Raw genomic sequence first — 112,065 nt, forward strand, 5'->3', positions numbered from 1 at the left:
TACAGTCTAAATAGAGTGCATGTCCAGCAACTACTACCACACCAAATTTTGTAGACCCTGGTACATCCCAGTGCCACAAAACCCAGAGCTAGGAGATTCATTTTGCCAATGTTGGCACCTATGCCCCACACTCCCACAATCCACTATGTAAATAGAGCATACATCCAGCCGCATCTACTAGGTAAATAAATAAATAAATCAGGATTCAAGCATGTCTTGTTGCAACAGAGCTGCCAAAATTCAGATCCAAGATATGCAAGATTCTGCCTATTTTTGCTACCAAAGCTTCAAATTGCAGTGCCTCAACAGAATGCCTCACTTCTAGTGAGCGAACAAATTCTGGGACTGATACTACATAAATGGAGCAATAGGATCCACTTTCAGGAAGCAGAGACCAGAGGTAACAGGGGGACTAGAGCTGCCAGACACACACAGGAGCCACCAATGAGACTGGAGATACCAGTTATAGGGTAATGTCTGGAGGACAAGTAAATCCAAAAGTTGGGCCACATGTGCATGGAGCATGGAAAGAATGAACCAAGGGCAATATGTGCAGGGGAGAGCAGGACTTGGGGTCACGGAACCATGCATAATGGAAGACGGGGATACAGCAGCAAGAACGTGCGAGAAGGTGAGCAGGGGACTGTGCTGCAGAGAAGGGTGTGAGAGGAGATGCACTGCAAAAAGAGCACAGATTTTTCAAAGGGTGCGGGACAAGAAAGTTTCAATGAAGGCAGAAATGTAGAAGGAGCAAGAGGGGGCTGAGTGTGAATTATGGGGAGTTTATTACTGACATGTGGAGTAGGAATATTAAAGAGTGCAAAGTTGATAAAGGGATAGATGTAGATTTGTTTCAAAGAGGCAGGTGGAGTATGGAGTCAGATTGGAATGGAAGGGCCTATGGTAGGCATGTGGACAGTGCCTAGGTTGGGTCATATGGCACCAGAAGAAAGAAATAAGGGATTAAAGATTCAGATGGGAACCTGTGTTTACAAGGGAGAGCTCAGGGGAACCTGCACCTAGATGCCAGGAGAATAATCTGAATTCTACCTTTAGATGACAGACCGAATAGAGAAGGAAAAGGAACAGGTTGCTTGGTAAAGCTGTGGTAAGAAGAACGAGGAGCATTGGAGAAGACACAAGCATTCAGGGCCCAGAAGAAAAGTTCAAGTGGTATGGTGAGAGAAGTTATGGATCCAAGAAAGTAATGTCCACATGGACAGCAGTAAGCAACTACACAGAGATAGTCTTGATTTAATACTCCCATATTTTTGCTAACTTCACTTGGTGAGAGCAACTGGTGAGTGGTGGGGAGGGCATCACGCACGAGTGACTTAGCATCAGGCCTGCAGAAATCTGTGGAATCTGCAGATCTACAGTATGGCTTTTTTACTACAAGAAAGTTATTATTTTTACAGTGGGAGAGGTATATAACTGTTCTGAGGTCAGAAATTTGTTTCTCATCCACTGTACAGACCTTGTGAGGATGTGTCCCTATATTCTTTCAGAGGTTTATCCAGACGATAAATGACTGGTGGTTTGAGAAATATTCTTGGTTTAACTGATCCATATTTGGACAAAATTATATCCTAAACTGTGGAAGTTTTAGCACTTATTAAGTAAAGTACAAGAGTGTTTGTTGCACACAGTTTTCATAGATTCATAAATTTTAAGGCAAAAGGGACCATTGTGATCATCTAGTCTGATCTAATCCATAATACAGGCAATAGGAATTCAAGTCTAATAGCTGTGGCTGAACTAGAGCATGTCTTTAAGTAGAGCAGGGTGGGAAATTTTCCATTGGAAAATGCCATTCTGAGAAAAACAATATTTTTCATGAAATCTCATCAATTTTGATTAAATAAATATTTTAAACCAGAAGACTGGAATCACAAGAAATATTTATGAATGCTTCCACGCAGTTCTAACAGCAAACGGCAGTCTGAATGGATAGAAATATGAATGGAAGAAATGATACTACCAGTGTACAACCTACAAAAAAGTTACTGGAGATAACTGTTATGTGAACTTTGACATATAGGAGATCACCACTGATGGTCAAACACGCAACAATCCCAGGAATGATAAGTTTGATCATCAGATAATATAAGAGCATATTGCTTATGATCCAACACTAGTTTTGAGAGCTCAAGAAGAAGAGAATTTACATGACCAAAAAAGAGGGAATTTATAAGTCCCATTCTGTGTGTCCAAAAATGCTGGCCAATATAAAATAGAACATTTTTGTTCTGTGGTTACAATTAGATGCCTTTCTGCTAATGGGAAGTAAAGATAACAATTATTATGTTTGTCTCTTTCTCAATGAGAGTTTCTGACCATCTACTAGGACTTGTTATCACATAACAGCTGCAAGAAAATTCGTTTGGATGGCAGCTATGCCAGCTAAGCCTCAGTGACATCAACTCATACAGCTGAAAAGAAATAAAAGGCAAAAGAGAAGTTCTGAAAAAAATTCCCCAGATGAATAGTTGTAGCTTCACTTGAAGCAGCCAGGGCCCTTGACTGTGTGGAGTCAGAAGGGCTGATCCCAATGACAGATAATGAAACTCTACAGCCATTGATAACTTCAACAAGAATAGCTAAGAAGGAAAAAATGGCTGTGACATTCCTCAGGGTACAATCTGGACTGCTGAATGGCTGTGTTCCCTCACTTCTTCACTCTGGGGTGCCTTTTATACTGCTTCGCTGTGAGACTAACCACTCCTGGCCTGCTCATACACAGCCTCTAGCAAGTAAATTACTACCAGCTGAGTTATAAGAGTGTTCTGGCCAGCCACTCCTGAACTATATGGCACATTGACACCAACAAATTCTTAGTCCCAGACTTGTCCCCTGAAAAGTGCATCTTGTGCTGCCCAGCTCTTTCCTTCTCTTTCCTTTTCCATGCTCATGGAAAGTCCATCATTTCATTAATAGAAAAGGATGTGAACAGACCTGTGATGTCAAATGGAGGTTCCAAACACTTCAATTGCAATACACACTGGTTTAGATAAAATAATAAAAATAAGTTTATTAACTACAGAAAGACAGATTTTGATACCAACTGAACTGCTTCAGCCAGGACCCCTCTCCCAGTTCAGAGTTCCTTCAAGTGCCATTGATGTCATGAGCAGAAAGAAAGGGAGGAATAAGGTAATTTGTGTTGAATGTCCTCTATTCTTATATCTTTCTCTCCTCTTTAAGGATTAACTCCAGCTGGGGTACAAGTGACAGCCAATCTGTCACATGGGAACTACCAGCTGTTCCATTACCCAAAATGTAAATGTCTTGCTTACAACTTTCTTCCTGGCAAAGAATGGCCACTTAAGATGGTAACAGTTCATTTATAGAATCATAGAGTTGGAAGAGACCTCAGGAGGTCATCTAGTCCAACCCCCTGCTCAAAGCAGGAATAACCTCAGCTAAATAATCCCAGCGATGGTTTTGTCAAGCCACAGCTTAAAAACTTCTAAAAATGGAGATTCCACCATCTCCCTAGGTAACCCATTCCAGTGCTTCACCACCCTCCTAGTGAAAAATGTTTTCCTAATCTCCAACCTAGACCTCCCCCACTACAACTTGAGACCGTTGCTCCTTGTTCTGTCATCTATTGCCATTGAGAACAGCCTAGCTCCATCCTCCCTGGAACCCCCTTTCAGGTAGTTAAAGGCTGCTATCAAATCCCCCCTCATTCTTCTCTTCTGTAGACTGAACAAGCCTAGTTCCTTCAGCCTCTCCTCATAAGTCTTGTGCTCCAGCCCCCTAATCATTTTTGTTGCCCTCCGCTGGACTTTCTCCAACTTCTCCACATCCTTTTTGTAGTGGGGGGCCCAAAACTGGACACAATACTCCAAATGTGGCCTCGTCAATGCCGAATAGAGGGGAATAATCACTTCCCTTGATCTGCTGGCAATGCTCCTACTAATGAAGCCCAATATGCCATTAGCCTTCTTGGCAACCAGGGTACACTGCTGACTCATATCCAGCTTCTTATCCACTGTTAACCCCAGGTCCTTTTCTGCAGAACTGCTGCCTAGATCGTCGGTCCCCAGTCTGTAGCTGTGCATGGGATTCTTCCGTCCTAAGTGCAGGACTCTGCACTTGTCCTTGTTGAACCTCATCAGATTTCTTTTGGCCCAATCCTCCAGTTTGTTTAGGTCCTTCTGTATCCTATCCCTATCTTCCAGGGTATCTACCACTCCCCCTAGCTTAGTGTCATCTGCAAACTTGCTGAGGGTGCAATCTACCCCATCCTCCAGATCATTAATGAAGATGTTGAACAAAATGGGCCCCAAGACCAACCCCTGGGGCACTCCGCTTGTGACTGGCTTCCAACTAGACATGGAGCCATTGATCACTACTCGTTGAGCCCTATGCTCTAGCCAGTTCTCTCCCCATTTTATAGTCCATTCATCCAACCAATACTTCTTTAACTTGCTGATAAGAATACTGTCAGAGACCATATCAAAAGCTTTGCTAAAGTCAAGGTATATCACGTCCACCACTTTCCCCACATCCACAGAGCCAGTCACCTCTTCATAGAAAGCAATCAGGTTGGTCAGGCATGACTTTCCCTTGGTGAATCCATGTTGACTGTTCCTGATCACCTTCCTCTCTTCCAAGTGCCTTACAATGGATTTCTTGAGGACCTGCTCCATGACTTTTCCAGGGGTTGAGGTGAGGCTGACCCGTCTGTATTTCCCTGGATCCTTTTTCTTCCCTTTCTTGAAGATGGGCACTATATTTCCTTTTTTCCAGTCATCAGGGACATCCCCCAATTGCCACGAGCTTTCAAAGATAATAGCCAATGGCTCTGAAATCACATCAGCCAACTCCCTCAGCACCTTCAGTGCATTGCATCTGGACCCATGGACTTGGTCCAATCTTTCTAAATGGTCTTGGACCTGTTCCTTCAGCACTGCAGGATGTTCACCTCCTTCCCATTCTGTGCCGCCCAGTGCAGTAGTCTGGGAGCTGACCTTGTCTGTGAAGACAGAGGCAAAAATGCATTGAGTACCTCAGCTTTCTCCACATCCTCTGTCACTAGGTTGCCTCCCCCATTCTATAAGGGGCCCACACTTTCCCTAATCTTCCTCTTGTTGGTAACATACCTGTAGAAACCCTTCTTGTTCCCCTTCATGTCCCTTGCTAGCTGCAACTCTAATTGTGCTTTGACCTTCCTGATTTCATTCCTGCATGTTCGAGCAGTATTTTTATAATCCTCCCTAGTCATCTGACCAAGCTTCCACTTCTTATAAGCTTCTTTTTTGTGTTTAAATTCACCAAAGACTTCTTTGTTAAGTCAAGCTGGACACCTACCATATTTGTTATTCTTTCTGAACATCGGGATTTGATTATGTCGACACCTGGCTGAGGTGCTGACTAACCTTTTGTCCCTGAGGAATTGGTTTGGGCTGCTTTTCTAAACTTGGAGCATGTCTCGGCAATAGCATACAGCAAAGTCTTATAACTTTGCGTACAATGTTGCTGCATACATTTTGCCAGGAAAATAATGTTCAGTAGATTGACTTTTCAAATGACACCTCACAAGGCATACTTTGTATAAAATTTATCATAGTCTTGTAAACGTGGTGATCATAAGGAACAGTCTGTCACACCTCCCCCTTTACAAAGCTGGGGGAGGATTAGCCATTGGCTGACCCAGAGGCAGTAGGCCAGGGCCCTTGACTTTCGATAGCACAATTTCCAAGTGTTTCTAAACCCTGCAATGTCATCCACATATGCTCTTGCAATGGTCTGTGAACCATTTAGCACTTTGTTGACCAGCCTACTGATCTTATAAATTTGCAAGTGTATCATCCCTGACTTCTTAGATAATAACTCTTCTTATTTGTGCAGCATAGATAACACCTCTGCCCTTTCAACTGGTGTTAACTCACTTCAGATATCAATGCTTTTCCAAAGTGTAGTCATTTTGACATTCACTCATCAAGTCAAATAGGTGGTGTGCGTCAGTTTCCCCTCCTTCACAGCAGATCATGTTTACCATGGCTTCCCTGCTGTGATAGGCTCTAAGTCTGTTTACATGTATGAGCTGAGAAAAAGCTTTACCATGAAACTTTTTAACATTTTTCTAGGACAATAATGTCCAGCATATTATGTGTTTCCAAATGATACCTCACAAGGCATATTTTGTACAGAATTTATCGGAGTCTTATAAAAGTGGTGATCATAAGGGTGCAGTCTGTCACAATGGCAGAAGGCAAGATTTCCAAATTACCACGCCTCACATTTTCTCCAATGGCTGAAGGAATAATGAACAAAGATTTAGAAAACAACAGGAATTAACAGAACAAAATGCAGACTGTGAAAATATTTCATACACTTTATACATCAGCCTCAGAGGGCAGTACTGCATTCCCAAGAATTTTAGAATATGGGACTTGTTGCTAGAATTTATTATTACAGTATGGAACGCTGCAAGGTTTCCACTGGCTAATGATAATATTGTAGATGACTTTCTAGCTTCATCATGAGCAATCCTTTGTAAAGAACTTAGCTATGATGGTACAATTTTCCCGTTCAGTTATTACTTTATACAGATACTGGTACTGTAAAGATTGTCAAAGCAAAACACAAAATATCAAATAAAGCACAGAATCCTACAAAAAGACAATTTGCTGATTCCTCTTAATGAGAGAGAAGTTCACTGGATACTGATTATTATCATTATGAAGACAAAAATGCTTTAATCTAGACTCAAATCATGGACAGAATATTGACTAAATGTATGGAATTGCAATAGCTTTAGGGAATCTTCTTATGATGGAGACTAGAAGTCATTTTGTCGCAGCAGCCAACATAACCCAAGCAAAATATTGTAAAGACTGTGGTGGCATGTCTATGCACATCATTGCAACATCTAGAAAGTTGCATTATACCCAAAACAATATCACTGGCTACTTCTACATTTAGAGCTGAGGGTGTGATTCCCAGCTCCTGAAGGCATAAGCCAGTTAGCTCTCAGTTACTATGCTAAAAACAGTAGTGTAACTGCTAGCACTGGGAGCTGGGGCAAGGGCTAGCCATACAGAGTATAAACCAGTCAGGACCCCTTGGAATCTATTGGACACTTCAGCTACAGTACTATAAAGCTAGCTGGAGGAGAGCTTGCCAGCTGAGAATCATCCCCTTAGCTACTAGCATAGATGTAGCCATTACGGATTGGATTGCAATGGCATTAATAAAACATAATGGGAAAAATATATAATGTATGAAGTAACCTGTCTTCTAAAAATAAAAGCAAGGATGAACATCCCAGTTTCCAGAAATTGTCCTGGGCCTTTGAGGATCCAGAGTCATTTTTTCTGCCATTTTAATTTCTTTGATGGACATTAGACATATATTTTCTGGGGGAAAAAAATGCACTAGGCCAAGCTTGAACATGAAAATGGTGTTTTGCACAGGAAATTGTAAGGACTGATACCGTTGCTGTTGCATGGGAATTGAGACGACAACAACTTCCCTGGGTTAAATTAAGATCAGTCAAATAGTATCTGCTCCAATCACTAATACTTTGTGAACAGATTACTATATTTCATGGAGGGAGGTGTATTTAAGGAGAAGGAGTTGAAGGAGAATAAAGGATTTGGCAGAGAGGGAGCAGAAAGTGAAGCGACACAGGGATATCCAGAAGTTTTAAAAAACATGGGGCTTGGTTCTACCCTGCCCTGCACCATGTGTCATCATTTGCACCTATGCAGAGTGAGTGTAAAGCAAGTGTGACAACAGTTTTACATTAGTTATGCATGCAAGTGTTCATTTTTTGGGATGTCAAAACTAGAAGACGATAAACATCTCACACTCAATAAGTGACACAATGCCATACTTCTGTTTAAAAAATACTTAGTTCTGATTTCTGTGATCACCTTCTTCCAACTTCCATTATGCTAATTTTACCCTTCCTCTGGTTTCTGACCTCCTTCTCATCCTCTTTCCATCTCACCCTAAAACTCCCACTCCCTTGTTTCCTGCTCTGCTCTTTAAAACTCACTTGTTACAAATATGTAAAAATGTTAGATCACGCATTATACCTTATATTTAAAAATCTGAATTGTTCAGGGACTGCTGAGCTTGAAATCATCTGCAAACTTGACACAATCAAACTGGGTTTGAATAGGGACTTGGAATGGTTCTCTCATTACAAGAAGTAATTGCCACTGATCACACATTCTCACCTCCTAATTAATGGTTGTGAATAGGCCTCAACTACACTAAACTGAATGGACTTTGCTTTCATCCACCTTCCCCATTGTTGTTACTTCCATTGGATATGTATATATATATATGTCTCCTATGTGATTTCTATTCCTTACATCTGAGGAAGTGGGTTACAGCCCACAAAAGCTTATGCCTGCAGAAATTAAATGTGTTAGACTTTAAAGTGCTACAGAACTCTTGTTGTTTTTGGTTCTTTAAACTATGTATCACACTTTAGGTGCTATGCAAAAAATAAATAATGCTACTTAGTAATTATTCAAGGACATAGAGTTTTTGTGTAATTGAATTTATGGTCTTAGATCCAAAGCTTTTTGGGTGTATCATTTCAACTATGGTTTTATTTACAAGTTCCTGCTATATTTCACTCACCTATTTAAAAATAAGTTATTAAGATGTCGTTGCTTAAACCATATTAATAAGTCATCAGTTCTGCTCAATGTGAAGCTAAGTAATGTGGAAATATATTTAAAATACGGACAAGGTCAGAGCTGTGTAACTTTTCTTTTTATATTGAAACTCTTGTCTGCAGCCTCCCTTGATTGTCTCGAACTACCACCCAAACATAATTTCGGTTCAGCATGGGACTGGATGAATTATATTTTCTGCCTGATAAGAAAATGATGACCTGATCTTGAATCAGAAGAAGGAGATGCATATTTTACAAGTATTTGAACATGATCAACAGACCAGTGAAATAGCAACAATGTTACCTATGTCTGGTCTAAATAATGATAACAAAGAGCTACAAACCATTTTGGGGTTTGAGATGTCCCATAAAGGACCAGCCCTGCAATAGGGAGAGGTTGCAACTGGTTCTTCAAGGACTTGCCTCGTTCTAGAATATTTTGGTGCAGCGTGAGTGGCTGAACGTCTCTAAGCAGTAGAATTTGGGACCTAGCGGCAGAAATCGGCAGCATCCAGGTAGACCCAGCGTTTCCCTTTTCCCCTACTAGAGCAGTTTGTGCTTCAATGGGCAGTAGCCCCTGATGGCCGAGGGGGGAGCGAGGCAGGGGGCAGTGACGCATTGGGCTGCAGCCTGTGGGTGATTATCGGAGTAACAGCAGATCTCTCTCTCCTTCCCTGATGTGTCCGTGCGGGGCGAGTGAAGCGTTGCTTGCAGGATGGACCCAACCTCTCCCCCTGGACGGACCCAGCAGCAGGTCCTGACTTGAGCGCCAAGTGAATGGGGCGCCCCAACAACACGACGCCGGGGCTGCGGCTGGTGGGTACTACACCGTCTCCTTGCGGTTGCCTCCTCCGCTGTGGCTAGTTTCCACCGAGCCAGGTCTGCGGAAGAGGAGAGTGGAAAGTTGGTTTCTATTTGAGAAGGAGGGGGAAGCCCCGCTGAGGTCCTTCTTTGTCTCTTGCCGTGCACAGGACACCGACAGCGGCATGGCTCTGGGTCCTCGGGCTGCTGTGAAATCTCTGGATGGATCAGGCTAGAAGGGGGCGAAACAGAGGGGAAAGTGAAAAAGGTGAAATATCCTGGGCGTGGGTACTGTAAAGAGGAGGATCGTGTTAACAAATGGGGAGGATCTTATTAGTAACTAGCAGGAGGCTCCGTGTAACTCCTGTTTGTCAGCAAGCAGAAAGGCGTTGGGTGAATACAGCTGTAAAATTCAAAACAAAGAATTCCTCTCCCGCCCCAGATTTCGTTTGTACTTCAGAAGATAATCCTTTCCAGCGGCTGATTGCTAGGCAGATTCCTGTAGGGGAGACGCTTCCGTGTTTCCAGTCTTCATTGATTTCATTGGGGAGAATGACGCGAGCATCTCCTCATGGGAGCCCCCCGCGATTGAAACCCTTAAGGGACACTTTTTTGTATGTTACTTTAGTTCTCAAGTAACACAGGGATGTTAGGAGCTTATTGCCACTTGAACGTTCCCCTAGCTATTGTGTGGCTGGCTGCTGTGTTATGGTGTTGGCTGTTTCTGCTGACTGTGTTCATTGGGGATTATTAGGCAGACCACATGGACCCTGCTTTTGTTTGGGCTCTTTTTTTTTTTTTTTGTCCTGAAAGAGTAAGGTTGATTGGGGCCCCAGAGATAAAAAGCGAAATGTGCAGCGACAAGTGTTTTCTACAGCAAGGGTCGTGAGAGAGCAAAAGCATCAGACTGAGTCTGATGACAGCAAATTGGCAATGAGGGGTGTGAATTATTCCACAATTGCACTAGGATAACATCTTCCAAGATATGTCTTTAAATTACATCAAGAACTTCTATGAAGGATGTGTGAGTATTAAGTGACTAATGAAACCAGAGGTGCTGGGAAAATAAATAATGTGCTTTCTTCATCATGACAAACATACATGCCTGGAGATAAAAGTCTGATAATCAAATTCGGAGGAACAGAACAGCATTCACAGCAGAAGTAGACTTTTAGAACTACATAATCCATGATTTCCTAACAGAAAATAAAGATGTAGCACTACTACTCAAAGTAACAGTGCAAACAAGTAACATTTCCTAGCAGTGCCACTTTTGAGAAGTCTAAATGCTTAACTTCTGACACTAAATATTAAGTGATCATTGCTTTGCCATTGTGATAGCTTAGTTTAATCAATAGGATAATAAAAATTAATTTGACTCTTTATTAAAGGATTTCTTTTTAATCTGCCTGGCATGTCTGTAATTGTAGACTACTGAGTTTTATGCATGTAGCTGATATGTAAAGCCGCAAATGAAATCAGAAAAGAGTAGTTGTTAAGCAGAATAACTGACAGACACAATATAAATGAGTGTACTAGACACAGTAAGTACAATCATTCCCTAACAATTACAGGGACTTTGATTATATTTCAAGCCACTATTTGGTTAAAGGTACACAACACCCTTCATATGATAATTATTTTGAAAGGGAAAGAAAGGAGTGAAAAGGGTGTTTTCAAACCTGAAATAAATGTTTTAGGTAACTTGAAACTGGAAGAATAACTTTGTTCATCTTTGCCTTTGTTTTTCCTGCTAAATAATCCTGTGACTGTTACAGCTCAGGCCTCCAACAGTGATTGGTCAATTCCATACCCTTTTCTTTGGCTCAGTTCGAATGTTTTTCCTTGGAGTTTTGGGTTTTGCAGTTTATGGAAATGAGGCCTTGCACTTCAGCTGTGAGCCAGACAAGAGGGAGGTTAATCTCTTCTGTTACAACCAGTTCAGGCCCATAACTCCTCAGGTAATTTTTTTTTTTAATTGAAACAACCAATTATTTAGAAAATAGATAAAAGATACAGAAAATAAATTTATATTCCCATTTTATATAAAGAGTAGTAATTAAACAGAACGTAGTGGTAGTTTAGACATCCGTGCAACACAATCTTCTGTAATAAACTTCCATTTGTGACAAAATAAGGGGCTGATTTTTTAACCTTTATTCACATGAGCTATTGTTGCTCTTCTTGCAAGTAGTCAGACTGATTTCAACTCCTGAATAAAGGTTGCAGGATCAGCACATAAATGTACTATAATTAGCATTATCTAATCTGGAAATATTTGTAGACAATAAGGGCCATATTCTGTAACCCCTTATTCATGCAAGTCATCCTTATTCACCTAAGTCATTCCAGTGACTTTCTAACAGAAGAAAGCTGGCCTAGTAGACAGGGCACTGGCTTGAGACACAAGAGAGGTGTGGCCAATTCCTGGTTCAGCCACAGACTTCCTGTGTGGCTTTCAGCAAGTCTTCTAATATACTCTGTGTCTTAGCGCTCCATCTGTTTAAAAGAAAATAGAGAGAACATTTAACTTACACAGTATTATGAGGATAAAATCCATCAGTCATTGTGAGGCACTCAGGCTGCAAAGGCTCTGAACTTACATTTACTTCTTGAGTTCCACTGAACTCAGTGGAAATTAGGAGCCTAAACACCTTTGAGGATCTGGACCTCCTACTCCAGTGCACATAAAGTGTCTAAATAGCTATTATTACCCAGACAAATAAGGACTACTCATATGAATAAGGGTATACAGGCCCAGGACTTACTGATTATAAACTACTTTATTCATATCATTCTTCAGTTAAAAGAATGTTTACATGTAAATGAACTAAAAAATTAGAATAATATGTAGCAGAGATTGTTCTCATCTTAAATGATCTTTTTATTGTTTTTAATGTATATCATATATATTTAAAAAACTGACAAGAAATTCAGATATGTGCCTGTTTTCAGCTGGCACAATGCAGTCATACGTGATCTGACAGCAAAGTTTCTGCTACACTTTAGGTATTCTGGGCATTACAGCTAGTGACTGTTCTGGTACCTGGAGCAATATTTCATCTTTATGCTGCATGTAGAAACATCGATCAGGAAGATATCCTCCAAAAGCCTGCCTATACTGTTTTTTATATCCTCTCTGTTCTGTTAAGGATTGTCCTCGAAGTTGTGGCTTTTTGGCTTCAGAGTCATCTCTTTGGCTTCCAAGTGAACCAACTCTACAGATGTGATGCAGGAGCCCTCGACAAAAAGTTTAATATTACGAGATGCATGGTGCCAGAACACTTTGAAAAGACAATTTTCCTCATTGCTATGTACACTTTTACTGTGATTACAGTGTTGTTGTGTGTTGGTGAGATTTTTGAGATCTTATGTAGGAGGCTGGGTTTTTTACATAATCAGTGACCCAGTTGTCATATTGAACTACTCCTACTCATGTGTCATCTGTGCTAACTGTTGTGTGCAGCAGGTTTTTTATGTACAATGGAGAGCTCAGTCTGAAACAAAGACCACTTCTTATACACCTCTGCAATTTTGTACAGGAACTTCCCTTACATAAGCTTTTTGTATATTACTGTTGTAAAATACATAACTAAAGGCCAGATACAAAAGACATTAACTCATGTGAATAATCATTACTCCATATGTAACGATTGAAACCAATAAGACTACACGTCAGTGTTTGCAGAATCTGCCACTTCACTGCCACTTAAAGCAATTGGGTAGGGGGGAAATGAGGGTTTTTACTTGATGGAACTTGCTACTTAACTGCACACATGCATTTGGAACAAGTTTATTTTTAAATTGAATGATTATTAATCTGTAGGGGATAGTCATTCCAAATGTCATAAATGCTTTCATGATTAACCTTTGGTTCAGTGAATTTTAATGCTCATGAAGTGAGTCTGACATGTACAAGTGAGCCTTTAATGCCTGACATGGTACAAGAAAGTGCTCTAAAACGTTCCCAAACAGCTTTACTATTGCAGCTTCATTCCTGGACAACCATATCTCTGGCCTTCACTGAGACTCCTGGTTGTGCTGTGATTTTATATGAATCCCATCTAAGACCTAGCTTGCAACAGCAAAACCTATTTTATCTGTATCCAATGCTAGATGTATATACCCTTTTAAAAACAAAAGCTAGCTTGTGCTTCCTTGAATCTCCCCCCTACTCATTTTTATATTTAAGATAAATCTTAGGTCCTCTTCCTTTTCTTTGTAATGAATCAGAGCATATATATATGGCTCATGTTTACTTATGAAGTAAAAGTATATGGATCCCAAACTTGCCTCAGATATGTAACATTTAACAGTTCATGCATATTCATTATATATTGAAGAGAGGAACAAGCCCTGTGAGTTAATATTTAAATAGGAAATTTTAAAAGAGCTGTCAAGATGCTGCTGCTGCTTGTGGGCCCAGTCATGCATTGATTTCAATGAGAGTTTTGCCTGAGTATAGACCAGTGTTTCTCAAATAGTGTTTCCGTGAAAAAGCGGAACCGCACCGGCAAAATTAACAGAAATCGCGTGCCACCGAACAGCTGGCAGCGCGCCGCCGAACAGCTGATGGGGCTGCCAAACAGCTGTTAGCGCGCCACCGAACAGCTGATCGCGCCGCCGAAAACTGCTTAGAGAGCGCGCCGCCGAAACCAGCCTACACCGCGCCGCCGAAAAGGGGAAGATTTCCTGGACTTGTCGGGGGAGGGTATCGCATGGCCGCACAAGGGTTCCGCGGCGAAATATAGTTGAGAAACACTGGTATAGACTGAAGGATTGGGCCTTGTAGATATATATATATATTTTGCCATGCCACTTCTGCACTCCCATGGCACAATATACTACTGTTCAATAAAAATAATCATAACAAATTCTGTGCATGAAAAATATTCTCTGAATTAAGTGTACTTTTATAATTTACATCTTAGACTTTTATAGAAAGTATATCATAGGTTCTCTTGCACCTCCAGCTTCCATTTCATAATTAATGGAAAGCTTAACATGAAAATTAATCTTGTTCCTTGTGTTTAAATGATGTGATGGAAAGATGAGATATGGAGACTGGACAGAAAAAAAGGGGGTAGTTTCCCTTTTACAATGTTTACAGTTAGAGTGCTAATAGTTACCTGGCTTTTTCTTGTTTGTTGGGATTTTTTGTCACTCAGTTCTATTTTATAAAAGTCAAGCTGTTTTATCTGCTTCCTCATTGTCCACAGGAGCTAAATAATAATTTAAAAAACCCCTCAATTTCATATTCCAGTGTGCCTACTTTTGATGGAGTCTCAAGAAAACAAGACACTTTCAGACTGATCCAATGCCCACTGAAGTCAATGGGAGTCCTTCCATTGACTTCTGCGGGTATTAGATGAGGCTCATAACACTGAGACTAAACTGAGGGGGGAAAAGCTTAACTCATTTAAGAAGTTTAACTTCTTAAAAAAAAAACCAGTTAAACTAAAAGTTAATAAATTAGAACAGGCAAAATGTTTCTGTAAAACATGTAGGCTTAAGGGCCTTTTAAAGGTAATTTACCTTTGAAAACTGTGTGGGGAATCACAATACAACTTCTATAGTAAACTGAGACCAAAGCCTGTTCACTTTATTCATGTGAGTAGTTCCAACAGGCCCAGTTCTGCAAATCTTGTAATCGTGACCCACACAGGTAGTCCAAGTGACTTCAAGTGAGTAAGGCATACAGGATTTGGTCTCTTGGACTCTCATAGATCCAAACTGTGTACAGTTATCTACTTCTATATTTTTTATAATCTGGCTAATGATGAGATCATAAATTCCGACATGTTTTGTGTATTATAGTTTAATATTTTGACTTTTCCCATGAAAACAAGTGGTGTTTTTCTTGTCTTAATATTATAAATGAATGTGATATCTTTGACTAAACATTCATAAATAATTATTTATTTGATATTCTGAAAAATTACAAGAGCAGGGGGACTGCCTAGTTTTTTGCTTGCCTAATATAACATGTGCTTTGATCAGTATATACATTATTATTTCTGTTGTATATATATCAAATATCCATCCAGCAGTTTTTACATATATACAGGATCTGTTCTTTCCGAAGTTATTTTGTAATCTCAGGTACAATAAACCTTTTTATGTATAAAAATACAAAATGTGTGTGACTCTTGACAACCCAATCCATCTGTGTACACTAAATATAGATCAGTCATTACAATTTGTCAGTGTTTTTCTCTAGTGTTTCATATTTCTGTTTAATAAAATTTAAATGCTTTCCAAACAGACCAGCTGACCTCATGTTAATTACAAATAATCATTCCTAGATTTTATATAGCACTTTCCATCAGTAGATCTCAAAGTGCTTTACAAAGGAGAGCAGGTCAGTATGAGTATCCCCATTTTACTGATGAGGAACTGAGGCAAAGAAAGGTGCTCAAGTTCACCAAGCAGTCCATTGGCAAAGTGAGGAATAGAACCCAGATGCCCAGGCCACTATCCTGGCCACTAGGCCACAACAACTCCTGGCCTTATAAACTCAAAACTCAGAATTCTGTGAGAAATATTGATATCTTGCCATTTGTTTTCATTCCAAATCAAAACAAAAACATTTATGAAATTTCCAGCAAAACAGAAATTCTGAAAACAACATAAAAAATCCATTTTTGTAAAAAAAAAAATGAAATTTTGTTTCAAAACAAATTTGTTTTCATTTTTATATCTTGAAAGCTGCTATACTTCTACAAAAAAAAAAAAACTTCAAAAACAGACTTCAAAGAGAAACTGCAGAACTGGAACTCATATGCAAACTTGACACAATTAAACTGGGTCTAAATAGGGACTTGGAATGGTTATCTCATTACAAGAAGTAATTGTCACTGTTCACACATTCTCACCTCCTAATCAATGGTTGTGAATAGGCCTCAACTACTCTAAATGAATGGACTTTGCTCATGCCTACCTTCCCCATTGTTGTTCCTTACCCTTAGATGTATATATATATATACTTCCTCTCTGATTTCTATTCCTTACATCTGACAAAGTGGGTTACAGCCCACGAAAGCTTATGCCTGCAGAAATTAAATATGTTAGTCTTTAAAATGCTATAGGACTCTTTTTTTTTTTAGTAGAAGCAATGTATAATATGTCATAATATAAAAGTCAGAATATTCTATTTTATTTTTTTGAAATCATTAAGAGAAGAGGCTACTTTGTACGTATTGATTGACTTAATTTATTTTCTTGTTAAACTGTATCATTACAACAGAAACAGGAGACACTTTGAGCTAGAAAATAAAATAAGATTTTCCATTAGCTCTTGTTCATATACTATGTTCAACTGCATAAGATGTTGTATGTAATGTCCTCAGGGGTACATTGCTTAATAATCCTCCTCCTATAGGATGCGATCCCACACTTGTTAATCAAGAAAAATTCCCATTGAACTAAATAAGTTTTTCTCAGTAAGAGTGAAGAATTGGGCCCTTAATGCATCTCTCAAGCTATTTTCAAACTCTGTTTTATATAGGCTCGCTCCTTAGTGAAGGTGATTTATGTGGCCTGAGAGTTAGTAAAATTATGATTAATATTGTATCAAAGGCAACAAGTATTTTCTTAATGTAAACAGAAGCAGCAAATGCTGTAGCCAGGGAGATGTACTCTCAGGTGGATATCTGGAGTGTTTCTTTCTGATCCATCAAAATGTAAATATATCTCCATGTATGAAATGTATTACAGCACAAGATCGGAGATAAATACTAGAGAATTAAAAATATGAAGTTCTATCAATAATCCAGTCCCTATAAAGGTCATACTATAAGCCAGATTCGCTCACACTGGTATAAGGAGGTGTAAACTGAAAAGGCTGCAGCAGCCATGGGAGCATTCACTCTGCAGTTCTATTGCAAAGAGACCAGCTGCATAGGAAATCTGTATTTTGGACAGTCTTGGCCAACCTTGAGTTTTCTCCTGGGGTGGAGGTTGTGGGCAACTCCTGATGAGTGAACTGTACATTTCTCCGAGCTCTCAGTTATTAGGTATTTATAAGGCCTTCCCTGCTTGCTGCCTTCTGGAATTACAAAATGCTCTCAGGAGGGAACAAGGCTATGCTAAAGTACCGGGAACACAGGTGAGAATTTTTTGGCATTGCATTCACATAAATACCTGAAATCCAGAGCCAGGGAAAATTTTATAAATCACCCATACAGAAAAACCTTTAACTTCTGTTAAGGCATTTCCTATCAATACAGTTGCAAAACATTGACATCCACACCAACCTTAACTCATATGCCTTGCAACCCAATTATAATGTCCAACTGCACTCATGGAGGATCTTCACAACAAGCTCTCTTTCTATTTTGATGTAAAACCACCTACAACGTACACATCCAAGTACCCAAAGGCATATTTACTTATACAACCTTTGTTCTAACCTCAGAATATTTTAGGTAAGAATAGAACACTAGATAGAGACATTTGCTCAGGTTAGGGTTAAGGTTATGGGCTTGAGGGCAATTTCGAGAAATTGGCTATGTGCTCTTGAATAACCTGCTCTAGTTTCTCTTCACATTATATCAATTTTTACCCACCAAGTAAACTTAATTTTAAAACAACAAAGTTTGGGGGATGCTGCGAGAGTGGGAGTGGAGGAGGGAATTTCCTTGTTTTCTAAAATGAGAAAGAAAAGTTTAAATGGAATCTGCATGCAGGGTCTGCAGGAAGGCAGTCTGCTCTAACAGATGTTATGAGACACACCAACTGCACTTTCCTTTCTGCAGTTCTTTGCATATCTGCATGTTGTGTGTGTGTAATTATGGTTGTATGGGATATGAGGAATTATATAATGGAGAGAAAAAGACTTCTATCCATGTTGAAAGTGTTAAACAGTTTTAAGTGTAACACTGAACCTTTTCCCTGTTCTCCATGCCTTCCTGTACCATCTGCCTGTAACCTTTACACCCCCTCTGTACTACCAGAATTGAGCATCCCCCAACTTCCCACCCCCTGGTCTTCCAAACCACCACCCTTCCCGGATACTTTTTTATACTTCCTCTTTATTTATGCCCTTTCCTGCAGCTTCTTCACCCCCCTCCCTCTGCCACATCCTCTGCACCTTTATTCCATGCCTCTGTTTTCTGCACTACGTCTTTGTCCCTGTGTTAGCCTGAGCAATTAGCCAATATTTGGGATCTTGCACGTTGTTTCCATTAGGAGGAGAAATTGATGATGGAGTCAGGTATTTCTTTAATGCAATCTTGTTTATTTACAAAGAAGGTAAACAAAGTCCTGTTTTCTGGAACACAGTAGGACTCCTACAACAAGAGGCAATTTCCTTGTTCACAGTTCCAAGCCTCTTTCCAGACAACACTCTGCCCAAAAAGCTCTCTCTTGGCTTTCTCTCATGGTCACGCTACAAGTTCTTCTTTTGTTCTCTTTGTCTTCCTACTTCTGTGGCTGATTTTGACACACACAAACAGAACAATTAAATCATTTCCCAACCCCTGCATTTGCATTCCATCTACTCTTTGGGCAATAGTTCCAGACAGGTAGCTGTGTTAGTCTGTATACAGCAAAAACAACGAGAGTCCTGTAGCACCTTAAAGTAACAAATTTCTGTGGGCATAAGCTTTTGCGGGCTACAACCCATGCATCTGACGAAGTGGGTTGCAGCCCATGAAAGCTTATGCCCGCAGAAATTTGTTAGTTTTTAAGGTGCTACAGGACTCTTGTTGTCTTTGGGCAATGACTTCCATTGTTTCAACTATCACTAAACAAACGGGCATTTAACTGTTCCCTCATTTACCCTGAATATAAGGCAGCTAATATGCCCAGCAGCTAGAATGAGGTGTGACATCACATAATTGCCCATATATTATATACATGTTTGCTGGGGTCCATCCAACTGCCAGCATAACACCAAAATGCCCCTCACAACTTTCTACCCCATCCAGTCCTCTGCAATCCCTCATTTTCCCTGTCCACTCCATCCTATCCAGTCCCCTTCAATCCCCATGTTTTAAGTCACAACACATTTAAACATGTATTTTGTTACATTTTTTTTCATTTGTTTTCCAATGTTTAAAAATGTATGTTAATGTGCAATAGGGGAGATGAGTGAACCGGGGTAGTAGAGAGCCGAGGTTCTCCAGAAGAAGTGACCACTCTTTCTCCAAGCTCCATTTCAAGCAGGCTTGCCTCCAAGCTTCTCTTTGCACTTCTCTTTTCTCACCATAGCCAAATAAGAGTGGGCACAGAGAAGGCTTGCAGGAAAAGTTTCCTAAGAAGCATAGCTTGTAGGTCCACTAGGGATTGTCCCAGGCTGCTGAACCTGCAACGGTTTGCCAAGGAGCAGCCCCATCTAATGAACTATCCATGTTCAGTCAGATGGGGGCTCCTCTGATGAACTTTAGTATATATCAATAGGAGGTCAGAGGGCAATGGATGGAGGAGGTAGGGTCTATTTGGGGGCTAACGGTAGTGGAAAAAAGCAGGATGAGCAGAGTGCTGGGAAGCCAGCACAGTCAATGAAGCATGCTTCAGTGCTTTACTTCCAAGGCTGTAAGTTGATTGTATGAGAAGGCCGCCTACATCAGATTCCCTTGGGGTAAATGAAAGCTGTTATGAATAAAGGTAATGACTATTATCATGTGATTTGTTTTCACATAAAATTAACCCATACATCTTCCAGATATAGACTCTAGAGGGGAGATCTTAGTCCCAAATAGGACTGACTTTCATTGGGAATTTTGCATCCAATTTCCTTTTTGTGCCTTTGAAAACCACATAGTGCTACCTGAACCTAAACTTTCAACTAGGGTTGCCAACTTTCTAATCGCTGAAAACCAAATACCCCTGCCCCGCACCCTGCCTTGCCTCTTCCCCCAAGGCCCTGCCTCTGCTCACTCCTCTTCCCCCCCCCTCCATCAGTCACTTTCTGCCCTCCCCCAAGGCTTTACTTGCTGCCTGCAGAGCCAGGCTGGGAGTAGCTGACAAGGAGCTGCCTGCCTGCCCAATTGGGGCACAGCAGGGGGTCAGTCCCCACAGCGAGGGGCCGGGCGGGGCAATCGGGGCATGGCCACAGGAGGAGTAGGGGTGAAGTTGGAAGGGGTGCAGATGTGAGGGCAGAATTGATTGGGGGTTGTGAGGCAGAACTGATGGCTGGGTGTGGGGGGCTAGGCAGATGTGGGGGTAAAAGCTCTTGCAGTGGGGGCCAAAATCACCTCAGTAAATTTGGAAGTGTTGGCAATCTAAGTATCTTTTTCATACACACTGGTGGTGGGCAGATAGAATACAAAAATCAAAAGACAGGCCAAAAAAACACAATATAATTGTAAAAAAAACCCAAAACCACCATGATTTTGCACCAATCTCATGATTTTCGGGGGGTCTGACTCATGGTTTTTTAACCTTCAGGATTGACAATACTGCTTATTCCCCTTTCCACATGGGAAGAAGCTATACATGTATAATGGTATAACTGTACCCACACTGCAAGTATTGTACTGCTTTAACTATATTGGTATAGTGAAAGCGGTACAACTTCTGTGTGTTGACAATTCCTAACAGAGGGCTTGAACACAGATAACAACAAATAGTTAATGTGGTATAGCCACAGTCTCCTTTGGCAGCAGGGCCTGTGGTAACTCTGCCCCAACCTGGACAAGTCTTTTGTCCTTTCCCCTCGGCACCTCTTTAGCAGAGCGTTTGAGGTGTTGGCCTTAATTCGGGCCTGAGGGGTGCCCTTCAACCTCATGGGAGGGCAGGTAGTTCCAGGCAGTGTATATCCCAGGGCCCCAGGAGGTACCTTTCTATGGCTCCTGCACGGAGCTGTAGAAGTGGTGGTAAAGCCCTGGAGGGTCAGAGCCGCATCAGTCCTCCCTGCAGGCCAGGGCCGGGGTTTTTCCTTCTCTGCCTCTCTGGCTGCAGAGAGGCACTTTCTCCTAGTCTGGGGGAGTCTCTCGTCCTGCCGCCGCCGCCACCACCACCGCCGCCGCCGCCAGCTTTCCTTCCTTCCTTCCTTCTGTTCTTTTCTTTTCTTTTCTCCCCTCCCCCGCCTTCAGAGGCGGCAGGGTTTAAGTAGACCTGGAGAAGCCCTTCATTGGGTCCAGGTGTCTCTAATTGACCTCTCCTCTGTAACCTCTCCTCTGCCTGCAGGGAAAAGGGCCTTTAGCAGTCTAGGGCTCACATATCGGCCCCAGTCTTTACTCCAACTTGACCCCACAGCCCGCTGGGGACATCAGTTGGCAGCTCCATCACGGAGCCGTGAGCACGGGCGTGCTCTTGGCGCTGTTCACCCCTCGCCCTGACACCTGCCCCTTTTGTGGCATGAGGGAGACCCTGGCGCACATTTTTCTTGAGTGCGCCAGGCTGCAGCCCCTGTTCCGGTTCCTCCAGAACCTTCTGCTGAGGTTCTGGCTGCACTTCTCACCACACCTGTTCATCTACACACACCCCATCCATGGCCCCACGAAGTCACAGGACCTCCTTGTCAACCTCCTCCTCCTGGCCAAAGTGGCCATCTACAGGACCAGGGAGAGGAGGTTGGCTGGCGGGGAGGGGGCGCTCTGTGACTGTGGGGCTTACTTCCATTCCTCTGTTCACTCATGCATCTGGGCAGAGTTCCTCTGGGCAGCGTCCACCGGCTCCCTTGACACCTTCCGGGAGCAGTGGGTGCTGTCCAGGGTTCTCTGCTCGGTGTCCCATTCTGGTTCCCTTCGTTTAAACCTGTGACCCCCACACCCCTTCCTGGTTTTTTCATTAGTTGTCCCCCGCAATCAGTTGTATCCCGGACTCAATGACTCCTCCCCTTAGGCTGGGGGAGGAGCCTTTAGCAGTAGGCGGTCTTGCGCCCGCCCACTCCCTGGATTACAAATAGCTATACCCTTTTGTAGCCATCTGGCCTGAGTTTACCACATTAATTAAATTAAACGCAGTTCCAGGAACTTTCAGAGCTATAGCAATACTGAAACAATTAGTAGCATTTGTAAAAATAACTATGAAAATTAATGGAAATAAAGCACATATTATAGTTAATATAATATATGTTGTAAATAACATAATTAGAGATGTGTGTGTTCAAGTATCTCTTAGGCTCAAACTTTAATGCCTCAATCCAGCAAACCTGTATGTACCATGAGTAGCAAAGCTTTTCAGGATCCAACTCTAAAGTAGCATAACTAATTACTGGAATTTTCCTTTAACATTGCATAATTGAGTTTATAATCCATTAAAACAGAAGAAACTAGTAAATCCAAACAGCAACCAAAATTCCATCATAAATCATCCTCTACATCTGAAATGTTGGTGTTCTCACTCTGTTACAAATGGATAGAAAACATGTTTTTTTTAAACTTGCTTCTGAAACTGTAGAAGGTAAGGAGAAAATTAAGAGAATTATCAGTGATGTTTAACTAATTCTTCCATTTGGAGTTAACTGGGGACAGGCAATTTCAGTTGATTTGGATTGTTTTTTAATTTTTGTAACGCAGGCATACTTAATGCATTTCTGGAAAAGAAAAGTAATGTAAGCAAATGGATGGGTAGGCTTGGAAGAAATAGATTTTTATCAGAAAATGTTGATTTCACAGTGCATACATAACGATGAGAAATATTTCTATTGATAATTAAAAAATTACAGATAGCCAAAGAAAGAAAAATGTGGATTGAAAACTTATTAGAGTTTGAGTTAAGGATATTGTATATTTGTTTCATATTGTAACTTTGTATATTTTACATGCAATGTTGACAATTTGTATTTTAATAATTATAAAACTTTAACTTTTTGAATCTCTGCATATACTGTCATTAAATAATGATTGCCTACCTTCATTCTCGTCTGACTGCCCCCAATTTCCCACAACTGTGAAAATTTAAATGGATAAAAATAAATGTTTAAGAATAAACATTGATATTAGCCACTGAAATTACAAAAAAATAAAAAAGTGAATTCTGCCAAGCCTATGGATGGATTACAAAACTCTGCCCATTTGGAGATGGAGTGTGCGTGATTGGAGTATGTGTGACATGTGCATTTGTATGAGTTTAAGTGGAAGGCTTGTGTGTGCAGTGTATCTGTGGAGAGTATGTAATTTGTGTACAATGCTTGAGTGTGTGCATGTCTGTTGTATCTGTGGAGTCTGGGGAGCGGCTATATCTCTGTGGTGTGTGTGTATTGGCATAAGCTCTGTGGCATGTGTTTGTGTGAGCAAGGAATCCCTAGTGGGCAGTTAAGTGCTAAGGATTCCTATTTGCTTACTAGACAAGCTGGGCAAACATTTCATATTCACTCCCTTCTGCAGGAAGAAAGTTGTTGAGCCTTGGAACTGGGGGACAGAAGGAGGAATGAGACAGACCCAGGGAGGGAGGGGACAGAAGGAGTCAGACAGACCCAGACAGGGAGAAATGAAGGGATTAATCCAAGGGTTGAGAAATTTGGCTGCAAGCAGGGAGGTCCCACCACATCATTTCTGAACTCGTGGCGCAGCAATCCAGGCCAGTGCCCGCTGCTGAGGGTAGGGTAGGGGATCCCCTGAGGGGCGGCAGAACTTGCTGTATGATCCCCCCAGGGCGGCAGGCAGGCACTAGCAGCAGCTCCACTCGAGAAGTGGGCTGAGCAAGGCATGCTCTGCACCCAGCCTGTGTAGCGTCAGCTGCTGTGACCTGTTTGCTGGGCAGTAATGCCCATCCGGCACCACGGGATAGCTCCTGCTGCAGCAGCTGAGAGGCTCAGTGCCTCCCACGGGTCAGGCAGCTGCGGCTTCAGCTGTTGCCATTGCTAAAGCAACAGCTGGATGGGAGAAAGACAGAGATCTGTGGGCTCCTCTGTCCAACCTGCCGCACAGGCTGGGCGCTCAGTGACCACCTCCAGCTGCAGTCACTATGTCCTGGAGACAACAGGGGCTATCTTCCCCTAGCACCGCCTGCTTCATCATCCTCTCCTTCCTGCTCCACAATCTCAGGGGTAAATTGACTTTTAAAATCTCACCCTGGCAAGTTATTAGGAACTGTGAGGAGAGGAGTGTAACATTCCCCTCTGTAATCCAGACTGGTATATTGCTGTGTCACCCCAATCCCACTGTGACATTCACCTCTGCAATCTGGACTGGTATATCACTGTTACCTCAATCCCCCCCCACTCCTGGGGCTTTGTCTTGCACTTGCCCCGCTGCGTAAACCCCCCATTGCTGGGTCAGCCCATGCACAGCCACCCACAAGCAAGCCGTCTCTGATTGAGTGAATAAGTGATTCTGGCTAGCCATTAATGGGATTATGCAATGGCATGTCCCCCAGCCAATATCCCCAGTCTCAGATGCAACCCTAGGAACTGCCGCTTTACAGAGTTCAATTGCCCCCTGGAATCTGCAAGCTCATTGGCTAGTCAATTTATCAAAGAAATTGATATGTACCAGCTCTGTGACTTTAGATGAGATCTCTACACACACTCAAACCACATGCACTGCTTTAGATAAAACAAACAAATCAGTTTATTAAGTACAGAAAGATTTTATGTGATTATAAGCCAGAGAAATATAAATCAGATTTGATCAGGAAGAAATAAAAGCAAATCACATTCTAAACCAAGTTTAATACTTCCAGTAGCTTCCCAAAGTTAGATAATGCTCACCACCAGCTGGCTGATGACTCCTCCTCAGCCAGGCCCTCCCCGTCAGCAGTCTTTCAATTGTAGATGAAATGCAAGAGAGAGCTCAGTCTGGAGACCAAAATGCCTCTTCTTTTAACAGGTTCCCCCGTTACCCCCTGGGGGTCAGGTGATCGACAATGTCCTGCATGGTTTTTCCTCCATTTGAGTTAAATGAGCATCATCTTATCAGATAGTCAGGCCAGTCCCTTGTTCCTGGAAAGTTGAGTTGTTTTATGCATGCCTCAGCGAGGCGTGAATTACTTCTGCTTTTAGTGTTTGCCTGGATCTTTTCAAGCCACGTGAGACACACATTTGGGAATATTACATAGCAGAGCTTCATGCACATGACATTGCAGGAAACATGCTACCATAACAATAATGTTCAGCATGTCATGAACACTATAAAAATACCTTACATGACATACTTTGCATTAGACAATACACAGTTACACTATAAGGGTGAACATGAACGATACACAATTACACCATAAGGATGTACATGAGGTGCAGTGTGTTACAAAGAGAAGTTGGGGTTTTTGTGGCGGAGGCTGGTTACTTCATGCAACCTGACTGTTAGCATCCCGCTGACCGGATACTGCCAGGTTCCCTTTTCGACCAGACGTTCCAGTCAAAAACTGGACACCTGGCAACCCTACCAAGCTATTTGTTTGTTAGAGGAAGGCAAAAACATGAAACAGCAAAGGTACCTAGTAACAAGTCACCTTCAACTCCGCACCAGCAAGGGGAAACCATCTTTTACTCCCTTAGCACAATTTAGAGCACCATCAGCCACAAGGGAGGGGCAGGCTGCCCATAGGGCATCCTCTGGAAGTTTGCATTGATGGCCCCTGGTTTGAATTATTACAGCTGCATCCTGAGCAGCCCTGATCCAACATCTGACAGGGGATCAACACAGTGGAGGAGGCCACATTTTTTGCCTCTCCTTGGGATAGAAAGCCTGCTCAGCTAACGCACTAGTAACCAGCCCTACTGGCCACGAGCAGCCCTAGGCTATTAGCCGCGCCCCAGGCTACGGCTCCCAGATACAGTGAGGTCTGTGATCAGGCGCGGGGATTCGAACACGGCTCTCCCTCGCGCCTGAGCCCGCGCGCTCTTCGCTGGGCCACTCCACTGGCGCGCGCGTGCGCACCGTTCTCCTCCCTTGGCCCCTGTCGCTCACCAGCTGTCCCTACTGCAGGCGCGAGGAGGCGCCGCTCTCCTATTTCGCCCCCGCCCCCCCAGTTTCCCGCACGCGCCGCCGGCCGCGGAGTCTGTCACGGTTCCGGAAGCGGAAGCGGGCCGCGCGCGAGAGAGAGTCGTTGGGCAGCCGCCGGGCGGGGTGGTGGTTGTTGGTGTTGCTGCCGCTGCCGTGTCCGGTGTGGGGGCGTCATGGCGGACTCGGCCCTTCCCCCGCTGCCTGCGCAGTTCAAGAGCCTCCAGCACCATCTGCGAACCGGGCAGGAGCTGGACAAGCGGGAGCCGGTGGTGGCCTATTACTGTGAGTGAGGCGGCGGCGGCGGCAGCAGCAGCGCGAGGGCCCCGCCCCCATTGAGCGCGCCCCAACTCCCCCCCCCCGCCTGACACCGACCGGTCCCCGTCAGCCCCGCCCCCATCTCGGCGGATCTGCTCTGCTCTGCTGCAGGTCCGGCCACAGCGACAGTCCGGGCCGCCCGCCCCCCTCGCAGGGACAGACCGGTGTTTTGTTTGTTTTTTACGGAGAGGGGGATGGCGTTAAGACTAATAAAGCAATAGCTGTTGATTATCGCTGTCATAAGTAGTTTTGTACCCTCGCTCACTTTTAATCCGGTGAGATCAATTACTCTTTGTTCCAAACTCAGTGTTGCCTTTATTCATACAACACCTATTCTGGGGCGTCCCACCCCGCCCCCCACAAACTCTCAGGTAAGATTTATGCCCAAGCCTCAGCACCTAGCAAAATGCAGCACAGTCAATGTGATCCCACTGTCACCTAAGTATAATAAATGGGCCACTTTGCAAGCTGGGATCATTTTAATGAGGGATTAAAAAAAATCGGTGATTAGGGTTTTCAAATGCTTCTTTGAAATGTACACTGCAAAAATCAATTCATAAAATGGGGAAACAAACAAGGATTTGGGAGACCTTGGTTCTGTTCCCAGATCTGCTGCTGATTTGTGTGAGCTTCAGCAATTCACTTTCCCCATCTTTTGAGACAGAAGTTAGTTGTGTATATTTTAATGAATGAAGATTTTAAATACCTCTTTGTTGTTTGAAATCTCTTTCTAACTCATTTGTAGCTGGAAGGGGATTATATTTTCTTAGAGCTTGTATACACTTCAGATGCTACAGCAGCACAGCTACAGCACTGCAGATCTGCTGCTATAGTGTAGAAACTTGTTAAGCAGCAGAGGGGTTTTTCCATTTCTGTAGTTAATCCACCCCTTCAATAGGCAGCAGCTAGGTTGCCAGAGGAATTTTTTTATAGATTTAGGGTGTCTATATTGGGGTTTAAGTTGGTTTAACTACAACTCTCAGGGATGTGAATCCTTGAGTAACATAGGTAGGGCAACTAGACTAGCATTTATGCTGGCAAAACTGTGTGTGTCATAAATTTTGCTGCTTGTTTAGCTGGTTTTATTATGTGGGTGGGAGAGCTCTCTCCCGTTAACAAAATGCAGCTACACAAGCATTCTTACAGTGGCACAGCTCTACCAATACAGCTGTGCCACTGTAAGTTTTAAGTGTAAACTAGCCCTAGTTTTAGGTGTAGAGCATGCCTTGCCGTTTTTGTCTCTTACTTCTTAATAACTTAATTCTTTCCCTTTGAGATAATTTTATTAGGAGGTCACGTTATGGAGTTTAGTTTGCAATAGTATATGTTCAGAAAGGAGTAAATGGAAAAAGGGGCTTTTTAACCAGTGATTTACTAAAAAAACTTCTTTGTATACAGAGTTGAACTCAAAATGCAGGCTTGCGTTGTTTTGAAAAACATAGGCAACTCAGAGACACAGGATTGGTCCTAGTCTTAATATTGTACACATGAATAATATGCTAATGTTAGAAAATCATCAGGTTGAATAAGGCACCTGTAAAATAAGAAGAAAATTAGTAATTGCTGGATGGTTCTACTTAAACTCAACACAAAGGTATCTTATGTGTGACATGAAGCAGTAGCTAGCTCCTAAAGTATTTTCTCTGGTAGTAGAGAGAACACAATGTCTAACTCCATCATACAAATAGTAGTTTCATGTAAGCAAGCAAGTGCAGTTTTTGTTCTCATTAAACTAAATGCAGAAATGTTGGATGACTTAACCGCTACTAATTTCTCTTGTTTTCTTGATTTATATATTTGTTCTGAAATCTAATGTAAGTCCTCAGTAGCGTGTAGGAAAAAACAAGCTTTTTATCACACCTTAATATATTGTGATATTTGAGTGTATTCTTGTGATACTTGAACTTCAGTGAATAAATACTTAAGGGAGGTGACATAAACTGCCAGTTAGCTTTTTATCATTTATGGTATATCCCTGCTTGAGTTTTAAATTAGTGTAGGTGGCCTTGGCTTTCCCATCTGGCCACTTAAGTGGGTAATATTGAATATAGCTGAAAAAATATGTTCCAGTGACATAATGTTTATCATTACATTACAACTTAAAGTAAAAAGTGATGACACTTTGTTTTCAGAACCAAACACTGTTTAGATTCTGAATCCTTTTAAATGTCACAAAGCAAAAGAATCAGTCATCAATAAAATCATTTAAAAACTTTGAGTAGTGTTTCTTACAAATAGACATACTATCTATCCCTAGCAACAAACTGTTCCTACTATATTGTAAGGCCCCAGTCCTGCCACGTCTGGTGCATTGGTGTGCTGGAGAGTCCCTTTGAACTCCCTGTTGGTGGGATTCCATACAGGCACAAGGAGTTGAAGGATCGAGGGCATAGGCTTCAATCCTGCAAATGTGTGTGTTTAACTTTACTACAATGAGTAGTCCATTGACTTCTTGTGACTACTCGAGGTAATAAAGTTAAGTATGTTCATGAGTGTTGGTGGTACCAGGGCCTAAGAGCATTTCTGCACATTGTTTAGCAGTAAGATTGTCAGCAGTGACCACTCCATGATATTACTGCTATACAAGGGTGGAGCCAGAAGTGATTTTCTGGCAGAGCCTGTGATTGACTCGGGAGGGCCTTGGCCATTTCTTGCTTCCAGTCATGTGACTGGAACCAGGACATTTGGGAAGCTACCGGGCAGAGAAATTAAGCTGCCAGATGCTACAGTTACCTTGGCAACTGGAGCTTCGGGCAACTTAGTGATTCTCCATCGGTCGCTTCCCGAACTTCCTGCTTCCGATCATGTAGCCAGAAGCAGGAAGTTCGGGTAGTGACCGGCTGAAAGCTGCCTGACACTCCAGAGTAGTTTAAGCCAAGTGTCAGCAGCAGAAGCAACAGATTGGGTGGGCCTGCTTTCAAAGTGGGTGGGCCGTGGCCCACCAAGGCCCACCTGTAGCTACGCCCCTGCTGCTATATGCAACTTCCTTTTGTTTTTCCCTCCCATTTCAACAGATAGTGGGTGTTTAGAGCTGTGTTGTGAACAGAGCTTGGTAGTTGATTTGGTGGTAAGGTTTTCTACCTCTAAATGCTGAATGTATTCTCTTAGACCCCAATCCTTCACAGTCTTCAGATGTGCTTAACTTTACACACTGTGAGTAGTCCCACCGCCTACAACAGAACTAGTCACAATCTGTAAAGTCAAGTATGTGCATAAGTCTCTTCAGGAGCCGGGCCTTAACTTTCATTGTTTTATCCTTTGTTATTTCCCAGGCTTTTCTTTTACTTCTGTAGTTATTGTGCAACACACCACATCACAACCACATTTTTCATTGGTATTCTTGGATTATTTCCAAAATAAACAATCTGACAGTATTTCTGGCAATCCTGGGTTATACCTGGTAATGAATGGAGAGGAGACCCTTGAATATGACTGATATGTAGCTGCATCTTTAACTAATTATATTCAAACCAGTATATAATCAAGAGCCTTATACAGAACTTGAGAACATATGATTACTGTTTTACGGACTAAAAAATAATGTATCATGCAGGTATAATTGATAGAAAACAAGAGTGATGTATTTAGTTCATGGTGTCCCATAGGGTTATTTATGCAGTATTAGAGACTTGCTCTTAATGGGTTGCATCCTGTAGAGAAATCAAAGTGCCAGCTAAAAATCAAGAAGCAAAGTGTATTAGTGAAATAGCACAAGTTGCAACATATTGTTTGTCTCACAAAAATAACAAACAAATTTTTTAAGAGAAAGATATACATTTTGATGTGTTTTATTGTTAGATTACAATAGTTTTAAAGATTACACCTTAGTCTTAAACTACTTTTATTTTAAATTGTATATTGTAAAATACTTTTTTCAGGCATTTCCCTTTTTTGTCTGCATTAAATAGTTTGGTTAATCATATGGCAAGTTCTTTTGAATGGTGCATGTTCAATGCCTGGCTGTTTCCACACCTCAGTAATGATCAGTTGATTTAACATATTTAGTAGCTAGTAATGACTAGAAGAAAAGTTATACAGCTCCACTGGAGAAAAGGGCACAGGTGATTAATAGTGAACAAGGTGGAATTATTTCTACATTAAGTAATATGGTTAGGGAGGTTAGATTGTTTAATAGAGTTGCATGACTTTTTTAAGGGAGGTCATTTTCTAAACACAAGGAGGCAGACTCTGATAGTAAATCACTGGCCTGTTCAACATCTAAAGAAAAAGCTGTCCCCAAGTATATCAAAAGCAGTCTGACTCAAAACTAAACTTGCAAAATCACAGTGTTTGAGAAATAATTACTTGTTTCTGTAAGTGTTCACTTCTGTTATAAAGGTTAGATGGAGGAAACTTCTTCAATAGTGATTTTTTCAACCTTTCACTGTTGACTCTTTTCAAATGAGACTTTAAATTCTCAGAGTATATTTATTAGTAAATCATGTTCTTGTTACTTACTGTTTTTCTAATTTAAAGGTATGAGTATTGAGTAGTATGCAAGTGTACTGACAGCAGCACTATTGCCCCTGAATCCTTTCAACACTCTATGGAATGTACATATATGGTATTTCTATACCCAATAAATTAAGTATAAAATAGTATAAGTGATGTAGTCGATGTGTTCCAGCAACTTCTAAGAAGAAGAGATATAGGACCTGATTCTGATAACACAGTGATATAAATTTGAAGTATCTTTGTTGAAATCAGTGGGCTTAAACTGGTGTAAAACAGGCGTGAAAAGAATCAGATCTTCCTCTCCCCTCCCACCATTTTCAAATTCATCTTTTGGACTGAAAAAAAGCATCACAGATGATGACAGTTGAAAAAGTCCTTACTCAGCACATGCATTAGTGATTTTCCTGGAATGCAAGGGAAAAAAAGGAATACAAGATTTCAAGCTGCTTTCTTCTCCCAGTACTCTAGCTGGCCATTTTTTGATTGAAAAGCTGAGTGGAATAGAGCAAAAGACCCTGACCAACATTTTTCAGCAGCTAAATAGGGTTCTTCCACTTTGGGGAGTTTGGGGAGTAATAAAATGTTGGCGGACATGACCTTTTCAGTTACAAACTGAATTTAAAACTCTGTATTTTGTAGATGGCCAAATAGCAAATAAGTGTTTACAGCACGAATACTCTAAGTTTGCAGAAGTTAAAATTACTGTATAACAACGTGGTCAGATATCTAAAACAATTAACTGTTCTGAATAATACAACTTGGTTATATGCAGTTTAAAATTTCAGTAGATCAGTCTCATTTTTTTTCTTGTAATAAGAGGCAAAGAACAAGGAAGCACTAGCTTGCCTTCTTCTCTTTCTGAAGCTGGGATCTGTGCAGTGTATTGTTGTTCTGTGTAGTTCATTCTGCTTAGCATTACTGATCCATTTCTGTCTTTGTTTTATACAGCAGCTATAGTTTAGACCTTGTCCCCTTCCCCTGTATTTGACATAATATGTTGTTTAATGGAAAACCTATTTTGTGTTTTTCAAAACTAGCACCAATTAAATTATTCAGTAAAGTGTTAACATTAGTGGTAAACTGGAATATTATTAAGGCACAGGACTAATTATAGACAGTGAGAAATATTTTTCCCATTGCACTCGATTATAGTTGCATAAACAATGTTCTGCAGTAACTTAATACATTTTTACTTATTAGGAAAGTTTTGAGTACCTATGTAATCTTATTTGAAGCAGTATATAACTAAATGGTATTAGGTAAATACAAATAATACAGAGATACTGGCTCCTTTCTGTTGAAAAAATTCCTTAAGTCAATTATGTACTTCATAACTAGGACCTATTATAATTTAAAAGCATAAAATATTGTGCTCATATATCTATGAAAAGATCAGTTCTATGGGGTTTCTAGGTACTGATAGGAAACAGATACATGTCTGCAACAAAGTTTCTTTATAGAATATTTGCTACTAAGATTTCAGGGTTCAGACTGATTCACATGTTGTCCATGATTGAACAATTTATTTTCCGTATCACTAACAGTAATTTGAAAATAGGTTTTATGGGGTTTTTATAAGTGTTTTGATGATGCACATCTTATGATTTGTGGTTACACAGTAGGGGATAGATTTTAATCTTTTGACTTCCTGGAATATTTAGAAATAAGACATTTAGTTTGTGGTGTACTCTTGTTATACTTATAAAAGACTAGCAGGATCTTATTCAGGGGGACAAGGCAATATGCCACGTTTATTGTAGATGTAAGAATATTAAAAAGCAGTCACATTCGTACACACATTCATAAAGTTCTGCAAGCTGGTGTGATATAATTACCAGTCCTTTTATGCGTTACTCGAGCCAGTTTAGTGGCCAGCTAGGCTGGGCACGAGGAGGGAGCCAGGCCCCCGTCAGACTTGAATCCGATGCTCCAAGATGCAATTGCAGAACGAGACCCAAATTTTCCATGTTTTTACCCATCTTTTATACTTGCTGACTCTCATGTAAGTCTGTGGGCCTTGCTGTGTCATGCTGCCTCTGTGTTCAGCATAGTTGTTAATCACCAGCTAATTGCAAGCATGACTATTTTCTTATTTCTATACTTCCTTTGTTCCCAGGGTGGATCCTTCTGTACTTTAGGGTCGTTAATTTGCACTTTAGGGTCCTTGATAGGTATTCTTCAGTCCTCAGGGTTAGGATGGCAGTTGGTGTCTTCACTCCCCTTTCTGTTGTTAGAGCAGTTTTAGGTTGGTGTCTTTTTATGCCCTGCACATACATTCCTCACTCTTACAAAGAGAATTTATCAAGGTATTTTTAGGTTCAATAGTACAAGTTTCAGGAAAGAGCTCACTTCAAGAAACTAACAAGATGGAGTCCACTTATGCCACACTAAACATGCCATTATCATAAACATTTCTCTCTACCTCTATCTTACTTACACAGTAGAACAAGGAGTCTACATCTGATAGGTTTGCACAGCTCCTGGGGAGGGCTCACACTGTAACCCATTTTTTGAACATATTGGGTAAACTTTAAATGGTCCTTAACTTCAGTTTCTTAAAGATGGGTTTCCTTCATCCTATATCTCAAGTATTTTCCTTCCTCTGTCTTAGTTTGTGGGCACTTATTCCTTTAAGAGGATTGTAAGGGTGAAACTGTACTCTGATGCCTTTACCCTTATTGTTGCAGCGGAAGAACAGGTAGCTTTGTATTTAGAAGCAAACTCTTATGAAAAAGGTTAATAAAAGTTAATAATTGCCAAATGTATTTGTTGGAGTTAGAACAATGAAATCAAGCTGAAGGTATTCTTTAAAAATAATTTAAAATACTAGAGGATGGAGAGAAATGGAAACATAGAACAGATATGATTCAGAAATTAAAACTTGTTTACTGAGCTATGTATTCTTTGTCTTAAGTAAACTATTAAACCTATGATTTACCCATTGATCAGAGAACAAGCTTCTGCCTAGGAACTCCGTACAGTCCCGAGGATCATAGAGCCTTCATTTTAACCTCTCTCAGTACGTTCCTTACACCAACTCATTCTCCTTCTCTGGCTGTTTTGTGAAGCTAGCCCTTTAAAAATGGCCAGGACAAAATGTTTTTCAGTCAAATGAAATGTTTAATTTAACCTTAAATGGACTTCAATTTGCCAAATTTTTCTGGAATTTTACAAATTCTTTTTGGATGGTACTGATTTTGTTTGTTTTTGTTTTTGTTTTTTGTTAATTGCCAGCAAAATGAAAAATCGGTGATTTGCCTAGCTGTAGCTCCAACCCTTTCTGTCATCCAGATAACTATAATTCCCATTGGCATCTCCCTGGAACTTGTCATTTTGGGCAAAATTCCCTGCAAAGCAGCCCAGGTTAATATCAGCATCTCTGCCCTCTTGCCGCTAACAGCTTGTGTACATAGCAAACTTAGTGCAGAGTAATTTCTCATTAACTCTCTGTGTGGATGCTTTTACTGTGCACTAGAAGTGCCTTTACACTTTAAATTTACACCCTAGATTACTCTGCATTAAATTCCCTTTGTAGAAAAGCCCTTAGTGTCCTAATAAGATGATAAAAGAACAGCAGCGCTATAGGTAAAATGAGGGATAATCCCAGAAGAATTGATCCAAGTCTTTGGTTTTCCAATAAATTCCTTGGCCCTATCTCATATATCCCTATTTGATTTGGACAAAAAAGGCAGAAGTAAGATAAAAGCTTAAAATCACAAAAAAGCAGTTGTCATTTTCAGAAAAATGAATGTGTCCATTTAATCATAATATGTTAACGTATCTTCGCCAAACATATTTCCATTGCAAAACATGCAAATATCATCACTAAATACTCAAATCACAAAAAAAAAAGACCATTAAAAATGTAATGATTTCCCACTTTCCCTTTCTGTCCCTCCCCAGGACACTGACAACCCAATATAATTCTATATGATCAGTCTTTGATGCACATTTCACAGGCATATAGATTGCTGTTATGATTCTTCAATATACTCTTCTAAAATAGTGATGCTATAAAGCTGAAGAACTGTTGTGGAACTCATGTAATTTTTTTTTCTTTTCTAAGTTAACATTGATTATATAAAATTGCATATTAATGACCAAAATGAAAGTTTAATTTAGAAAGCATGTGTTACTTCCCCCCTCTGCCTGTTCCCCTCCCTTATCCCCTCCTCTACTTCAAATAAAGGAGTTCCTTTCCTCATCCACCCTCAGTCTCTGCATTGTGGTGTTTTTTCTTGGCTAAGGAGAGCTGGATAAGTTGGAGCTAACAATGCTACTTCTACAGTAGCTCAGATATTAGGATTATTATAGAATGACATAAAATACTCCTTCCCATTAGAGGCTATGTGCTCTGAAGTCATCCCAACCCGTACTGGCCTGGGACATGACAAAATCTAGATAATCAATGAACATGGCTCAGATATCATGTATAATGCTTCAGGGCCAGCACAACAGACTCTCTTCTGTAGCTTTCACAGATTGTAGTTACTCAAGAGTTATTTTTCTTTTGTGTGTGGATAGTTCCCATTTTTTTACTTCTTTCTTTGAACAAGCTGTGTCATCTTAGATGTGGTAACTCATGACTGCAGTTAATTGAACTTGTCTACTTCTAATTTTCAAGTAATTTCTCAAGTATTTGAAAAAGATCTCACTTGCCTCTTTACTAAACTCATACTAATTTCTAACATTAAGTTTAGTGAGTTTTCTTCACAGTAATATATTGGACCAGAGTAGTGATCTGAAGTTAAAAAAAGCAATATTATTATCTCTACAAGATTGGATTTAATAGGGAATATGGGTAGTTGCCTTAACAATACAAAAAATTAGAACTGTAACCACTCCATTGTGTACAGAAACCATTGTTTTTGTCTTTTATATGAATTAAGTGTGCATAATAGGTTTGAGATAGACAGTCTTGAAGACTGATGTTCTCATCAATTGAATGGGTACAGCATAGACAGTTGCACTACAAACTTCCCCAAATGGCTCTGAAAATGTAGCCCAGTCTTTACCTGCAAGAAACACTCATCCCTAGAGCTGGATTTCATTCTTCAACCTGCTAATCTTCTAAGTTTCTAACAAAGACAAAGGTGCCATTTGTGATGCATTTTCACACAGGCCATTAAAGAGAGGAAGGAAGTATCTGTGTTGGGGCAATAGCCAAAGACTTGGGTTCACGTCCCTGGTCTGCCACAGACTTTTTCTGTAACCTTGGACAAGTCACTTCGACTTTCTGTGCCTCAGTTCAGTATCATAAAATGGGGATAATAGTATTTCCCTACCTCAGAAGAGAGTTGTGAGGATAAATACGTTAATGTTTATGAAGCACTCAGATAGAACCGTAATGAAGGCCATAGATAAAACTCATGTTTTTAATTGTCTCACACACAACCAGGACAGTGGAATCCCCTTTCAGCTAATATTTTAAAACCAGACTGATTTTCATTTCCCTTAGTAATGTCAATAAGAGAAATCGAGTAAAAGTAATACCTATCTTCAACCCTTACGTTTTTATGGCTTTTTCTTTATAGTGTGTATGTATCTCATGTTATGTACTAAGCAAATAGATAGTGATGAGCGAAAGAAGACTTTTTTTTAAAAAAATGCTTTCTCCTGACCAATGTAATCCGTTCGTTTGTTCTTTCGTTCAAGTAACTTATGAGGCTTAAGTTCAGAATCTGTTATGTTGTGTAAAACTTTTAACTTGGAAAACCATTGATTTGCTATTGTTAGCTCTGTTTAAAGTATTCGGTATGTGCAGAATATCTAATTGTTAAAGTTGAAATAAGTTTTTAGGAAGTGCGTTGACTCTGACAGTGTACTTGGAGATAGTTAATTATTTTAATTGTTTTGTGGAAATGCAGTAATCTGATCATTAAAGACACGGGTATTAATACAGACCATTTAAAAGATTAAAGCCTGATACTTTTTAGGTAATGTTTGCAAATCTCCAGATCAAGTTATTGCCTGTTGTCTTCTTCCCCATAGTCTTTTAAACTTTTCCTGTGTTTGCTTTGACCATAGCCAGCATCTTCATAGTGCTTTTGTGGGCAGCCCAAAGATCCTTTTCCTTTGGCTGAGAGCTGAAGTCCTATTTTTGTTTCCCTTGAGAGTAAATGAACAGGTTATTCATCATCATGACCATGAGTATCCGCTAAGGAAAGTCAGCAATTTCAAATTCATTTATGTATTTAAAAACTCCTATTTTTTAGAGAATAATAAAATAAAATTTTAATCCGTCTACGTACATTGATAGCTATGGTGCTGCACAGTATTTAGACTAGCTAGATCAGACTTCTAGTTAGTTGTTTTATGTACTTTATGTAGGAGGACCAGAAGTTGATCTTTAAATAACAGCACTGAGAGACCAGAGCTTGGAGGAGAGAAACTGATCATTCATTTTTCTAGGATATTTTAATGGAGATTTGTACAGCCTATTTGTACTACCATCTGAACTTCAGAGTTGTAACATGTGTTTGTAATTGCAAATATAACTGGCTTTTCCAATTAATTCATTTTATTTAACAAGCTGTTATTCTGTAGAGAACAGTATGTTCTGAAGTAGTTTATAATTTTCAATAAGGTGCACATGTAAATTACTTTGCATACAGTTATTTTGAAACAGTATCAAGTTTGTAGTATTAATAGTACAATATGTATCTCCCACATAGTGTTTTGAAAAATGAGACCACCCAGCACATATACAACATTGTGGTAAGTTTTAAAACATAGTTTATAGCACTGTCCCTCTCAGTTCCATTATTAGGAATACTATTACATGCGAACTGAAAGTAGATTTTTTTTTTTTTTCTTGGATGGGATCCTTTTTACTTTTTAATTGTATATAAAGATAGTCAGGCTATTTTTTCCCCTGAAAGAAAAACAATTTTCTATCTGTATTTTTACCTAGAAATATCAGGAATTTCAAATTTTGTTACCTTTGGGAAGGACTTGTTCCACTCAAATTTTTTGAGTCATACACTTTTTCAGTCAAACTCTTTCTGTTTAACTTTTGCCCATCTATAGCTCTCACATCATGTAATGGAGGGGGGGAGCACATGGCCCTCTCTGGATTTTTATATAAATAAAATACTGCAAAATAGGTGATGTGTTCTGACAGTTAATTCAAGTGAGTTAGACTTAACCATCCTGAAAAAATATGATGTATACTAAAGCTATACTAATTCCATAGGGGAATAGTTCATTAACATTAGGTTTCTTTTTACAGGTGCCCATTCCTTTTATAATGATAAATTTGCAATAGCTGGAGCTAACATACATGTCCACATACACTCCAAATCCTTTCTGTTAGCCCTACAGTTAGATTTTTTGCATGTATTGGGAGTAAGCAGTTTACAAAGACTTTATCTTTTAGTGTTTAGCAATGGAAGGAAGGGGGAAGATGTGGAGATTGATTGATTGAGGGGAGTCATGTAGTGTGAAGCCTTTTTCCTTTCGGTCATAGAATACAATCTGATCCCAGCTCAAGGTAGCTATTTTCTGACTGCTCAGAGGCATATGTTATTTCAGTTCCTACAGAACAGTTAGTTGTCCACATTGGCAAAGGATTTAATGGGTCTGGAGAGCAGGATGGATTGATTTTTTTAAATCAAGGCAATTTAAATAATAATAATTTAAATTACCAAGTGGAAATCCCTTGATTTAAATAATCAATGTTAATCAACTTTTTCATTTGTACTTGAGTTATTTTCTAAACAAAGTTGCATTCTCATCAGTTGATATAACCGTTGAAACATGTTCACTTACAACTAAATAAAGCCTTTGCTTTAGATTTGGTACATCTTTTTGCTACCTAAGGGAGTATACTGTAACTATATACATTTATTTAAGCAAGTATATAACTTAATATTTTCAGATACATATTAATTGTACATTTTAATATGTTAGAAAATAGTGAATGATATATTGCTTATTTATAATAACAAATAATTAATTAGTGCTTGATCCATTTGCTTCTTTACTGCCTGCAGTTTAACTTTCTGGTGAGGTATTTCTTTCTTCAGTGTCTCTTGAAGTGCCTTCCACATTTCGACAGCATCAGCAATGCAGCAACAATTTCTCTGAAGTTTGTTTAAGGCTATGGATATAGGCTTCAGTATACTGAACATATCCTCTACATTCCTCTTTAATCCAATGTTAGATACTTTGGATGAGATACTTCCATCTATTTTATCATGGTTTTCTTCACAAAGTTTTATGAGAATAGGCCAGTTCTTAATAAATTGTTCAAAACAATCAACCACAGAATTTCATCTGACATCTTGAGGAAGAATTAGTTTGGATCCTCCTGCTCTCTTCAGTGAAGCTGAAGCAAAATGGTTGTTACGGAAGTATTTTGTGACTTCAACATTTTCTTCTCTTTCTAGAGAAGACATACTTAAGTCTTTGGCTAAAAGATGCATTAAATGGGCACTGCATCCATATGTTAAGGAGCATCCTTCCGTTTCTTCTTCTAAGTATCTTCTCATTTTTGCCACGTTTGCAGCATTCTGTGACAAAACTGCACATGTGACAGTTGAATTTTTGACGACGGTTTATTACAGCTTTCACTACACTTCTTTTAAATATTCTGTTGTGTGGGCATTTCCCAATGTATCTATTGTTTCTGATAGATATGCAACCCCATCTTCTGTTGTCACACAGGCACATATTACTGGATCACTGTGTACATTGCTCCATTCATCAAGGCTTAAACTGGCAAATTTCACCTCAATATTTCTTGGACACTATTCAAGTTCCTTCTCATACACTGTATCTAGCAACCTTCCACCAATGTCTGCTCTATCAGGTGGAGTGTAGCCTGGTTGTAAGGACTCAACCATGTCAATGAAGTGTTTATTGTTAACAATGCAAAAAGGAGAATTTGTGGCATAAATGAACTGAGCAATCTTTTCATCTATGGTGTCTTGTTGGTATTTGCTGGTCCTGCTACAAACCATCCATGGTGGTGGTTTTACTGGATGATTGAAATCTTTTGCTTGCTACTGATACTTTGTTTTCTGAAATACCTTTAGTTGCAGCACTGTTGCTAAAAGTACCAATGGATGACTCTGAAGTTGTTGCAGATAAACAGTCACAGTCAAAGTCCTTTATGCTTAAGTGGAATCCTGAAACAAAATTCAAAAATGATTTTGAAGAGTTGTTCTTCTCAGTTCTTCTCACTCTATTATTCAGTTAATCATTTACTTTTTTTTCAGCAAGGATGCAGATCCGATTCCAAATTACCAAAAAAGCTTAAGACTGACTGCACTTAGAGTGCACTTAAATTTTGGAGTAAGCCCCATAGAACTCACTGGCACTTCTTTTTTTTGGAGAAAGCAAGTATAGGCTGGGGTTTCCTTGGGAAAGCTGAGTTATGCTGAAGTAAAATAGGGAATAGACTTATGGCATCACCATTATGGTCTGTGGCCATGATGTTCCAAAGTAAGGGGCATGTGTTATGTAATATAACATAAGAAAATGACACCTAGTGACAAATTGGCAACTCTAGATTTCTTTTACTGCAGCTTTCTGTACCGTATACTTGGGTGATAGATTCTAAACCTAGTTAACTAATTAAACAAGCCATAAGGATTAGCTAAACTAAACTTTTTTTTCTAGCAAAATCCAAAATAGCGAACAGCTTGGGAATTTACTTGTTAAATCACACTTATACTAAAAGGCATAGAGTCTTGAAGAAAGATGCATTGCAAAGTGAATTATTTAAGCTACTAACCAGTTGATCCACATTGTTCTTCAGACATATCCACGTCTTCATCCACATCACTTTCTTCCAATAAGCAGTTTTCATTATGATGATTCATTCTTGCAAGTAGGCCTTGCATCTTCTTCTTGCACTACTTGCACTTCACACATTTTCCTTTTTTATCCAGGGAAGGAATTTCGTCAAAATATTCCCAGCTAGGGTGTCTCTTATGCCCAGAAGCCATGACAGTTTTTCTTGTGGCAAAAGTGTAGGGGAATATAGAAAGCTCTGTGTGTACTGAATAATGTCTTCCCTTTTTCTTTCTAGTCCGGTCCACTGTTCCTTTCTGTTCTGCCTCCATCCTTTGTCTCTCTGTCTTTAAGACAGTGTCTTAACTAACTCCTCTGCCGTGCTTGGCCCAGCTCCACCACTGCATAAGCACAGAACAACAACAGTCCTATCCAGCCGGTGTCTTTCTTTGCACATGTGACTCTAGTCTGATGAGAAACAGAAACTGAAACGGAAACTGAAAACCCAGAACTTTCAAGAAGCAAGAGCTGGTAGTTAGGCTGCACAGACTAGAGCCATTAATTCATTTTTATGAGACTGTAAGTGTAGGTTTAGTATGTTTGTGATGAGATTTAATTGTAACTGTTATTTTTTTTAAACGAGAGAGAAATTTAGTATTTTATTGATTTTTTTTTAAATAAAAAAAAATCTGATTTAAATAAAAAAAAATTCCGATTTTTTTTTTTTTTTAAAATCATTGATTTTTATCCACCCTGTGTAAAAGTGACTGGAGCTTAAGTTCCTACTTGCCAACGTCTCTTGAAAATGAGACAACAGTCTCCTGAGTTATTTAGGCTATCTTTCAAACTTTTAAAACCAGCAGATCTCAACCTCTTCCTCCTCATTTTTATGCATAGAATAGAAGAAAAAGCAGGAAAAACTTCTCTCTCAACTTCCAATCAAGTTCCCAACTTTGAATGAATTACTCTAAATGAAAAAAATAGACTATCTATGCTTGCAAAAGAAGCTACTGCCGTCAGAAGCCAATTTAGCACTTTAGCAAGATATGATTTCAGGTGCTTAACTAGTGACTTCCACCAGGTCAGTGGTGTGACTTTCTTTAAAACATCAGTAGCAAACATATATTGCTTGAATGGTTCACCTCCAGCCCTGAAATTCATTATGGTTGGTATGACTTGATGGGTGACTAGTAGATGCCCATATCATAGCAGCAGCATCTTCTTCAACAGTTGGACATCTACTCTGGTACTTTGGATTGAGAATATTGACAAGAAAATGATTCATCTGATGCTTTACTGCCTGCATTTTAACTTTGTTTTGAGTATTTCTTTCTTCAATTTCTCTTGAAATTCTTTCCAAATTTGAGCAACATCAGCAATACAGTAGTAATCTTTCTGCAGTTTGTTCAGGGCTATGGAAATAGATTTCAGTATATTCAGCATGTCTTCTACATTTCCCTTTAATGCATTGTTGTCTGCTTTGGCTATGATAGTTCCATATATTTTGTCACGATTTTCATCATAAATTGTCATCTGAGTAGGCCAGTTCTTAATAAATAGTTCAAAACATTCAACCACTAAATTCCATCTTACATCTTGGGGGAGAAATAGTTTGGATCCTACTGCTTTCTTCAGTGAAGCTGAAATAAAGTGGTTGTTACACAAGTATTTTTTAATTTCAACAACATTTTCCTTTATTCCTAGAGTTTTACTTAAGTGTTTAGCTAAAATATGTATCCCATGAGTTCTGTACCCATATGTTGCAAGTTTCATGTTCCCTTCATTATCTTCTAGATTTCTTCTCAGCATTGCTACATTTGCCTTATTGTCTGTGACAAAGCTACACATTTTGTTAACAGTTTTATAGTTTTTACTGCTACTTTTTAGTATTCTGGTGTATGGGCATTTCCTGATGTATCAGTTGCTTCATCTTCTGTTGTCAGACAAGCACAACAGGATCATTGTGTACATTGCTTTACCCATCAAGACTCAGATTAAGGAATTTCCCATCAATGTTTTTTGCACACTGTTCAATTTATTTCTCATACAGTGTATCCAGCAACCTTCCAGCAGTGTCTGCTCTTCTGGGTGGACTGTAACCTGGTTGTAATGATTGAACCATGTCAATGAAATGTTTGTTCTGAACAAGATGAAAGGGGGAATTTGTGGCATAAATGAACCATGTAATCTTTTCATCTCTGGAGTCCTGCTGGAATTTGCTGGTCCTGATTACAACTCATCCATAGTTTTACTGGACGATGAAGACGATCCTTTTTTTTTTTTTTGGATACAGGTAAATTACTGTCTGAAATGTGCTTAGTTGCAGCACTGCTGATGGTATCAGCAGATGACTCTGAAGTTGTAGACATTGCAGATGGTGGATGTTAATAACCCCTTATGTCTAAGATGGACCCTGAAACAAAATGGTAAAGGAAGTCCCTCACTCACTCAGTATTACTCAGTGCACTACTTAAAAAAATATGTGATTGTAAATGCAAGAGTCCTTCTACTGCAGCTGTTTATACCACAGTTTAAATGATATAATTTATTCTAAACCAAGTTTTATAGGGAAAATAATTAATAAATATAAGGATTACTAAATCTATTTAAACCCTTATTTCTAACATATCAAACTGGTTGAAAAAAAATGGTTTTAAAAGTTAAAATTCATAAATGCCTAATAAAATTTAAAACAAAAACAAAACAAAAAACCCAACAACAAGAGTCCTGTAGCACTTTAAAGACTAACAAATTTATTTTTAAACAGGAAATCTTGACCTAGGTTGTTTGATTATATTTAGCAATAAAAATAATTTCAGAAGTCCAACAGTAACAGTAATAATATAATTGATAAATGTTCCCATGACAAACTAACATGCCAATTATATTTTGCATACAAACATTTTGAAGGCCCTAAGTAATCAATCTACATAAAACACAAATTAATTACAATAATCTGTCAAGTTATCATTTACTAGCATAGTAGGATCTAGTAAGCAGTCCATAAGAATGGGGCAAAAATAAGTTTACTAACTGATTGATTCAGATTGTTCAGATATGTCCACATAATCGTATTCAAGGTCATTGCCTTCTAAGGAGCATTTTTCATGATGTTATTTCATTTTGTTACCCAGGACTTCGATCTCTTTGTTAAACCATTTACATTTGGCACATGTTCTTGTTTTATTCAATAATACAGGAATTTCTTGAAGATATTCCCCAATAGGGTCTTTTTTACGACCTGCAGCCAAAATATTTTTTTCCTCCGGGTCCCAGGTGTTGAAATCAACACTAGAGGCTGCACTCTGAAGAATATTGTCCCTTCTTCCCACAGTGTTCATGCTTGAACACAGGCATTGGGGCCTGGCCTCTGATTCCAGGCGACACCATCATGTATCGGATCAGGATCATCGATTTGAACCAACTTGAGTGGTCTCTTATGCCTATTTTATATCTTCTCCCTACTGACCTCTGACTGGCTCAGTTCTTAAATTATGAATATTTGTAAATCAACTCGCCATAGACGTTTATATAGATTAAAAATTCAGGCTTTAACATATTTTTATTAAATTAAGGTTTCATTTTAAACAGGTTTATTTTTAAAAAGAAAAGATCACTATAATTTAAATAACAAAATAAAAAATCAGATTTAAATTTAAAAAAATCTAACTTAAAAAAAACCCCAAACCCCCCCCCCTTTTTTTTTTTTTTAAATCCATGCTCCCGAAGAGAAAACTACCTACTCCATCCTTAAAGTTGGTCCCTCTTGGCCAGAGCAAAGGCAGGTGGTGAGACAGAATTAGAAGTTAGCCACTACCAATCATATTGGTTCTGTGGCTAGAACTTCATTTGCTGTAATTTTATTTTTATTTAGCTCTAAATTCATTTAAAAAGAAAAAAATATTCAGTTATCCTGGCTGAAATGTGGATTAATTTACAATGTTATAGAAAAGAGCTATGCACAAATCAAAGACAAACCACTCATAGTGAAATTGTGCTGTGCATTATCAAAGGAGGAATTATTTGCATGACACAAATAAAAGCAGAACAGCTTGTGTCAAAGTTCACTATAATTTCTTCCAGCACACCCACACTTAGTATTTACTGAACAAAGATTAAGAGCAACAAATTGAAACATAAATATTTCAGTTGCTTGGAAAAATATTTTTCTGCGAATTATTACTTGCCAAGTCTTTGACTTTGAAGATAAATGTCCTGCTTTTTAAAAAAAAAAAAAAAAAAAAAAAAAAGGGGGGGGGGGCGCCAAGAAAAGAAACAGAAACAAACTGTTTGTGTTAATGGTTGGTAAAACATATTTCTAGCTTTATGTATAAAAAAATTTAAAGCGATTTCAATAATATATTGGTAGCAAGTACTCCTACTTGCAATATTAAATAATGATGGTAAAAGCTTACTTAAACCTTTCTTTATCTCTCCACCATCGCAGTCTCTGCATGTTGATTTAGCTTTGTTTGAAATATGAGCAAAGGTAATATAATTAGGTAATTATATATTAAGCAAATTGCATAAACCAAAAAGATTAAATTAAACATTAGTAATAAGCATCTTTTATTCATCTTCAGTTGTCCCACATCTCTATCACATGTAGTGATGAAAATTTATAGGTCACTTGTTTCTGACAAAGAGTACCTTAGCTCTTCTAACAAGTTCAGGTTAGATTTTGGTAATTTTTGTGTTCTTGCAGCTGGAATGTATGACTTTAACAGTGGCTTTTATTACAGTTACAGAAGTTACAGTTGCTTAGCTTTTGAGTAAATTTTTGATCAAAAGGTTTACATCAAGTGTCTGCTTTCATTTTAAGCCTAGCTGTTCATTTTACAGAGATTAGTTGCCTTTAGGGATAAGCACTAAATGTTATTTCAAATTCAACTGATATGGAGAAGTAATATAAAATGAGTAATATAAAATAATATTAATGCAAAATGACATCTTGAGCCATTAAGCATTTGTGTAAAGTGTTCTCGGTTTTTTTTTTTTAAAGGAGACATCTTTGGCTGAAATACAATTTGAATACAAAGCATAAAAAGGATCTCATTCTGTGTTGTGTGTGCTATTAAGCAATTTAGCTCCCCTGTGAGGCTATTAGGAATCAAGCATTGTCAAACAAAATAGAATTTGTGTGACCTTAGCAAGTAGCATAGCTGTAGGTTCTATTGCTTTTGCAGTATCATGGAAACTAAGATTTCTAGATTTAAGGGAATATAAACAATTCAGTCTATTTTCTTTAACAAAGGAGAGAAGGAAATATCATTTATGATTTATGATGTTTGGGTTCCTGCAGCAAACTGGTGGGAGAAGGAAGGAATATGGTTCCTTGCTTGAGAGTTGTCCTTGCAGGACCAGCCATCTTTCATATCAGTGTTTAGGGCCTCGTAGGTTTTGTCCTCTGGCTATTAGGTGTCTGTTAAAAATTTCAGTAAAGGAACAATATGGAATTGGGAAGAAGATTTGGACATCACTGCCTACTGCTCAGTGAAGATATTTGTTCATTGTGCATTTGCAATCAAAATAACAAGTACATTAAGCCCTTATCCTTAAAATGCTTTCACACATGCTTAACCTCACTGTTGGAAGCAGTTGGACTACTCACCATAGTACAATTTAGTATGTCTTTTCAGGATCGGGACCTTAGTTTTCACAGGCAACGGGATGGAGAAAAATATAATGCTTATGGCTTTCCCTCAACTGGAACACTTTGGTCACACCATCTTTAAAAGGGTTTTTCTAGAAGGATTTTAGAGAAGGGTCACAAGAATGATTAGGGGCATTGAAAAACTTTCATATGAAGAGAGACTGAAAAGATTAGGATTGTTTACCTTAGAAAGGAAACATCCAAAAAGTATATAAAATAATGAATGGAATGGAGGAAGAAGATGGGGCATGTCTGTTTTCTTCTTGTCGTGGGAGAAAGGGGAGAGTCAGTTAAATTGAGAGGTGACACATTCAAAAGTGAAAACCACGATGTATTTTTGCCTAAATCTCAATTAGATCATTACAGTTGTTGAGTCCAAAAATGTAATAGAATTCAAAAAGGGATTACGTATTTATATGCATAACAAGAATATCTAGAGTTTTTTAAGTTAATTCTAGCAAATTTTGAAGGAGATCTTAAACCTCATGCTTCCACGTTTTATGCTTCCACGTTTCTAACTATTAGAAATTAGGATGAGATCAAATGTAGGAGACAGATTATTACGCTTCTGCCTAATGCAATGTTCCTTGCAAGCTCCTCTGAAGCCTCTGTTGCTGGCCATTGTCAGAGATAGGATATGGTTCACGGATCTGATCCAGTGTGGCAATTTCTGTGCTTCTGTAACTCAGCTATGAGGAGGCAAAAAAAAAAGGAAAAAATCTAGTGTGTTTTAAGATATACTTAAGCGTGCCTGGGACCCCAAAACTAAAATGCTTTTAATCAGATTCATATGGTTAGCTTTTACTCCAGGGCAGAGTTAAAGTTGTTTGGGTGCCTTACATGTGCATATCTTAATATGTTTGGATTTCTTTTAAGTGTATTCTTAATTCTGAATTTTGTGGATTTGTAATCATAGAATCGTAGGACTGGAAGAAACCTCAAAAGGTCATTTAGTCCAGTCCCATGAATTTATTGCAGGACTAAGTATTATCTAAACCATCCCTGACAGGTGTTTGTCTAACCTGCTCTTAAAAACATCCAATGATGGAGTTTCCACATGGTTGGTTTTAGGATAATTGCAGCACCTTAGAGGGTAAAAAAAATTACTAATACGTATTCTTAAACTTAACTCCATCTTAATGTAGGTTTTATGGGGTTAGGTGGATGATACATATGATAAACTCCATCTGCTTTTAAGCTTACTGAGTTTCTTTCAGTTGCCATTGTAAACTCTTATTTTCAGTTGCCCAGAGCTTTTACCCAAAAATCTTTTGGACTGAAGTTCCTGTTTTACTCTCAGAATTGGAACTTTGTTTTTGTTTTTTGCTATTGCATTGTTGATTATACATCTGTTAGGCTATTTTTTAAATTATCCAAATGTGTACAGGGAGGAGTCAAAAGGCAAAAGTATTTAATTTTTCATTTGCTAAGACATGTTTGTCTTTTTTTGTGGTTAAATAAATCAAATGTATTTTAACATTTTAAAACTTGGCCAGTACATGATCCTGAATAAGGAGTGCATACTTTGTCTGATTTGAAGAAATTTGATTTTGAAATAATGTGGTATTTGGCCCATGTGAGATACATTACCTAAACTCTAGAAAGACTTACCAAATTGTGAGACTCGCTGTTCAAACCCAATCACTGTTAGCTAAGGTGATTCTATTCAACTTTAGATAATTGGAGGAAGGTTGGAGCCCTTTGTAACTTACACAGCAACTTCAATATGCCCTCTGATTTGTCTGCATTCAAAATGGGGGTTGTGTGTTTCCTACTATGACCAGTCTCAAGTTCCTCTGCCAGTTGCGAAATCACCTTGTTACACCCCAGCAATCCTAGTGGATTTAATGTATTACAATGTGCCTTGCAGGTGGAACAGATTGATAACTTCAGCTTTAATTCAGTGGAATTGTGGAGGCAGTTTCCAATTTACTGTACAGTTAATATTAAAAAATTAAATATACATTATGGTGATACTCAATTTATTATAAAATCAGTATGGTTTATTCTTGCAATGAAATATCATTGTTTGGGGACTCTACATAACTTTAGTGACCATTACTTTTTAGTTTCAACCATTGTATGGGCATAACTTGTTTAAAAAAAAAAAAAAAAAAAGTCTCCACATTTCCTTTTTTTTTTTTTTTCAAATAGAAGATAGAATTATCAGTTTGCTTTCCATATTAAAAATATGGAGGAGAAAAGAATCTGTGTTTTTATTTTCAGTTACTCTGAAACAGATAAATAAGATAAACCAAGTGGAAAAAAGAAATAAAATGGGGAAAATCTGTATTCCGTATCCACTACTGTGGGTTTTGCCTTTTTAATTTTTATACAGTATAGAGCATACATCAAACTTATTTTGCCAAAGGTATAGTAATTGCAGTGGCAACTTCTTAGAATATCTTCATAAACCAGAGGATTGTGACTTCTCCAGAAAATATGAAGGCTAAGAGAATAGCATTATACTTTGATTTTTTACAGTAAGGCAAGGGATCCATTGTACCTAAAGTAAGGTGTGTTTGTATTGTAAGCATAAACAAGCCCTAATGTAGAACTGACACTGCTAATATCTCTATTCGTGAGACTGAGCACTTTTAAAATTAATTTGAAAAGCAAGCAATAAAATATTCTGTTTGCATTGATCATAGGGTTCTAGGTTCTTTTCTGATAGCCTTTAAATTCCTCTTTGAATATGTCTTTGTTGAGCCCAGTGTACATGTACATATTCAAGCTTGCATGCATGAGGCAATCTTTCAAACTACAGTATCCATCAGGGCAGCCCTGTGCCTCCTTGTGCTCCAGAGTGAGGGCATAAAGTGTGAAGCAGCTGTGACTCTCCCTCAGTTCCCTTTTACAGCTCGTGGCTTCAGGATGAAAGCTGGACAATGTCCACCCATTCTGTTTCTCAAGCTTCAAACTCAACTTTACTCTGAAGAAATTCCTGCTCACTCTCATTATTTAATTTTTTACTTTTTTTGGCAGTTCAGAAAAGGCAAGGGGAGATCCCTTGCACACAGTGGGATGAGGTGTGCAACAGCTACCAACATAATGGTCTGTAAACCCACAGGGATTGAACCCTGCTCATTGTGCCCAGCAGATATATTTTCTGCCTCAGAGAAGCACTTATCCCTGACAAGTGCTCAGTCTGGCACTCCTGTATCCAAAAATTGGGAGACACAAGGCTCAAATTACATCTCTTAGGGAAATCTATGAAAGTCTTACCTGATTCTGGAGAAGAGACATCTTCCAAGCTGGAGTTGAGGTGGTTATTTACAGCAAGTGCCCAAGTAACTAGGCACCCATACCTCAAATTCCAATGGGGAGAAGAATTCTAAAAGGACGCCAGTGTCAAAATCCCCAGTACCTTCTTTACCAAGAGCCTTGGCACTGAGTGCATCTGTGTCAATTCACAAGAAAAGAGACCCAGCACCCATTCTGACTACTCCAGACACCGAGCAGCATACTCACAGAGAGCTTGTCCCATAAAGAGGAGTCAAAACATTCCTCCAAAGACAGGTCTTCCCAAACCCTCGTTGATGTTGAGGGATAGAAGCAGACTCACCTTTGAGAAATTGCCCTTTGCCCCTCATCTCAGCACTAGAACTGGCACCAGCACAAGACCCACATCCACCAGCACCACCTTTCCCAGAGATGTACTCCTCACTGCCTCGCCACTGCTGTGTCACGACTTTGAGCAGAGAACCCTCTCCCATTAGACTGGAACATTACCGTGGGGGAGCTCCAGAAATACCCTTTACCAAGCACAGGTGCATGACTGGCAGTGGACAGGCTGATACCAATACAATTGATCACCATGGCTTAACTGGCCTTACTTACGCCCAGATACCCAGAGGTTCAGAATGGAGCCCCATCACGTTTCAGGAAGGAGAAAGAGGTCTTTGTCATCATCAGTTGTCAGGATCTACCACATCAGAACCAAAGGAACACCATTGTGAAGATGCAGAGACTGCTCAGGAAAATCACTTATTGCCTTCCCCACCTAAGGCATCCTTTTCTCTGGATGAAGTAGTAAACTTGGCCCTGACAGTGGCTGTCGACGACTTTACAATCTTCCAAAACCTGCTGTTGAGAATAGCTGCAACTTTGGACATTGAGACAGTGGTGAACCAAGAGAATATGCACAACCTATTTGATATCCTTACCGTCCTCAGGGCTGTCAAGAATTGCCTTATCAATCAGTGAGAGCATGTTGGACCTAGCAGAGGAACTGTAGTATACCCCAGCCTTGCTTCCCCCTACTGCAGAGTAGAAAAGCATTATCAATTTCCGCCTAAAGTCTTCAAACATTTTATGCACATTTGACACCAGTTCATTTGTGGTATTGCAGTCCAGGAAATGACTAATTTCATAAAGGGCAGTCCAAAAGATAAGGACTCCAAGAAACTGGGCCGCTTCAGCGCAAAAAAGTAATGGATATAAACTGGCCATCAGGAAGATTAGACTTGAAATTAGACGCAGGTTTCTAACGTTGGAGGACTGAAGTTCTGGAATAGCCTTCCAAGGGGAGCAGTGGGGGCAAAAAACCTAGCTGGCTTCAAAACTGAGCTTGATAAATTTATGGAGGGGATGATGGGACAGCCTAGTTTGGCAATTGACTGATCTTTGACTACTGGTGGTAGATATACCAATTGCCTGTGAAGGGATGTTAGATGGGATGGGTTCTAAATTACTACAGAGAATTCTTTCTTGAGTGTCTGACTGGTGAGTCCTGCCCCCATGCTCGGGGTTTAACTGATCGCCAAATTTGGGGTTAGGAAGGAATTTTTCCCCAGGGCAGATTGGCAAAGGCTTTGGGGTTTTTTTGCCTTTGTAGCATGGGGCACAGCGCACTTGCTAGTGAGGAATCTCTGTACCTTAAAGTTTTTAAACCATGATTTGAGGACTTTAGTAACTCAGTCATAGGTTAGAGGTTTATTACAGGAGTGGGTGAGTGAGGTTCTGTGGCCTACTTTGTGCAGGAGGTCAGACTAGATGATCATATTGGTCCCTTCTGACCTTAGAGTCTATGGGTATGTCTACACTGTGGAGTGAAGTTGATCTATTTTAAATTGACTTTCACACGCCAATTTTTAGAAGTCGGAGGAGCGTGATCACACCATGCTCATTGCGCCGAGCAATTGCATCCCCACTAGCCGTGCTTGGGTCGACAATCAAAACAGTGCACCATGGGTAGCCACAGAAGCTTCTGGGAAGGTTGTTGTCCTCCTATGATGCAATGTACTACCCCTCTCCCCTTCTTGACCCAGTCCAAACAAACAAACAAACGCCTTTTTGCACCATTTTTTTCAAACTCTTCACTCTCTGCTACGCGCATGCCATTGCCTGAGAAGAATGGAGCCTGCTCAGTTCTGCGCTATTATTGTGAGCGTCACATACACCTCACGACTTAGTCTGCAGTATTTTCAAGGGCAAGACAGGAGCCACACCACTGAAAATTGAAATGTTACAGAGGCCGCCTTGCTACAAGTCATAGAGCGAAACAATTCCCGTTTGCTGCAGGCTGTCACACACCATCTGCAGTCGGTGGAGCACTGCTTCTGATCCTGGGAAACAAGCAGTGACTGGTGGGGTCACATCGTTATGAAGGTGTGGGATGATGAGCAGTGGCTGCAGAACTTTAGAATGCGAAAGGCCACTTTCTTTGCAGAGAGCTCTCCCCAGCCCTGAAACGCATGATTACTCGCTTGGGACCTGCTCTGACAGTGGAGAAGAGAATGGCCCTCACTCTGTAGAAGCTAGCAACGCCAGACTGCTGCTAGTCAGTTGTAAATCAGTTCAGAGTTGGCAAATCCACCATGGGAGCAGCTGATATTCAAGTGTGCCAGGCAATTAATAGACTTCTGCTAAGGAGGGTAGTGACTTTGGGAAACGTGGAGGACGTAGTGGAAGTCTTTTCTGCAATGGGGTTCCCAAACTGTGTGTGTGTGGAGGGGAGGGGCGTCATAGATGGCACGCACATTCTTATTTTAGCCCCAAACACCTTGCCACAGAATACATAAATCGAAAGGGATACTTCTCAATGGTGTGGCAGGCCCTTGTGGATCACAGGGGATGCTTCACCAACATCAGCGTGGGATGGTCTGGAAAGGTGCATGACGTGCACATCTTTAGAAATTCAGGTCTGTTAAAAAAGTTGCAGTTGGGTACTTTCTTCCCTGACCAAAAAATAAATATTGGCAATGTTGAAATGCCAGTGGTGATCCTGCCTACCCTTTGTTCCCCTGGCTAATGAAGCCCTATACTGGGCACCTGGACAGCAAGAAGGAGCGTTTTAATACTAGGCTCAGCAAGTGCAGCATGGTGGTGGAATGTGCATTTGGATGTTTAAAGGCGTGCTGGCAAAGTGCGCTCACTAGGTTAGACCTCAGTAAAAAATACATCCCAATACTTATCTCTGCCTGCTGTGTGCTCCATAATGTCTGTGAGACAAGAAGGGAGAAGTTCCCATTGGGTTGGGCTGTGAAGGCAGATAGGCTGGCTGCAGATTTTGAGCAGCCAGATGCCACAGCAATGCTGAGAGCCAATTACGGAAGGATCAAGGAAGCATTGGAAAAACTGCTTGTGCAACGAGACACAACAGTAACGTGCATTACTTACCTGTGCTGCGCTTTCACTTCGCATCCCCTCCCCCACTCAGCCAGTTCCCCCCCTTCCCTGTCACCCATCGTTCCAGTCTTCCCCTCCTTTTATTCTCTTATCTATAAATAAACAGTAATGAATAGTGAAGCAGTATGTTCCCTCCAACCTTTCCCCTCTCCCTCCGATCCTTCTGCCCCCCACTTCCTCCTTTCTTTACTCCCTTTTTATCAATAAATAAACACTAATGAATTATAAAGCAGTACTTTCTTTATTGGTGATCCTTCACAAAGGGGGAAAATGGAAGAAAATGGAATGTTTCACATGCATTATTTGGGGCCAGGGATACAGAACTCATTTTTGCTGTGCACACACGAAAGAATTACACATCCCCACTCCTTAAAGGAGCCGTTGCCTCTTGCTGCTCACCTCAACTGAAGCAAGGGGCGCAGCATGTACTGCACCCTGCTCAACCTCCTCCTAGACCGCTCTGGGGTGGGAGCTAGGAAAGAATGCATTAGCTCAGAGTTTTGCAGGGGTTGCAGAGGGAGTCTGTCTTGCCACTGAGGTTCCTGAAGCTCAACCATATGCCTCAACATGTCTGACTAATCACGTATTATTCACAGTATCTCTTCTTGTGTTGAACGCTCATACTCCTGTGCTGCCTTCCTGTTTATGTCTATGTTCAGTTTGTCAGATAATGAAATCCTCCACGCTCTTAGCTCTGTGTCAGCAACTGCAGAGGCATTCATTAGCTCATTAAACATGTCATCCTGGGGTTTTTTTTTTCACCTTCTTATCTGTGACAGGCACTCTGCAGGAGTATGAGATGGTGGTGTGTTGAAGGCCATGTTGTCCATCGTGAGGGAAGCAAAGCACAAGATACTCATTGTTAACTCATCCCATGGACAAAAAGCAATGTCGCAATGTAAAAATAAGTCCCCTGAACATTCCCAAGGGAAGGCTACAACTGCATACCATTGTCTGACTATTGCAGCGGTCAGAGTTCTGTTCCAGCCATGGTAAGCAAGGGATGAGTGCATCTATGTTAGGGAAATCCCTGGGGTCCATGCTGCATAAGTCCATGCTCCCTCGAGCAGCATGGATGTCAGGCTCCCAATTGATCAGGCTTTTAACAGGCAGTAGAAAGGGGGAGGGATAGGTATGGGTGAACCATCTCTGAAGGAAAAAAATGGGAACCTGTTTGCGGATGCCCAAGGCCCATAGCAACAACGTCCTGCTTAGGGATTTGCAGTATGCTGAACCAAGAAACCATCCCCTGGCTGTAAAATAACACACACTTTAAAAAGCTTTCTTGGTTGGGTACTGTAATTGTGCGCCATCTTCCCTAGGTTACCAGGAGTGATATCAGCCTGCTGAGGGTCACACAGGGCAGAAAGGGAGGATTTGCTGCAAGCATCTGGGTACAGGCTAGCTTTTATGCTGCTATACTGTGTTCCACAATGATGCCTGCACAATTAATAACAGAGTGGTGGGGGAAAGTGTCCTATTGAGGTAGAAGAAATAAGGCTGCCCTCCCAAGAAACATTCTGCAAAGGATTGTAGAGTACCTGCATGAAAGCTTCCTAGACAGATGCATAGAGGATTCTCGGTGCATCCCTGTGCACATAAATAATCTTTTCCGGGGTGAACCCAATGCTTAATACCAAGTACGAGTAAACACAGCCCCACTGCCACATACACCACTTTTTCCCACTGGTACAAGATTTTGGACAGGGGATATAACCAATGACATGCAATTTGCAGTACATACTCACCAGATGTGCCTTCCCCAGCACGGTTTCCTGCGTCTGGGTGAGCTGCTCCTGTGTTGCAAACAGCTCCTGGGTTTCAGAGAGAAGGGATACCCCAATCACCTGCCCCGTTCTTCTCATCATCATCCTCGTCCTCGGGCTCATCCTCATTCATCCTGATCTCAGATTCCCCTGAGGTATCAACGCTGCATGGTGGCACAGTGGTGGGGTCTTCGCTGAGAATTGCATGCATCTCGTAAAAGCAGCATGTTTTGGGTGAGGAGCCAGAACAGCTGTTAGCTTCCCTAGTTTTCGGATAAGCCAGCCTCAGCTGTTTGATCTTAATGAGGCACTGCTGCACGTCTCTGTTGTTGTGCCCCTTCTCCAATGTGCCGCGAGACATCTTCTCATAGATATCCACATTTCTTTTGCTTGCTCGGCGCTGAGCCAGAACAGACTCTTCGCCCTGCAGATCAAAGAGATCCAAGACCTCAGGTCGACTCCAGGCTGGAGCACGTTTGGGGCATGCAGTCGCCACGGTCAGTTGTGCTGGCAATCTCTCTCAACGCTGACCAAACAAGAAATGGGAATTCAAAATTTCCCAGGGCTTGTGGGGAGGAGCTATTTCCTGTTTACATGGCCACAGTGAAGCAGACTGCGAATGTGCAGAGCAGTCATAACAGAGCATTATGGGATACATCCCGGAGGCCAATGACATTGATTTATGTTGTGCTCTGCCTACACTGACACTCATTCAACCCACAGAATTTGACTTCAGCGCTATGCCACTTGCGGAGGTGGTTTTATTAAGTCGAATTTTACAGCTATTTAGGTCGGTGGGACTGACATGCCAGTGGTGACACATATTTTATGTGGTTGACATAAGCCACATTATGTCGACCTACATTGTCAGTGTAGACTAGGCCTTTGGGTCAAAGGTTTACTTACCAGCCTCTCTCCAATTCTACATCATGAAGTACCAGGCTCTGTTCACCAAATACTGTTTTCTGATGTGAGAAAACATCTTCCTATCTAGGCTCCTGCAGGACTGTGGAGAGGAGCTGGACAGATGGTAGTGAAAACAGTTCTACAATGGACAAGTCTGATATGGCCACATGGCTACAGCATTCACAGTGTTCCAGGCCTCCTGGTTACAGGTGTCTGGGGTTCTGAAAGAAGTCCTGGTGACAGTAGAGGACCTACTTTTAGCTCTTCAACAGCCAGACAGAAGAGGTACTCCATTGCCTCAAGTATTGAAAGGCAATGCTGAGCTCTCTAGGAATCTACACCCCAATGCTGTACTTCAAGCCCTTCCATTACCAGCCCCTCAGAAAAAAAGAACACAGTCTTATTCCCACAGTTGCCAACTGGAATATTTACCCAGTTGGCAACCTAAGGACGCACGCCCATCCTCCTCCTCTGTCTCACACTATGATTCTTCCCAGAGGCAGCAGGTTTGATGAGGGTGTTGAGAGCCACACCAAGACTATTCTAGAGTCGACCTTTGGATTCACTACCTTTGGAAATTCACTCCATCCATTGGGTCTGGTTAGAGATAACAGCTAACACATGAGTGCTAGGTATGCAGCAAAAGAGTGCTGGATATTTCATGCTTATGCCATCCATTTCCTTTCCTTGCCCCTTACCCACTGCCTTTTCCTTTCCCTCTTCAGGGACCCTTCTCATGAAAGCCTGTTACAGTAGTGGCCTCATTACTTTGAGCCATAGAAGAGGTTCTGCATGAGTACAGTGAAAGAGATTTCTATTTTTGATATGTTCTTATTCAGAAGAAAGAGAGTCTTTGTCCTATCATAGATCTGAGGAGACTGAACAAATACATACAGTGCCTCAGATTAAAGAATGGTAATACTTGCCTCCACTTCAGGCTCAGGACTGATTTGTCACTTTCTACTTCCAGGATGCATACTTCCACATTGCCATCCACTCACCCATGGGATGTATCTAAAATTTACAGTGGGGCCAAATCATTATCGATACAAGGTACTTCCCTTTGAACTCTCTACAGCAAAGAGAGCTTTTACAAAATGCCTCGATGTGGTGTCAGCACACTTGTGGAAAAAGGGCTTTCATGTCTATCTGTATCTAGATGACTGGCTCATCAGAGATCGATAACATCAGGAAACTGAGTCTCAAATGTGCCCTCTCTCCATTTGCCCAGCTGGGCCTCCTGGTGGACTGTGAAACAGTCTCTTATCCCTTTACAGATAGAGTTCATATTAGCCCGGATAGATTCCCCAATAGCAAGTGCTTACCTGTCAGAGGATAGATTCCTCTCACTTTAGTCATTCATGAATAGGGTGAAGTCACACCCTGCTACAGTGGTACCAACTTCCCTCATGTTGTTAGGCTATATGTCTGCGTGTGTGTACGTGATATCACTTGACAGCCTTCACCTGAGACCACTGCAGTTCTGGTAAAGGTCAGTCTACTCCCCTGCAAAACATCCAAAGATCAACAGACTCCTAATACCATCTCATGTTCTCGTAGCGCTTCATTGGTGGCTGCATCCCGATGATGCACAAAAAGAGGGAGCATCTGTGACCCCATCACCTTCAACGCCATTTGTCATGGACATGTCAGAGCAGTCTGGGGAGTCATTCGGGACTATCTACAGATACCAGGGTCACTATACCTGGAAGACATGGAGCTGCATATAAATGTCTTAGGGCTCAGAGCCATCAGACTGGTGTGCAGCATTCTTTTCTGTCCTGTGATACTTAAAAGTGTTGATGCTAACAAACAATATGTCAGCGATGCACGGCATAGACAAGCAAGGGGGCTCCTGCTCTTTCCCACCTCTGCAGGGATAGAGTCAAGCTGTGGAGTTGGCATCAACTGCATGGCATAACCCTGGTAGTTCTGCACCTCTCAGGAGCTAGAAGTGACTTGGCAGACTTCCTAAACAGGCAGCCTGTCCACATTTACAAGTGATCACTGCAGAAATCCATCACCAAGTTGATATTCTGTCAGTATGGACCTCTTTGCCATCAAGGACAATGCCATGTGTCTAAACTTCTGCTCTGGTGAGAGGATGAATCCAGGATTATTGCCAGAGGCTTTCCTTCTGCAGTGGAGTCCAGACCTCCTATGTGCCTTTCCAGTAATCCCCAGAGTGATTGCCAAAGCCAGACAAGACCGAGTCACTCTTATTCTCATAAATCCCTATATGTGAGGCACTTTTGGCTGACAGACCTGTTACAACTGTCCATACTGATCAGATTCTCAGACTACGCAGACCTGCTGTTGCAAGATCAAGGTCAAGTATACCATCCAGACATGAAGTCGTTGCACCTTATGGCTTGGACGTTGCCTGAGCACCCTGGAAAAGGATTGTGCCTTAAACATTCAGGAAATTCTGACACAAAGTAGAAAGTTCCTTCCACTGGAAAAGATTCTTAATACGGCCAGCTCAATGTGGCCTACACCCAATGAGGACCCTGGTATAAGTCTACACTGCAATTAGACACCTGTGGCTGACCCATTCCAGCTGACTCAGACACACTGAGCTTGGGCTAAGGGGCTGTTTAACTGCGGTATAGATGTTCAGGCTTGGGCTGCAACCTGAGCTCTTGGACCCTCCCACCTTGTGGGGCCCAAAGCCTGGGTTCCAGCTTGAGCCTGAAAGTCTACACTGGAATTAAACAGCCCTTAACCTGAGCCCTGTGAGCTCAAGTCAGCTGTAATAGGCCAGCCGTGGGTTTTTAATTGCAGTGTAGACATACCCAAATATTCTTGTCTGTTTGCTGCAGTTAAAAAATTCTGGACTTTTATTTAGTTCAGTCAGGGTCCATCTGGCAGCAATATCAGCCTATCATCTGCTGATACAATTAGTCTCTCCGTTTTCTCATCTGACGACAACTAAATTCTCAAGCACCTAATGCATGCAAACCCACCAGTCAGAGAACCTACTCCAACATATGACCTCAACATCATCTTTCACAGGCTAATGGACCCTCCTGTTGAGCCCGTCTTGGTGTGCTCCATCCTTCATCTTGCTCTCAAAATGATCTTTTTAGTGGATAAGCACCTCAGCCAGAAGAGTGAGCAAGCTTCAGATACTTACAGCAGAACCAATTTATACCTCATGTCATAAAGACAAGACCTCATGCCAGATTAATTCCAAAATTGGTTTCAGAGTTGCACTTAAACCAATCAACTACCTTACCTGTGTTCTTCCCAAAACCATATTCCACAAAAAGGGAAAAGAACCTATACACTCTATATGTATCCAGAGCACTGCAATATTGCATTGATAGGACCAAATTTTATAGACTGCCCCACATCTATTTGTAGCCAGGCTATATCATTGCAAAAGCTATCAAAATGAGTGACACGTAACTGTTACCTCTCTTTCTCCTGTCTTTCCAAATGTTAAAGCTCAAGCAACATCCTTGGCTGCCTTCTGCAATGTGTTGATATCTGATCTCTGCAAAATAACTATATGGAGTGACCTGTTTACATTTGCCAAGCATGATGTTTCTAGATCAAATGCCAAATTTGGGAGGGCAGTACTCCAGTCTCTATGTCACTGATGCTGTTGTTACTACTTATTCCCACCATTCTAAGAAAATATCTACAGTGGGATCCAGATTGATGTGTATTTGAAAGACGGACAGTTAGTTGCTGTACTGTAAGTGTGGTTCTTTGAGCTATTGTAGTCTTTGTGAATCCCATGAACCCCACCTTTGGGATCCTGAGCGCTCATGTCCTTCATATTCCAAGGAACTGAGTGAGGATTGGGCCTGCTTCATCCTGCAAGTCCTCACACAGGCACACAAGGAGGCACAGCCCCAACGGACACTGCTGTTAACAAAACTGTGAGCTCATGTGTCTGAGGCACACATGCACCTACAGTGAAAGCCACATTGATTACATCTCAAAGAACCACTGTTGCTGTATGGTAAGTAACTGTTCTTTCTCTGTTACTTCAGTTGAACAAAATGTCGTGTTCCTTATAGCCTTGCCCTGTAATCGTAATAATTGACCTGTTTATTACAGTGTCAGTAGCAATTGTGAATGTAATTAAAAATGTCCTATGACATGACACAAAGACTTTTTAGCAGGGAACCAAGTAAAGTTTTGAGAAGATAGTTTGTGAATTTGCTAAATTGATCATCTGTAGAATACTGTGAAAATTATGATGGACTTGTGATTGTATTCATGTAGCAATATGGCATATTGGTAATTATGGTATTAGAGTTATTAACCATTTATATAGCACCATACATTTATACTGTGCTTAAAACATAGAATGGTATAATTAGAGCTTGTAGCTGAAAACAGACTTTAGACAAACTGAAGAGATACAAGACCCCAATTCAAGTAAGGGAAGGAATGGAGAGGGTATGGCTGAAGGAGAATAGATAGTTAGCTAGCTCTGGAGAAAAAGTTTGACATGCAGGAAACTGGAGGAGTGTAAAACATCAGAAGAGAGAAATTTTTAGATGGATGGGGGAGGGCTGGGAAAGAGTGACAGATTTGGGATTGTAAATTTCTTGCTATTACTGTCTTCCTTGTCTTAAGTTCCCCCTCTGCTTCACTTCACAGTATCTTCAAAATACTTCTCTGGATAGAGATCTGCATTTGAGAATACAAAATGAAAATTCTTAAATTTAAATTCCAAAAATATTAAAATTAGACAGATTGGTTACACCTGTGAAACTTTAAATTTAATCCTTTTAAATCAGGATTTAAAAAAAAATCACTTAAAATTATTAGAACAAAAATTTGAACTTTAAACCTATTAGTTTCTGGTGATCAACTCCTGACATACACTTTTCTTTCAAAAAGAGAGCATATTAATGAGGAAAATGGATGTATAACTCTAATTTTCACTCTAATTCTGATAAGCTGTTATACCAAAAGGAGATGAAATAAGAATGATGTTTGACAGATGCTTCATAATAGTTACGTTTTAGACCCCAATACTGCAAAAAACTTACTGATTGAAATCAATGGAGTACTCACAATGCAAAAAGTGAAGCACATGCATAAATTTGTGCAGAATCCAGTTTGCCTTAAATCTGCAGTAATGAACGTATCTGAACACTGTAAAGGGTTAGAGTTATGATTTAACAATGAAAAAATGAAATTGTTCTTCAGAATATCTGGTTTTTGGTTCGCGCACACATACACACACACAGAGTTCATCACTGACCTTTTAATATTTTCTCTCCTTTAAAGGCCGTTTGTATGCTATGCAGACTGGGATGAAGCTTGACAGTAAAACCCCAGAGTGCCGCAAATTTTTATCCAAACTGATGGATCAGTTGGAAGCTGTAAGTAGATTTTATTTTATTTTTTTTGTTATACTATTAGAATATCTGCTACTACCTCACTTTTTAAAAGTCATCTTTAAACAATTGGAATTGTCTTTCCCTTAGCATTAATGGAACAAACATAAGTGCAAGCATACTGTTTACTTGTTGAAATGTATTGTTTTAAAATTAGGTGGCAGGAGGATTGAAAGTGGTAAAGGATCTACATAAGGGTAAAGGGTTATACATACCTAACTGCAAACTAATGCAAACAAAATGTTTATCATAAAAATCCATATGGAGTACACATATTACAATAATACTTTATTTAAACACTACTAAGAAATCAGATGTCCAAAAGATAGGATTTTTAAAAGTGCTCATTGATGACCTATCTCTTCTCCCGTTGAAATCAATTAGAGATTTACCATTGACATCAGTGGATGTGGTTAGCCCAATACTGACTGCTTTTGAAAATCTGACCCTAAATGTCTTTCTGGGAGAAATCTCTTTCCAAGCTCTTCATTTACCTTGTTAGCCACCTCCCCTGGACAGACAAGCTTGATGTGGAGATTGAACATAGGATCTGTCGTGCAAGTGTATCCTACAGAAAGTTGCTCTTTATTGACAGAGATCTGTCGATGGAAACTAAGAACCTGTTCTACAATGCAGTAGTCATCCCCACTGTTCTTTATGGGTGCGAAACATGGATTACATATCAAAGCCATGTTAAGCATCTGGAGTGGTACCAACAGCACTGCTTTAGGAAGATTCTCTGTATCAGATGGGAACACCGTCGCACCAATGCCAGCATTCTCTCTGCAGCTAACATCACCAGTGTTGAGGCGAAGATTATGAAACATCAGCTTTGCTGGGCTGGTCATTGTGTGCGGGTGGCTGTTATCTTCTGAAGCAAGTCCCCTTTTCTCAACCTAGTCATGGTAAGAGGATCCACTGGGGACAGAGAGCACACTACAAGGACACCCTGAAAGTATATCTTAAGAAGGTAGGCATTGACCCAACAAATTGGGAAGAGCACGGATTGGCTGGCAGACATCATTCTTGTATCGAGAGACAGAAGATGATGGCATTATAAAATATTTTTACATATTTTGTGTGGCTATGTCTTTTGCATCTGATAATTGTATTATCTTAAATGGTTCTGGTCAAGTAGATCCATTGTGCATGGTTTTAGGTTTGAATGATAAACCTTGATTTAATACATAATGTTCAATCTCAGTACTGGAATGCTTTTTGGGGGAGAATTTCAAAGGCACAGCTTTAGGCACCTAACTCCGATTGACTTATGATGAGTTAGGCACCTGTGTGCCATTTGAGCTTTTGAATATCTGTTTCTTTATTAAAATGGCCTCATTATATGGAAAATCTTGTACAAGGAAATCTGTATGAAATGAACAGAATTCATCTTCAGTAAATAGAAGTAGTAACCACAAGTTTGTGTGTTTTAGGTCAAATATAAGTCTGATAAAATTGCTTACAAATAATGATAAATTCACTGAAGAAAATTAAGCTTTCTCAAATACCAGTTGTTTTGTAACATAGCTATTAAGATCATGTTTAATATATTTTTGTAAAGAAAAAGTACTGTTTGCTGTAATGTTTATATTTCAGTGCTAAAACTCTCAAATGGCTGTTTTGGGTACTTTCTGTGTGCTTTTTATATTGCTATAGGTGTTCCTAATATGATGGTTGTCTAGCCTGTAAAATTCAACTTTGTTCATGTATACTCTTTTTGAAAAAAATAGACTACCATTCAAAGTTGCCTTTACAACTTTAGGCAGTACAGAAGTTGGATGTTAGTGTCACATGTAGTCCTGTTTTTTGTTCTATAAGGATAAACTGAGATTTCTTTAAATGCAAACAGTAAGTCTATTCAGGAGCCCTAAATCTACCTGTTGTAACTGTTCTAGTGTTATTTTCTTTACTGATTTTTATTAGGAAACCTGAGGCTTCTTGTACTCAGTAACATCTTTGAAAAGAGGTCTTTGAATTGCAATGCACTGCTTAGACTGAGCATGCCAATAAATCTTTAGGTCACTAGAACAGTCAGGTTAGAGCAGGGACTCCCTTTTCATTAGATCTGTGTTTTTATTAACTACTATAATGTGCAGCACAAAAATGCTTTGTAAGAGAGGAAATATATAGTAACACTGATCTACAGTGTGATTCTATGAAGCACACATTATATTATAAATTGGATACTGTTCAATCCTTACTCAGAGTTCAGAACATCGTACAGTCTTTCAGATAGTGGAAAAAATGATGTATTCTAGCTATTCCTTCACAGCAGCATGTATGCATGTTTCTTTCTATATTTCTAAAGACCATTGTGAAGAATGCTTCTATCTTAATACACACAATTCAGAGCTATTAGTTCATAATTTTTCTCCCCAAAAGGCTGTGCTCTGTCATATTATAAGAAACTGAAGTAAAGTTATGAATCGTGTCTGTTTAATTGCATCTGGATTGTTTTGAATTAGCAAATTGATCCTGTGTCCTTGCAATTCAATTGCTAGGAGCTAGTAAGTAACCAGATATGTATTTTTAACTTGCTTCAGATGAAAAAGCAGTTGGGTGAGAATGAAGCTATTACTCAGGAAATAGTTGGCTGTGCCCATGTGGAGAATTATGCTTTGAAAATGTTTCTATATGCAGACAATGAAGATAGAGCTGGGCGATTTCACAAGTAAGTGAAGAATGAAAGTAAATGGCTGAAAGTATCTTTTGTCTTTATTACCTAAGTAATAAATCTAGAATCCAGAAACTCAAATATCCACACTCTGTCCTTTCTTGATTTATGGAAAAACATTGCATTCTTATCCACTCATTTTTCTTGGTAATTTTTTATAATCTATTTATCACTGCCCCTTATGGCTACCATTATAAAATGGCTACCATCTCTGATGGCTATCAGCCTTGTCTTATTGTGTTGACAAATTATGAACCTCATTTTGAAGACAGCCTTGTGTTGACCTAAGAATAGGGAATTCTGACGCCAATACTGAATCATCCATTTCTACTTCTGTACTACTAAAATATCATCTATGATGACACCTTACTAAAATCACAGTAATGTGGTTTGATTTATTGGGATTACTAGAGAATGATAAAAATGGGCTAAGTATTTTTATGAAAATACGTTAGAATGTTCTACAAATTAGCATCTACAGAACAAAATTCCAGATCAGTTTTGAAAAATCTCTGTTTTGCCTTATAGTTAAAGGGGCATTGTCAATTAAAATGTATCCCTAAATCCAAATATTGTGGGGAAAAAAGTTATTAAACTAAGTTAATTTATTTTAAATTTCAGTGACAGTTGTTTTTTAACAAACATTTTCCTGTGGTGTTTGAAAATACAGGGTTATGATAGAGTTAAAGTTAGTGAAATTGAGTATAAACAAAAGTGAAACTGATATAATTACTTTTCATTGTCCAAGCTGAGAGAAACATCAAAGTTCAAATAGTGATAAGTAAGTGAGATTCTAAAATTATTTTCGTTTTAATATATAGTGTTAGTAGCAAAGATAAGAAATTTGAAAGAAGGGATTACATCATATGATTTTTAAGTTCATAGTGTCCCATTAGCTCATTTTTGAAGATCAACAGTAATAAGCAAAATTCTTAATATTGCTATGGTCAAATGCTTCCTTATTCTATTTGTCTTTGTTATTGTTTTAAAAGTGTATTCTTAAAATAATACTTGTGTAGGCCTATCAAATTAAACTAGTTGAAAAAAATGAGTGCATGCCTGACTTCAATGAAAAATTTTAAAACTAAGATGTGAATTGATCTACTTTTTAGAGATTTTTAGGCCTAAAAATGCTAACCTTTAAAACCTGATACTAAGGATATTCAGCTTAAGAAACTAAAGTTAGCACAATGTTTGCTTGTTGTAGAAACATGATAAAGTCCTTTTATACTGCAAGTCTCCTGATGGATGTTCTGTCGGTATTTGGGGAGCTCACTGAAGAGGTAAGTTACACAGGTATACAGTATATCAATTGCTTCTTTCCAGCCATGACACAAAGACATGGTTTTAGTCTGTTAAAGCTTTGTTGTACCATTTGGCTCTGAGTATGTTAGCTGTTAATTGTGAACGTCACTGTAGATGGATGTTATTACCATCTACAGCTTCACTATTGTGATCACAGGATCTAGAGGGAATCACATTCAGTATTTCCTACATAGGTGCAATATACAGATTGTGTTTATTATTGTCCTTTACACACAGAAATGTTATACCTGCACAAATATTTATCAGTTAGTAATGAATATGCCATGTATTTACGTGGAAATGAAATATTGCACTAGCTAGAGGGAGGAGTCACCGTGGGAACTGAGGAGGGAAAATGGGAGAGCCTAAGGGTATGTCTACGCTGCAGACTGAAGTCGATTTACTTCAAATCAGCTTCCCTTGCTGAATTTTAGAAGTCGCACCACATCACATCACAATGTCTGACATTACAGACATGGTAAGCAAGGGACCCTTGCATCTGTTATAGAGAGGCTTCATTAGCACTAAAATCTGCAGTCCACACTTGAGCAAGGAGAGGGATCACCGGGCTCCCCTGTAACATGCCAAAGACTGGTTTGGGAGGAGATAGAACAGATTAGAGGACACTGTGGGTGAATTGTAGCGGCAGAAAACATAGGGCAGCCAGTGTCCTGATCCATAATGCCCATTGCAACAAGGACTAGGAATAGTCTTGGGGAGGCGCCCAGGGACCTCATCCATGGCAGAGGAATAAAATGGTTATTGGTCAGGTACTTTAAACTTACACCATCTTCCCTAGGTGACCATGTGTAATATCAATCTCCTGAAGGTAACGCAGGCAGAAAGGGAAGATTTGCTGCAAGCATCAGGGTATAGGCCTGGCCCTTATACTGCTATGCTGTGTTCCGTAACGATGCCTGCTCATTCAATAGCAGAGTGGTGGGGAAAAATATTCTACTGTGGCAGGAGAAATAAGGCTGTCCTCCCCAGAAACCTTCTGCAAAGGTTAACAGATTACCTACATGAAAGTTTCCTTGAGATATCCACAGAGTATTCTCGGAGCATACCTCTGCACATAAACAGTCTGTTCCGGGAGTAACCCTCCACTGAAATTTGTCACCACCCAGTAAGACCCTCCCCTCAAAAAAACAAACTCCTTTTAAGAAGCTGGACTGGGGACATAACCACAAAAAAAAGATTTGCCACACACACTTACCAGATGTGCCTTCCCCTGCATCTCAATCAGTCCTGCTGTCTTGTGTGGCTGGACTGCTCTAGGGTAACCAACAGGTCCTGGCTCTCAGGGAGAATGGATACCCTGCTGTCAAACACCCTGCTCTCCTCATCCTCATCCTGCTCGTCCATATCCATAGAGTCCTCTTCATTCATCCTAGACTGGGATTCTTTGGAGGTATCAATGCTGCGTGGTGGCACAGGGATGGGGTCCCCCGCCAAGAATTGCATGCAGCTCCTCGTAAAAGCGGCATGTTTTGGACGAGGAGTCAGAACAGCTGTTAGCTTCTCTAGTTTTCTGATAAGCCTGCCTCAGCTCTTTGATCTTAACACAGCACTACTGCGCATCCCTGCTGTACCCCTTTTCCAACATGCCACGAGATATCTTCTCGTATATATCTAAATTTCTTTTGCTGGCTCAGAGCTGGGCCGGAACAGACCCTTTGCCCCACAGACCGATGAGATCCAAGACCTCTAGTAGATTCCAAGCTGGAGCGCGTTTGGGCCGTGTAGTAGCCATGAGCAGTTCAGCGACAAAGCTCTCTCCACTCTGTCTAAACCGGAAATGGAAATTCAAAGTTTCGCGGGGCTTGAGGAGAGGAACTTTTTCCTGTGTACGTGACCACGTTACAGCAGAGCGTGATGTCCAGAGCGGTCACAACAGGGCATTATGGGATACCTCCTGGAGGCCAATGGCGTCTATTTACATTGTGCTCTGCCTACACTGATGGAAATTGGACCAATGGAATTCGAATTCAGCGCTACGCCACTTACAGAGATGGTTTTATTAGGTCGACTTTTACCGTGCTTTAAATCGACGGAACTTACGTGCCAGTGAAGGTGCATACTTTAGGGGTCAATGTAAGAGGCATTACGTCAACCTCCGTTGCCAGTGTAGACCAGGCCTAAGTCCTCTTCCTCCTCCCATTTATCTCACCACTAATAATTTAGGTTGCACTATATATAGTTTAAACTACAATAGAAATTTTTATGGTCCAGCAAATAGATATCTTTTAAAAAAAAGTGATGTTTGGTGTCAACAAATACCGAAGTTCTGTTCACAAATGTACTACTAATGTTACAAATTGTCCCTTTATAAGCAAGTTGAGCACCACCAGGGCTAGTTTCTGGAAAGCCAATTCTAGACTAAAAACTGAAAGTAACTAAAGTCGATTTAGTTTTAGCAGCTTTTTAGAGCAGATTTTTTTTTATTCAGACAAAGACTTCAGAATGGGCTGAATGGGATGACAGTATGCTTGATGAATAAAAATGAGAACAGCCACCAGGACTATTTTAAAGTAAGGATGTCTGCCAGTTGTAAAGTCACCTGATCTTGCTTACTCTTGCTGCTGGAGATTTAGTCTGGACATAATGGAGCAGATAAAGTCTAAACAAGATGTTTCATGTTCTGCTATTTCCTTTCTGGAAAATAAAACTGAAGGGATTTCTTGCAGAATTAACTAAATTAGAGTCCTGATAGAAAATGTGATGAAAAGGTTTAAATCTTTGGACAGTAAGATAAAAGGAAAGCTATTGCAGACCAGCACTGGCAGAATTCAGATCTAGTCAAAGGCAGCTCAGAATACCTGGAAGATCAAAATAAGGTGCTGAAATGTTAAAGCACTTGCTGTCCCAGCAGCAGAAGGACATGTGGTCTTGTAGTATTTATGAAAAAACTAATGTCAGATGTTCTGAATGGGAGTGGAATAGAACCTATCCAAATGTCAAAAATATTCAGGTTGGACGCACCACTGCTATAACTCTGACTAGAGGGTTCAGAATAGAATGATGCTTGCTCTGATCTTTCTCAAAGATAGTTCATAGTGGTCAGCTGTGTCGTGTGTCGTCGTCCCTCCCCCGCCCCTCCCCCCCGATCTTAGCCCAGCTATGCTAGTTAGGAGAAGGGATTTAGCCTCAGTTAGGACTTAATCCCATGGAAGAATATCCATGAAAGCTGAATGAATCTCTTAAAGAGCTTGGTAGACAAAGGTGCTTTCACACATGAACCTTGATTCCAAGTGTTATATTACCATCTGGCCTGCAACTCATCAGAACTAACCAAAACTGTTCAAATTGCAGTTTTTAATCTTATATAATCCTGGTGCTTGGTGGAAATCAATTACATCTTTTTATGTCACATCCCAATATGTAAAGTCTAAACTGTCTTTCAGACTCCATGAAAGATTCATTTGGCCTTAAAGCTCGTGACCTGAAGAAGAGTTTTGTGTAAGCTCTAAAACTTGTCTCTCTCTTCAACAGAAGTTGGTCCAATAAAAGTTATTACTTCATCTGTCTTTTCTGTCTAATATCCTGGGACTGAAATGGCTACAACACTGCATATAAAAGAATAAAGAGCGAAGGCCTCTGAGGTATAAGAAAGGCCAAAGACATTTTCTGAAGAATCACGTGAGGGACTTAAAATCTTTGAGCTCTTGAGCCAAAGTAAACTATACATTCTTAGCTGGGAGCCAACATGACTGATTCCACCAAGGGTTCCAGACCTTAGTTACTCACATGACCAATCTCCTATCAGCTAGACATTTTAGGGTCTCTTAGCCTGGAAACTGTGAGTGCGCTCCAGCCCAAGAAAGAGGAGCGAGGAATAGAGGTGTCAGAATCTAAAGAATCCCAGCATTCAGAGAAAGCTGAAAAGTAGAAGCACCCAGATGCAAGGTAACTGCTCAGGAGGGCTGCAAAGACTCTAGCCCCCGTAGATTCACATTTCCAGTTGTCCTCAAGCCCCTCCCCTACCCCCAAGTCTCCCACAGGACTCAGGTTACACAGTTTCATCTGCTCAGGGGCTGAAAAGAGAGCGCAAGCATCGCCCCAGCCCTGCCTGTGACTTCAGTTGTCAGGCTGGCTATAAGGGAAAGCTGTCAAGAAGGCTTCTCACACATTCCAGGTTTGGTAGGAAGAGGAAAAGGAGTCTCTGCTGCCAGGACCCCCTCCTGCCAGTGAAATCTCATGCCAGAACACCAACATCTGTTTCTTCAAATGCATCCAGTTAGGTTCCTGCTGGACACTCAAAGCTCTGTTCAGTCCATACCTAAACAGTCCCTGCATCCTTTCAGAACCCATCAGAAAATGAGATACTACGTACTAGATGAGGAGAAGAAAACGGTGGGAAGAGAATTAACTGGAAAATGGACTAATTTAAATGGCAGCAGGGCATACCAGACATGCAGCTGTAGTGAAAAGAGAGTTCTAAATATTGAAAAGAGGAACAACTGTACTTCTTATATTTGGATGATATGGAAGAAGCAATGCTGGTGGAGCCAGTATTCAAGGTCCATCTGGTCCTCCTAGTACAAGACATAATTGTTCCCTTCCACCCTCACATAAAGCAAATAGTAAACAAGTAGTTTTTTTTTTCCAAAACAAAATGTTAGCGCCCAGCTGGATTTTAAGAATCTTGCATTCTTTCTATCTAGCAATCTGTTTTGTTTATACTACTATTGCTCCCAGACCTGAAGATGCAGTTCATGTGGAGAACTCCAAAAGAAGCCCATCCTGGTTTAGTGGCAAAGTGAAGGGGCAGCAATTAGAAATAAAAAGGCAGTATATAACAAATAGAAAAGGGGGAGGAGGGGAGTAGAGAGCAATCAGTATAAATGAGAAGGTATGTAGTGCAGAAAACTGATGAAGGAAGCTAAAGATGGGGGAAATCTATGTCTGGAAGGGTTAAGGACAATAAGAAGAAGTTAAATATATTAAGAACAAAAGAAATCCTAGCAATAGCATATTAGATGGAGATGGGTAAAATTCTTAATGATGTAGAGAAAGTAGAAGTGTTCAATAAATAATGTTCTGTGTTTGGAAAAAAGTGGGATGATGACCTCATGTCAGATGAAATACTTTCCAGTCCATTTGTAACTAAGGATGTTAGACATGTTAGACTAGGGATAAATATTTTTAAGTCCATAGACCTGGATAACTTGCACACAAGAGTCCTAAAAGGATTGGTTGAAAAGATCTGTGGCCCACTGATGTTAATATTTAGTAAATTTTGGAAAACCAGGGAAATTCCAGAAGATAGGAAGAATAATAAAGTTTCCAATATTCAAAAAGTGCAAACAGTATGACCCTGGGGGTTACTATAGGCTGGATAGCCTGAAATCCATCCTGGGCAAAATAATAGAAGAGCTGAGACTTATTTGATTGATAAAGAATTAAAACATAAGAATATTATTAATTCCAGTTAGCATGGTTTTTATGGGAAATAGGCCATTTCAAACAAACCTTTTGTCATTTTCTAATGATTTTGCAAGTTTAGTTGATAGACTTTTGTATGGTGATTTACTCAGTACCACACAATATTCTGGTTTTTAAAATAGCATGATATAGTATCAATAGAGCATTTTAAAATGGATTAAGAACTGGATAATTGACATATCTCAAAGTAATTGTCAATGGGTAATCATCGCTGAACAGGGGTGTTTCTAGTGGGGTTTGCAAGGGTAGGTACTAGGCTCAATTTCCATCAATGAGATGGAAGTAAATATAAAATTATTGTTGATAATCTTTGTCTCATCTGCAAATTTTAGTGGAATAGTAACTAATAATTAGGAGGGGGCAGTCACCCAGAATGATCTGGATTGCTGGGCTCAGTCAAACAATATGTGGATTTTTTGTGTAGCTGAATGCAAAGTTATACATCTAGGAAGAAAGGATGCAGGCCATGCCTAAAGAATGAGGGACTGTATCTTGGAAATAAGTGATTCTGAAAACAATGTAGAGGTCATAGGGGACAGGCAAATGAACATGAGCTCCCAGTGTGATGCTGTGACAAAAAGAACTAATGAGATCTGTGGATGTATAAACGGAGTAGAAGTAAGGATGTGATTGTAAGTCTATATATGACATTTGTGAGGCTGATACTGGAATATTGCATATTCCACATTTTAAAAAGGCTGTTGGAAAAATTGGAGAGGATGCAGAAAAGAGGTAGAAAACTATTTGAGGGCTGGAAAAAATGAGTTCAATCTGTTTAGTGTATCAAAAAGAAGATTGAGACATGATTTGATTACAGCATTATAGGTAGGTACTTTCACAGGTGGATGCTATTGGGTAGCAAAAAAGCTCTTTAATCTAGTAGAGAAAAAGCATAACAAGAACAAATATCTGGAAGCAGTGGCCAGACAAATTCAAATAAGAAATTTTGAATTTTTAGCAATGAGTGTTATTTACCAGTGAAACAAACTGCCAAGGGTAGCAGTGAATTCTCCGTAGCTTGATGTCTTCAGATAAAAACTGGATGCCTTTTTGTAAGTTAAGCTGTAGTCAAACACAAGTTATTGGGCTCAATGCCGATATAACTGGGTGAAAGTTAATGGCCTGTGATATGTACAGGAGGTCAGACTAGATGATCTAATGGTTCCTCCTGGCCTTAAAATCTGAGTCTGTGAGAACACTCATATCAGGAGAAGTAATAATCCTCATAGAAGGAGAAACAATCCTGAAGGTCCCTTTATGAAAAAAGCCTTCAAGTCGTCAGAACTGAACGGATAGACTTTGATTGTGAATGTGCATCCAGAGCAACAGTCACACAGTGTCTAACTCTATGCCCACAAACCCTCACAATTCTTTTTTAGATTAACTTCAAGGTGTCTTGTAAATCAGAATCAGGAAAGAAATTCCCTTTAAAAGTAGTCTTTAGAGTCTGATTTTTCAGTACACTTACCTGAACTGAATGTTCTCTGTAGGAATGATAAATACATTCTCTAGTCGCTGTTTAGAGTGGTCTATGCAAAAATTCCTGTAGGTGTCATTTCTACAAAGGTGGCATTTTCTTTTGCTCATTTTGTGAGGTTTATGGAAACAATGTCAAAAACATAGATTTTTGCAGTAAAAAGCATCATCAGTAAATTTGGTTAATTCTAAGCCCTTTGAGAGAAATTATATCTTTTTTTAAAAGTTTTTCCTTGTTGCTTCAGAACATCTGTTGCAAACTGGACAGTGACCTCTGTCAAAACATGCACAATGTTCCACTGAGCAGAGTTGTTTTGTTTTGTTTTTCCCAGAAGGATGTGTCCTATAGCTTCAAGTTGTTTAAATGGTAGATTCCTGAATCTATGAACAGGAGCTGTTAGCATTGTAATACTAGCTCAGAATAATGAATCTTCAGCGTTCCATTTGATTACATTAGTCTTTTTACGTAATGTTTAGTTAAATGTTTAGTAATAACCTTATCTGTGGGAAAAACTTTCAGAATTACACATTAGATATAATCTCATACCAGTTTATAAACCTATGTATAAAGTGTTAATGATGGTTTTTATCTATAGATATAAACTAATACTGAACTCATTTTCAGTAAATGTTTTAGAGCTTTCTGCTTTACAGAATTGCTGAAGATATTTTATTAAAGGTTGAGAAAGTAGAAAGAAGTTCCAATACATCTTAGCTATTTAATTAATATCTTCACTGACTTTCACTTTTGCTTAACTAGACACTTCTATGCCTGTGGAGGCAACTAAAAAAGACTTATGCCCTTGGATATATGCATTGCTGCTATTGACTTTGACATTTGCATAGCTCCTAGTTAGGAGTAGAATCGGTGAAAAATACAGGTTCAGGTTAATTATTTAGAATTAGATCTAAGGAAGTAAAGTTTGAAAAGAAATTACAAGTAGTGCCTGAATTCCTATTATTGCGTTAACATGCCTTTTGTATTATAATTCATATGTTTCTTGTTTTGGGGGGACGGTGGTTATATTTTTACTCCAGCCCATTAATGACATGTTATGGATAAAACATAATTGAAATGGTGATTTAATATGTGAAAACTATTATGTGCTATATCCTTAGGCATATCGTATTTCCTCTTAACCCCGCCTTAATTAACACTTGTAAAATACTTCTGACAAAAAATAGTTGTGGTATTGGAAACAAGACAAAGGAAGGCAGAGGCTATTAACATTGAGCCACATACTTCTCTAAAAATAACATTCTCAAGACCTATACTTTTGAGTTATGTGACTTCCTATTTATTTACTAGGAGAATGTTGGTAAAATATGCCCATTCTCAAAGCTCCTGGGCATGTGCACAAAATTTAATATATGGTTTTTACCCAAAAAGTCAAATAAGGTAACCACTCATTTGCCCACTACCAGCAACCTTCAGGCAAAAGCCTGTTAAAAGATTAATCTTGGGTTGTCTTAAAAGTCATCAGATTCTGTTATGGTCAGAGAAGTGGAAGAAGTGAGTCAAGGACCTTTTCCTGACTGAGAATATCATGACACTAGATCCCTGATGACTAAATCTGGGGACTATTAGCTGATGCACTTGAGCTGATTTCAGCTGTTATGGTGGTTCATGGGGAAAGTGGCAATCTCTTAAGTAATAAGGAAAACCCATATAAAGCTCTGTAGACCAAAGCCAGCACCTTACTTTCTGATTCAAATTTAATAGGAAAGCAATATAGCTGATGAGCTGATGTTGACATGCTGTCTGCAGCTAATATTGCTAAACAGCTGGATAGCCTCATTGTCTTATTAGCTGAAGCTTTCCAAGTGGTCTTCAGTGGGAGTCCCAGGATAAAGTTCATTGCAGTAATCCATTCTAGAGAATAAAGGCATTAGATAACCATGGCAAAATCTAGATATGACATAATCACTATCTAGCTAGGGATATTCATAATGTTCACTTGGATATAGGTATGCCACTTGAGGATCCAAATGCGTCTCAAATGCAGCCCTTTTGAATATAATGTGGAAAAACTTTCAACAATAGAGGAAAACATCTTCCCTGCTACTCTGTCAAGGCTTCCACTCAATCCTTGCTTGAATTATATTTCCGCCATGCTTTTGCTCATCTAAATCACAACCAAATACTGGGAGAGTAGAGAACCTCTTCATTACAATCTAGTTGAAAAGAAGAAAACAGATGTGTCCCAATTACATACTTATGGCATCTTAGACCTTATCTACAAACACAAGTTGTACCAATTTACATCTATTTCTAAACCGGTTTAGTTAAATACAACTTTCTCATGCAGACAAAGTTTTAGTTGAAAATAGTTTGCTATCATCCCAAACAGCTTCTCATTTTGAATGGGGAGTGTAAGCAATAAAACTCACCACACAACCCGGAAAGTTCTTTTAAGGAAAAAGTTAATTATCCAAAACAACATCCTCAACTAAAATAGAATTAAAGTACTCAAGATATAGCATTCACTGCAATCAAGGATTTGTAAACATTTTGTCAAAATCCTCATGCTTGGGGAAATCAGAGATTGTGGATAGATAAAGGAAACCCTAGTACTTCATATACGATCAAAATTAACTTCAAAAGTCTCTCCTTTGTAAATTTACATAAACAGGAAAGATTTATAGAAGGAAGTATCCTGTACATCACCATGAATTTCTATTTGAATTTTATCCTTGGAGAAATATACCAGATGAACTTTTTTAAATAACAGGTGCCTTAAATTCCCTCATAGATTTCCACCACCACTTCAACAACCATTAAACTCTCTCTGGAACATTCTCACACTAACATCAACATCCTTGACACCACAATTAGCTTCAGCAATAGAACCCTGCAGACAACTATATACAAGAAACCCACGGATCACCACACCTACCTTCACAGATCCAGTAAACAGCCAAAACAAACCAAGAAATTCATTATGTAAAGCCAGGCACTCATATACCACAGAATATGTTCTGAGGAGAAAGTCTAGGATATACACCTTAACACACTAAAACTGCCTTCACCAAACAAGGACGCTCCACCAGAAAAGTAGATTGCATTGTGGAATGGGCCACCTGAATACTCTCAGAGAACTTGCTTCAATACAGACATAAAACCCCCCTCAAATCACACCAAATTGTCACCTAACACACCACAATGAAACCCATATGGGATGTCATCAAACTACTAAATCCATACTTGATGGGGACCCCCATCCTGAAAGAAATCTTTTCTCTTCTGGCTTCAAACAGCACCCCAGCCTCGCTGAGTTCATCATCAGAAGCAATATCCCCCACAAACCAGGGTACATCAACTCAAAGCAGCACCAGACCCTGCCAGAACAACAGATGCAAAACCTGCAGCCATACTTCCACTGCTACAACGATCAACACCCCCCACAACATACCTTTCAAGATCCATGGGTCCTACACATGCATGTCATAACATGTTGTGTACTTCATCCAGTGCACTAAGTGCCCCAATAACAACTATGTGGGTGAAACCAGACAATCACTATGCTCTCTAATGAACTTACACAGGAAAATGATATAAGACAAAAAACACCATATCACCTGTGGGTGAACACTTTTCACAAAAAGCAATCACTCTATATCTGACTTATCAGTCCTCATCCGCAAAGGAAACCGGCACAACACTTTCAAAAGATGAGCCTGGGAACTTAAGTTCATACCTTTGCTAGACTCTAATCATGGTCTTAATAAAGACTGTGGATTTATGGCTTATTACAACAATCTGCAACCCACTAAGCCCCCTTTTTTGTCCTATGATTATGAGAGTGCTAATGGGCATCTTCACCTTGAATGGTATCTTAAAATATATGCTAACTACTTATGCTAAATTATCTGTTCAATCTTGTATTTAGCTGTGACACTCTTAGTATGTGCAGGTCTACACTGCAAATTTACATCGGAGCAGCTGCAATGATGCAACTGCGTTGCAGTAGTGCGTCTGCTGAAGATGCTTTAAGCTGAAAATAACACCACCTGTGAGAGAGGGGGAAGCTATATCAGTAGGAGAAGCTCTTCTGTTGACATAGTGCTGCCTACACAGGGGGTTACGGTTGGTATCCTACATCATTTGGGGGTGTGAATTTTTCACACCCTGAATGACATAGTTACACCGAAGTAAGTATATAGTGTAGACCAGGCCTATCTTTCCCACACCTGAAGAAGAACTCTGTGTAAACTTAAAAACTTGTGTGTCTCACAACAGAAATTGGTTCAATAAAAGGTAGTACCTCACCCACCTTGTCTTTCTAATATCCTGGGACTGACATGGCTACAACAACACTGCATACATTCTTAAATAAGTCCATCTTCAGGATACGGCATTTTCTGCAGGTCAGGCCAGCTGCAAAAACTAAGGCCATAGCCTTTACCTGACCCATCCAAGTACCCAACTAGACAAAGACCAGTCAAAATATGAAAAGTATTATTCAATTTTATGTCACTGGTGTCTGTCTGATTCCCAACTGATAGTGCTTTGAATTTCCTAAAATACAGCTTTGGACCTCTATTTATTGCTTCCCCAGAATCATGAATAAAAACCTCAGGAAGGACCAAAAGGGATAGATTAAAAGGTGTGTACAGGTTACTCTGTGTCAGATTAGCTGTCTTCCTCAGACACTTATAGCCCCATGATTGTCACAACAGAAACTTGAGAGCTCAGGTGCCTTGCCATTGGTTCATTTTTTGGTCTCCAAATAAACAGTGACCAGCAATACCTTGCCAATATGATGTGGTCTTCAGTGGAAAGCATGCTCCAAAGCTGGCGTGAATCATAGAGCAGAATGAAAAGGATGTTGCCAAACCTAATTCTGATTTATTGGATTGGCAGAATTATTCCACTAATCTCCCCAATCCTTCTACACACACACAGATCCAGTCCAATTCACTAAAATAAAATCTCACATCTGACCAGACCTGTGGTTGGCCCATTCCTAATAAAATTCCACCCACCATAAATAAGTGGACTTACATACTGATCTTCTTTCATAACCGACCAAGACTTCTCTGGTAAATGGGAAATCTTTTTTATCATATTATACTCAGTTCTAAGATATGCCTGAAATATAGATATCAGTAGACCTCTTACACCAGATCTGAACTACATTTAATTCTGTGAAGTTGCACCCATTTACACCATGTTTGAATTTCTCTTAGATTTGAACGTATTTTGGTGCCTATAGTTTATTTTGGCCCATATGTACGATTCAGTTACTGAACTGTAAATGTGACAAGTGAGAGTGTTCACTGTCTTCTCTCTGTAGGTTATTCTGATCCCATTTTTGCAGGGGCTGAAGTCAGACCCATGTAAGTTAAGGTAAAGGAAGTGTGTTTTTAAAAAAATAGTTTAAATCACTTAATCACGCCAACATTCGTTTTGGAGAAAAACAGGAATCTGTAAAGGCCCTTCATGAGGGATTTTTCTGGCAGATCCTGTTTCCCAGAAACAGAAGGTGTCCAAAAATAAGGTAAGGATTTTAAAATATTGACATTCTAAATTTGCCTTCACCTTATTTTCTCAATTCCAAACTGTTTTTATGAAAATGGAATTGGAAAGGCTGCCAGCAGCTGAGTAAGAACTTTCACTTGTCACTTTCACTGCTCAGCAGTCATCCAGCTTCAAAAAATACCAGTTTGCCAAAACTAGCTACAGACTCTCTCTTTAGAAGAGTTTAAAATAACTCTTTTTGAAGATATTAATATTTGTTAAACACATGTTATTCTTATTTCTCTGGTGGTTGAAGGTATTTTGCCATTGACCTTGTAACACACACAAGTTAATTTTGTCATGTATTCTTATACACAGAGATAAAGCATAATTAGCTATATATCACAAAGCTGTTATTCCATCTGTTGATTCTAGCTGCATAATAAGATACCAAAGTAAACTTTAGAGTGTCTTTCTAATGTAACCAGAACTTCTAGATTAAGTTATACTGTCTTTTTGTACAGACTCTATTTGGAATTTTTAATTATTTTATATAAATACATATAATTAATATTAAATATTATATAAATATATATAATTAAAATAAATTATTAAACCAATATTATTGGTTAGAGATTAATTATTTGAATTAGTAGAGTTGTGAAATCTTAATTAAATGGTCTTCTGACATTATCGAAGTGTAAAATTTACTTTTTCTTCACCGTGTGGAGAGTTACAAAAATACTTATAATTTTTTAGTACACAGAGTACTGTCCAATAAACTAGATGACTAGGGTGTCTGTTTTACCCCTTATCTTAAAGTGTTGCATTAATTGAAGACCTCCCACATTTTCACCTCTTGCTGAAATCCCATTTAAGTGCTTGTCTTTATTGGTTCCCTGATTTATTTACCTGAACAATTGTTTATAGTGGTATCAAGTGATTGCAGAGAAGGTTATTGTAACTTTTTTTTTCATTGTGAGGGAGGAGTAGAAAATCTAAATCCTTCTTAAAATAGGTTGAAGATCAATGCATTTTCTTAATCTCTGAAGTCACAAAAATTAATTTAGAATTAGAATGTCTTTAAAATTAACTTATATTTTGACATGTTTTTTACCTGCCCCAGAATGTTCAACACAGAAAGTATGCCAGATGGAAGGCAGCGTATATTCATAACTGTCTAAAGAATGGAGAGACTCCTCAACCTGGACCTATTGGAATGGAAGAGGAAGATTATGGTATGTACATTGCTATTTCAAGTAAAGTAATTTTAACAGGTTGGATGGGCTAGTGAATTAAAGTAAATATTGTTATATATGTTTTTCTCCAAAGAGAACTTTCCTATTTCAATTTAATTTAAAATGTGTTAAACATTAGGAGATAGACATTTACTATTATGGATCTGATTCTCAACCTTTCTGTACCATGATCTCATATTTTGGGGGAACCCTTTCCCATCTAACCTTAAAAAAAGGAAGGATGGGCACAACTTCCAATCTGAGAAGAGATTGGAGTGTTGGTCCTTCAAATATACTATGCTGCTTGAGGTGTTCACTAGCTGATGGTGTGGAGAAAAATAGGAACATAAGAACTGCTGTACTGGATGAGATCAGTGGTTTGTCTAGTCGAGTTTCCTGTTGGGGATTAGTACTAGGTGGTCATAGAATAATCTGCTCTCAGGGAGCATTTCTTCCAACCTCTCTTAAATAACAGATTGGTTTGTGCCCTGAAATATGAAGGTGTGTATCTCTTCAAAAAAATACATGTGTGCCAGAGTTGTACATGTGAAATGGGATGAGTGATACATGTAGCAATCAGCAGATACACTTCTCTGCTTATGGTATTTACAAGCTTTCTATTTAAAAAAAAATATTTTAAACTAATACATCCATTCTCTATTTAACTATGTATATTTTACTGTCAACTTTTTTTCTGATAGACATACAAGATATCTCTGTTTGTATTAATGTTTTTAAACTAATCTCTAAAGTGATTCTGTGGTTTAGTTTTACTTTTATTATGTAGTTGACTTATTAGCCTTTATACTTTTAAAAGTAGAGATGAACAGGGTCACCTAAAGGACTGTAGCTGCAAATTATGTTATATACATAACATAGAAATATATTCCTTAGAACATAGTATTAAAACCTGTATAAGTGAAATTCATAAATGTTTGTGAACTGATATTATTTAATCATATTTCAGTGTGATTTCCAGACTATTAGTTTATCCTAGTTATTATAAATGTCTTGTAGTATATTTTTCCTACCAAAGAAACCCAAAGCACTTTACAAACACATGAATCACTGCACTCACCACTGAAATGCAGTTGTGTGTGAGCTGTAGCATAGCAGCCAGTTGCTACAGTGCACAAGTTTAAAAAGTAAAAAATAATGCTGTGTGAAATTGAAACTGGATTCTTGTGTAGTTCTGTAGAATTAGGCTTTGTCTAAAACTGAGGTTTTTAGCTAGTGGTGCAGCTACACTCATGTAGTTGTACTGGTGCAAACTTCTAGGGCAGATGTTGTGCACCTATGTAAACCATGACTTTCATGTGTGCAGCCCTGTTTGACATGCACTTAGTTAACTGAAAAATGTTGTGAAAAGAATTATTGTGAAATGAGTTAGTTTTTATTATAAATGTGCAAATATAGATTCTGCAAATTAAAGCCATTGTTTTATTATTCAGGTTTATAGCTTTAGTGATCACCCACAGAACTCATTTGTTTCTTGTGAAATTGTATGAATGCTAAGCAAAGTGTAGTATTACTGTTAATGTTAAAACTTACATACCACTTCTAATCTTCAAAATGTTGTACAAATATTAACTGATCCTTAGAGTGAGGAATGTAAGTAGTATTATGCCTCCTCTTTTTACAGACTGTGAAACAAGCAAAGGAGGGTAAGTGACATGCCCAAGGCCACAGAAACTGTCAGATGGGAGATTAGAAATCAGTAGTTTTTCACTCTTACTAATGTGCTAAAACCACTACTCTTCACTCCATATCATTACTGGAACTGTAGGAAAAAGTGAAAATTGCAACTCCTATTGCCAGGGTAAAAGTAAAGGTAAACAATGTCTTTGGTTTACTTTACAACTATTACAAATAGTGGGCCAGTTTGTTGTAACCTTGGTTACATTGAATAGTATACAGTGACTACGAAGTCCCATTCAAGTCAGTGGAACTTATTGTGGAGTAAGGTACTGCCAGATGTGAGTAAGTAAAATGAAAGCATTGCTATTCAAAGTGAGCTTGCAATATGTTGATTATGAAAAATACAGGCTATATTTTTTGTATGTTTGACAAGTTTTTAGTTTATTCAGTAAGGCATGATTATTTTAGGCATTAACTCCATATCATATTTTTATGTCTGGGCACTAAAATGACAAAATACTTTTTTCAGAGAACTATTAACATTGTACCAGATATGGCATACATGCCATAACATTTTGAGCTTTGTAGAGCCAAAGATCATATGCAAATAGATTTTTCTGTAGAATATTCTGGAAAAAGATTTTATCATAATTCTTGCTTTGTTCATCCCAGAAAGAAAAGCATCATTGTTTAAACATGCTGCTTGACTTTCCCCATTCCTTTCTGCTTGCTCACTTTCTTCCTCCTCCTGCAAATGAAAAAGTACATGTTTAAATAGAATGAAACTAGCCCTCTGTAGTTTGACAAATTACCATATTTTCCATAAGTGTTGTGGTCCCTGTGATTCTTGAAGACCATACTGTAAGTCTTGGAGATGTTTATACAGTAACATAGGCTTTCTTTCTATAGTTCTGCTCTTGGATTTAGTGGAGGCTTTTGTCAGTATGCCACAAGAGCATGGAAACTTAAAATGACACACTTGATTTATTAATGTGGTTGGAATACTAGTCATAGAGTACATAGGAAGGTCACTCAGGAGTACCCTTGGGTCATGTAGTAAGCTTTTATACCAGTCAAGAAAAACATAGTTATAAGCTGTATAATTATAAATAAAAAAAATTCCTAAATAGACAAAGTATAAAGACTGTAAAATACATGAACTACAGACACTGATATTAGAGAGTTCCAGGGAGCCTTTGCAGTCCTCACAAGAACAAGGATCAATTTGTAAACGCAATAAACCTTGACTCTCAGGAAGGGGAGGTACCCTTCTTATCTGATTTGAGGAAAGTTATGGATTCTAAATTCTATTAGAACCATAGTTTGCAGTAAATTGGAGTAAAATGGTGCACCAGGATAAGAAAATGAAATGATTTGGAAACTGAAATTTTTACATGATCAGTTGAAAAAAAGAGACAGTCTTTAGAGTTCTAGTCTGGGATTCCTGACACCTCAGAAATATGGTTTTCATACCGGTATTTGTGTGATACTCTAAGCTGTATACATGTACTCAATATGGTATTTTAATTAAAAACTTGTTGGTATTGTGTGTCAGAATGATTACGGTAATGTTGCAGATTTGTTACTTTTATGATCTGCTTTAACTATAGATTGCTACCTTCGAAGTAGAAAGTTAGTTTATTATATTTGCCAAGATGAAATATTGATGTAATGTAGTTTTCACTCTGTATAAATGTAGTTTTCACTCTGTATAAAAGTAGTTTAAACAATGTGTGGCAATAAAAATGTGACTGTTAAAGAAGGCAAATATAGAATGATAATTCCCTCACATTGGATCTAGAACTGTAAATATTGCTTTGGCTATATATATTTACAAGAAAATTAGAAATATAAATATTAGATCGCTTTAAGCAAGGCTTTTGTAAAACCATAAAAGTCTTAATATTTACCGTTTGAATTATCAGTTGTTAAAAAGAAAACTATAAAATTGAAGTGTGACGACTGTATTTTTATAGCAAAGTTTTTAAACATTCCTATTACAAATATTTTAAACTTAGATTATTATTGTCTTTTGAGAAACAAATTATTTAATTTTACTGTCATTGACTTACTCTAAAAGATTTATATTTCTTAATGAGGTTATGGTGTGTTCAGATCTCACACTTAAAACGGTTTCTTGAATGAAAAACTCTGATCCAACATCTTTAAAATAACTAATTGCTTAACTTTGAATCAACAACTTTTCGATCCTGTTCAGGAATATTACAACTCAGGATTATATAAAAATGGCCATGCTGCATCAGATAAGTAGTCCATCCAGCCCACTATCCTGTCTTCCGACAGTGGCCAGTGCCAGATGCTGCAGAGGGAATGAACAGAATAGGGCAATCAGCGAGTGATTCATCCCGTCATCCAGTCCCAGCTTCTGGCAGTCTGAGGTTTAGGGACACCCACAGTATGGGATTTCATCCCTGACCATCTTGGCTAATGGCCATTGATAGACCTCTTCTCCATGAACTTATCTAATTCTTTTTTTGAACCCAGTTATACTTTTGGCCTTCACAACATCCCATGGCAACGAGTTCCACAGGTTGACTGTGCATTGTGTGAAGAAATACTTCCTTATGTTTGTTTTAAACCTGCTGCCAGTTAATTTTATTGGGTGACCCCTGGTTTTTGTGTTATGTGAAGAGGTAAATAACACTTCCCTATATACTTTCTCCACACACATGATTTAATAGATCTCTATCATATCGTCTCTTTTCTAAGATGAACAGGCCCAGGCTTTTTAATCTCTCCTCATATGGAAGCTCTTTCATACTCCTAATCCAGTGATCCCCAAACCTTTTACCTCACATCTCTCCCTTACCCCTGTCTGCACCCCCTGCACTCTCTCCAGCTGGGGCTGGGAGTGGGGCCATGGTTGGGGCCGGGGGCTGCATCTGGAAGGTGGGTCAAGGTTTTGGGGGGCTGTGGTTAGGGCCAGGGAACTGAGGCTGGAAGCAGGGCTGCAGTTGCGGGAGCAGAGTTGGGGGCCATGGCTGGGAGGCAGGGCCAGAGCAGAGCTCGTGACAGAGTGTAGCAGGATGGCTCTTCCTCCCCACCCCCTCTGGGGGCTGGCCCGAGCCCTGTTGTGCCCTCCCTGAACATACCTCTGCGCCCTGGGGGGGTCGTGCCCCACCACTTGGGGACCTCTGCCCTAATAATTTTTCTTGCTCTTCTCTATACCTTTTCCAATTCTAAAGTTTCTTTTTTTTTACATGGAGCAAACAGAACTGCAGTCAGTGTTCAAGGTGAGGGAGTACCATAGATTTATATAATGGCATTATGATATCTGTCTTATTATCTATCCCTTTCCTAAGGGTTCATCACATTCTTTGTTTTTTTGCCTGCCACTGCAAATTGAGCAGATGTTTTCAGAGAACTATGTACAATAATTAAGATCTTTCTTGAGGGTAACAGCGAATTTAGATCCCATCATTTTGTTTGGATAGTTGGGATTAGGTGTTCCAATGTGCATTACTTTGCACTTATCAACATCTGCTATTTTGTTGCTCAGTCAGTGAGTTTTATGAGATCCCTTTGTAACTCTTCACAGTCAACTGTGGACTTAACTCTCTCAATTTTGTATCATATGCATATTTTGCCATCTCATTGTTAATCCTCTTTTCCAGATCATTTGTGAATATGTTGAACAGTTCTGGTTCCATTACAGATCCTGGGGAGACTCTGCTATTTACCTTTCTCCACTGTGAAAACTGACCATTTATTCTGACTCCTTTCTTTCTGATCTTTTAACCAGTTACAGATCCATAAGAGGACCTTCTCCCTTATCCCATGACTGCTTACTTTATTTAAGAGCCTTTGGTGAGGGATGTTGTCATAGGCTTTCTAAAAGTCTATATCCACTGGATCCCCCTAGTCCACATGCTTGTTCACACCCACAAAAAATTCTAATAAGATTGGTGAGGCATGATTTCTCTTTACAAAACCCATTGTTGACCCTTCCCCAACATATCATGTTTATCTTTGTGTCTAACAATTCTGCTGTTTACTAAAGTTTCAACCGATTTGCCTGGTACTGAAGTTAGGCTTACTGGCGTGTAATAGCCAAGATTGCCTCTGGAGCCTTTTTTAAAAATTGGCATTACATTAAGTATTCTCCAGTCATCTGGTACAAAAGCTAATTTAAACAATTGGTTACAGATCACAGTTAGTAGTTCTGCAGTTTCATATTTGAGTTTCTTCAGAACTCATGGATGAATACCATCTTGGTCCTGGTGACTTATTACTATTTAATTTATCAGTTTGTTCCAAAACCACCTCTAGTGACATCTTGATCTGGGACAGTTCCTCAGATTTGTCACTTAAAAAGAATGCCTCAGGTGTAGGAATCTCCCCCACATCCTCTGTGATGAAGACCAGTGCAAAGAATTCCTTTAGCTTCCCCACAAGTCTTCCACGAGTGCTCCTTTAGCACCTCTATCATCCAGTGACCCAACTGAATGTTTGGCAGGCTTCTTGCTTCTCATGCATTTTAAAAAATTGCTATTTGTTTTTGTGTCTTTTGCTAGTCACTCGTCAAATTCTTTTTTGGCCTGCCTAATTATACTTTTACACTTGACTTGCCAGAGTTTATGCTCCTTTCTATTTTCCTTAGTAGGATTTGACTTCTGCTTTTTAAAAGATGCCTTTTGCCTACTGTTTAACTATGGTGGCATTATTTTGGTCCTCTTACTGGTTTTTAATTATTATTATTATTATTATTTGGGGTATATCAATAGTTTGAGCCGGTATTTTGTAAAAGTTTCCATGTAGTTTGCAGGCATTTCACTCTTGTGTCTGTTCCTTTTAATTGCCATTTAACTAGCTTCCTCATTTTTGTATAGTTTCCCTTTCTGAAGTTAAATGCTACTGTAGTGGGTTTCTTCACTATTTTCCCCCTTACAAGGAAGTTAACTTTAATTCCATTATGGTTGCTGTATTCATCTCTTGGACCAGATCCTGTACTCCACTTAGAACTATATCAGGAATTGCCTCTCCCCTTGTGGGTTCTAGGACTAGCTGCTCCAAGAGGCAGTCAATAATGGTGTCTAGAAATTTTATCTATGCATCCCATCCTGAGCTGACATGTACTTACCCAGTTAATATGGGGATAGTTGAAATCCCCCATTATTACTGGCTTTTCTGTTTTTGTAGCCTCTCTAATCTAGGTGAGCATTTCACAATTGCCATCACCTTGTCAGGTGGTTGGTAGTATATTCCTACTGCTATGCCCTTATTATTCAAGTGTGGAATTTCTATCCATAAAGATTCTATGGTACTGTTTGATTCATTTAACATTTTTGCTATATGTGAATCTATGCTTTCTTTTATATATAGCAACATTCACCCACTAGCACAACCTATCCTGTCATTCCTATATATTTTGTACCCTGGTATTGTGTCCCATTAATTTTCATTGTTCCACAAAGTTTCTGTGATGCCTATGATATAAATATCTTCATTTAATACCAGGCACTCAAGTTCACCCATCATACTATTTAGACTTCTAGCATTTGTATACAAGCACTTATAAAATTTCTTAATATTTAGCTGTCTGTCTTCATGTGATATAATTGATGGCACTCTTTTTTGTTTGACTGCTTCTCTTCAGTTCAGAATCTGTACTTTATCAACTTTATCCTCTGATCTTTTCTAGAATATAGAGTATCCCTTTCAATAAATCCTCCCCTAAGGGTTGTCTTGGTTGAGCCATGTGCTGCTCCACTCCTGTCAGCTTTACCCCTAGCCCATAGTTTAAAAGCTCCTCTACCACCTTTTTAATTTTACATGCCAGCCGTCTGATTTTGTTTTGGTTTAGGTGGAGCCCATCCTTCCTGTATAGGCTCTTCCTTTCCTAAAAGGTTCCACAGTTCCTAGTAATCCTAAATCCCTTCTCTCAACTCCATTATCTCATCCATGCATTGAGACCCTGCAGTTCTGCCTAACGGGCCCTACTCATGGAACTGGAAGCATTTCAGAGAATGCTACCATGGAGGTTCTGAATGGTAATCTCTTGTCCAGCAATCTAAATTTGGCCCCAAGGACCTCTCTCTCGCCTATCTTTCCATCTGTCATTGGTACCTACATGTACCATGACCATTGGCTCCTCCCGAGCACTACACATACATCTATGAAGATGTCTTCAGAGAACCACAATCTTCACACCTACAGGAAATTCACCATTCAGTTCTCCCAATCATCACAACTATCTATATTACTAACAATTGAATCCCCCATTACTATTATGGGTCTCTTCCTAATAACTTGGAGGGGTATCCTCAGTGCAAGAGGGTGCCATGACATCATCTGTAAGCATCAGATCGTTTCTCTCTGCTCCAACTTGATGTTCTCCTTCCCCGAGACTTTCATCTTCCTCAACAGCACAGAAGCTGTTAAACTGGGGGTGGGACCATTCTACTGTATCTGTGAAAGTCTCATCTATGTAGATTATAAAGCACTAATTTTTTGCTTTCTTCATTTTGGACAGGTGAAACATTAAACATATGACATTCCAGAAAGGAAAGAATACTTTTCATGTTCTGGTGATTACTTTAATTGAGTTTGAGCCTCTAATAAAAGAAGTTCATTTAAACAAAGCCACCTTTTTATAAAGAGTCCAATATGGGTTTTGCTCATTGCATTATGAGTTTTCAATTTTAGATAGTGTATTGGGCAGATAGCCTGCATACAGTAAGTGAAGCACTTTCAGCTATCTGCATATGGAGGCTAATTTTTCAGCAATGAACATACATGAAATTGTTTTGTGCTTAATTTTCACATACAAATTGGATATTTGCATACACCCAAATAAATGAATATCCCACTTTCTGTGGTGCCATGTAGGTGTATATGTATTATAGGAGACCACCTATTATTGTTTGCCCAAATTTTCCCATTATAAGACTCTGGTTTCAGTTACTTGTAACTTTGCAAAACTTTTTGGGTTGAAATGTTCCATGCTGGGGTGTCTTTCTCATACTGAATTGTTCTGGATAATTTTAGCCAAAACAATTCAGCTATTTCTGAGAATGTGGTTAGGAGAAAATACATTGTTTTGCCTACATTAAAAAATTCTGGCAGCCTTTTCTTTGGAAAGCTCTAGTGCCCCATGTTTTGGATTGGGGCTTGAAATTTGGTAGGGGTGGTGGTTTTTGTGTCAGGTATATGCCTTTTGCCATCCCTGTGCCCAAATTTGGCCACGTTACATGCGTTGTTTAAAAAAAAATAAAAAATCACAGTTTATGTGTCTTTGGAGATTTGCTAGCCCTTTGCAGCTGATGGCATGCATTCTTTCAAGCATCTGTCTACAGCTCTAAATTTTAAGCGTGTGAGCTCCCAGAACTTATCCCAAGATGCACTCTTACTTCAAGAGATCATTATTTGTTTTGGGAGTTTTTTGTTAAACCATTCATTTTATAACTTTGTAAGCTGTTATCCAGATAGAGAAGTCAAGGTGGATTATTGTTGCAGAAATAAATGGCAGTTTATATGTTTGCACAAATAAGAATTATAGAACCCTTTTCTGTATCTTAATAGATGCTGAAAGTGAAGAAGCTAGCTCATCAACTCTACCTACCCAAGTATCTCAGCCATCGTCTTCTACATATGAACCAAACATGCCAACTAGTAATTATACTGGCATACATATCCCACCTGGTGCACATGCTCCAGCCAACACTCCAGCTGAAGTACCTCATAGCACAGGTATGTTGCATTTATATCCAAGAACACAGATTTAATTTTACTGTATGGTGCTTTGTTATTCCACTATAGCATCCTTTCAAGGTATATATACAATATATTAAAGTTGCATTATATATGTATTAGAACAGAGGCAACTTTTATAGTTAATATTTCATAAATTACTATTCTAGTCCTCATGTTTTTGGACACTTGTGATTTTCTGGAATTTTCACTTATTGGGCTGAAACTTTCTATGTTTGGTCTCTGCCTGAAAGTGATTTTTTTGTTAGAAGTTTGGCAAAATCTTTTTGGTCTTTGACTACGAAGGATAATGACAAGAATTTACTTTTCCCATTAGAAACAAATCTTAATGGACAAATCAATTAAAGTATCTACTCAGTGGACAAGTGGTAGTCAGAAAACTAACCAAAATGCAGAGTATAAAGAAAGGTCTAGAAACTATTGAAATATTAAAACGTAATTATTTAAATCACTGTACATCCACAGTTAGAATACTGTGCTTATTTCTGATGACCCTGTCTCAAAGAGATGTAGAAGAAATATAAGGGATTCAGAGGTAGGCAGCATAAATGATTAGAGGCATAGAAAAGCTCCATATGAGGAGAAATGTAAAAGATTGAAAAGAAGTTTAGTTTAGAAAGGAGGGAAATCAGGAGACAGGTATATACCAACTAACGAATGTGATAAGAGAATGCAAATTGGGCACTCCCACTTGCTATTTTTCATTATACAAGATCAAGAAGATCTTCAATAGAATTGAAAGACAATATATTTATAACTGATAAAAGGAAATACTGTTGACATTAGGCGTAATTAGCCTTTGGCAACACATTGCCAAAAGATATTTATATGAGTAATGGGTACCCTCACAGTTACAATAAAATAAGCAAAAAAAAAAAAGATATAAAACCCTTATAGTTTGGACATAGCACATCCATTCACTGAAAGGGCTAATGAAGAAAGTTCTCCTATAGGTAATTAAATCCGTTCTAATTGGTAAAAGTGCACAGGAGGGTGAGTTATTCTAATGCACCTTTGGAGCTTTGCAACTCCATTTGAATATCTCCATTGATGCCTTGGTTTACTTATTCAATCTCATCTTAAATCCCCCCACTCAGATACATCTTTTTCCTACATTTGAGACTATATCTAATGGAATCTCTCAGCCCTTCTGCTCTTCCAGTGATGCCATGCTTGATGCTCTATAAACTGAATAGCAGCTATGAAACTGACAAAGAGTATCAATTTCACTTAGCTGCTTCACTTAGCTTTAGGCTCTTGGGACTGGCAGATTTCCAGCCACAGCTGTGAATCCTTAAATACTTCCAATAGTGTTTCTTTTTGGCAGAAGTTTTGTTAAATCCATAATAGATTTGGTGAAACATCTCACTACAATGAATTGTGACTTTTACAATGAAATTGTTTCATTATAAAATTTCCATCCAGCTTTAATGTGTCCTAAACAGATACTGTAGGTACCTGAGGCAGTCAACTGGAACTGCTCTTCATAGATAGGCCACTAGCCTCTCCTCATTCATGTAATTCCTAAAGACCTACCTCTGCTGTGATGTCTTTGAGTAACTATAATAGCATGATTCTATTAGATGTTCTCGTGCCTTGTGATGTAGGAGGCAATCCAGTGTTTCTACCTCCATCTGCTTAGTGCAACATTTCTTGCTCACTTATAGTTTGTTTCCATGATAGTGACATTTTTCTCAATGGTTTTCTTATGTCATCTGTTATCCTCCTCTTTTTCATCTTCCACCAAATGATAGCTAATCAAGGGCTTGTCTAGGAATATGCTTTTTTGACATCCTTACAAAATGCCCAAATGATTTTAGCCTTCTTTCTCACTATCTCTGCAGTCAGTTTGCCAGTCCTTAGTAACATGTCAGTGTTAGTTACTTTACCCCCCAGTGGACACCAAGTATTCGCTACAAACATTCTAGCAGAATGTGTGATGTTTCCTGTTGAGGGCTTTTTGCATTTGCCAAGTTTCAGAAACATATAACGATGTGCGTATCACAATGACATTGTATAACTTTATCTTAGTTCTTGTGTGAATCTTCTTATTTTTCCAAATATTTACCAGTATTGAAAAAGCTCCTCTTGCTTTCCCAGTTCTTGCTTGCTTCCGGAGTTGGCCATCAACACTTGTTGTGCTTCCAAGATACACAACCGTGTTAACTATTCCATATTCTTCACTATCAATAATATACACACCATTATTGGTGATCCTGTTTCAGTGATCTTGACTTTCATTTTCTTTTGACTGATGCTTAATCCAATTTTTTCAGCCTCATGTTTGACATTGAGAGTTGACATTGACATTTTCATGGCATAGTCCTCTGTGTCCAAAAGAACAATGTAATCTGCAAAATTTAAGATCTTGAAGTTTTCCTCTACTGCACATAATGCCTGTATCATCCTTTGATGTTGCTCTTCATATCATGTAATTTATCACAGTGCAGAAAAGAAAGGATGATAAGATGTGATACCATGTGATTGGAGTATTCCACATTCAGTCCCTCTCATTTTGATCACTCCAAGAATACTAATATTGAACTGAATATGTTCTCTGACGACTTGACTCAGTTTCTAAGTTACTCATGTGGTTCTCACATTCCAACACCCAATTTTAACTTTGGTTTTAGCGGTTAGGATCTCTCATTTCAGGTGATAAACTCCTCCATAGGCTTCATCTACCACCTTCATACCTCCATTTCAACTCAGTGATTTCAAAAGGCCATGGTCTCCTTCAAGTTAGCTAACCGAGAGACACTTGTATCTGGATTTTTCCGTAACTACAACTTTTTTTATATGGATAGGTAGTTAGTCTGACTCACAACCATAGGTCCATGACTCTTCATCTATTATATACGGAGTAGCCCATCCCATTTATGAGGTTCCCTCATCCACTATCGAGGAACATAACTGGTAGTTTAGGATGCCCTTGGTTGTAGGGTAATAAGAGATTGTCTGCATGTATTGGGAGGGAGTTGGTCTGTCACACAACTACCCTTACTTCAGGGGACTGAGAAAGATTTAAGATAGAGAAGTGCTGTCTCTCTCACTTGTAGCTCAAGACTTAGGAGTGAGGATTGTATTTTCAAAGGAGCACAATCCCAGATAAAAAAAATGTTCCCTGTCATGATGGAACAACTTTTCTATGTCTCGTCCTGTCTCAAAACTTAACTTTTCTTCTTGGCCTGAAATTCTTAACCATCTTTGAGAATAAACAAATGCTACTTTTATTTCCCCCCTCCCCTAGTTCCTTGTACTGATTTTCCCTAAAACTCTAAATCTGGTGGCCATCTGCTCTCATTTGACATTTTTTCACAGCAACTTTTCCATACTTGTGGATGTTAGCTCTGTGAAATACTGTACTGAAATAGCTGTTCTTGAATACATTTTCATGAAAGGTGCTATATAGAAATATTTAAACATTCATAGCCAACAAATTATTTTTAAAAAGTACTTTATAAATGTTTCTGAAATTTTCCTTCATTCTCAATTATTTACGATAAAGGCCACTTTGGGATTGCTAACACATAAGTAATGCAATTAAACCTCCTGTTAACAATGTGCTTTTTAAGTGTATAATTAAAAGTAACATAGTGTAATTCCATTGATGTTTCACTGATTTGCAGGTGTAACAAGTAATACCATTCAACCTTCTCCACAGAATATCCCAGCTGTAGATCCTTCTCTTTACAATGCTCAATCTGCAGGTAAAGTAATTGCTTTTATGTTTTTGCTTATGACTTGCTTTGCACAAAAAATAGTTTGAGGAGAAATAGAATAAACTTTCAGTAATGCTGACAATTCACTAATAAAGTGTACTGCTCTTTGGGGCAGGGACTGTCTTCCTGTGTTTGTGGACATTACCTAGCACATTGTGAGTGCTACTGAAATGCAAATAGTTAGCGTCTGAAAGCAATTAAATAGTTTTACAACTGTTATTAATATGCTGATATAGAACCTTCAGCTATTACCTCATGAAATTCCCTAATTAATCAAATCATGGTCTGTACTTAGAATTGTGTTTCTGAAAAGGCCAGATGCTGCAGAAAGTAGAGTTGAGCAATTAGGTAGGTAATACTCTTCCTCTGAATTGGTATTGAACTAATAAGCTACTATTGTGATAGGGACTCTGTGGTGCTTGTGATATAGAGGGCAGTAGGAGAGTGGTAGAAGGGAGGTATTTAAGCCCCAGAATGCTCAGGGCTTTGTTCCTGGCAGACTAGCCAGAAGTCATTAGAGGGCAGTTAAGAGCAGCTGAGGCCAATTAAGCCCATCCAGGTGCCTGATCAAAACCCTGTGCTCCAGACAGACAGTGCACAAGCTGGAGATGTGCAGTGTTGTGCAGAGGAGCAGAGTGGAGTGCTGAGAGAGGTACTGGGCCCAAGAGGGGGAAACTTGCCCCGGCAGGACTGAGATACTCCCCCAGGCACAGGAGCCTGGGTAAGGAAACCCAGTCCAGGCAGCAAGGAAGCAGGGTCCGAGGAGCCAGAAGGACAGAGGGGGGAAATTAGCCCAGGGGGAAAGACTGCAACTGTATATGGTGCCGGCAGCACATAGCTGCTATTCAAAGGGCCCTTGGGCTGGGACCCGGATGAGTGGGTGGGCCTGGGTTCCCACCCCCCTCCCTGGGGAGACGGGGTAACTGGTGCCGCACTGGCCCACTACAAGAGGCAAAAATCGCAAGACCCACTAGGGTGAAGCCGGCCATCTGCCACATGCTATTTTTCAGATGAGATTTAGAACCATCCCGCTCAATAAAGATGATGATTCTGGAGGTGTGTCTAAATTCCACATTGGGTAATCACTGAACATTCCACCTACTAAAATGGCCCTCACAGGGTCAATTTAAGGTATTTTTCACTTCCTTCCTAAAATAAAAAAGACATTTCTGTAATGTCTATGCTGCAGAATAGCTGCTGTATTCCACACCAGAGGCAGCATATGTTGGTTGTAAGTAATCCCTGTATGAAATGAGCTAACTTAATGTAATGCCTACCAATAATGCCTGTCTGCAATTAACAATTACTTAGCCAAATTTTGCTTTGAATCCAAAATATGTTTACTTACGTATTGCCATCTCTATGATGTTATATTAGTACCCATTGCCATAGTATTTCTGTATTCATAAGCTCATTGTTCTCTCTGTATATACATATGAACTAACCTTAGTGAGAAACTATAGTCTGAGAAAGATGTGGTCTAACTAGAAGCAAGAATTTCCTAAATTCTAATCCTTGCACTGACACTCCATTGAACAAGTCCACTAACCTTTCTGCCAGAGTTCTTCCATCTGCAAAAGTGAGATAGTACCAACGCAGGTTATTTTGCTGTGTAGAAGTTAGCTAGTGTTTCTTTGTGACTGGTATAATTTTATTAACTTGGGAAAATATATTTTTGATACTGTAAATCAGTAAACTGAGAGACCTAAGTAAAGATTTTGTGGTATATTAATAATTAAAATACATTTTTTCTTTGAGATAGTAAAAGACTTAACAGTCTTTTGTTTGACCTAACAGTTTGAATATAATTAGCTTGGAAGGATTAAATTTTTGTTGATAAAGGTCAATAAATATCAATCTACAAACTGCCAAAAAAATGTCCATCAATAATAATAGAAATTTACAGAGAGGAAAAGTTTAAAAAAAAAAAAAAAAAAAAAAAAAAAGCTGCCTGGGAACTTATTACAGTTTGATTTAAGGATATTTACTTTGTATATTTTGATGTGACATTGACAATTTTTGTTTTAACAGTATTAAAGCTTTGACTTTTGGGATATCATTGTCCACTGTCATTAAAAATTGTCTAATCCTCCATTAATTTCTCACATCTCTGAAAACTTAAATTGATTTTTAAAAATGCTTTAAAATAAGCATTGTTCTTATCCAATGAAATTAAATTTTAAAAAAATCAAATTTAAAAAAAAAAATCAAATTCTTCCAAGCCTAAGTATAATGAATTATAATACATTAATTGGAATTTCATATTTCAGCCTGATTTGAGCATGTTGTAACATGAGGATGCTACATAAAAATGCCATCGTGGTCTATAAAAAGCAAATTTCTGTCACAGGAAATATCTTAGAAAGATTACATATGAGTAGGAGTTCATTGATAAATTCATCTTGCACATTTTCTTAGAGAATAAAAGGCATGAGCTGCTGCAAAGGATTCATAAGCTCTTTGGCCTAAATCTCAGGGCATTACTTACTTTTACACATTACCTGCCTGCTGCTCTCTTATCTCTGGGAGCCTGAATTCAAATGTTGAATTAGGATAAAAATAAAAAGGAATTTTCAGTTTCTGTAGAGTCCCCATGCATGTGACACAATTCAGAATGATTGGTAACCTCCACTAAAGAAACATTCAGCGCTGGGCTAGTAGTGGACATTGCAAGTCCTTAATAAATTGATCCAACCTCATTTAGGTACACTCATGCCTGCTTTCCAAATCATCTCAGTATGGTCTTTGTCCTCCACTGGGATAAGGAGTAGCTTATCCATGTGGATGGTGTCTGCAACAATGCTGAGCAAAGTGTGGTAACTCTGTGACTGGTGCGGAGCTCCGGTTGATCTTGATGCGAAGAGCTACACATACAGTGGAGGTGATCTGCATGCACTCAGCTGTGCATGAGTGCACAGAGATCATGCCAATTGGCAGTCAGAGTATGATGCTACACCCCCTGCAGATATGCAATTGAGGATGTAGAGAGTGTGTTGGAAGTCATGTCCATCCTCCCAAGTTACCACCACCAAATTCGCCTGTGTCAACTGGTTGCAAGCATTGATGTAGCTCTCTGCATCAGGAGCAATTGTGGGCAACCAAAAATGAATGGGACCCCATTGTGCTAGGTACTGAACAAAGTAGTAGGCATTTCTTCTCCTGTAGAGCTAACAGTCTAAATAGACAGGACAGACACATGGTGGGGTAAGGGATATAACATACCAACAGAAATATTACTTGTTCTTCTTAGTCAGTTTTATTTGCTCCTGGCCTTGTGACTCTGAGTTTCCTTGGACAGCAGCATGGCCTGGATATTGGGCAGGACACCCCCTTGATTGATTGTGACTTTCTCCAACAGCTTGTTGAGCTCTTTGTCATTACAGATGATGAGCTGCAGGTAACGGGGGATGATTCTGGTTTTCTTGGTGTCCTGACCAGTGTGGCCAGCCAGCTCGAGAATCTCAGTGGTCAGATATTGCAGCACCATGCCCATGTAGACTGGGTTTCCAGACCCTGCTTAGTCCAGAAAATTGCCTTAGCAAGAGTAGATGGTGCACACAGGGAATTGCAATCCAGCCCACAAAGAGCGAGATTTAGCCTTAGCCCTCACTTTGCCTCTCTGCTTCCCTCGGCCTCACATTGTAATTCAGGCTCTTACAACTGCAATCTCCCACACAAGAAGATCTTAGGCAACACTGTGATGGCTGCAAATGCAAATGTCATGTTAGTGCCACAGTTTGGGCAGGGTGAGAGGAAGGGTTGGGTCTGTTTACTTAACTGGAGATAAGCTAAATGGAAATAAAAAGGAAGGGAAGTGAGTGGGGCTAGTTGTGGAGTGAAACTGAGGTGAAGGGACTGTGACTCAGGGGAAGAGGGTTGGCACAAATAGCCAGTCAGCAGAGCTGCAGTTCAATACTGTAGAAAGTCCTCTGAATGTTCGGAGGTCCCTCACTTTGGCTGCTTCTACTCCTCCTAACTGGATTGTCTGTCTGGCTCCTCCCTGTAGTTCCTCCTCCCTCCCCCCTCCCGGCAGGAGAAGCTCTCCTGCTGACGTAGCACTGTCCACACTGGCGCTTAGGTCGGTGTAACTTACGTCGCTCCAGGATGACTTTTTCACACGCTTGAGCAACCTAAGTTGTACTGATGTAAGTTGTAGTGTAGACATAGCTTAGGTTTAGTGTCGGTGAAAGTTCTGATTCCTAAGGTCAGAAAATTTTGACTCCTTTCAATTTGGTTGACAGTTTCATGGAACAAATAAGCTAGAACAGTGTAGCAGGTTTGTGCACCACCTGCATGCGTTAGTTCAGTGCAGTTCAGTCAGTGTTTTTGTTAGCACTAAATTTCATTAACACTAACTTCAGTCACCATTATGTTTCATGACCATTTTATATAAACTTTGTATGTTCCAGTAAGCTTCATTTGCCACTGGCAAAGTGTAGTGAAGCCACCTGTACCGTCCTGTTGTGCAAGTGATCATATTTGGAATTCATAACCGTTTTAATGAGTAACCAATTTAATTAAAATAGAAATAATTATTACACATTGGAGATAGCTAAAGGTAAATTTATACTTCTAGGAACAAAAAATGTAGGCTGAACTTACATGATGGGGGACTCTTATCCCAAGAAGCAGTGACTCTGAAAAAGAAGATTTGAGTGTTTTGATGGGTAATCCGCTGAACATGAGTTCCCAGTGGGCCACTGTGGCCAAAAGGGATAATGGAATGCTTGGATGCATAAACGGGGAATTTCAAAAAAGAGTAGAGAGGTTACTTTGTCACAGTTCTGACTGCTGCTGTAATACTGTGTCCAGTTCTGGTGCCCACAATTGAGGAAGGATGTGGATAAATTGGGGAGGGTTCAGAGAAGAACCACAAGTTTGATTAAAGAATTAGATGAGCTAAGTCTCTTTAGCTTAACAAAGAGAAGGTTAAGGGGTGACTTAAGTACAGTCTAGAAATACCTACAGAGGGAACAAATGGGCTCTCTGATCTAGCAGAGAAAGGAGTGTAACATGATCCAGTGGCTGGAAGTTGAAGCTAGGCAAATTCAGACTGGAATGTACAGATGATATACATTTTTAGCAGTGAGAGTAATGAATCATTGGAACAATTTCCCAAGAGTTGTGGTAGATTCTCCATGACTGGCAATTCTTAAATCAAAATTAGATTTTTTATTTATTTATTTATTTTTGTTCTTGTTTTTTAAACAGATACGTTATAGGAATTATTTTGGGGAAGTTCTATGGCCTGTGTTATACAGGAGAACAGACTTAAGATGATCACAGGGGTCTCTTCTGGCCTTGGAATCTATTAATCTATTAATTTAAATGATACAGTAAAAATAATTTTTGGTTTAGTTACATTTTGAATATCTTAACTGTTTCTTTTTAATAGGAAAAGATATGTTCACTCCTTTAAATAATTATGGTTCCAATTAGTGCATTGTTCTGTATATTTAAAGAATAGTTAAAGTACTGCTAACAGATACTAATCATTTTAATTTTCTTTGATTTTCTGTAGACTATATCTAAGGCCTTGCCTACACACACTGTGCGCTGGTTTCATTAAAACTGTGGTTTTAAACCAATTTAGTTAAACTTGTCCAAGTTTGTGAATAGCCATTGAAATGAAATAATAAATCGGATATTGTGTAAAATATCAATTGTTTTGCTTTCAAAAACTGCTTTCCTTTCTCACTGCATGATTTTCTTATCCCTCCTCAAAATGCCCTTCAATTTCTGCATCGTGTTCCTAATTGCTGAGCTGAAAGACTCATGGCTGAGGGAAATTAGCTTTGGATTGCAAATGACTGTCACATTTCAATAATGAATATAACTACTATACTAATATTATTTTTGGATTAACACAGAGTCTGATTTGTTTCAGGTTCGATACAGCATAGCTTTTCCCATGTGTCAATATTTTTGTTGCCTTTAAATTATATAGGTTGAAATTAATTGGTTACTAAATGGACAGGCTATCTAAATGACAGCTTTGAAATAACTACAGATACTGTAGTTCTTCCCCACATCGTTTCCAAGTAAATACTTTATTAAAGTATTTTATTAAAACTGCAGTTGAATTATTTCTTTCTCCATTGTGAGATGCTGACTTTAACAGGAGCTTAGGCTGCTCAATACCCTATAGGATGAAGCCCTTCTTGGGTAAACTTCGGTTTATAAATTAAAATAGTTAGAGCCTTTTCCTAAAGTGTTGATATGATGGTATCTGAAGGAGACGTCATAAAAAATAAGGCTTTATGCCAACAAAACATAAATAGAGCTGGTACTGTAAAAATAAGATTAGGTTGGTGAATTTAGGCTTCCTTCCAATAAACTAGTTGAATACTGGAATGATGCCTTGGCTATTTTCTAAAGAATGATTTTTCTAGTTTCTTTTGGCATCCTATTATGAAGCACAAAATGTCTAGAGGCAACTTAGGGGGAACTTGTAGTTTTTTTTTTTTTTAATTTTCAAAGGTGTAACCCAGTGTGGTGGTGGAATTCAGCCCAACTGGTTTGACTCCGTTAAATTTCACTTAGGCTATGAAATAGGGACAGTGTATACATATCGTGTGTGTATGAGTATATTTTTTTTAAAAAGGCGTAAACTGGTTCAACTGATTCACTAGTAAGCCTTAAAGAACACTGTCATACAGTAATCTTACAGGTTTGACAGGTGCCAGATGTCAGAATATTCAACAGCTATTCTATCAGAGGCTTTATATTTTTAAGATGAAAGTAGGTGTAGATGTGGAGTATATTTTCATTTTGGATAAAATTAAACCTCAAGAACTTCTTTCCTGGTCATATGCTATTTGTTTTAGAGGGCGGGTTGATTCATTGACATGCTTTTACTGCTGAATAAATGTTTACGCACTGTACTACAATAGTAATTATTATCTGGATTTGGCTGTTTTATGTATGCTAACTTCCTGCCATGTAACAAATTTAAACCCAAAAGAATCTCGTTTATAATTTGCTTTGAGTGTCTGATAAATGTTGTCCCTCTACAATAATATAGATTCTTAAATCATTATTTAACTTAATCATCATTGTTTGGTAATTATTCCTCCAGTACATATGAAATAGATCCAAATAAGGTTAAACTGCAGTTAAAAATATTAAAACAAGTAGTGTGCTTTAAAAATTGTGTATAGATTTTGTCCACTAAACTATTTCTATCAACTGACAAACAAAAAGTGTATACTGTAGATTTAAGTTCTTTAAACAGAGTACAGCAACCATAAAATGTATTTTCCTGGAGAAATGGAGTAATGATCATTAATAATACCTACCTCTTATTAGGAAATTAACAAAGACATTTAGTTTTTAATATTTCCCATCTTTCTATTTTTTATTTGCCCCAAATCAGCTGCCTAATAGTAAAAGTGAAAAAATGGATGAGGAAATATAATGGGTACTAGAAACATTTCTTGATAAGTAAGGAACAGAGATCATGAAGTAAATATTCACATATCAGCAACTACACAGCTCATGAGTTTCAGAAAAGGAGCTCCAGCTGAACAGAAACTTACAGGGTAAAACTCTTAAAAATGTGCTTATATCCATGTTTAAACATTCAAAGAATTAAGTTCACAATATCTTAATTTAAATAGATATTCTATTATTAAAACCCTAAATGTATATGAAGTGAATGCTAAATAAATATTTAGTTTAAATAGTAAAATATTATGACCTGTTAAAATTGGTTGTTATGGGAGCCATGGCTTAAATAAATTCATTATAACCTTCAATATAACACATGGTTTTTAAACAATTTTTCTTATGAACATGCCAAAGTAGATCTCTGAGGGGCCACCCTTTTTCACCTTGAGTATCATTGATAGCATTGGGGTTATTTATAGGGTAAAATATACTATTCAATATGAGTACAGGTTTCAAAATCTGGCCCTAAATTATTAGGGTTACATGGGATTTAGCCTTAACTGTCATTGAATTGATAAAGCAGTGCATTTAAGCACATGCTTAACTTTAATCACATTAGTGGGACTATTCACATGCTTATGTGCTCTGCTGAATCACGGTTTACGTCTCAACATTTCTCTGAAAAGTGTGTGTGTGTGTGTGTTTGAGAAGTCTGTACAGCTCAGTGTTTGGGTTTGTTACAAGAAACTTTTGGCTGGTGTTTGTCAGCATTACAAAAATAGGTGAGTTAATAGAGTAATCTTGCTTTGTCTGATTTCATAAAACTGAAAACATTGTAGGTGTGTTGATGATATTGGGACAAATGCTTCAGTCTGTTTCTCCTGAGGTAAAAGTAGAAATGTGGTATTTGTGCAAATATCTCAATAGGGTATGTTTCTGTGTCTGGAAGAATTATACAGACAAGGAAAGAAGAATGGCTTCAGCTGTGAGTATATTATTCCATGCTGAGAGTAAAGCAATTACACAATAAACACATAAGCCACTGTCCTTGTTTCATGCAGGTTGTAACATGATAACACTTAATTTATTATAGTTTGAAAGCTCTTCTGAGCTGCCTCAGATAAAGGGCAGATTTTTCTCAAAGCTATTGGTTTACTTATAAAAGGCACTGCATCACATAAAAGTCCATGTTTTGAAGGTCCCCATATAATATTAGACTGATACCAAAGAAACTGAATTTTAAACATAAAAGAACTTTAAAATAATGGAATAGGACCAGCACTTTTTCTCATGGTCTTCGTTAATATAAACAGACTACTTCAAACATTTAAAGTAAAACATTAAGCTTGATCTGAGATGAAGCCCTGAATTTTCTTTTATTTTTACTTTTTAATTATCCTGTTTTTGCAGGGGAAGTCCGTTTGACACCAGAGGACTTTGCCAGAGCTCAGAAATATTGCAAATATGCTGGCAGTGCTTTGCAGTATGAAGATGTGAGCACTGCTGTGCAGAATCTACAGAAGGCCCTCAAGTTACTGACTACAGGCAGAGAATGACGGCTTTGTCCAACAGATTCATGTCTTTTGCCTAAAGAACTAACAGTCCATTACTTTACCTTCTGCCTATCAGGGGAACTTTATATGAAAGCTCTCAATTCCATTGACCATGACAATGAAATCTGTGTCTCAATATCAGATCCCTGACGTAGCACTAATCAGCAACTTCACACAGTTTTCATTTTCCAACAGTGGAACTGGAAACATATGGGTGCAATGATGTGATCAAGATACTGAAGAATGCACGCTGAACACCGCTTAAGCGTTAGAATTAATGATACAATATTTAGAATGTTTAAGGAAAAACAGTCTCTCTTTATCGTTTTGGAAAAACAAAGTAAAGTGCTCTACTAGCATTGAGTCTGAATTTATCACTGTTAATAAACATTTAACAAGTAAAACTGGAACTGGAAACAAAAATTAGGGCTTTTCTGCTGAATGTGGGACCGGATAGGTCATTAAATGATCTTAATGTACATCCAGAAAAGTCCTTTTTAAAGAATACAACTTAAATACAACTAAATTGATTTGGTATTATCTGAGATCAAGTTAAAGGTATGGGATGCTTGAAAAGAAGGGTACTGAGATTTAATTGATAAATTACTGTACTGAAACTTTGGGCAAAGTCATTGTGATTCTCCCCTCCCAAGTATGTAAACTCCTAAACATTGTTTTTGGTATCTGATTCTTACTCATGTTGCATGGACAATTTAAATTGTGTATATTAAGGGTAGTTAAAAAAGGTACTCGTGCTAACCAGAGATGAGCCCAAAGCCCAGATCCTAACACCCTGAATTTTGAGGACGTTTGCATCTAGATCCAAGCTTCACAGCTGCTCTATTTCTTTCACCAGCCAAATGTCCCTTCAATCAAATGCCTGGACTTTGACTCCTTCATAGTCTCTCTTTAGATCCAAACTGTGCAACTCAGGTTCTCTAGAGTTAGTGCAACAGAACTTGGGTATATCCCCAACTAGTATCCTCCCGTTTACTTTCTTGTGGAAACTTTGAAGATTGTAGGATTGATTAAAATATTTTGGAATTTGAACACTGAACCCTTACAAGCTTTGTCCTGGGGAATTATAGAGCTATTGATTGCTAAAACTGCATCCATGCTGTATAAAAACAAATCAATAAAAGATTCTTCAACTAGTATGACAAACTTAAATGAGTACACTATAGAGTCTGTTGATTTGTATAATACATCTTTGAATACCAGTGAAACTTGATAAAGGTCTTTCTTTACAAGGTACCAAATCAGATGTGCACACTTGTTCATACCTGCACTATTTTCCATTGATGGAAATATAGCTGATATTTAAAGTACATAAAAGCAGCCTAATGGTATGTAAAATCTGGTGCAGAAGTCATATCCTGTTAAGATTGCAAGATCTATTAAATAGCATATTCAAAAAGATAATGTGATAATTTGTAATACATTCTTAAGTATTTTAACTGAGTAAAAATTAATACATAAAACAAGTTCCTTCTTTTTTTTAGTATTTTTTAGTATAGTATTTTCCCACTATGGGATAACTTAGACAAACAATTCTCAAACATTATTGACAATAACTTTCTGTAGCTCTTGGCAATGAGCTCATATTTTATTACAGTACTTCATGCTGGTCAGAGATGCTTCAGTTTGCTGAACAGGCCCTTCTCACCATCTTACTAAACTACTGGTAAATTTTTCCATATATATATATATATATATATAATGAAGCGGTTTTATTGTCACTTGAAAAGCTGGATTTTAAGAAATATGTAGTGTTGAATTGTCAACCTAGAGAAACCTGTTTCAATCTATACATGACTAAAAGTATACAATGTGGTAGCACTTCCCATCTCAGGATCACACAGCTACTTACAGATATTAAAGAATGAAGCCCCAAAGTACCCCAAGGAAGAAGCTAAGTTTTACTGTCAGTCTTACTTACAGATTAAGTAAATATTAAACTTTGTTCTAATGATGTTTCTGAAAAGAGTACAGTGTTAGTCTGGTTTTTTTAAATTAAAAATAAATTTTCTCTTGAAAGGATGTAGTGATCCAGTGCAATGGATTAAAAGGAAATGATTGAGTAGAACTATAAACTGAATGTATAAGGTCGCTCAGGATGGAGAAGGTGCTGCAGGTGATAGGTAATACATTAAGTCTCCAAGGAGCATCATCCGTGGAGCAGCCCCAGACAATTCCATAGGGACAACAGTTGCAGCATCGAGCTTTTCCAGACAGATGAAAATTTCAGAGTGGTGTCTGTGAATGGGATGGAAATTTCAAATGAGTTGAACTAAAAGGTTTCCAATCAAACTGCTTGTAGTGATTTTTTTCCCTTAGGAAATCCTCTAGTATTCTGTTGCCTGTAAATTCAAAAGTAATTTAACACTGATCCCCAAAACACAGATATTTTTAAGCATATCATGGCATTTCATTGTACAAAAAAGTTCTTCCCCTTTCAAGGACTTACTTTTGTTTAGCTGTTGTTTATGACAATATAGCTACTGCAGATGTTTCAGATGCTGCTAGCCTGGTATGTAGCATGCTACTTTTTTATGTACAGATAACCAAATTCTGTGTGCCATTCCCACTGACTTTGTTGGGAGTTGTGTTGCATGCATGTAACTGAAGACACAATTTGGCCCACTAAGTTCAGCCAGGAGAAAAAGCTATTTAAAAATGGATGGTTATAATAAGTATTTTACTTTATGAATAAATAATTTTCTATTTAGTGCTTCTCAGCCAAACAGATGAACTTTGCAAATTATTAATAGAGAAAACACATCAAATTCCACTGAAATAAAGCCATTTCTGGGATTGGCTTAATATGGCAGCTATTTCAAAAATTTATACCAATGTTATGCAACAGTTTATGAGAAGTGAAGTTGCTGCAGTGGGGATTTAGGTAAGTAGAATGTAATTAGCATAATTAGAGTTTGGCACAGACACTGAAACTTGCAGCCTTGATTTTAAGTAGCATGGGAGCTTTCAATAAGTGTTCATGAACTCATTTTACATTCTCTCTGAAAGGTGATACCTCCGCCCACAGCTCCTTCTGACACTGTGCTGGGAATTAGTTTAATACTGACTCAAGGAGGAGTGTCACTTGCTGAGTCACACCATTGCCTGCAACTAAATCTGGATTTCGCTAGTGAGGACTCCATCTGCATACCAGTCAAGTCTTACCCTGCTTAGCTTGTGAAAATGAACCCACAGCCTAAGCACTGTAGAGCATAGAAAACGTAAATAGTGCCTTGCATATCCTATATTCAGTTTTGCTCTTAATACCTTTCAGAATAATACATTTACTAGAAGGTTTTAATTAGTATTAATTTTATGCATTGGTATTTCTGTAGTACTGATTTTCTTAGTACTTTTAGACATCTAAGTTTTAAACTTCCACCTGTCCTGTAGGAAAAGTGTCTTTCAATAGTTGCTGTGGTTTTGGAACTCAAGTGTTCTGTGGAATTCACCCTGCAAGCAAGAAATCCTCTGCATGATACAGTGGGAACCTGGAAAAAGTGCCACTGTTTTGAAAGACTTTACCGATTCTGGAGATAGTTCATTAGAATTGCTGCAATCATTCTAATTCATGGAATGTTTCAAAGACTGTAGGTAAAATTTTATAGGGCCACATGTAACCTTTTGTAACCTTAACATTAATTGGGGACATTTAAATATAAAGTTGTTAAAGATAAGGGTGCAGTAACATCCAACTTAGTTTTCAGGATTGAGGCTGTAGGTTGGTTATAGAAAATTTATTTAGCAAAGGACCAATAGGCAACACTTTTGAATGATAAAACCAAACTTTATTAAAGAAAAATTATTAAACAAATAGGCATGCAATTACTACTTGCATAATACTACAATTATACGTACACTCACAGATGAAAAAGTATATCCAGTGGGTGATCAGTACACTGACAACAGAATGAAGTACAGTCTTACAATCCTGAACCATTTTGATGTTAACTGATGCTCTCCCCAAATTAACAAAACTTCTCCTTTTGCAATCCATTGTAATACTAACATTTAATCACCACTTACCATAATTATTTCCACCACCTCTTTCCTGGGTTTTAACATTACTCATTATTTAAATTAACATCAGCACCAGCATCGTTCCCATGCTATCAAGACAGATATCATTTTAATAAAACATCCAAAATTCTCAAAGCTCTTATTAAAACCTTGCTCATATCAGTTATAACCAAAACACAACCATAATCTAACCTTGGGTCATAGCCCTGCTAACTTCAGTTTTCCCATTATACTACCCTCAATTTATCTCTAACTTTCTCACACTAGCAATTTCAATTTTCAATATTCTTCTACACTTAAGGTAACTTAGGCCCAAAAACTAATTTCTACTAATTTCTTAGGGTAAACCATCCTATAGGCTAGACAAGACTGTTCTATAATCATCAGAAGACTCAGTCTGAAAAAGTGTTCCCATTTTGATTTTCACCTATAGAAACTACATAGAGAGAAGGTTATTGTATTATGCAGGTTTGATATGTATACAGAGTATTATAATGTGAATAGAGTGGTTGTAATTAAAAATGCCAACCAACAGTTATCACAGTTATCTCCTATCCCGAGTATAGATAAAATCTGAGATAGTCAGACCAAATAGGGGGATAATGTTGGCACATGCTGTGTTAAATGTTGAATATTATTAATAAATAAAAGCAAAGAACCAGTTAATACAGTACCGAAGATGAGATTCTAATTGTATGTTATTTCAAATAAAGTAACCTTAATATTCCCTTTTATGAAGACAAAAAAATAGGACGTTGGTTTCATGACTGGAAAATGTGCATATAAACTTAGAAAAAGATTTAGACTTGCACAAGCCATTTCTTTTCCATTGGCATGAAGTCTTCATAGTGACACTATAGTTGAGGTTGTAAGATACTTTCAGTTGTAAATGTGATTCTGAACATCAACTTCCTTTTAACAAGCTCCTTTCCATATAGCTTCTGAAATTAGAGTATGGCTAATGTTTAAAGCATCAGATCTGGGTCATGGAAAATATCCTCCCCTGGGTTTGACGTCAGGCCTCTAAACCACATGCTCCCAGCAGCAGCAGTTCTTTGTGGTCACTGGAGCTCTTATCTCCAGTATTCGACTCCTAACCCAGTTCCTTGTGAGACGCAGAGGTGATAGTATCTCTTCTCTTGTTTTATTCTCACCACCTCCCAAACCACACACAGGATTAAAGAAAAAGAGAAATGTCACATAGGACTCAAAACACGAAAGAATGTCTTAGAATCAGAACCGTTTCATTGCCAGCAATGAAAGGGTCATTCCAAAAACACTGCTAGCATGTGAGAGTTGCAAAAACATTTGGAAGGCTGGCCTCTGTTTCAAGGGGCTTAGTCTGAACAGACAGGCAATTCTCATATGTAATGCTCTAGAGGACCAAAAAAAAGGGGGGGATTTTTGTATTTCACAGGGGTAAAGAACCTTGGAAGAGAGATTAGAGGTTTTGCACACTTGTGGAGAAAGAGTGGCTCCAAGAACAGGCCCAGCATGGAATGAGGCCCGAAAATGAGTGGGGAAGAAAACAATCTTTAGAGTCCTGCACGTACCAAAAGGAGCAATGTGATGAGTAGGATGAAGTGAAAGCAGATATGTTTGTCGAAGCAGAGTTGTGCATAGTCTTGAAGGTGAAGGCAAAAAGGTTGACATGCGGCAAAAAGTAACAGGAAAATGGTGAAGGGATTCTAAGCGGAGAGTGATGTGATTGGAATATCAAGTGAAGAAAATATCCTTTTACATTTAGCATTTTGGATGGCCTAAAAGGAAATGTGGGAGCAGAGCTGGAGTTTGCAGTACTCAACATGAGAGATGAACAAAACATGGACAATGGATTTAAAAGTAAGGGCATAGAGAAAGAGGAAAAATAAACAAAATTTAACAGTCTGACTTTGGGGAAAGGGAAGATAGGCATAGAAGATAAGTGAAGTTGCTAGACTGTGTAATGGAGGGTGGTGGAAATGATTGGGTCTGGGAGCAAGGGGGAGAGTTATTGGACGTTCTGATCTATGGGGCAGGTCTGTTCCCTAATGTATAAATGTGTATAAATCAGATTTCATCATCTCCTTTTTCCATTGCCAAGATTGGATAGGCTGAGGTTATGAGCAGATTCCATCCATGTCTGTTTTGAGCCACCAGTGGGAGGTTTCCTGGATGGTTTTATATATCATTTTGTACCATTGTCTCCTTGGACATCCATAATCTCTCTCACCATGCACTCTTCTACTGAGGAAAATAATTTTAGGCAGATGCATTATTCATTGGCCCCTAATTTTAATAATGTATTATGCAGCTGCATAATTTACAGGTTTTAGCAAGCTGATGCATAAATCTATAAAAGTGTTACACTTTCTGCTCACTTGCCAAGGCCCACTGTGGGGTGCAATGTGTGGCAGATGAAAATGTGGGGGCAAAAAATTAAGCATACAGGAAATTTTAAGTGCTAGGTGATTGCTTCTTTTAGTGTAAACATTTTCTATCACCTGTGTTCCCTCATTTTGCATTCCTCATGTAAATAATTTTCAACAATAAGTGGAAGAGGCCAGCAAACTTATGTGAACTACAGGTAACTTTGGGAAAAAAATAAGTGGTATCCCTTGAAGTGGAGCATAGTTGACAAATATAGGGAATCTTTGAGTTTTGAAACTTCAAATTTTGCCAGAAAGCACAATGCTAGGAGAGCTTCTGATGCCCTCTGCCTCTGCTGATAGAGATTATAAATTTTGAGTGAGGTCTAAAACTTGACTCTTGGAGGTTGTCAGCTCTCTAGGGTATTTGAGAATTAAATTAGTTCCATTAGGCTCTGTATAGTTCTTTCTGCTCAAACTAGATACGAGCTGATTACATCCTTCTCTGAGAAAGACACTTAAGGCTAGTGGAGTTATAAGCTCCACTAGCAAAGCTTGTAATTCATAGATCACCACTGATTAAGTACAAGTCTCACTAAAGAGAGACGCATTTAGCTCTAGTGGATGAGAGACACGCTTGGCCATCAAGACTCTGGATTCCAATCCTAATTCTGACACTAAGGGCTGGTTCACACTTACCACGCGATTCGGTGGCAGTCGATGGGAGTTACGCAGACTCTGCTCCCCTTCTGCATGCTGTTTACATTGCTACTTGAGGGGGTGCACTTACTCAGTCGACTTCCTGATCGATTGAGCAGGTCTCGCTGACTGCTCAATCAATCCAGAAAGATCTATATGGCGGCGGCGAATTTGCCACCGTCAGTATAAAGGTAGCCTTACTTGAGTGATTTTGGGCAAATCACTTAACTTCTTGCTTCAATTATCTCATCTGTAAAATGGGGATATATATGCTTACCACATCACAAAACTGTTGAGGATTATTTAGTGGTAGTTTAGTGTTGGCACAGTGCTTTGAAAATATAAAGCACTGTATAATACACTAGAATCCAGCGCTATAAAAATCTGTGCTCTTTGACAATATAAAATGCCATTTCAAAGTCTTTTAGCATAAGACAATCAGAGTAAATGCCTCAACTTGGTTAACGATCTAAGAACAATTTTTCTTGTATGAACACTATTGGGCAATGTTACTACAGGTTTAATCATCACAAATCATACTGATTTCGGCAGCATGTATTCCAAATACGTCTTTTCTTTCCTTGCTGTTTACTGTTTGGGGGGGGGTTCCTTCCCACGGCATACACACAACACATGCTGTAACAACTGCTGAAGGTTTAATTTATTCTCAAATCAAATGCCAAAGCTTTTGGTTTTATTAGCTCATGCTTTCCACAAAGGTGCAAGAGAGAGTTTAAATCTCAAAAGATTAGAGTGAGATATCAAGCTCAACCACTGATAGAAAAGTTTCTAAAAATGTAAAGGCTTAAAAGCAGAAAAAGCTGCCAGATATTCTTTCCTAACCCTCTCCCTTCTTTCCCCTCCTCCATAATATAGACATGCTAATTACAGAATACAGAGACAGTTGAGATCCATACCATGAGGAATGTACAAGCTAATGGAGCAAGAAAAATATAGGATGTGACGAAAGGTCCTATGAAGTTTTTATTTATGCAACAATTGTATGAACATCTATAGAATATGTGGATTTTCAGGAAGAGATTTGGAAAAGGGGCGGGAGGGAGAGAGAAGTGGTAGACCAGAAATGATCATTCCCAGAGTTGGGAGCAGTGGCAAGTCTCTTCCCCCCAGTAGGGACCCCATTCATATCCCTGCTTGTCCAAAGAGATCCCTGTTTCCCTCAGCCAGGGAGTCTCCCATCAATCTTACCCCCAGAATGCATGAGTCAATGCTACCAGGAGTGGAGTTTTCAACATACTTCCCTGTGTTCTGCCGTATAGGAACAGACTCCCTGTGTATCAGGTCACAACAAATTTGAGTGACGCTGTGACCCCATGTGCCAGGTTGCAACACCACTCAATGAAGTTTGACCCGGTTCATCCTTCACAGAGGGTGACCGGGTCAAACTCCAGTGGTGTTGCGACCTCATAACCACAGCAACACTCCTGATTGCCAACTTTACTGCTATAATATGGGACCACTGTTTGAGTGGTCTGGCCAGAGCCCCCCAGGTTTCCTCCAACATGAACACATGGGAAGGAAGCTCAGAGTATTTTGAGGTTCAAGTTTGGGCCCACCTCTCCAGTATATAAAGATAGTTTGATCTCAGCATACAAATGCAAAGGAGTGTAAATCACGTAAAATATAACTTCAGTGTAACAAAAAAAAGAAAACAAATTAGAAAGCACCATTTTTACAATTTGTTGTTGTAAAGTATGGCTGAAAGAATGTCTACCCCACCCAAAAAACCCTGAAAAATATTTTAAGTAATTAGTCAGTAGTTGTAAATCATGAAACTGTTAACTAGTAAAGTTTTTTTTATTATTACTTACAGTAGGGTGACCAGATAGCAAGTGTGAAAAATTGGGATGGGGTGGGGAGTAATAAGGCGCCTATATAAAACAAAGCCCCGAACATCAGAACTGTCCCTATAAAATCAGGACATCTGGTCACCCTAACTTACAGCACCTTGGAAACTTGCTGGTTTCCTGTGCTTTCTATCTACAAAGTTCATAGATTCCAAGGCCAGAAAAGACCATTGTAGTCATCTAGTCTGACCTCCTGCACAACACAGGCTGTAGAACTTTCCCCAAATAGTTACTGGAGTATATCTTTTAGAAAAATATCAAGTTGATTATTTCAGTTTTGATTCTGTGAAATCAACAGGATCCCTTCTGAAAATGATGGTTAAAATAGTGGCCTGCACTGAGGTTACATCTATACTGCAGCTGGGATGTGTGGACTAGTGGTATCAGTCAAATCCCACCTAGCCCCTCCCGCCCGGTCTGAGCTCAGGTGGTTAGCCAAAGCTACTGCCCCAGTTATAGCATCCGTACTGCTGTTTAGAGCACTAACTTGAGTGAAGCTAGCATGAGTCTGTCAACCCATGCTGGAAATCAGACCTCATAGCTGCAGTGTAGATCAACCCCGAGAGACATGTAAGTGCCATGCTATCTGCATTGTGTATGTGTCAACATCTAAAAAGTGCCTTGAAAATGTTTTTAATAGACACATTAAAGCCCAATTCTGAAAATCTTTCTGCTTGTATGGCAGTCTATTAATAGTAAATTTCTGAGGCACGTTGCGGATCAAAATATAGGGAATATCTACCCGTGTGAGCAAGGGTTTTCAGGATCAGGCCCGTATTTAGTAAATATTTAGCTACCCAAGGTACTGTAACTAACCACAAGCATTTTCTGTTCACCTAAACCATTCGGCAGGTCGCATAGAGTAGATTATTTCAGGCTCATCATAGCCAGGAAGTGTATCGAAGACGTCTTGGGTGAAGTCCCTTATTTTAATGTAGATATTAACAACAAATTTGTATTTGCAAAACATGCATGCAATTACTCTCAGTCACTGCATTTGAACTCACCAGCCCCTTGATAACCGAAGCTGTACACACACTAGGCCCCCATCCTGCAAACACTTACAGAAATAACATTACCCATGTGAATGGTCCTATTGAACTCAATGGGACTGCTCGTATGCATACGTGTTTGCAGGATTGGAGCCTAACACTTTTACAAGAGACAGATTCATTTTGTGTAATAAAATATATCTGGACCAATGACAAAGGGCTTATTGGTGCCAGATCCAGTGTGTTGCTAGTTCTTCCCACTGTGCAGGATCTAATTTATTTTTAGACCACCATATTATTGAGGCTGAGGTCTTAGGGATTTTTTTTTATTTATGAATATTTCCTAGTATAAAGAGCTGTGTCCTTCTAACAGTTTGTAATAAATAATCCTTTTTCCAAAATTATCTAAACTTCACTAGATTTTCCAAGAAAACCAAGACTTCACTTCCTTAAATGTTTCTCAAGTTGCCTGGATTTATCGAGATACCTTTTCATAGATAATATGACTTTGCCAAATTTTGTTGTCAAGGACTGTGCGACACAGGATAAGATGACTTTGTACAATATGTTCATTCTGCTGCCAAAGGTGCCTCTCGTCATTCTTACTGATTCCTAGGATAAGAGTCCATTAAAGAAGGAGAGAGAAAAAATAAATTAAAATAGAGGACAGTGCTATTAATTTTTGCTGGTAGGAGTCCTGCAGTTCAGTAAAAGAACAAATACTGAATGTACTGGCATTAAAAAGCCTTTATTGATGAAGCGGGTCTCCACATTTATTCTCCTTTCCAGCCAAACTCTGGGGAATGTACAATAACAAGACTTTATTTTGGAATGTATGTTCTGCACAGAAATTTCTGACGGAAGATGGATGAAAAAAACTAAATTCTGAAGTAGAGCCATATATTAAAAATGAAACTGGCTGCACTTATATCTTGATCTCTGTTCTGTCTAGGAAATATACCGTTATTAGATCTCCATTTACTCTCAATATAATCAAAATGTATGTTTTCCCCCACCTGTCTTTTTAATTACTCCCCTATGAAATATTGGGCTTCCCTCCCTCCTTGCTTCCTTGTATGCTCTGTTCGTTAAGTTATTGGATGTTTCATTTATTTTTCTGCCATGTGGACATTTTAATAAAATGAAGATGCACTGTAATTCTTATGTGTGTCAACAGAATTAGTATTTTTCAGTGTAATGGATATGTTTGTCTTTTGCTAGAAATAATAGAAAACAGATGGCATGTATGTTTGAAATTTCAAAACAATAAAATGTAGGGAGGGAAAAGCTGCCTGAGCAAAACCATTGTGTGATGTAATTCTATTGAACACAATGTGTTTTACCCCAGGGATTATTTTTTCTTTGCAAGCATAGTC

The 112,065-nt window shown here is 39.0% G+C and overlaps 2 protein-coding genes and 1 pseudogene across 4 annotated transcripts; 2 read left to right on the plus strand and 1 right to left on the minus strand.

Annotated features, from left to right (window-relative positions):
- The first annotated feature begins 9,234 nt into the window (after positions 1 to 9,234).
- GJE1 (gap junction protein epsilon 1) lies at positions 9,235 to 13,632 on the plus strand. Its single transcript, XM_067542204.1, has 3 exons — positions 9,235 to 9,463; positions 11,227 to 11,409; positions 12,458 to 13,632. Exons 1-3 carry the CDS (start codon positions 9,425 to 9,427, stop codon positions 12,851 to 12,853), a joined length of 618 nt encoding a protein of 205 aa, XP_067398305.1. The 5' UTR covers positions 9,235 to 9,424; the 3' UTR covers positions 12,854 to 13,632.
- A 12,693-nt stretch (positions 13,633 to 26,325) lies between these two features.
- On the plus strand, positions 26,326 to 102,228 carry VTA1 (vesicle trafficking 1). Of its 3 annotated transcripts, none has more exons than XM_067542338.1 (8): positions 26,326 to 26,565; positions 61,003 to 61,097; positions 63,656 to 63,783; positions 64,994 to 65,069; positions 78,600 to 78,711; positions 87,892 to 88,059; positions 91,710 to 91,790; positions 100,602 to 102,228. In XM_067542338.1, the coding sequence occupies exons 1-8, from the start codon at positions 26,457 to 26,459 to the stop codon at positions 100,745 to 100,747; spliced, it is 915 nt and encodes a 304-aa protein (XP_067398439.1). In that variant the 5' UTR covers positions 26,326 to 26,456; the 3' UTR covers positions 100,748 to 102,228. The 3 variants fall into 3 exon arrangements, with proteins under 3 accessions (XP_067398439.1, XP_067398440.1, XP_067398442.1); XM_067542339.1 differs by having other exon boundaries at positions 91,745 to 91,790; XM_067542341.1 differs by lacking the exon at positions 26,326 to 26,565 and adding an exon at positions 26,851 to 26,969.
- LOC137149062 (histone H2A.J-like) lies at positions 95,059 to 95,442 on the minus strand (annotated as a pseudogene).
- Positions 102,229 to 112,065: the final 9,837 nt, after the last annotated feature.

Source organism: Emydura macquarii, unplaced genomic scaffold (assembly GCF_026122565.2).
Source record: "Emydura macquarii macquarii isolate MOO-44397 ecotype Brisbane River unplaced genomic scaffold, CSIRO-AGI_Emac_v2 contig_705, whole genome shotgun sequence".
NCBI classification, from domain to species: domain Eukaryota; kingdom Metazoa; phylum Chordata; order Testudines; family Chelidae; genus Emydura; species Emydura macquarii.

Bases quoted from the DNA above. Each gene is read 5' to 3' on its own strand.
- GJE1 (XM_067542204.1), top strand. From the start codon at position 9,425: ATGGGGCGCCCCAACAACACGACGCCGGGGCTGCGGCTG. The intron at 9,464-11,226 runs GTGGGTACTACA...TGACTGTTACAG, and splicing joins CGACGCCGGGGCTGCGGCTG to CTCAGGCCTCCAACAGTGAT. The intron at 11,410-12,457 runs GTAATTTTTTTT...GCTACACTTTAG, and splicing joins TCAGGCCCATAACTCCTCAG to GTATTCTGGGCATTACAGCT.
- VTA1 (XM_067542338.1), top strand. From the start codon at position 26,457: ATGGCGGACTCGGCCCTTCCCCCGCTGCCTGCGCAGTTCAAGAGCCTC. The intron at 63,784-64,993 runs GTAAGTGAAGAA...TGCTTGTTGTAG, and splicing joins AGAGCTGGGCGATTTCACAA to AAACATGATAAAGTCCTTTT. The intron at 65,070-78,599 runs GTAAGTTACACA...TACCTGCCCCAG, and splicing joins TTGGGGAGCTCACTGAAGAG to AATGTTCAACACAGAAAGTA.